General features: G+C 46.5%; 1 protein-coding gene and 1 long non-coding RNA gene across 2 annotated transcripts; both read right to left on the minus strand.

Moving 5' to 3' along the window:
• Window positions 1–20,717: 20,717 nt before the first annotated feature.
• On the minus strand, window positions 20,718–117,295 carry hs6st3b (heparan sulfate 6-O-sulfotransferase 3b). The gene is made up of 2 exons (XM_048979826.1): window positions 115,674–117,295; window positions 20,718–24,270 (listed from the first exon to the last, which is right to left on the minus strand). Exons 1-2 carry the CDS (start codon window positions 116,216–116,218, stop codon window positions 23,550–23,552), a joined length of 1,266 nt encoding a protein of 421 aa, XP_048835783.1. The 5' UTR covers window positions 116,219–117,295; the 3' UTR covers window positions 20,718–23,549.
• LOC125710265 (uncharacterized) lies at window positions 81,385–84,238 on the minus strand. The gene is made up of 3 exons (XR_007382947.1): window positions 84,173–84,238; window positions 81,683–81,836; window positions 81,385–81,421 (listed from the first exon to the last, which is right to left on the minus strand). It is a non-coding gene; the product is annotated as an uncharacterized LOC125710265 (long non-coding RNA).
• Window positions 117,296–144,179: the final 26,884 nt, after the last annotated feature.

A 144,179-nucleotide genomic window follows, 5' to 3' on the forward strand; every position in this document is an offset into this window, starting at 1 on the left:
ATGGTTGTGATGACCGGTGACCCAGAGAGGGGCCGAGTCCTCCCTCGCACACATACCAGGGAGTCCTGCAAGCAGAAGAATTCCTCACCACAGTGGGGGCCCCACACACCACCCAGCCCGGCCTGTTTTATGCTCTTCACGGGCTCAGATGACAAGCCGATCACACAGCCATCGAATGTGTCGAACCTCTCCTGTTGCCACAAACCCCAAAGTAAACGTGCAGAGCCAAAGACCAGGAGCCAGGGGACAGGCTCGCTGAAGAGACCTGCAGCTAAAGACGAAGGAGAGGTTTCATGGCTAAGCAGCACAGTTCAAACACTTTTCAGCATGAGAATTGATGCACTTTACGTTGAACGTCCAGGGAATTCTCGAAGGCTTCCCGTGTAGACATCCAGGCTCTGTGGATCTTTGAATAGCAAACAAGAAGCTGCTGACTTCGGAATAATTTGGCTATAGCATCATGCTGGCTTCCTCTCTGTAAGCCGCAAGGCAATGAAAAACAGGCAGGAATGTATGGGAACCTGCTTAGACTAGTGATGCCATGCCCTCGTCACAGGACACAGCCAGCCGTCGTGATCTATTTCCTCTTCCTCTTCTAAAGCAATTTCAAACGCAGCTCTTACATTCTGTAAAATATGCAGGTGTCCTTTAAATAGTACAGAACATGATATGAGTGGCCTTCTGTAACTGGCTATACAGACCAGTGTTTGTAAGACTTGTAAGACCAGAAAGGAAGGGAACAGAACCTCATGACACGGGACGGGGAGGAAGGAATAGGGGTGCTATTTGAGGACAGGAGTGGGTCTGGGCTTAATATAAGTGGGGGGGGGACAGCAGTGACAGCCATCCTGGCAAGAGCTCAAAGGAAACATGAAGGAACCAATTGAGCGTCAGGCCTCCGAAAGACTGGTGCTGGGTACGCGCTCAGGAATCAGGATCTGGGTGTGTAATAAGGGCTAGAGGAAGAACAAAGGCAGCACCACAGCAGGTAATGAGGGTCATGTGACATGGATAAATGTGCGTGTCATGTGACTTTGCCCCAGTCACAGGTATTCATCATACACTACTGGGTTTCTTTTTGACATATTGTTTTTATTGAGAAGATAAACGTGACATAAGCAACATTAGCAGCTGTGTATTGCTACATCATATTCACAAAGCCAGATTTCTCACTTACTAGGACACCTTGGCAGACTTAAGGTACCCCAGTTTAAATGGACTTTATGTTTGTTCAGTTACATTTAGCCCAAACTATATTAAACCCTACAAGTTATCCAACTAAGCAAGAAATCCTGCTTCGTGATACCATCCCCTGATGCTGTAAAACAGTGCCCAGAATATGTGAAAGCCACCTAGTGGTGAGAGTGAGGTGTCACATAAAGTTGTTATTTCTGAAGCCGACACAACATCAGCTTCAGAGTTAAAATGATCTTTCTTAAAGAAGATCTGCCCATTTTTACCAGTCCTTATTGCATGTTTATGTGAACAGTACTGGAGATGCTTGTTCAAAACTTTGACTCATCAGAAGCATTGACTAACGTAATCAAATGTGTACTTGGTGGGTTAGGGGCTTTTGAGGGACGGGGGGACGCTCTGCTTATTGTCCACTGGAAAGCAGTGCGGACTCGTCCGCAGTGCCCTTGAGTATTATGGGCTATTTTATGGAATCTTCTTCACCTTAAATGTCTTCTCTGAAAGCCATATTCCTGTCTGTCCTTAAAGAGAAAACACATGGAAGGGGACTCCAGGCTTGTCACCTGGTCCTGTCCTCAGTCTCATGTTCTCACGACTGTCAGAAGCTGTGACGATCTGCACGACATTAAAAGTTTGCTTCTGTCAAAAACTCAGTCACAGACGTCCAAAGAGCAACACCAGACTCTCTAAATATATCAACGGCACTTCTGTCTGTTTTCGCTGCTCAGAAGTTGTTCATCTACAAATCCACACTACTGGCAACCAGGGTTCCAGAAATGGCTCCTGACAATAACGGCATCAAAGGTTCAGCCGGGAGGCTCATCTGCTGGACCCTTTTGGGGGGTGAAGCTCTCATTGTAGCCGGCAGGTGGATCATGTCATCCTCACAGGAGCTGGGGTCAAGAGAGTCTGGAAACGCCTTAGCGTGCAAACCCTGGCCCATCCGCTATCATCCCCCAGTCCCTGAAAGACATAAGAACATAAGAAATTTACAAACGAGAGGAGGCCATTCGGCCCATCAAGCTCGTTTGGGGAGAACTTAACTAATAGCTCAGAGTTGTTAAAATCTTATATAGCTCTGATTTAAAGGAACCCAGGGTTTTAGCTTGTGCTACACTAGCAGGAAGATTATTCCATACTCTAACTACAAACCTGCACACAATATTCTAGGTGGGTTCTTACCAAGGAATTATATAATTGTAGCATCACCTCTCTTGACTTAACCTCCACACGCCTAGAGATGTAACCCAATATCCTATTGGCCTTTTTTATTACTTCGCCACACTGGCGAGAGTAGGACATCATGCACACCGAGGTCTTTCTCATAACACTGCCCCTTAGTCCTTCCTCTAAAAAGCATCACATGTCATTGATTATCTAATTCAAATAAGTGGGCTGTTTTTTTCCTGGATGGTGCAGTAACATATTAAATGTTGCCAGGATTAACAATATAAACAACAAGCTGTGTTCTGCAGAAAATGTGCCACTGCTGAGAGCCCTTGCATGCAGTTGTTCAAAATCACAGTCCACTAGATGAACACTCAGGTGAGGCAAGAAGCTCTCCAAGGCCGATCAGCTAATCCTGCTGGCTGTTCTTTCATACTGACACTTGGTGAAAAGCCACTGAGAATGAGAGTCTTCGTTAGTCTGGAGTACCATCACAAAAACGACCATAACGTTGCAATGCCCTGTGATGTTGGAGATGGAGGCATGTGATGGATGCTTTTGGCCGGTCATCGAGGGCCTGCATGAGAGCGTCACTTTCTCCTAATCACTGGAGACTTGGCAGAACTTCATTGCATTTCTGTGGTGGACGTCGCTCCGATACAGTGATTTTAGAAAATAGTCTTGGATGTGTTTGTAATTCCTGGTAGTTCACAGGGCTAAACATCCATCCCACTTCAACTGCTCAGATGCAGGAAAATGATACGAGAGATGCAAGGTTTGCAGACGTGATTCGATCAGCCCCATAATATCAGTCTCTGTGATTCTGTGTGGACTACAGAAAGGTAAACATGGTTGCACTTTGTTCCTAATTCCCTGTTCTTTTATGGGAACTTCTGGATATGTTATGTGCACCTCAGATATACCGGACCCTGGACTAAGGGATTGCTGTCATATTCCTCTGTTGCTAAAGTCAAATCCTTCTGTGTTCCCATCAGTACTGATTTTCTGTTCTTCCGTTCGGACTGTGCAAGGCGCCGGCTACCTGCTGGGACTGTTAGCTCCGGGCATTTGAACGGAATGCACCACGGTATGAAAATGAACGAAAGGTACTTTATCTGGAGATGTGTAAATAGTTGTGTTGTTCATTCTTGTGGGGGGGGGGGTTGTCTTTTGTCTATTCCATCTTGCTCTCAATGAGACACAGAGATACATATACAGAAGAGAGCAAGTTCGGGGGTGGTTTCACAGCTTCAGCACCCCAGGAGTGATTGAGGTTAAGGGTTCAATGCAGTCATTACTCTGCTCACCATGGGACTTGAACCAATAACCTTCAGATCACATGCACACGAGTTCTAGGCTGACCCCAGGCTCAAGCCCAGTATCTTCAACACACCAGCACTAACTTCCAACCTCTCAAGCTACCCCTCCTCTTTACATAATTTCTTTGCCAGAAACATGGATGTTATCAGTAAAATTCCAAACCTAGCAAAACCATTTTGGAAAGGAGCAAATTATGCTGTAATTTCACAACCCTGGCCAACCCCTGCACCAACTTCACCCTTTATCAATCCAACAAATTCGGAACAACCATAACACAACATAGAGGCAGCACTCTGTGTTAGTAGGTTGCTTATATCATCTGGCCTCAATTGACATTTTGGCAGACGGCAACATCAGACAGGGGGCTTGTGTATTGTTAAATGCTGTCATTTGCCAATTTCCCCTCAAGTTTCATCTTGCCCCCACCCACCCTATTCACACATGTCCCTGAAGCAGGGAAAAATGAAATAAAATCTCACTTGAATCCCCATGTCACATATTTTCATTCGTTGCCTCTTCCAAGGGCATTCTTGCAGACACCTTGACAGGTTGCAGTAAATATTTGCTAAATGCTCACAAATAGCAGGCAGTAATTAAAACATAAGGTTTTGCAGCTTGCCATTAATATTTCATTAATTAAATACTTTTCCGAGGTCTGACGTACCAACAAAATTGAAAATAACTAGTTTGATTGCAGTTCATTTAACTATAATTTAACTACACTTATGAAGCACATTTAGCCTCGATTTTAGGCAGTGCCAGGCTTAGAAAAGTGGTTTCAGGTTTTCTCTGCTGCTTCTTGCCTGCAGAGGTCATGACCGCTGATTTGGTGGTGAAGGGTTTGCCTGAACTTGAGGATTTTTATGGAAATGATGAATGTGAAACGATGATGACCTGTGTGCACAGCCAAACAGCACAACCTCATCAATGCGGCGCTCTCTGTGCAGGGAGCCCCCAGGGGATAAAGGTCTTATTCCTCAAGTTACATTTCATTGACATCATTTCCTGATTGAGTGGCATGTCCCCGTATAGAAATGACATGCTGTGAAAACGTTACTCCCAAACCGTTATTACTGTGATGTGACGTAATATTTACTAGGTGCTGTCATGTTGACATGGCGACCACAGACACAGCGTTCCTCCACGATTTCCTGCCTTCTGTCACAATCTTCAGCCTTCTCCTGGCGTTTTCTATGAGGCGATGCACAACTGATATTTCAGTAAAAACCCACACAAAGTCAATAAACTGCCATGATTTGCTTGGAACACAAACACTGGTTATTCTGAGACGATGATGATATCCCCTGGAATCTTACTCCAGATCGAAATAGACGCCACACATCTGGGATTTATGGTTTTTTTTTTTACAGCTTTTGTGGAGAAGGTTTCCTTGACTTTGTTTCAGACGGGTGGGCAGTTTGGATGGGAAACTGCTCGCATTTCCCAGACAACTAAGCTGAGCTCTTGCTCTGCCATTGGAATTTTAGCATGTGTGCTATCCCAGGCTGTGGGCTACTGAGGATGACTGTTCACATCTTCATCCAGCTCCTACCCTGCTGCCTCTCACGTGCTTTAGCCATTCGGTGTGATTTTTACCAAGGCGCTGCCATATTTACAGGCCGGCGTTATGTGTCAGAATAGCAGTAGCTCCTCTGTCTGTGCCCCTGCATACCTCACTTCCCCTTGGTTTGGATCCGCACCAACAGGACGTCTTTGGTCATGCTGGAGGATTTCTTGCTCTGACATCCCGATGTGGTTTTCAGGAGATGACGTCTTTGGCGACGGCTGTTGCAGGAGGCATGGAGAGTGGGTGAGCGAGCCAGTTGGAAAAACAAGAGGGAAGAGAGGGTGGAAGACAAGGGGAGAAAGAGAGAGAGAGAGAGAGAGAGAGAGAGGGAGGGAGGGAGACAGGGAAGGGAGAGAAAGAGGGAGAGAGATAGAGAGAGGGGGAGACCAAGGGAGAGACCGAAGGAGAGAGAGAAGGGGAGAGGGAGAACGAGGGAGAGAGAGAGAGGGAGAGATAGAGAGAGAGAGATGGAAAGTCACAGGGAGAGAGATAGATGCCAGAAAAATCTCTAACCTCTGATCTGTCTGTGGACTTTTAAGGATTAAATATGTTTGCTGTTGTTATGTCTGGCAGAGTTGGACCTGGGAATGTCAGACTTGGGGGGGGGGGGGGGGGGGCAGCAAGGAAACACGGAGCCTGCAGTGAGGGCAGGTGATGACCTTGCAGTGGGGTTGATCAGCCTCTCCGTTCGCCATGCCCTGTGTGCCATGCGGCATTGAACACGCACTTGCATGTCAAGGAAAGCGTCAATCCAAAGAGTCTTTGTATGTTGCCACGGCGACATGCCCCAAGATGCTGGCCTCGTTGCCGATCAGATTTTCCATGGCGACGTGTTCCGAACAGACTCAGCCTCTGCATTATATAAGTTTTCGCTGAGTCAGTCCAAGTCATTCCCACGCGTTCGTCACAACAGCAATCGATCCACCTCCCTCTCCTCCCTCCCAGTAAACTCGCTGCCTCCCAGACCAGAGGAAAATCAAATTCAGGAGCAGGACGGCAGCTAAGCTAAGCCGAGCAGGCAACGTGGCAAGCAGATCGGTGTTAACGGAAAGCATGTGAGGAGCGCAGTGCCACCGGGAAATAGCTTAAATGCTGAACATCTTCCTCCCCTCCACCCAGTTATGTTGGCAGAAAAAAGACCCATTTTGAGCTGGAGTGCTGTCTACGTCAATAGTTTTGCTTTTCCATAGCAACTTGTATCTTAGCGTTGTGTAACGCCGTATGGATATTAACATCTGGATGAAGGCCTGAAATTGAAAGGCATTCTGGGTATTATGGGAGGAAGCATTCGTACACGGCCTTTTAATCACGGCTCACGTGATTCGACGATGACGCAGCGCAGCTGCCTCTCACCCGGTCAATCTGCACACCCCTCCCCCCTTTTCCGAGAAAACCGTGAATCATGGATTTTTCTCGTTGTTTTTAGCTGGCGGACGTGTCGAGGGAGACGGCCATGCTTCTTTTGCCGAATTGAGAGTGCTATGTCTGGAGTGATGAGCCTCATGTTGTGGTGAGTGGTGTTTAGAAAAAATAAAATACCTGCAAAAGTATAAAATACCTGCTAAAAAAAGACCTGCAAAAAGTGCCTGAGGGGATTGGCTGGCAATGATGTGTGACTGCACTTCCCTCTGCAGTGTTCAGAAACACCGTGCCCTCCAGCTTTGCCACCAATCCTGGCACCAAGTCCTGCAAAGACCTGCTGCCGTACCCAGCTCTCAAAAGCACACGTGCATCCAAAGGACAACCCACTGCAAATGGCGTGCAGTTACTGCATTTATACGACCTGCATCCGCCCACAAAAGGCCCATGTGAGATGCAAACGACGTGCCTCGAATTCCATGATGTGTGAAGAGACTATATGCCTGGAATGCATGGAGCGAGTCTTTCGTGGCGTGTGGGAGTGCGGGGGCTTTGCTGCAGCCTGCAGCGGGGGGAGGCCTCCCGTTGATCTGTGGTTTCAGACCGACACATTGTTTCTCGTGCAGCCTGAGTGTCCAATGGCTCTGAAGTCACACTGCCAATGGATTTTAAGCTGAATTTAAATCCTCTGAATTTCCTCTGCCGGCTTCTATATGCCTGTTAGGTGCTTCATAGATCTGACCGTCCATAGTGTGACATAACAGGGCTACCGATTGTTGGCTGTCGTGGGTGTGGGTGGAGTCGCCGCAGAATTGCGGCAGAAAGACGCTGGAGTATAATGGCTTTTCAGGGACTTGTGCGAGGAGTCGAGGAGGCACAGGGTGTCACTTCGGCCTGAAGGAGCGAGATAAGGAGGCCGGGTTGAGTGGGAGCGTTCTGGAGTCCATGACCGCCTCCTCGCTCCCCTCCCGCCATGGTACAGCTCAGCACCGGTTGGGGGGGGCATGTTCCAGCAGACGCACCATCACACCATCGCGCCCCCCCCCCCCCCCCCCCCCCCCCCCGTGCGATCTCATCACGGTTCACCGTCTGCCTCAGCCGCAATTAAAAGGAGCCAAAGAAAGAGCCCCGTGAGGCGCAGCGGGGTGGCATAGCTAACGCCATTACCGCCATTACCGCCACAGCGCCACAGCCTGTCATTTTGTCATTACTGTGTCAATCTCCCAGTAACGTAACCCCCCATTGGAGCAGCGGATCATACATGCAGTCACCGCAGTAATCCCTCCATACCATAATGATAGGCTCCGTGAAAAATGCCATGTTTATAGCGCCGCGCTCTGTGCGTATCGACAGCGACATGAAAACATGACCAATGCAGCCAATGGTTTTATGTACCCAGGGTTTCCGTGGAGATGGTAACGATGGGGCCTCCTGGACAGGCTGCCGACGGACTTATTACAAGGACAGCTGCTAACGATAACAGAGTCCGTGCTGATGTCATGAGCCCCCCCGGGTTAGAATGTTCCGGAAATGGCAGAATGGCCTTTATGTGACTCATAGCCTCCTGACCCCAACAGTCGCCACAGCATTTCCAGCCGCCTCAGGGAGGATGGCTGTAAACCCAGCGCAAGCCGCGTTGTATCTCAAGGTGCGGTAGCAAGGGTTTGTAAGTCTGTACCTGAATTTTGGTGACAGGTATGGGAGTCTTTACAAGGCTCTGGGAGGAAGAGAGGCTCTGGGAGGAAGAGAGGCTCTGGGAGGAAGAGAGGCTCTGGAGCCCTCAGCTCATAATGCCTGCGACCATCTCTCTCGCAGTCCAACACAATTTCTCCCTGTTGTTTGCTGCCCAACCTGAAATCTAATAAAAGGGCTTGAGGTAGGCAGATAGTTTGGGGAACACCCTCAGACCTCCTGGGATCCCACAGAGTGTCCCCTCATAACATAATTTTTCCTGAATGTGTGTGTGTGCGCGTCTGCATATATGTCAATGTGTGTGTGAGTGTGTGTGTGTGTGACAATGTGTGTGTGAGTGGGAGAGTGTGCGTATGTGTGAATGTGAATGTGTGTGAGTGTGAGACTGTAGATGTGTGTGTGTGTGAGTGAGTATGAGACTGTAGATGTGTGTGTGTGTGAGACTGTAGATGTGTGTGTGAGTGTAAATGTGTACGTGTGTGAGACTGTAGATGTGTGTGTGTGTGAGTGTGAGACTGTAGATGTGTGTGTGTGTGAGTGTGAGACTGTAGATGTGTGTGTGTGTGTGAGTGAGTGTGAGACTGTACATGTGTGTGTGAGTGTAAATGTGTACGTGTGTGAGACTGTAGATGTGTGTGTGTGTGAGTGTGAGACTGTAGATGTGTGTGTGTGTGAGTGTGTGTATATGTGTGTGTGTGAGTTTTTCCATTTCAAGAGGCACAAAAAAATGCCATTCACCTCGAGCTTGTCCAGGCCAAGGAGTCCTCACCCCTGTGCAGGGGAGGGGCCAGTGTTCATCTCAGTCCCGCCCCAGACACCCCCACCCCCCCAGCTGAAGTAACAGAACTTGGCCCCGTAGACAAGCTGAATATTGATAAAGGAATGTTCCGGACGCCGCGACTCTGGTGGTGGCGATAGCAGCTGTTGTGCGAGGCAGCAGGGGAGGGAGAGAGAGGAGATGCCTAAGTGCTGCTTATGATTTCGCTCTTCCAGGGCTTGTGGATGAAGCGAAGGTGGGGGGGGTCGCTGTGAAAGTGCGGTCTGTAGCGAGATCGCCCACCTCGCTCCTACGGGCTGCTGCTGGCCTGGCGAAGGAATGAGCAACACCAAGAAGAGCTGCCCCCTGATTAATCAATATGCGACGGCGAGGCACAAAAGCCTCGTTCTCCGCGGTATCTCGCTTTGTGATGAGGATGGCGAGAGTCTGGGACATTCTACGGCTCTGTGGTTGCTGACAGCCAGGCTTTCGCTGCCCTTTTGGGGCTGGGGGCCACGGAAGTCAGGCCTGCTGTCAGGAAGCAGCCCTGAAATAGATGCACACACTTTTAACTTTATTAAAAAAAATCCATGAGTAATAGCATGACTTCTCATTAGGGCATCAACAACGGGCATGTTTGCGCTTGTGGCCATGCTTTGAGACTTAAAATGCTGTTTGTGAATTGCTAATGTTGCCTGTGAATTACAGAGATTGATTCAAACCATAATCAAACTCCCCCTAGATTGGCAAAAATCAATTGACTCTCCATAATCTATCTAATTCTGATTATATAATATTTAGCTTTAATCTGTACTTTTGCTAATAAAAGGGACATAAAGAAACTGAATTCTAACTATGTACACCGAATTTTAAGGCAGCGTCTTTCCACTACCATGGCAAAAAAACACAGTTTGCCGTTAAATTTTATTATCAAAATATTTATTTTAAAATATGTCTGAAAACTTTAGGACAAAAATATTAAGAGAAGTGCACACAAACCATGAGGTTCCGCTGAAAAAACCCCACGAAAACGGGAAAAAGACGGGAACCTCGCGTGAGTATTGCGCCATCTGCAGGTGTAAATTATTTGTTGTTATGTGGTATATATATATATGTGTGTGTGTGTGTGTGTGTGTGTGTGTGTGTGTGTGTGTGTGTCTGCAGTGCGCATGTCTCCGCCTGTCATGCCGATTCCCGCATGCAGTACAAACACTTGCAGTAGGACGAATCTCTAACTTGCCTGTCAGGTGTGACTGAGTCTGTGTCCTGTGACACACCGGCATCTCATCCACGTGCACCTTACCCTTGTGTCCTGTGCTGCCTGGCAATATTTAAGTCCGCTTTTGTGTTTTGCATCGTCCCGATGAGGGATTAATTTAACAGATCTTCCTTAAACGCCCCCCCCCTAATGAGAAACACATTTTAAGGTTTAAGGTGATTTGGGGCCAGAATCATGGAAGCGTAGTCTGTGGGGAAACTAATGATGAAACCGTGATTTAGGACCAGAATAAATTTAATGTCTTAACTAATTCAAAACAAAGAAAAAAACAAGCTACTCACAATGTTTATGCCAATTTTTCTATAACGGGTTTTGGATGAAACAACGTGATGTAGTGCAATAATTATTTTATGTCTAATTAAGAAAGTTAACAGTATTGGTGTGATGTACATTTTTAGGTATTTACGAGGTGAGAAAAATGACCACAGTTTCTAAATACCACCACTAGGTGTCACGATTTCCATTCTATTGAACTTTATGTACACTCTGGCCAGGACACCGGCGTAGCAACTGGCGGATTTGGGGCCGGATTTGTGTGTCACTTATCTTAATTCATCCCAAAACTCGTACTGCGTTTCGAATTGCTGCCATGGAAAGTGTAAACCTATACCTATTTCAGACTATGATTTTTGCATTGAAGGAAATTATCATTCATATTTTATACTCTTTAGGGTATATTCTCATATCTACCACATGGCTCAGCAAACCGCTCTTAAAATGCTTATTGTAAATACGTTTTAATAAAGTATAAACATGGTACATAAAGATTAGACATGATTCTCATCCATCCATGGAAGAAGAGCTAATATTTGACTTGATATGATATGACCCATTTTTTCCCTAAAAGCCTGTTTAATTAGGCAATTGAATCCACAGCAGAAGGTGACAGTCAAAGATTAAACGATTCCTTAGTTGAACGTTTCCCATCCACCAGCAGCAAGAGCCTAAAAACGAGAAGGAACGGAGACGTACTGACATAAGAAGCCCCAGCTCTGCGATGAGACCTCGCCGTGAAGAATGGGCCGAGATCCCCTCCACTAGAGGTCCTACTCAGCGCGGTGAGGCGACCTGACAACCGCATGCATGAACTCACACTGCGAGCCCCCATCTTGCCGCATGTGTGCGCGGTAAAGCCATCTGTTGATAGAGAGATACAAACAGCAAGTACCCTCTGGCTGACCTACTCCAGGCACCTGAAGGATGCTTCTAGCAAGACGTTACTAACCAGCCCTGGTTCCGTCTCAGCCCACAGTGTGATCTGCTTCACTGTATCACATGTTATATTTTATATTGCATCAGGAACTATATTACCAAGTGGTCACTGGAAACAAAGACATTGAACTGGCATGAAGCAGAGTCTCTTGGGGTTGGGGGCTTATGTCTGCAGTGGAGCCTGCTGCTGCCCCCGTCAGCTTCTTCTGCTTCAGCTCAGCTGGCTCTTTTTAACGCTTCTGGTACATTTGAGCCAGCTGGACCCCATCCCTAAGGGAAATGTGACCAGCAGCCCTGCATTGATGGCTGAGCCTCCAGTGGGCTCACAGGAGGACCAGCCGCAGTTCCCTCCGCACTTGACGTCATAGCATCACATGGTGCACTGCAGTTCCTAGAGTCCTCTGAGGGCTCCTTAAAGGAATCGACCTGTCTGGGCGCAGGGGCCTACGAACGAAATGAATGTCCCGTGCATCCTGGAATTGCTCACATCTGGCAGATATCACACGACCCTTCCTTCTTGCCTCTGGTTCATGAACAAGCTTTCAAATTCTCCCAGATAGGGACGCTGAACTGAAGCTAACGGTGGGCTTTACTACCCAGGGCCCCGTCTAGAGGGCGGGCCCTCCAAAAGCCTCATAATTAATTGGAGGGCCTGACTGACCAGGGCCCCGTCTAGAGGGCGGGCCCTCCAAAAGCCTCATAATTAATTGGAGGGCCTGACTGACCAGGGCCCCGTCTAGAGGGCGGGCCCTCCAAAAGCCTCATAATTAATTGGAGGGCCTGACTGACCAGGGCCCCGTCTAGAGGGCGGGCCCTCCAAAAGCCTCATAATTAATTGGAGGGCCTGACTGACCAGGGCCCCGTCTAGAGGGCGGGCCCTCCAAAAGCCTCATAATTAATTGGAGGGCCTGACTGACCAGGGCCCCGTCTAGAGGGCGGGCCCTCCAAAAGCCTCATAATTAATTGGAGGGCCTGACTGACCAGGGCCCCGTCTAGAGGGCGGGCCCTCCAAAAGCCTCATAATTAATTGGAGGGCCTTACTGACCCGGGCCCCGTCTAGAGGGCGGGCCCTCCAAAAGCCTCATAATTAATTGGAGGGCCTGACTGACCAGGGCCCCGTCTAGAGGGCGGGCCCTCCAAAAGCCTCATAATTAATTGGAGGGCCTGACTGACCAGGGCCCCGTCTAGAGGGCGGGCCCTCCAAAAGCCTCATAATTAATTGGAGGGCCTGACTGACCAGGGCCCCGTCTAGAGGGCAGGCCCTCCAAAAGATTCGTAGTTAATTGGATTCTGGTTTCCACAATATTTCTACAATTATTTCTGTTATTGTAGAAATACATAATAACTTACAGGACAAGTTCTGCTTATCTACCGAAGAGTAAAAACGCCGCTATTACAAAAGTCAGCTTTGGGGGTGATTGGGGGGGGCCCAAAAAGTGGTGCTATGCCCCACCACTAGGTTCTCAAATCAAAACCTGAGGAATAAACTCGATGATAATTGGAACCAGGAAAATATGTTCATAATTAAAGCTATAGAATATTGATATTTAATATTACAAGCTTTCAGCAATCAAGTTTTATCCCTTTTTTGGAGACCTATAAAAAGTTAACAATGCAATAAACGTATACTAGTATATTTTACTATAATTTTACTATTATTGCATTTTCAATGAAGTCATTAAGAAAATGGAGAAATTACATTAAGGCGATATAGCAGTGTGACCTGCTACCCTTGGGCTCTCTGTGTGTGGAGTTTGCACGTCCCCCTGGATTCCTGTGGGTTTCCTCCTGCTGTTCAAAAAGCTGCATGTAGTATCTCTGAATGGCCTGCAGTGTGTGTGGACCGGCGTTCCAGCCTGCATGCGCCTGCCCTGCGTCCCGTACAGTATTTCCCGGGATTGGCTCCAGGCTCCCTGCAGATCTTGTTCTGGGTAAGTGGTCATGGATGATCGGTGGATGTATGAGATTCTGTATTTGCCTCCTCAGATCACAGGAAGGGGGCAAAGACTGTTATTCTCCTGGCCTCTTGATTACATTCAGGCACAGTGCTGTTTGGATATTTACAGGAACGGCATCCGCAACTTCCCAGGATCCTGCCTGACCTGTGGCACCTTCGCTATTCCCGCCAGCTGCTTATAAACGGAGCCATGCTCTCTATGTGCCGCGCTGAAGCTCTCCCTGTTTCAGTGCCGTCAGCCTTTCGTCACTTACTGGAGTTTGGGCGCCATTTCCACGCCTGGTAGTGCAGCCGGACATAATTAGCAGTTCAGGCGGGTGTGTGCTCAGGCTGGCCGGCCTTGGTTAGTACCGCATGCCGACTGCACGTCTGCCGCTGGCTGCTCACGCGCGTCACCAAGAACAGTCGGGTGGTGCTCTGAAAAGATGCAGCTGCAACCAGTAAGGTTTTATTATACAGCACCAGTGGGATGTTGGTTCCAACCTGGTGTGTGGTGCAGCTGAAATTAAATTCTAATTTATGGTGATGATATTTTATGTATAAAGCAGAGGTCCTGGAAGCTTTCTTAACCATGCATGTGTCCATCTCCCATGTGCTTCTCCCAGGGTCCTGTGGCGTCTGGCACCTCCCCCAAGCAGTACAGGGTGGCAGGCAGAGTGTCTCACTGCAGAGCACAGACACTCACATCCTATGGGCAGTTTCCACACACCAATTCGCTGACCTGCATGTGTTTGGACTGCGGGAGGAAATCTGGGAAACATGAGGAGTACATGGATACTGCATGCAAACACATGGGGAAGACATGCATTGGTCCCACTAAATGGTGCTCTATCTTTTAAAAAAGCTACAAAGCATGACCCAAAGCAAACCAAGAGCACCATCTAGTGGGGTCAGAAAATACGGCGAATGGTTCATGGTGTCATATTGTGCATGACTAGCAAACTCCATGCAAACTCCATGCAAACTCCACGCAAACTCCGTGCAGCTTGAACAAGAAGTGCGTCAATACCCATACTGTATTGCTGCACACTCTTGCTGTGTTGCTGTATTGCTGCACACTCTTGCTGTGTTGCTGTATTGCTGCACACTCTTGCTGTGTTGCTGTATTGCTACACACTCTTGCTGTGTTGCTGCACACTCTTGCTGTGTTGCTGTATTGCTGCACACTCTTGCTGTATTGCTGCACACTCTTGCTGTGTTGCTGTATTGCTGCACACACTTGCTGTGTTGCTGTATTGCTACACACTCTTGCTGTGTTGCTGTACACTCTTGCTGTGTTGCTGTATTGCTGCACACTCTTGCTGTATTGCTGTATTGCTGCACACTCTTGCTGTATTGCTGTATTGCTACATACTCTTGCTGTATTGCTGCACACTATTGCTGTGTTGCTGTACACTCTTGCTGTGTTGCTGTATTGCTGCACACTCTTGCTGTGTTGCTGTATTGCTGCACACTCTTGCTGTGTTGCTGTATTGCTGCACACTCTTGCCATATTGCTGCAACCTCTTGCTATATTGCTGCACACTCTTGCTGCTTTGTTGCACACTAGTCACGGCCAAATGAAGCTCTTGGCTAGCATTGTGGTATACTTTGATCCTTTTTTTTAATAGAGAGCACCATTTAGTGAACAAATGGTTCATGAATCTTAATTTGGCCATCAGTACTGCACACTCTTGTTAATTGCCTTGGGGTTATTGTGTGGTGAGAGGCGATATATAAAAATTCATTAATTTAATATTCATATTGTGGCACTGTCCTACCTGCCTAGTAGTAATTCTACTTTATGTGAAGAGTCCTTTTGCTGAAGCATTTGACAAAACAATGGAGAAAGGGTGACCCCTCCCCCCACCCAGTGGGAGTGTCAGAGGCTCAGTATTATGGTCTGGACATGATGAAGCTTGTCACTTCCTGTTTGTGAACATCAGGCTGTGCAAATCACAGGACTGCGGGTGTGTGTACTCGTGCTCTCCAACTCAGCGTGTCGGAGGCAATGGGCGAGAGCGGCTGAGTCAGAACCAGCTGTAGATGTCAGTGTAATGCCAGGGTGAGAAGCATCGCACCTTACAAGGGGAACCTATTATTTTTAGATCTACAGCATTTCTTCTCTATGCTAGAGCAGAGCTGCAGATCACTGAGATGCGTGTGTATGACTGCAATGATAAACAGCGCCTGTAGAGCCCCAGACCTGTGCCTGACATCTGTCATCAGTCAGGCACCAAAGAGCAGCTCTGTGTCTTAGATTCAAAGAAGATTTTGATATGCAATCCACGTTCATTTCATAAAATCAAACAATGCAAGACAGAACAGCTGGCTATAAAAATGCAAAAAAGACAGTAATATCCATATGCTTAGTTTTAGTGTGCAGTATGTATATTTTTTATGATCTTTTATAATTTATAACCTAAAATGTAACTTGTGTTTGTGACACAAATGAAGCCGAGAGACACTGGCTTTTATGTAACGCAAAATGAATCAGTTGTCTTCATGATCCTTGTCTGATAGTTTTCCTGCACCCTATCAAAAATTAATTTGCAACCGTGACGATAAAGGATCTCTGTTCCTGCTCTACCATTTCAGCAAAAAAATAAGAAAAATAAATAAATATACGACACTTAAAAGATGCCACCAGGCACTTCCCGGATATTAAACATCTGCCTTGACAGATCTGCCTACACTTCTCCCCATTTAGTGAGATGCAGGAGAAGATCTCCCTGTTCCTCTGAAAGAGTTACACAGAGAGGCAGCACCTCAATAAAAACGGCCTTTTCCCTGCCTCAAGAGCAGCCCCAGTCGCTCCGTCCACAGAGGCAAATGAGAGTAATTATAGGGTCCAAGCAAACAAGTTTGATCCATTATGATCCACCAGAGCAAAATAATCACATTTAATGGCTACGAGCTTCCAGGCGCCTGAATGGACGCGAAGGCGGTAATGATGGAGAGGAGCACCAGTCCACTCTTCCAGTAACCAGCGCTCCTGTCAAGGGGGGGGGGGGGGGGGAGGCTTTAATCCCCAAAACCGGGACAATTTTACCCAGAACGAAAATGGAAAATCAAAGAAATGGCATAATCGGGTAACCGTTAATCATATATTAATTATCAGGTTAGATATACTGTGAAGCTGTTCGGTTGCTTTACATTTATTTAGCAGCTGCTTTTACTCAAAGTGAGAAACGCTTGCTTTTGAGAAAGTGGTTTAGTCCCTGGAACAACTGATACATGGTATGGAAAATGGATGCAGGCATCAATGAATTCTTACTGCACAGAGGTAGAAATTAACATTGGGATCTGCTTTGCTAAATGATATGCAGGGTTTTTAAATACTGAGTGTTAATTTGGTAATGCTTTACATTAACTGCTGCTTCATTATACATTCATAGAACCTTCAGTGCACCTTCATACTGTTATGCATTCATAGAACATTCAGTGCACCTTCATAATGCATTCATAGAACATTCATAATCAGCATGTAAGTGTAACAAAACATCCTAACATACTGTAATAGCTTTAATATACATTAATAACAAATATTATATGATTATATTGTTTGTTATTATCATATAATGTTTGTTATTAATGTATATAAAGCTGTTAAGGCATGTTAGGATGCTACGGTGCACCTACATGCTGCTTATGAATGTTCTATGAATGCATTATAAAGGCATTTGAAAGGTGCAGTTAATGAGCATTACCCTTTAAGTCTTTCTTGTCCTGCATATGCCATAGCCCAGTATAGTCCATTCTGGTGCACACACTCACACCTGTATCTTCATTTTTTTGGAGGTACAGCCAGTTCAAACCTTTGATGTAGACCAAGTCACACCATAGTATAGAGATCTTCACCATCAAAGGAAAAATGCTCGAGGAACAGGGTCGCTACCTCAGCAGGCAGCACTGCGCTTCCAAAGTTAGGAAACTTAGTCCTGCCTCAGGCTCTGCGTGAGGGTTTGTGTGTTCCCGTGACGGTTTGAGTGTTCCCATGATGGTTTGCGTGTTCTCCGTGTGGCTGTGTGCTGGTATCCACCCAGAGTCCAAAATCATGGCACAGAATTGCATCGGATTGGCTCCAGAGTACCTGTGGCCTATATTAGATTTATTAGCGATTATGGAAAGTAAAAGAGTAAGAATTACCCATAACACACCACATCACTATAAACCGTACAACAGCCTATCATCATGGAGTGTTCAGCACTTCATGGGTGTGAGCTGTAATACATTAAAAATACACCTCATGTTGTCAGAACAAAGCCTGCTATTACACACCCTGATTAAGAATAAGTTTCACAGTGGTCCCATTTGGAACCATACAGATTGGTCATAAGGACGCTAGATGTAGTACCTGCAGTGTGTGTGTGCGTGTGTGTGTGTGTGTGTGTGTGTGTGTGTGTGTGTGTGTGTGTGTGGTGGTGGTGGTGGTGGTGGTGGTGGGGGATTAGCTTTATATTACATTGTGGGGACCAAGGTCATCATGTTGGGATTGAAGTTTTCCCCATAGAAATGAATGGAGAGTTCCCACAATATAATACAAACCTGTGTGTGTGTGTCTGTTCTTCCCCAGAACATGCACCCTTTCCCGATATCTACAACTCAGCACTGATTTAGTTTTTGGTTCCTCCCTGGTTCTTCCTCCCATCCTCATCCCATGCGGTTTCGCTTTTACACAATGCTTTGTGGTATGTCGTTTAACTCGGAGACACGAAGCAAAGCTTCCCTGTTACATCAACTCAACAAGTCAAAATAATATGTGGAGGTCGGCTGTCTGAGGCTCAGGTGTCCTGAATTCACTCACAGTTTTATACTTCACAGAGCAATTCTGAGTTGTGTCCCAATTCAATGCTCAAACATTGTCTGCTTTTATATATTTATCTTCTGCTTGAATATTTTTTATGTTCTTATTTGATCCCTCTCAAATATCTTGATGATTTTATATCGCGGTATAAACCTTTTTCTGCAAGCAGATCTGCTACCAGCCTTGAACTGTAACCTCAATCAACTCTCGAATTTCCCTTGTAAATTAAGAAGTGTCAGAAAGCATAAGCTTGGCAGAGTTTTGTACGCGGTTTGCAGTGGGAAAGACGCTCGAAGGGCTTTCAGTTCTCCATGTACAATGACTTAAAATATTTAAAACTCCATGCAGTTTTTATGTCTTGTTATATCTTCCTGTGGGCGAACGTCACGCTAGTGTTTGGAGAGGAGCAGGTTTGCATAGAATGAATGGATCTTCTGGGATTTAGGAATTGAAAGACTTGACAGGATTCAAATCAACAATAAAACTGCATTGAAAGACATTTTGAGAGGTCATTTGTGCTGGATACAGCAGTAGTTGTGATGTGCACTACACTCCAAAACCATCTCTTAATGCCAATTTTTTGCATTCCTCATGTATTTCAAGAGTGTATTTGGGTCTTCTATAAGAACACAGTCGTAATTCCAGATACCAAGGTAGTAAAACCTGTTTTGTCTTTTATCAGTGAACTGCAAGTTAATCTTCTATAATTCCTTTTCTAGGCAGGAGCAGGAGAATGGAGTTTCGATTGCGGTGTAAGTGCTGTCTCTTTGGCTAAAGGTGTAGAAGTAGGAAAAATGAGCTGCTACACATTTTATCTTCTGGCTGAAGCTTCAGGAAAGGCTAAAGCAACAATGAGCCATTCATTACTCACTTCTGGTGTATTTCAATAATATTTCAGATATTAAAGCAAATCTAATTTGAGAATTTTTAACAATGCTAAATAAAAGTAAAGTGTACTGCTTCAAGATGCATCCCTAAATGAATGTATTCTTGTATTTAACAAAATCAGCTTTGATGATGACTTGGCAGAGGACCAAGACGAAGACCAAGACGAAGACTCCCCGAAAAACACGAGACCTCCGAAACACAAAAGACCCCGGGATTGAGCAGGAAACAGCGAGTCATTGTTTACGGCTGTGAAAGGTCCCCTCTGCGGAACTGCATTTCCGCTCACTTCGCGAGCTAAAAAAAGTCAGGCAGCCACAGTCGTCAGCACTTTCTGTTGCAGGTTTTGAGTCTTCGGCGTCGGTGGCAGGTTCACCTCTGGTTTGCGTCGGGATGTTTTCACGTTCTGCTGCCGTTTCTGCCACCTGACCCTGCGGGGGACGACAGTGCCGCCCATGCATGTCGGACCATGGTGCCGCTCTTGCGTATGATGACAGCTGGGCTGTGAGGATGCATTAAATGCACTGGAGTGACGGCACACCGTCAGGATGGACATACTGTACTAAGGGTCAATTACACTTACAGTCCTGACCGCAGGACAGTAGATTCATCAAACTACCACACATCGATTTTTATGCTGCTTCACACTCTTTTTCTAAAAAAGGCAGCTGCTCTTCTTGGCTATTTTCAGTGAAAACACAACATCCTAAAGCTTGCGGATCCACTTTTTTTTCCCATAATAAGGTGAATTATGGGTAAGCAAGTTCATTTTTCTAGATAAAGTTTCTTCCTTTCTGGCTAAACCTCTTCCCTCTGAAACTCCGTTCACCTCTTCGAGGTTAATTGACCAAAATGACCCAGTTCTTTTCCACGCCGATCCTGCCCAGCAGCATCCTATCATTGTAGGTCTGTCTATATCTAGTTAGTAGAACTTCCTGCATCATCACAGTTAGTGGACGGGAGGTCAGAGGTCGAGGCTTGCATGACTGTAACCTTTGTGTGACCCCGGATGTAATCCTGACGCACACTGGCTTGACGTGACGGGTTAAGGTCATTGCTGGTATTGCTTCACCCCAGGGGTCACTGTGTCTTTCTATTGTGAAGACCTGCCAGCATTAGTTTCTGAGAAAGACCAGGATCAGTAGTGAAAATCTCATCATTTGGGTCAGAACTATGGAACACAGAGAGTGGAGGATGAAATGGGAGATTTTATTGGTGATACAAGTGGATTGGCAAGCCAGGCAAATGTACAAAATGAGACATTTCACTCTCAACCAAAAGTCTGGTCTCTGTCTTATATAAAGAGTGAAAATGTACCTTACATCCATAACGACCGAGAGCCTCTAACAGTTTTAGAAACCTGTCTCTTTAAGAACCTTTATGTGTCTGACAGAGATAAGATTTAGAAGATTTCTAAATTAAATATGCATTTAAGGAATCGCTTTTAACAAAACAATTGTTTTTTTTAATTTTCCACAAGACGAGTAAAAAATGCTGGTTCCACATGATTTGAGAGGCTCCAATTAACCACTGAGGACCATCTTCAGATGTTCTCCTTCTTTATTTATTTATAACATCTTTGATATGATCCAGTCAGCATTTCAAATATGTCAGAATATAAGTAGCAACATTGAGTGGCTTTGGGGCCTCCATTTTGTATACATAACAATCATTTAGATGGGGACATACAGACTCACACATAACTTTGAAATGGCCGACTTCGTATGGCCACACTGTAGATATCTGAAGAATGTGTTCTTAGCATACACATGTTTTCCTATATTTTACTTTTTTTTCCCAGAACAGAGGCAACTACCACATGTCTTCCAGCTGGATCTCAAACACAAATTACATGAGTAACAAAATCTTGATGTCAACCAGTCAGGAAAAAGCACCTTGAGTGGAATCGCTTCATCGAACTCTTTGATCCGGCTGTCGCCAGCATTCACTGGGGCTGCAGCCAGCTTAGACTATCTGTAATGGGGCTTCCTACGTTAGAGCCCAAATATTTAGAATGTGGTGACGATATCAGGTGTGTAAAATTCCATCCTTCTTTGGGAACGTTCCGTTTTAGCGCTGGGGAACCAAACTCCAGCTATACAAGAATGGAAGTTACGAAACTCGGCCTGCTTGGCCCCTTTTTCTACAGAAATAACACATTCACACGAAGACTCTCACACACACGTAGGCATAAAGACCCAAGCAGGAAGACAACCACACTGATATGGAGAAAGACACGTTATCATATATAGATACACATCCACAAGGCCACGAGCTTCTTGCTTCGGAAACAAGAGCATTTTTACCAGGGATATTGTCAGCATCTACCTGGATATCAGCATGTTCCTAAAATTCACCGGTGAGGAGACAGAAATTGTGCATGGTCTCTACTTTCTCTGAAAAGCTCAAATGAACTAGAAAGGGATCTGCATTGTTTTCGAGGAAGATTGAATCGGAACGTTTATCGCACTGCCTTATTTGACCTTCATGCAGGTGAAGATTTAAGCATGATAGGAGACAAACAAAAACCTACGAAAATAAACGTAAATCTCTGAGACTTCAGCACGGCAGAAGGGCCACCCCTGTAGTGCGGAACAGGGCGTCCGCCATCTCTCACACACCAAGCCCAACTCCTGAAACCGCTAAATCAGACGCGTGACCCAGGTGAAAGTGGCAATTAACTCTAATATAATGCAAATGGTGCTGGAACACAAGCCGGCGGTCACCCAGTCTCCACAGCTTCCGAGCATGTGAGGGGTCTAAATTCCTGGGCTTCAAGGGGTACTTTATACGACCTTCGTTTTATGACCGTAATAAAGAAAGAAAAAACTAAAAATAAATAAATAATAACAATAATCTCTTGGCATCTTCGCGGGCCTTTCATTGCCGGTTCATCCCGCATATATATATCATTTCGGGAAGGTAGATGAGAGCCTTAAACACACCCCAGGACCACACAGCCACACGTTCTCCAGGGGGCCTTGTGAGGCGGGCATGGCTGCCTTCGCCTGGCATTTGATGTTTCATTGAAACGTGTGGGACACAAATAATACGAGGACATAATTTTAAAAGGCCAGAGGTTGATTTCTGTGCTCACTGATGACACTTTACACAATGCCGGTGTTGCGGGTTCATTCGGGACAGTGAGGCGTCTTGAAAGAAGGGACCTGCAAAAGGCAGATTTTTTAGCCCCCCCCCCCCCCCCCCCCCAGGTGTTTTTTGCATATCAGCACGTCATCAATGTTGCTTCACTACTAAAAATGGCCCAAAAGGAACACTTAAGAAGAATGGCTTTAAAAGCGAGAACCACAATGTCTCCTCTTGTCCCCATTTGCAATATTTACAGCAGCTCAAAGGCTGCAAATAAATGAGAAAGTGTTGCACTCGGATTGTGCCTTAATATATACAAGACAAATGTACCTGCACTGTGATGCGTGTCTTTGAGCCATCAAAGACCGGCGTGAGATTAAAGACCTCAGAGTGCAGAACCTCCCGGCTGACACTAAGTACCTGTTTCAAATGTACATGTCGCATCTCGCGATTCTGATCCTGTTTTATCTTTGTCACACCCATGTCTGGGTTGCCGCTCTAAATATTTCAGGTCTGCACTGGGTTTTTTCTTTCATGAATTTCTACCGCGCATAATTATTCCTTGTGTTTCTGCTTCTTGTAAACTTTCATCCATAATTATATCGATCACCGAAAATGTAAAATAGCAGGTTGTGAAACTGATGTTTTTACATGTGGACCTCGCACCTGCACCGCGAGCTAGACGCCGGAATTAAGCTGCCCTTTTCTCCTTTTCCACGAGGCAAACGCCGACTCACATTTTTCCTTTCGTTGTTCATTATGAAACTTGCCGTACAAACACGAACAACAGATGTAGCTACAATTATCCTGATTCACCTAAACGAATGGGATTTTGTCGGCTAGAGAATTCGCCTGTATCCTGCAAGATACCCACAGTCCTTCAAATTCTTATTACAAGCACATGTTCAGCTTATTTCCACTGTATCTAATGGCGTATCTTCCTCTGTCGTTTGAAGAGACGCTTGCATGATAGTAACCGTAATGCCAAATGGCTGGAGCGGGATTTCTGTCACAGAAATATGTAAACCAATTAAGTGTGCCCAGGTTAAACGTTAAGACACCACAGAGATGCTCCAAGGTATGTTTACTGTGCAAGTCACAGGACTGGTGACTTTGGGGTGTTTCAGAGAACGTCAGAGACCAGATTACACTGAAGGTGAGTGAAAAGGGATGAATGACAGAGTGTGATGAGGGAGAGAAATAGAGAAAGAGAGATAAAGGTAATGCTGGTCTCTTTTTAGCCCCATTTTCCTCCAGGGGCTGCATTTCGCTGTGGTGACGTCATCACCAGCAGGCCACCTGGCTGGCGTAGTCCTGGGTGGTGGTGACCTCGGCCCCATCAGGCTCTGCCCCCCGGCGGTGCTTGGCAAGGAAGGCCCTCTGCTCACGCAGCCGCCGCCGCTCCTCACGCCTCCGCATGCGCTCCTCGTGGCGGTCCCGCTGGCGTGCAAACTGGTAGCGCTGCAAGAAGAGGTCCTTGGCGAATTCGTAGAGCTGCACGTCGAGGCCGTTGAGGGCCTCGATGCGGTGGCGCACGTCCTCGGCCACGTCGACGGCGGCGGCGCGCGTGCTGTTGATCTGCGTGAAGGCCGAGATGAAGCGCAGGCGGAACGTTCGCTCGAACAGGTACTGCGTCTTGCGCTGGAACTCGGTGAGCCCGTAGAAGGCCATGTTCTTCAGGTTGGCCTTGGCGCTGCTCAGCAGGGTCCGGCTCCTCTCGCTCTCGTTCATGGAGGACAGGTTGTAACAGCCCACCAGACTGAGGTCGGCCAGCATCCGCACCTGCCGGTTGTTGGCCAGGTTGGAGGGGCAGTCCATGAACTCCGACAGGGCCACCCCCGACCAGTCATCGCCCTGGTAGCAGGTAGGCAGCTCGTCCCGCGTGGGCGAGCGGCCATCGCACATGTGCAGCGACGTCTTCCAGGTGGCCCCTCGTTGCACGTGCTTCCACTCGCTCAGGTAGCGAGACACGGGGTCGCGCAGCAGCGTGATGTAGTAGAAGTTCCTACAGGGGGTGGCAGAGACACAGGAAACAAGGGTCTCAACTCAACGCCTAACGGAAGGTGAACAGATGCAGAGAAAAGCAGAACAGCCACCGCAGAACATCCCACACCGCCTGTCACCCAGATCCACCCAGCCGACGCCTCACAAGTCCTTAAAACAATCATTCGTCCGGCATCCACATGTATTCGTAGCTGCAGGGCTGCAGATCTATCAGTAGGGCATGATGAAAGCTCGTGCCAGACCTGGCCGTATACCTCTCTCTAAATCCACACCAGAGCTGTACCACTTTTTATTTCCACGAGCATTTTCACAGAGCTCACCTCAACACTTACACCTGTGTTTATATAATTAGCAGACGCTTTTGTGCAGAGTGACAGTCCGACAGGACGATTGGGGGTCAGAGAGCTGGGCTGGCCAGTGCTCCTGCAGGGGATCATGATCACACTCAAGGGTCCAGTGGAGACATGCCGACCATGGGATCGAAACCCACAACCTTCCGGAAATGAGCGGTTATCTCTAACCTTCTGAGCTACACATATGTTACACTCAGTACTCTTCCCACTGCACGATTTACAGACTTTTGGTTACAGTTCTGCATTACCTGTGAGGGTAGGGAATACTGTAAGTCCTGAGCAGCAGTTAGCATTTCGGATGTGGATCTGTGTCAGAAAGGAGTTTCTTTTTAAGGCTTTTAAAGCAGCATCAGCAGTCAGTGCTACACTTACTCTGGTACTACAAGTAGCACCTTATTATCTGATGGATAACCAAATGGTTGGTGCATATGACCCACCCAGAGGTGGTGCTCTCATTGTAATTCCAGTACAGCTCCTTACTTGAACTCTAGCACTCCCTGCTTTTTGCTCTCTCTCTCTCTCTCTCTCACTCACACACACACACACACACACATGTAGGGTATACCTATCCTTATGGGGCCTTAACCCCCACCCTGCCCTAACCATAACCATAAGTAACCAGGAAAAATACAAGAATTTTTGCATTTTTAGTTTTTTCATAGCAGCCACTGATTTTTATAAAATACAGTTTCCCCTTATGGGGACCAGGAAACCAGTCCTCATAAGGGAAAAAAACAGATATTTATCACGTTATGGGGACATTGTGTCCCCATACAGATAGGTATACCCGCTCACACACACACACACACACACACACACACTGCAGGTACAACGCCTAACATCCCTATGACCATATGAACCCTCTCTCTCTCTCTCTCTCTCTCTCACACACACGCACACACAGATTTGTACTCATGTTTCCACATCACTGCACCAACACAGACAGCTGTTTTGCCCATCGACCTCCCTGAGCCACACTTGCTGCGGCAGGGCTGATGTTAGAATTGGAGCTGTCATGTTTGCTGCAGTAACCGAATGTGGATGTTGTAGAAACATGAAGCCTGTCATGGCCCTGGAGAAGTCATGTTCACTTTTGTGCCTGAACACCACTTACTCAAAGCCAGCTTAACCCGATCGCTAAGCCCTTAATCAGGATTATGAGGCATGGACCTCTTCTTAAACTCTTAAATTTAGCATACGAACAGCTCATGGAGAAGTAGAGTTCTGACACTTTGTGCTCTGAAAGGGATGTTTTTAATTAAAGGTAATGCCATAATAATTTTAGTGACAAATACAAAAAATAACGGATTTATGGGTAAAACTCCAAATGCTCTAGAAGGTTTTGTCTAAGAGTGAAGCCACAAAGGCAGAGCAGCATGATGGAGGTGTAACGGTCACATGGACAGAGGGAAATCATCCGTATTCCATCTTTAGGAGCACGCCGGTGTTGCAGGGCTGTTTCTAAACAGAGACCACAGTCTAAAAGGCTCTTTCTTGTTCAGTACAAATGCTATAATTGCCAAGCGCTAGCTGGGAGAAGGATCTATGACAGCAGAAATGCGAAGCTCTGGGCTGACCTTATCAACCTGGACCTGCAAACGCATGCAAACTTCACTACCTTCCGAAAATGACAAACCGGCACATCCCAGCGTCCTCCGGGAGAAACCGTGATTAGGGGCCGTCCGTTATTTTCCCCTCCTGAGGTTCTGACTCCAGCCTGCTGCCTTGCCGGGTGACAGCCGGCTCCCGGCGGCCGGCCGATCGTCGCCGGTCTCATCTGCTACAGACGCACTGCTCAGGATCCTCATCCAACTCCGGCAAGCTGCCGGCTTCACCAACACTTTGGGGCGGCTGACCTTTTCTGCGGCAAAGCCGGAGCCCCTCCCATACATGATTCACTTTCACACTCCTACATGCTGAAATGTTTATTCTTTAAATAATTTCAAGCATCCTTAGCTGTACTCTCGCTGACTGAATTTAGATCAGGCGACGGTAGTTCTGTACAGACTTCTGCATCGTCGTATTATATTTGTACTGGATTGATGGCTGTTTGTTTGAGGAGCTGTAGATTCTGTTTTTTGCCCCCCCCCAGGTAAATTCTCCAGCCTATTGCAATGAATTGGGGGTGGGAAACTCACTGGGGGAGGGGAGGTGTTTGGAATTGAAAGATGATGACTGGCACTTGTCCAAATTAATTTGATGGTGTCTGTTGATCAACGAGGCCTATAATTCAGAGCCGGTGAGATGTGAGACACCGTGGCTGCTTACCCACAATCCCTTGGGGCAGCAAGGTCGCTCCCTGCAGGACAACCTGATTGTCCTTGGGTGACACGTTTGGCTGGGATACTGCTGACCGAGAACGCGGAGAGCGAGTGGCTACAAATCTCCATGGTGATGGCTGCAGGAGCCCGAGGGGGGGGGGGGGGGGCAGAGCGATGAAGCACTCAGACCTATAGGTGGCGCTAGAGTATGGTGCCCCCAGTCACCTCTATGCCACAGTGCGACAGTTATTAGCAGAGGTGCACTCTGGGTAAACATGCTCCGCTCTGCTAAACATCTGTTTTGAATATCTGGCTTGGCATATCTGTACAGTAATTAACAATATATGACACAGATAGCTGAATTAAAATGGTCTCTAATGCAATTTAAAAGGTTATTATAACAAAGGGAATAGAGATATTCCCAGCTTAATCCATGCCATTGTAGAATGAATGCAGAAGGGGCAGGGGAACGGAAACAGGAACTTAAAGACCCACCTCTCGAGTTCCCCGTGATCCTGACAACGTGGCAGGACCGGAGTTAGGAGGTAATGATAATGCAGGGTGCAGGCGGCGACGTTTAGACAAGTTACTGCAAAGAGCAGCGGCGCTGCGTCGCCGGGGGCGACAGGATGGGCGGGGGAGGGGATCAGCGCACCGTCAGCTGCCAGCCAATCCGCCCCCTTCCCGCCTGCGTCGCTTCCTCATTAGCCCGTCTCAGGGTACGCGGGCGCACGCTGCCAATGCCTCAAATGCCCCCCGGAGAGCCTAGAGGGGTCGTTTCGGGATACATCCTTCGGAGTGTGTCGCCGGAAGCCCAGGCGTTCCTGCCGTGTCTCTCGGGTGACTCCCCACTCTGATACACGTCAGCGATTGCGGCCTACAGGTGACATACGCAGCCGGCTCTGATCTCACACCGTCATGGCAGAAACCACCGTAGAGACCAATGGAAATGCTTTTAATACAAAGTCAATAATTTGGTCCGTTTCTTAACTATAATCACATATACGCAGTATGGAAGCATAACACCGAATAACGACTGAATGTTCTGGAAGCTGCTGTGACATGGAGCTGCTGTTCATACCGAATTTGGTAAATCAGAAATTAATAATAAATGCGAGACATATTGTAGCTCTCTGGGACGCGCGGCTCTCATTCCAGCTCGTACTGTACAGCTGAAGCAGGTTCCGCACGGAAGGCCGAGGTGCATTTCATTAAAATGCCTGACGCCCCTCACCGATCCACACAGCACCGTGATTTATACTCATATACCACATTTCCACTGCGTAAAATAATGACACATTAAGGTAAACGTTCCAGGTGAGGATGCTGAGCACTTATGAAGCACATTACGTATTTCACCGTCATTAAAAAAGGCTTGAGATGACTGGTAAATGGGACGCATTTACGGTGGGGGAATTCAGACGGCGCTGGGAGACGCTAACTACAACTGCAGCTCCTTCACACGATACCCAAGTGTGGCTCCAGCGGAGCGGTAGCGGGAAAGGCTGGTATAAATAGCCATCCCCATTACATCACCCAGCAGGCTCTGTCCTTGTCTCTCAGGACTTTATCTTGTATAAATCCCTGGGTTCCCATTTGCTGAAGTGATCCAACACGTAAATCCCTTTAATTGGACCAAGTTAGCCCTTTATATATTTGGTCTGCCGTACTGCTGACAGCAGTACTGTCAGAAGCCTCGGGTTCCGATGAACTAGGTTCCTCGGTACCAGAACGTCTCAAACAAACCGAAATGCTCATATTTATTCTGTGTTTTGCTCATCACTCATTGCCCCCTGCTGGCTTGTCCTCCGTTGTCGAATGATTCGCCGACACGCTCAACAAGAGTTATTAAGCTACACGAAGAACATGATTCAGGTGATGATGGTCTGTGTGCTTAGGAAGTGGGTGGGAGATGGGGGGGGTCTTTAATTTAACTACTCTTTGGGGGGGGCAGGGATTTAAACGACAGTGACGTTCGTTAAGCGTACAAGACCGAAGTCATTACACAAATACAATTATCGGTCATCGCTGACGCCATCCATGCCTAATTTTATGTCCGTCTGCTGTCACTTGGGAACCCGTTGGTACCGGACTCTTCCTAGCCAGAGAATGAATATGGGCAGATTGATGAGGCGCATGGGCACCATGCAAGGCAGGGAAATGAGGGGGAAGAGGAACATGCGAATGGCGGCTCGCAGGCAGCTGACTGTGTCCAAACGGACCACACAGGAGAGGGGCTGAACATGGAAGGTTTGACAGTTCAGGACATAAGCAGGTGTGTTATCACAGGTCATTGTGGGGACGTGACTCAGCCCCCCCGAAACAGCAAAAGACAAAGGCTGGGGTGGGTGGACATTGTGAGGCAGATCATCCAGGCAGCCATGCTGTTCAGACCCCCCCACACTTTAATTCTGTAATTAACTTTAATGACAAAAATCCAGGTTGCTGGCACTGCTCGTGACTGCATACCGCCAAAGCCGGAAACTGGAAATTTAGCCTGCTGGTGCTCCACCGGGTTGGGGGGGGGGGGGGGGGGGGGGGGGGTTTGGTGGAGGAGGCGGCAAGGTGTCAAAGTCTGGGGAGGAGGAGAAAGGAGATCTTTATGGAGGCCGAAATGCGAGTGACTCCTTCGCTGGTGACTCCTCTACTGCAGAAAGTGCATCATGTTACACATCAGAATGCGGAGAGCTGAGGGACTGATCTCACTGATCTTGCTGATCTCGCTGATCTCGCTGATCTCACTGATCTCGCTGATCTTGCTGATCTCACTGATTTATGAAACATGTAAACAAACAGGCATGTTGTGTCGCCAGCACAGGATTTATTAACACGCGGAATCTTCCACCCACACACAAAAGTATTGGCCCTAATTTCACTGCATTGTGTTATATATACTTACGCATCATGTTATGAAATTAAAGCTGTTTCGCGTTCCCAGGTCTGGGTTTTCAGAGATTCAGGACGTATGTTCTGTGATTCAATTCCTTTCCTGTGCTTTTGTTTGCATAACTTGTTTATCCACAATATTCCTGTGGTTCAATAAGCACATCCTGATTTTGCCGAGTTTGAGTGTCCTACTGTCAACAAGGGAGGGGCTTGCGTTCACTTCTTTAACCAATCACAGACTTCATCATATGACATCATTGATGTTAAGCGGCAAAGTGCACAGATTTATAGGGTGTACCTGTTTTATTGTGTTGCTGCCTTTTGTTAAGGGGCATGTCATAGGTAAACTAAATATAGGAATATGCTTTATACATACATATATATATATATATATATAGCAATGAGATGAAATGAATGGAGCAATGAAAGGGTGAGTCTTTATTGCACGATGAAGATGATAATGCCAACTACAAGGCTTGAACCAACAACCTTCTGATCACAATTACTGAGGCTGCCGAGTGAAACACTGCCCCCTGATGTCTGGAAGCCTTGAGTTTGAAAATGAGAAAAAACTGCAGACAATGCAGTGATGTCATACAATGAAGTCTGTTACTGCTTAAAGATGCTAAACTCAAGCCGTCTCCCTTGATGACCCAGGGACACATCAAACTCGGCAAAATAACGACGCCCGATTTAACAAGCCTCTCATTAAGATTTCGGTATGCCTGTTACACATTCTAAATCAATGCTGCCCCCTACCTTATAATACAAGGAACATTCTAAGGAGTGCTGTGTCGGGGGGCACCCTGTAACTTTTCAGGCTGACCTCCAGCGCTGAAGCCCTGTCTGACGCCCACTGAAGCGGAACTCGCCAAACTGGTGTCAGCTTCTGCCGTTGTTGGGTCAGCACTTCCGAAACTTGCAGTCACCCCTCCGGCTTCACTAAGGGAGGAGGCTCTGCATGGGAGGGGGCATCACTGCGCCGCCTTCACCCCCCCATGACTTTGCAGCGATATGCTATCCCTAGGTAAGGCCCAAAACCGGAGGTAAACTCTTCCATAAGTTTACGACGAGATAAATGTCACCTCATTCCATCACCTGATCGTCCCCTCTCAGCATGTTTAAAGTACAAACCAACAACTGGCCTCACAAACATAATATTCAGCAGTCGCAGTGTGACCTGGCATATTCATTTGCTCCGTATGACCTTAAACCACGTCCAGAAAATAAAAGGCATCACAGCTCCAGAACTCATAACACCAGAAGGTTCCAGCTCCGTAACGGACTGAAATGGGGAATCGAATACCACTGAAAGAGTCGAAAGAAGCTGTGCACATGCGACTTTTGCGTTCCCATAGTGATGGTGTTTTTTCGAAAATAGTTTTCATGGTTCGATGTGCTGGAAACTCCAGCTAAAACCATTTCCAGTGGAGCTCGCTGACTTAATGTAAGCTCCTTTGTCCTGCCTCCAGTGTGACATTTCAATTTTAAACGAGCAATGATGAAGCCTGACTTGGCTTTCACCCCTGCAGGAACCCCGCTTTGCACGCTGAACTTATCGGAACGCTGCAAGACGATATTTAATCCGTGTTATTTACGGTCACTTTAAATGCCGCTGCACGACGGCGAAGCTATTGCGTTTCATTAAACTGTACATCAAGCAAGAAATCAGATTCAACAATCGATTTTTTTTTTTTAAAGTTCCTTTTAGTCGAGCTTCCGTTTCATAAGTTTCAAAGACACAACAGTGACAAAACACACATGTAATAATTTCCCAACACTGTGACAGCAGAAAGTCATCCGCAGAAAACCTGCAGCATTTCAGTGCACGTTGCTCTTCAGGAAATGAGTACGGACAGGGTGAGCTGCGAACATTTCCAGTCACCTCCTCGGCGGTCCAGATGGGGGCCAGTTGGGGTCTGATTCTGTAAGACTGTTCACTCAAGGCATTAGGTAATAATGGTACAATGGTACATACTTTAAAATGACCACCCTACCAACTACTTCAGGCTGAAAAGTGAACAAACTCATACACAGTTTCCTCTTTCATGTCGGTCACTGAGGCCAAACATTAATATTCAATTTGCTTTTTGCTTTTGCTTGGTTAATTGGAGCAGGTCCATCCACGGATGCCCTTGAGATGTTGTGTCTGTTTTTATTGAACTTTGAACCACTAGACTGTGAAAAGGCCAAACTGTGGGGAAAAGAACAGCCCCCCCCCCTGGGGAGTGCCATTATAATAATTAAAGGTTTGGTTCAGTCAAACCGGCTAAATACTAAATGTTGGCACATTCTGATAAAACAGACAGTTCGACCGATTCCGGGAAAGACGCGCGACGATTTTCAGAGCAGAGGTTAATAGAGGGTATAAGAAAATAGCAAGAATAAGATTAATCCTGATTGATCAAGAGTGGCCCTTGATGTAGCTGCTGATATTCAGTCGTGTAAACTGGCCTAAACAGGTATAAATTGCTTTGGGTGTAAGGATCCACCGAGCGACTATAATGTAATGTGCTAAATGTGCCATTAATTAGGATAACGAGAATAACAATAAACTACAGGCCTGTGGATTCTTGTTCCACTCATATAATGTCCGGTTAGCTGTATCTTTCGATACAGGTGAGATCTGTGTAAATTGAAAATAAACTCTACAATTTCACAACACAAGGGCATCATCTGCCAAAGCCCAATCCCTAAAAAAGGAGCATTATAAAACGAAACAGCAGAAAGTCAGACTGTATTATTTATACAGAATTCTTTCATTTGGATGTTAATAAATGTAAATGCTGTCCCTCTGTAATGCTTTAATGGCACCACACAGTCGGAGAAGATTAACAGTCGTGTTGCATGACTGCTGATTGTGACTCAGCATCCATTCCACACAAAAACATAAAGTAAAGTAGCACACTGGCTAATCTTCAGTTAGGAATTTAATGTAATATACTAGTGATTCAAATCTGAAGTCATAGGCACCACTACAGCCAATACTGCATCTTCTAATTAATGTGTATGCTAATTGACCATTTGAAACAGTTAACTCTATTCTTGTATCACATATAGTACCATGCAAAGTCTTAGGAAGTCAGAGAAAAGAATTTTTAAATGATCTTCTCATTGGTGCAGAACTATTACACTATTTCTGTGTTAGCTTAGCTATTTCTAAACCTCTCCTATAGTCAGCCCTGTATTTTCAGCAAGTGTTTTGTGACAATTAGCACACCCTGTTAATCAATACCTCACTGAGTTATTTAACAAATTAAGTAAACTAATTAAGTGAGCTGGTGGTGAAATTTACCAGACGGGTCCCTGAGGAGAGGTTTGGGAACGGAAGTGGTGTTCTATGTCTAGCCGTCCGACAAGATATCACTAACTTTTGGAGACCATAATACATTCATGTTACTTTTTATTGCATTACTCTTTATTGTTCTGATGTTAAACTGTGTCTTTTTTTCTGAGAAAACGTACTACTATTTTCTTTGACTTATGCCCAGAACTGTATTTAATGTAGATAATGATGACAACTAATAAGTAAAATCAAAATCATATGAAAATTTGATTTCTTGGGAGCAACAACATTCCAGATGAATTCCAATAATTGTTTTACATTTAATAATGTCCATATTTATCTCGAGTCCAGTCTTTAACTGGATGCTTTACACTTAATTTTACAATGTAGCAATTAATTTTACTATGTACTTATCCAGTTATTACTCAGAACAGACATCCTGTAAAATTTATGAAGTGTCAGTTTCCATCCACTCCTTCGGGGCCCTGCCTTTGGACAAACCCTGAAATTGAGACACACGTTTCTTACTTAATGGACGCTCTTTCACAGTGTTAATATGTATCCGCACAGGATAACGTCCCCATCCTACAAAATTAGTGACGATTAAATGAGGAAATTCTGCCCTTTCTTGGCAGATGGAGAAGCAATGAACTTTTAAGCCATTTTGGTAACTTGAGGAAACCCAAGATGAAACTGTCATGTTCTCTTCGATACAAAATGAGTGTTGGTGGGACAAATTACAGTACCAATTATTTCGGGTCAAATGATTAAGAGGTGATATTAATAAGCTTTTGATATTCCTTGGCATGCATGACTGTCCTTGTTAGAATGATGAGATCAGTTGTTTAATCTCAGTTTGAGGGTGACGTGAGGATTTGGCAGGTGCTGCCTATTGCTCTGTGGTCCGCGTTGTATCTGGTGCCTTTGTCTTGGATCTCACACACTAAGCTGAAGATTTCTCCATTACTGCCCCCCTCCCACAAAAAAAATAAATAATTAAAACCACTGGACATCAGAAAAGCAATGATGCGGAAGAAAGAAACCAATGGAGGAAGAAGAGGATGAAAGACAGGAAGATAACAGAAGGAAGGTCATTGAAGACAGAGGCTGGCTGATGACTGAGGCGCCATTGGCGGTGTAAAGATAAGGCTAGAATAACAAAGTCAACCGCCATGGATCAGGGGATGAAACTGGAGCAATTCACTGTGTATAAGAGTCTGACAGGGGAGTAAAAGCCTTACACTGAGGGAGACAAGCATCATGTCAGCTCTAAGGACAGAAAGAATATATTAGAATTAGAGAAGAACAGAAAGCATCGTCTCGGGAAAGGAGGGGGTCACGGTGATGTAGGATATGGGGGGAGAGAAGCTAAAACGGACCCCAATCACATCGGATCTGGGAAGCATGGTGGATATTCTGTCACATTGGGTGCCGGTCTCTGGAACTGGCTTGCTGGGATTTATTGGTGATGTAACTGACCTGCAGGTAGAATCAGGACGTGAATGGAAAGAGTCTGTTTGCACGTAACGTTGGGGTTTGCATTGGGGAAAACAGCTGGAAGCGTCGAAACTGTCCAAGTGAGCCTGATTTAAACCCTACCGGGCCTAAACATCTATCTGGAAAGTCTGACTTATATGTAGTGCATTCAATTCACCATCAAAACAGGCAATGAAAGTCAAAGAAAACAACCGAAAGCTGCTTCGGTTAAATAGCGTGGAGGGATCATGAAAAGATACATTAGTCCAAGACTGAGAGCCCGGGTCATTTCCCGGAGACGTCACCTAAGCGTAACTTCCCTTAAGTAAATTTATGGTAATTTTGCTCAGTAGATGAACTACATACAGTACATACAAATGTTAACCTGAAACTGGGGGGACAAAACACACAAAAAAAAATGTTCAGTACAGATTAACATGTATATGCAATCATGAGATTTTGGCCACAGGTCATTTTTTAATCCGTAATAAAAATATAAAGATACACATTTAAAAATGTACCTTGCTGTCCCTTTCACTGTAGTATAATCATCATGCTCATATTATATGCGAGTCTGTACACGCACATGTGCTACTTTCACAGTATGACGGCACTGGAACTCGTGTGTTCAGCTTCGCTGGTAGGTCATACAGATTTGATCACAGCTCTGTGTTATAACACTGCAGGATAAATCCTCTGGGCTCCGTTCTCATGCATGTCACATTTCCCACATAGTTCCAGTTTTTACGGCCTTTCTTTCCTGCTCACTGCTCAGCCTTAATCATCGGCTTCACTCAGCCGATCCCGGCACACAGTTACCCAGTCAGAGGTGCTACACGCTTCCGCAAGGCATTGATTTCCAGCATCAGAGGGAATAGAAGCAAACAGACCCCGTCAGACCCCGAGCATCAAATGTCACAAACTGAAATGGTAATGAACGTAAACACTTTGTCAGATGTGAATAATAATAGTTCAGCTTTCTTGCCGTGCCTGGCGGTGAAGGCCATTAAAGTTTAAAAAGGTCCTTCCCAATTAATTATAAACAAAAGAGTTTCGGCGAAGGCATATGCTGCGGCGATGCTTAATGTAACACGGGAGATTCATCCATCATTCATCCACTCAGCCAGTGTGGGGTCAGGAGGGATGTGGGGCTTACGCCAGGCAGCACCGGGCAGTCGGCAGGAAACACGCCGAATAACGTGCTAGAGATTTTCGCAAAATAACACGGTAAAATATACAAATACAATTAAATAAACAGCAGAGTAGATCTAAGTAAATACAAAGCTTAAATACCAGAGGTTGATGGACAATAATGAAAAATGAGAAAACATAGGGCTGCAAAGCATGATGCAGCCAGAGACACGAGCGAGGAGACGCCGTCCAGAGATGATCCCCATCCTGCTGTCTGCCAGCCTCCCTCTGCAGCACATGGCCGCGCCCTGCAAGGCAGACGTTGGCCCACATTTCAGTCGCCCCGACCTTCCAATCAGAATTTCGCCTAGCGCCCGGTCTTCCAGCAAAAACGTTTCCCGCCGCCTAGTATCCTCAAATGGATGTGTCAGCCAGCCCATCTTCCAATCACAACTCTGCCTGTCATCCAACTGTCCAATCAGAAGGCTCACTTGAGGCCACACAACAGGGGTGAAACTTCCGATAGGAAAAGATGAAGATGAAAGGGAAAAACTCAATGTAAAGTGTAGGAGGCCAGCCTCTGATTTGCTCAGAAATCCAGCAGATTTCACTGCGTTAAAAAACTGAAGGGAAAGGTAACTGGCTTGGTCCTGATTTAAACCTCGCAGAGGTGTTTTCTCCCAAAGTAACATACTGTAGTGGCCTTCCCAGTGCAGGGGAAGCAGGCCTGAGCAAGCAAAGAGCAGACGTCAGGGAACAATGCTCTTAGTTTCATTTATCACATGCAGTGCTACTTGTATAACCTACACTGAAATGTGTATTTTGGTAGCTTCCCCAACTGTGCCACATAAAACTAGACAAATCATAATCTAAAAATATACGGAATATTCAGTAAATGAACAACTATAGAAACATCAACAAAACAGTAAGACAGAAGTACAATGAACACAACACAACTTAGTGTGATTTTGGGTGCAAATATGCAAGAGTAGGTGATGAAGGGAAGGGAGGGATTACAGTAGAGAGGGATTGTGCGAAGAACGAGGAGGGGTATCATCTATATCACTGCCCCTGGCCAAGCCACAGGCCCCCGCTGGGGGCATCTAAGACCCTCAGAGACTCTGTGTTCATTATATGTTAGGGAGGTTTATGGAAGTTTCTGTCGTGCACAAGGTTGTAATGATGCTTTCATTAAATAACATGCAGAGCTACTGATATGTCCAAGGAGTAGATGAAAAGAAATTGTCCATCACAATGACATTGGCCTAGTGAGAGTTTACCATAACAGTTATTGGCCAGTTTAGCAATCGACAGAGTGCTTAGCGTTGCGCTAATCACTGCAGACTCAATGTAAGTGATCTCATTTCCAGTGGACATTGTCCCATTGGACCTGCCTTCTGTTACTCTTATGTACAATAGATTAATCCCAAAAGATACCTATAGAACCACTGGAGGTAAAATGGAAATTTATACTGCGAATGCTGTTGTGATATGTGGAGGGCGGGGTGCAGAGGAAGGCTGCGGAATGATTTTTATCATATAGATCCCAAAGTCTTCACCACTGTAAATATCCACTGATACTCTGGAAGTTCCAGATCACCCCAGGGAATACATCTGCTGCTTATTCAGCACCTTTTGTTGAAGCTCCATGGAAGGCATTGTGAGTCCGTTGTAACTCTGAGCAGTAAGTCTTAAGGACTCTTTGAGTGAAATGATGTGATTGGCTTTTGCTGTCATACAGATAAAAACGGCTCAATGCATCTCAAGTGAAAGGTCGAGTCATAACCTTATGAAATCAGAAAAAAAATCAAATAATGCACTATCAATCACGTAAGTCCAATAAATGCCTGCATTTCGCCATGGAAACCGATCATTTATGAGATTCAAAATGATGCCGACTGAGGCCAGCAGAGATACTGAGTCTTTGAAAAAGCTTGCCTCGTATAATTGATAACGCGAGACGGGGAGGCCGCCCTCGCTGAACACACGCTAGCTCGCTACAGAAAGCCACTTCCTGTTCCATCATCAATTTCTGTCTGCTGAAATGCCAAGGGCAGATTTTATCAGTGTTTGATTATTTCATCTCCTGTTTCTAACAGAGAAACATTCGCCTGCAAACACTGTGTCACCAAATATGCTTCTTTGCAATAACAGCTGGTAGACAAATCTATTAATAAAACGTCATTGTGTGAGCGAAACGCAAAGGCTGATTTTGTCATCATGCGAGACGTCTATCAGACAGGCGAGTTTTCCCGCCCTGGCTGCTCTTTCTACACCATTATACAATTATGCTCCGGACTGATGTAATCATACTTCCCAGCCTCCCCTCTAAAGGTGTCCATGAAATTCAGAGCCAGCATGAGATGAGCTTCTCCCTGATTGGTTGACTTGACCCGCATCATGTTATTAGCAAACCCAATTGAGATCCATCTGCAGTCAGGCATTTAAACCTCTCCTCGGATCCCGTGCACGCATTTCACGAGACAGCCGGCTAAATGCTATTACAAACTGGCTAACGTCCGGCATGACATTACACATAATTCGTTTATGTGACATCAAACAGTTTATTCTTACAGTGACTTTGTGACTTCAATTTACGGAGCTGGCTCAGTTTCGTGGGATGTCTAATCACGAGTCTGCCTTCCTGGGGGGTGAGTAATGACAGAATATGGCCCAGTAAAACACTGCATCGGGAAGCTTCCCCGTGTGGACCACACTGGAGAGGTACTGGGAAGGTCTGCGTGGGGTTGGCATCCAGCATAATCACTGTAGGTGCCTGACTGCACCTGATTCATTTTGAGATACTGGCCTTGAAAAATATGGCTACATGTCTTCAGGCAGGTAATACCTCTGTATGCCTCACACAGTGGCTTAAAGATGTATTAAAATCCTTCCCATTGTGTAAATCGACAAAATTGCATGTCAATCCATCCATCACTGCTTATCTGATGTGTGGGGTCATGGGAAGGGGGGGGGATTTAGCCTGGAGCCTATTACAGGAGGCACAGAGTACATGGCTGGGGGGCCCCTGGCCTGGAGGCCTGCCCACTGTACAGTGCCCACACTTGCACATTATGTAATATCCTGTGTTTCGTTACTAAACATGTGAGAGAATGTGTGACCTTGATGTCCAAGTCCCTGCCCCCCTCCCCACCTAGACTCCACCCCTCCCCAGCCCCACCTAGACTCCCCCCCTCCTGATCCCCATCTTCAGCCTGACTCCCCCCGCCCCACCCTGCCCCACCCTGCCCCGCCAACATTCCTCATTCCCATTCCCCAACAAAGTGCCCAATCCTTGCTCCCATGCTGCTCCTAGACTACGTGGATTGATAAAACTGAAAGACTCAGTTGTTAATCTGCACTTTAGCCAGTACTTACTGTAACTTTGAAGAGAAATGCAGTGACCCATGCTTTTTGGTGGGTACTCAGGCCACCAAACCCAATAATAATCAAGGAATCAGCGGAGGCTGGATGCCATTTTGCTAGACTTACTCTGATCCGTATAACGATGCTACATCTAAGCATCTCCTCAAAAAGACTAGACCAACATTAAATGTTCAGAGAGACAAAAGAAGTTGCTTTTAAAGAATGAGAATGAGGGCAAAGTATCTGGGAGGAAGAGTTATGGACCGTTCCATCTTACTTCAACTTCAGCTCTACTATTAACCTTGAGGTGGAATAAGTTTTCCTAAATGTCAATAATACGATAATTAATTCAGGGAGCGGATCTTCCAGACACTCTAAAGTACCTGTGTTCCACAGAAAGTCCCTGCACAGCCGTCGTCTGTCTACAAATGCAGAATTTCAGGTGAGTTTTAAACAAATTAATTCAAAGAAGAGGCAAGCGGCATTATTCACATTGATCACTGCTTTCAATGGTCCACTAGTGCATTTTAAGTAGCCCTCTCCGGCGATTGTTTTGCTGAGCATGGAGATGATCATGACGGTTTGTTTTTAAGTGTTTAGATTTTCAGAAAAGGTGCCGGTCATAATGATGGGTGTTCATATATGGTAAAGGGGGGCTGTGGAACAGACACAGATGGGGGAATGCACACAGGTAATGGTATGCACACAAGTAAGGGGATGCATATGGGTATGGGGATGCAAACAAGTATGGGGATGCAAACACATAAGAGGATGCTCACAGGTAGAGGGATGCCTATGGGCAAGGGGATGTAAACACGTATGGGGATGCTCACAGGGAAGGGGATGCAAACACGTATGGGGATGCTCACAGGGAAGGGGATGCAAACACGTATGGGGATGCTCACAGCTAGGGAAGGGGATGCATATAGGCAAGGGGATGCAAACATGTATGGGGATGCTCACAGGTAAGGGGATGCATATGGGCAAGGGGATGCAAACACGTGTGGGGATGCTCACAGGTAAGGGGATGTAAACAGGTAAGGGAAAGCAAAAATGAAAGAGGATGCTCACAGGTAAGGGAAAGCAAAAATGAAAGAGGATGCTCACAGGTAAGGGGATGCACTCAGGTATGAGGGGAGAAACCACACTGCATCTTTTCTGATCCTTTCCCAGCACAATAGATGAACTGGTGCCTCACACAGGTATTAATGTATTTAGTGAGCTGCAAGCAAGCGGGTATGTCTGCACAGTTAAGTGTGACACGACTGTCAGGGGAAATGCAGAGCAGGACTCAGCCCTCCATCACATGGACTCCCTGCATGGAATTTTACTCAACAAATCAATTCATGGTGCTGAATCAACAGGAAAATCACCAGCCCCCAGACTCGCTTTCCTGAGCTGGAAACAAAATTACCAAAAGGACAGGAATCTCAGGAAGGTGGTACATATTTTACGAGTAGTTTAAATGGCATCACAGTGGCAGATTTGAGTTTTGAATTCTTAAGTGACCCACTGGCTGAGCCACATCAGTGTAAAATCCACGCAGCGTACCTTCTGACGCGCAGGAATACGGATGAGGTGCAGGAGAGCATGGAAGCCAGCTACCGTTAGTCTTGGCGGTTGGGCTACATCCACACTGCAGTGATTCTGATTATTTTGGGAAACTTAATGTTTGGGAAACATTAAGAGGGAATTGCTTCCAATTAAGTCTGCTGCAGTATCATTATGAACCAACTTACTGGCTCAAATATTAAGAGAGGTTTACATCTATATACAGTAAATAAAATGTATGTATATATATTTACTTAAGCTGAACATGACTTTACATGCAAAATTACAGCGAGCATTTTTATCTGGATTTGCATCTGAATCTGAATTTTTATTCTGCAAAGTGTGTCCGTCCATCACAAGGAAAACATACATACACACACACACATGCAGACATATACACACATACAGACACATACACACGCAGACACACACACGCAGACACACATACACAGATACACACAGACACACACATGCAGACACACACAGGCACAGACAGACACACATGCAGACACACACACGCAGACACACATACACAGACACACACATGCAGACACACACAGACACACACACAGACATACAGATGCAGACACACAGACACACACACACACAGACACACACACACACAGACATGGGCTACAGGTGACTGAGCACCTCTGTTACATGTACGGTTGTGTGTTTGGACAGCAGCAGGAACCCAGAAGAGCCAGAGGATCCCTGCACGCATGGTGGGACAACAGGGTGTGGGAATGGAAGCAACTGACGATGGAAGCATGAGCGGGTGGGGGGGGGGACTCGCTGTACCACTGCACAGCCCTCTGTTAAATGTATTAAATTCTAATTTTTAACGAAAGGGGGGGCTCGGGGGAAATCAGCCACTGATATATAGCCTTGCCTGACTCCCCATTTTATTGCTGCTCTGCTAACGCAGGCGAAAACCGCTCTGTTTCCTGGACTCACCTACACAGCCTGGCTGCCACTCTGCCCACTGCACCAGTCTCTGGCTTATTACCTGTCATTATTTCCCAGTTTAGCAGTAAAAAAATGTAGTAATTGGAGGACCGAGGTATGATGCCATTTCCTTCACCTGGAACATCATCTTTAACTAACCTTCCCTCCTTTAACTAACCCTCAGCGTTGCCAGCAGGGAACAGTGTACCTCAGGTTAGAACATCAGCTTGTCACACAGTAGTTCTGCTCTTCAGCGCCCCCTCTCTCTGACAGCCTCACATTGCACACCAGGAACAAAGCCACCGCTTGTCCCTGAGCCGCGTCCCACACACATGTGGGACATTCAAACACTCACCAGAGCTGGTGAGTCACTTCTCCAAAACAACAACCACTTCGGAATCCGCTTAGTCTTTTATACTTTTTGAGATCATTTGCACTTTTTTTCGACCTGGTGTGGAGTCTCTCTCTCATACTCTGCATCAGACGATATTCGGTCTCTGTTTTAACTCCACATGAGGCGAGTAACAGGACGTGTATTAGGATGCATCAGGACTGAAGGACATGCAGACTGTACTCTTTGTACACATACATATTAATGCAGCTACAGAAGACCTCCCATCTAGTCTCTTCCGACAGGCAGTTATCTATGTCTGGTGACAGTGATTCAGACTGAACCCCGGGAAGGTCAGGCTCGCCCAGACAGCATGTCAGCTAGTCACAGGGCATTCTGACGTATTCACACATGTCTTACCCCCCCACCCCCCACTGCACTCCACCCCCCGGAAAATTTGAAACCCTGGAAGATTCCTTAGGGTATGAGGGGCAGACCTGCTTATAAACAGACATACAAACAGAGAGACAGACAGAGAGACAGACAGAGAGACAGATAGACAGATAGATAGATAGATAGATAGATAGATAGATAGATAGATAGATAGATAGATAGATAGATATATGAGACAAGGGAGACTGTAAACGAGCATCAGCGTAAATCAATGAGGCGCATTAATATAACAAGCATGTAAGGAAACGCAAAGCGCTCTCCCATGTCCCGCGGCGGTCTCCGCTTTCAGGCCCAGCAGCTGACTTTGTATCCTGTATTACGTCTGCGTGTGTCTGATCTCTGCCTCAGAGGTGTCTGCGGAAACCACTGACACCGAATCTATCCTGCCGATAAAAATAAAGCAGACAAGCAGCTGCCTGTCTGCACTGCAGCAGCATCCAGGTTTCCCACTCAGTGCCTCCGCCGCCTTTCCTGGGTCGTCTTAATAAATGCCTGCGATAAAGAAGTAATTACTTTCATTCTGCCAAAATGAATGAAAGGCTGGTGGAGCAGATGAGTGATCGCCGGCTCGAGGTTCCTGGCCGGGAATCAGAAGGACATCTGAGGTGCTCAGGTACCTGCTCTGCAGTGTCATGTGGGCTTTGAGGCCGACGGCGGAGCAGGGAGGTAGATTCTCCAGAAGCAGGGCTGGTGTGGCACCGCTGGCTGGTGCACTTGACCTGATTCGGGCGGCGTGGGCGGATTTCGACGCGGGCTACCGAGTCAGCCTGGATAAGAGTGTCTGCGGAGCAGGTGAATAATGTAATATAATGAATAAATCATACTGAATCCGACTGCAAAGTGTACGGGACACGTGCAGCACGCAATAACCATTACACTGAAATAAAACAAGATAACAACATTAGGGACGTACTTTAATGGATGGTGCTCGGGGGGAGCCGTCGATATCTGCGTGTCTAAGTGACATCCTTCTGGGCTGATCCTCACGTCAGCCTGGCGGGGCATGCCCTGACCTCCCCCCTCCCCCTCCACCCCCCAGCATAGACCTCAACCAGCAACTGTGGATATTCAAACCCCCACAGCCCCATGGTCTCACGTTCGCTGAAAATCGCCGGGTATGAAGGCAATTTAAGCCGCTATTAAAAAGACATACCGCATGCTGCAGGATGTAGCGGCAGCTTGAGATGGAGGTACTCAGCCTGCAGAGTTAAGCGATTCCATTTTGAGATCATTAGCCGCACTTCCAAGGCCGGTGATATTATTGTGCACGAACATTAGCTTTTTCATTATTACAGTATTGAAGGAGATCTCACGCAGCGTAATTATCCCATCGCTGAACTCTGACCGATCTCCTGCTTGCGTTTCCCCCGCATGTTAATAATCACCCCCGCGCTCAGCCTTCTTTCGCCAGCTGTTATCGACCCCTTTTGTCCTAATGTGTGTGTTGTTCAGCCCTCATGCACGTTTGCATCCTGGAATTAAAAGTAAAAATTCTCTCCACCTAAAATGAGGTCGCATGACATTAAACAATCAGGTATCAGCAGTGAGTTTCCATTCCACAACCAGCTGCCGTTAACTCATTACCGTAACCTGCTCCATGTCTGGTGAAATTTATAGTGCATAAGCCATTAATCCAAAAGGTTAATGTACACACCATTATAATGGGGATCGGGGCAAAACCTTCATTCTTGAAGGCGACTTACTCTACGGTGTCTTGCTGAATGCACTCAAATGTAAAGCATGACAGCGGTCTCTCATCACTATGTGGCCGGCCGGTCAGGAACGTGGATCTGAAGCCACGAATCAGCTTCACTGAGACTCTCTTCGGCTCAGATCTCAAGCTGTTTGATTGTGGTAAATTCATGAGTCACTTTGGATTAAATGTACTGCTGGGGAATTGGGGGAGGGGGTTAAGTAAGAATTAAGTAAATAACGGATGATGTGTTAAATCTGCAGAGCGTGGTCCCATTGCTCGGGCAAGATCCCAGGCCTCAGCGTTAGTAAAGTCATTATCATAGATAAGGAGGGTCATGGTTGCCGGCCGGGTCCTCGCATTTAGGTGCCCTCGGACTGGCCTGTTAAAAAAGGACGATGGGCACGGTGTTGAGGAAGACCTGTTTCACGGGTATCCGGACTGAAAGGCGAGCGTGAAGATGAATCACCTTGGCAACCGAGGTCGTTTGGCGGAGTGCGGCGGGTTGAACGCTTCAGAAGAGAACAGGCTGTGTGATCCACCACCTAAAGGGTACGACATTTTAAAGATCACGCTAAGGGGCTGCGCTGTTCAAACAAACCCTAATCCTCTGTGCTGGTGACATGGGAGTGCAGTGACCTGACCTCGTGGTCAGGAAAGGGGAAAGGGAGGGGCTTTTCAGCGGTGGCCGTCACGTCTCGACGGGGACGGAGCGTCGCCCGGGGGGAAAGTGACAAGCGGGTGATGAGCCCCTTCATCTGCACGCGGTGCCGCTCAGCGTGGGGCTTGACGTGACACACAGATGATGACAGAGTTCACCTGTGGGAGGCAGCGACAGACGATGGAGTGCTCCGTGTCTGACTCTGCAGGAAGCCAAGAGTAACTTTCCCAGTGTACGAACACAGCTTCGATCTTTAGGCACCGGGGACCAGTTCACTATATCGCGTGACCATTTACTGGGTTTTTAGAGTACATAGTATGAGTGTAACAGTACACCGGAATCAGTGCAGGATTTGAGGTCACGATTCGGTGCAGTCTCAATACGGCCAGGAATCTATTTTGAAAATGTTTATTATTAAAATACAAGCAATTATGAAAAGTTATAAATTAGCAATTAGGAAAAGTATCTGTCGATGTGAATGAAACTGAGACGTTTATTAGCACATTCTAAAAATAAATACTGTACATACAATAAATATAAAAATCAAATATATGTGACAGCATAACAACCATAAAAGAACTAAATTGCGTGTTCTCTCTGCCTGAGTACGACGGCATATCTGTAGCGATAAACACCCCTATAGCCCACAGTTATTTTTCAGCCCAGTCTGAATTTCCTGGTAAAAGTGCCTTCAATGCCACAGGGAGGCCAAGTTGCAGGGTCTTCTCCGGCCTTCTCTGCTCGTACACAGCCTCGGATGATGTCGTCTCAAATGAGTTAGCATGTGGGATGTGTTTCCAGCAACGTCCCCACTTCGGTATAGCAGAGCCAACGGACAATCTTGGTCCTAACAACTACTCTCTCCCCAGTGCTGGTGTAATTTATTTGGAAACCACAATGTCCCAAAACCACTGATTACCACTGACTGTAACCAGCATTAGCAGTAACCAGCTCACAGCCACAATTAGCATAATGTCATCCTGTTGAGAACAGCTACTTGTGAATTTAGGTTCTCCGTGTCGATAAATGCACTCATTCGTTTCATTACATGTACCAAATCGAAAATGATGCAACCAAATGCCACATGATGAATGGCTACACAGTTACAGCTCTGGGATACAGGGTTTACAAGTGTTTTGTATATATGCTTAGTAGTATTTATAAGTATATAAATACTATATATAGGGCCTGTTATACACAACATACTTTACATACTATAAACATAATTGTATATCTCATCTATAGTATGTATAACTATGGTGTATAACAATAGTTCATAAAGCATATATGTAATGTACTACTGTATATCTGTATAGCCTACATAAGATAAACATTTAGTAATCACTGGATGTGCTGTACTGAAATCCCCGCATCTGTAATTTTGTGAAGATAGGTAATGTTTTATACAATGTGGTAGCACTTACAGTTACAGCAAAGCTAATAAAATGCAGATTTGTCACTTTTGGTACATTTCAGATCAGTTGCAATGCGTCCTCAACCAGGATATTTTCATTCCATTTCATTTCTTCTGACTTTTTTTTTTGTTTGTTTTTGCCAGTAAGATGCTGCGGTTCTCCTTCAGATATGCGTCATACCGCTTCTGCACTGCGTCAGTCCAAAGGACGCCGAATGGCCACAGATTTGCCAGAAGCGAGGATGGGGGTCATCAGCAAACACCCTGAGCCTAGAAAATGCCTGGGAGGTGAAGGAGATGGAGAAAAATAACCAGGGTGACTACAGACCCCCCAGCACGACAAATTGGAAACATGGGGCATGTGAGGTCTCAGTTGATATGGGAATAGCTGGTCATCAAAGTTGCCAGAGGGCGGCGAAAACCCACATAACCACTGCGGCGCTTTCCACTGGCCTGGAGGACGTGCCAGATAATGAATGTTTGACAGCCTGGTGACACAGATTGACCCCCCCGGGAATCCAGCAAGATGCTTCCCTCAGTCATTACATCCCTTCATGAACATAAACTAATGCCAACTTTCAGGCATCAGCTTTGTGCGGCTCTAAAAGAACCCCCCCCCCCCCCCCCATCTACTTAAAATATGGCTTTTAAGGTATCATGAGCTTCCAGAAGGAAGCTGGCTGGACAGAGAACCAAAGGGCTTTGAAGGCCAAATGCAGCATCCAAAATAATTACCGAAATGCTTCTGAGAAAATTCAAACGACGCCAAAAGTAACAAGGGATGGGACATGGGGGTACGGGCATGGGGGTACGGGTATGGGGGTACGGGCATGGGGGTACGGACATGGGGGTACGGGTATGGGGGTACGGGCATGGGGGTACGGGCATGGGGGTACGGGCATGGGGGTACGTCATGGGGGTACGGACATGGGGGTACGGACATGGGGGTACGGGTATGGGGGTACGTCATGGGGGTACGGACATGGGGGTACGGGTATGGGGGTACGTCATGGGGGTACGGCATGGGGGTACGGACATGGGGGTACGGGCATGGGGGTACGGACATGGGGGTACGGGCATGGGGGTACGGACATGGGGGTACGGGTATGGGGGTACGGGCATGGGGGTACGGACATGGGGGTACGGGTATGGGGGTACGGGCATGGGGGTACGGGCATGGGGGTACGGACATGGGGGTACGGGCATGGGGGTACGGCATGGGGGTACGGGCATGGGGGTACGGGCATGGGGGTACGGGCATGGGGGTACGGACATGGGGGTACGGGCATGGGGGTACGGGCATGGGGGTACGGGCATGGGGGTACGGGTATGGGGGTACGGGCATGGGGGTACGGGCATGGGGGTACGGGTATGGGGGTACGGGCATGGGGGTACGGGCATGGGGGTACGGCATGGGGGTACGGGCATGGGGGTACGGGTATGGGGGTACGGGCATGGGGGTACGGGCATGGGGGTACGGGCATGGGGGTACGGACATGGGGGTACGGGTATGGGGGTACGGCATGGGGGTACGGACATGGGGGTACGGGCATGGGGGTACGGGCATGGGGGTACGGACATGGGGGTACGGGCATGGGGGTACGGACATGGGGGTACGGACATGGGGGTACGGACATGGGGGTACGGACATGGGGGTACGGGTATGGGGGTACGGGCATGGGGGTACGGACAAGGGGGTACGGACATGGGGGTACGGACATGGGGGTACGTCATGGGGGTACGGCATGGGGGTACGGACATGGGGGTACGGGCATGGGGGTACGGGCATGGGGGTACGGGCATGGGGGTACGGGCATGGGGGTACGGACATGGGGGTACGGGCATGGGGGTACGGGCATGGGGGTACGGGCATGGGGGTACGGACATGGGGGTACGGGCATGGGGGTACGGGCATGGGGGTATGGCATGGGGGTACGGGCATGGGGGTACGGGCATGGGGGTACGGACATGGGGGTACGGGCATGGGGGTACGGGCATGGGGGTACGGGCATGGGGGTACGGCATGGGGGGTACGGGCATGGGGGTACGGGTATGGGGGTACGGGCATGGGGGTACGGACATGGGGGTACGGGCATGGGGGTACGGACATGGGGGGACGGACATGGGGGTACGGGTATGGGGGTATGGGCATGGGGGTACGGGCATGGGGGTACGGACATGGGGGTACGGGTATGGGGGTACGGGCATGGGGGTACGGGCATGGGGGTACGGGTATGGGGGTACGGGCATGGGGGTACGGACATGGGGGTACGGACATGGGGGTACGGGTATGGGGGTATGGGCATGGGGGTACGGGCATGGGGGTACGGGTATGGGGGTACGGGCATGGGGGTACGGGCATGGGGGTACGGGCATGGGGGTACGGGCATGGGCAGTGGGCTGCCCGCCTCCCAGAAGCTGACTGCTCAAGTGCATAACAGCCGAAATTGGTCACAGCAAGTGAGCGTCCACTCTCAGTCACAGTCCCCTGCGTCGGGAAATTAGCACAAATACTCGTCCATCCAAAACGTACCCCGGTTGGAGTTATGCGGCCCCCGGTTGGAGTTATGTGGCCCCCGGGCTGTCTCTGGAAGCATCTTAGCGCGCAAACATACGCACAGCCACACACTCCGGGCAATTCAAAGATGCCAACTCGCCCAAATCTCTGTCTTTGGGACACTGCAGGAGACATCCACACTCCACAGCAAGATGCAAACTCCACACACAAAGAGCAGAGGCGATATAAGAAACGCCCCCCCCCCCCACCCGCAAGTCAGGAGTGCTACCCACTGAGCCACTGTTAAATTCCAGTTTTAATTAAATTCATCTCCTTTGCAATTCATTTGTGTTTACTTGGCTAAAGCGTTTAAGGGGTTATAGCTATGAACTACAAATTGTGTGACCAGGTACATACAGTATGGCAGTGAAAATGTAGCAATTAATCACTGTGATACGCAGGAAATGATACAAATGATGATGCATTACAGGTGCAGGCAAAATCACGCGTCAACAAAAAAGGGCTGATATTATGTTCATAAAACAATAGTATTCTGTAGTGTCCCGTTTGTTGACAGTCTTGAAACACACATATTACCCCCAAATGGGCTGAAGAGATTAGACATGATGGACAGTAACGTGTACCACCGCATCCGCTCAGTCTTCATGTCGATCTTTGGTGATTTTCCCTAAACGTCAGACGGTGAGCCACAGCTGCCCTCTGTCTTAGCACCTGGGGTGTGAATCCTTAGCCTGGAGTTCGAGGTTCACGGTTCTGCGCGTATAACAGGTGGATCTTAATGCTGTCGAGAAGCGGCAGACAAAGCCAGCAAACATACAGGTGTCAGTGGGGCTACAAGTATAGTGGGACAGGAAGTGGAAAGATGTCTGCGGTACGGATACTCCTGCTGACATTATACTGCTAGTGCGGTCAGCTCCGACTCGGAAGGGCCTCTCTTAGCAGAAATGTGATAGGAATCACAACAACAATTATTATTACTATTATTATTGTTATTGCTGTTGTTGTTGTTATTATACCTGTAATACAGTATTGTAGTGACATTCAGGATGATTAGTCATTCAAACAGGACGTGGGTACATTGGGGCAGGTCGTGGGACGAGCCCGTCTACGATCCTGTGATCGGTTTTTAATTGTTACGGTTATGAAGCTGCCTTTTCTGTGAGGAGAGCGAGAGAAACCATAAGCTGTGTTCTGGCTCCCAGTTTTCTTGTCATGTGACAGACAAAATGGCTGCCTTGTATGTTTGCTTTGCTAGCACAGCTTGCTGTGTCCCAGCTGCGCTAATCAGCTCCCTGTTCCATCTTCCAGGTCCTCTCTGTCCCAACAGAGACGTAAATCTTACAAAAACACAAGACGACATAAGAAGAGCGGGAGGCTGCAGACGCTCCAAGAGTTCCGGAATCATACGTTGTCCTAATGCAGTGGTTCTCAAACTCGGTCCTCGGGCCCCACTGCCCTGCTTGATTTCCTGCTATCCCTGCTTGATTTCCTGCTATCCCTGCTTGTTTTCCTGCTATCCCTGCTTGTTTTCCTGCTATCCCTGCCCCACACACAAGTCCCAGCTGTCTTTCAGCTTCTGATTGACTGAACACACCTGATCCAGGTAATCAGCAGTGTGTAGGGCAGGGATTGCTGGAAAACAAGCAGGGCAGTGGGGCCCGAGGACTGAGTTTGAGAAACACTGTCCTAATGTTTGCTCAGACCTTACATAACTCACCAGTGGTCATTAAAAGTGTCTGTTGCACATCAGCTGACACTGGTGGAGAGGACGGCTCTGTGATACGGGGCCGCAAATGGAGGCTGAACTATTCCAGGTTACAGACAGCATCCCGCAAGGATCTTTGTAGGCCAATAATTAAGGGTGTAAAGTACAAGTGGCCGTAAACACTAATAAATGCCCCCCCCCACAAAGAGCTCATTTCAGCGGTCAGCACACGCCTGTAGCTTCCAGTAACAGCCAATGAAATTGATCAGCTTTGCCTTTTTGTTGTAATAGTCTCAAGCCTACATCAGCAGCCACGGAAAAAGTGCTGACCTTTGACCTTTCCATGATTTGCTACCCCTCCTCACGCTGCACCCCGCTGTTTGCCAAATGATTAGCGAGACCTACTCTGTACCCCCCCCCCCCACCCTACAGTACACTGAGCCTCAAGTGGATTTTTCTCGCTTTGTCCAGCAGAATAGCTGCAATGCATCAGCTCGCATCACCCCACACCTATGCTTAATCAGAGACCTCTCAGGAGGCAGCGGGTCTACGCAGACGCAGACGCAGACGCAGACGCAGACACAGCCTCAAACATGCCTCATGAGTCACATGCTCTCATCACCTCTCTGTTCTGACAAGGACGGCAACGTTAATGCAGCTGCTTCCAGTCTGCATGATATGAGTGACAGAAAACCAGAACATAGGCGATACGCAGGACCAGCCTGAAACGAGGCTGCAGGGCAAAGTGACCCTGTTTCTGCACACTGAGTGACAAGTGCAGCCTACAGGAAATCAACCGGCAGGATCGATGGACATTCTGTCATGTGATCAGTGACGTGCGACAGGTGTGTAGCGTGTGAGGCCTTGGGGGGGCTGTAAATATATGTCAATAAGAAAGCAAAGACCTTCCCCACACTGCCGCCATCCTTGCTCCTTTCCCTAGCCCCTCCTCCTCACTGCCTCCATCCTTGCTCCCTTCCCTAGCCCCTCCTCCTCACTGCCTCCATCCTTACTCCCTTCCTTAGCCCCTCCTCCTCACTGCCTCCATCCTTGCTCCCTTCCTTAGCCCCTCCTCCTCACTGCCTCCATCCTTGCTCCCTTCCCTAGCCCCTCCTCCTCACTGCCTCCATCCTTGCTCCCTTCCCTAGCCCCTCCTCCTCACTGCCTCCATCCTTACTCCCTTCCTTAGCCCCTCCTCCTCACTGCCTCCATCCTTGCTCCCTTCCCTAGCCCCTCCTCCTCACTGCTGCCATCCTTGCTCCCTTCCCAAGCCCCTCCTCCTCACTGCCTCCATCCTTCCTCCCTTCCCTAGCCCCTCCTCCTCACTGCCGCCATCCTTGCTCCGTTCTTAAGCCCCTCCTCCTCACTGCCGCCATCCTTGCTCCCTTGCCTAGCCCCTCCTCCTCACTGGCGCCATCCTTGCTCCCTTCCCTAGCCCCTCCTCCTCACTGCCTCCATCCTTGCTCCCTTGCCTAGCCCCTCCTCCTCACTGCCGCCATCCTTGCTCCCTTCCTTAGCCCCTCCTCCTCACTGCCTCCATCCTTGCTCCCTTCCTTAGCCCCTCCTCCTCACTGCCTCCATCCTTGCTCCCTTGCCTAGCCCCTCCTCCTCACTGCCTCCATCCTTGCTCCCTTCCTTAGCCCCTCCTCCTCACTGCCTCCATCCTTGCTCCCTTGCCTAGCCCCTCCTCCTCACTGCCTCCATCCTTGCTCCCTTCCTTAGCCCCTCCTCCTCACTGCCTCCATCCTTGCTCCCTTGCCTAGCCCCTCCTCCTCACTGCCTCCATCCTTGCTCCCTTCCTTAGCCCCTCCTCCTCACTGCCGCCATCCTTGCTCCCTTGCCTAGCCCCTCCTCCTCACTGGCGCCATCCTTGCTCCCTTCCCTAGCCCCTCCTCCTCACTGCCTCCATCCTTGCTCCCTTCCCTAGCCCCTCCTCCTCACTGCCTCCATCCTTGCTCCCTTCCTTAGCCCCTCCTCCTCACTGCCTCCATCCTTGCTCCCTTGCCTAGCCCCTCCTCCTCACTGCCTCCATCCTTGCTCCCTTGCCTAGCCCCTCCTCCTCACTGCCGCCATCCTTGCTCCCTTCCTTAGCCCCTCCTCCTCACTGCCTCCATCCTTGCTCCCTTGCCTAGCCCCTCCTCCTCACTGCCTCCATCCTTGCTCCCTTCCTTAGCCCCTCCTCCTCACTGCCTCCATCCTTGCTCCCTTGCCTAGCCCCTCCTCCTCACTGCCGCCATCCTTGCTCCCTTCCCAAGCCCCTCACCCTTGCATTTCGACTCGCCGATATCTTTCAGTAAATTCCACCATGCCTGACCTGGGCAGAAACAGCCCCGCAGAAATGAAATGGGAAATGTCTCAGCGACCCCTCTAAGACGTCCTCCAGTGCCGGCCCTCGGCACTCGGCTAACCCTGTGTTATATATGGGTCATAAACACAGCAGCACCTCCTTCTGTCTGACATTAACTCCCCCGCAGCCGCCCAATCTGCCTTTCCCCTGACACTACGCCTTGGGCACGTCTCCGAGTAATATCCCTCAGCTAATAAAAAATGATTTATGTCGCACAGGGCCTCTGTTTTAGCAGTTATTTCTGGCACGTTGTGCCTAAAATTTGACTGCTGTTTGGAGGAGAAACTTGCTTAGTCATAAACAAGCAAGTAGCCCAGCACTAGGGCAGAAGAACTATGGTCTGTTTATGAATATTCTCAAGCACTGCAGAAAGAAATGCACCCTTTTCAGTGTGTTAACATCTGCGGGTGCGTCCAGCAGAGCCTCTCTGAGAAAACAGCGACCCAAACTATCCGTCATGTTGCCTCTGCTGTCTATGGACCCCCCCAGACTGTCAGTGACAGCTAAGTCACCCCCGCACATGCAGCTCAGGGACAGTCAAGCAACCCCTACTAGGATGTAGGGGCTCTGGTAACCGTGGGGGGGGGGGGGGGGGGCAGGGCTTGATTGTTGATTAACCATATGGACATTTGGGGGGACGACCCTCTATAAGCTAGCCCCACCCCCCAGTCCTGTTCACTAAGGTCTTTTAACAAATGGCATGTAATATCTAATACATATTTTCAGCAGCACTCACTAAAAACCCATGTAACACTCTCTGTGTGCATTTCTGAGTTCCTTGAGTGGCCGATCAGCTCCGTTCCTTTCTGACGTGACGTCATGTGTGGTGGTTCGACCAATGGCCTGGTGTTAAACGTAATACGAGAGAGAACAATCAAAATGCAAATCGCTTCATCTAGCCAGTGATATTTTATCTCATCAACTTCTGCTGCGAGCATTTCATATAGACATATAAATATTATAGTGCGATTGGGATGTAAACAAGGTTGTTAAACTTGCGATGACAGATCGGACGCTTTGTCCTGGGCTCGTTTCGGCCGAGTGGACAGGGGAGGGGGGTTGGGGGAGGCAGATAATAGATGCTAATCCCATGACAGGCAGGTGGGAATTTAGATGGCCTGGGATTATGGAGTGCAAGGGAGACAGGTGGAAAGCATCTGCAGTGGTTCACCGTGACGAGAAGTGGGGCCACTCCCCAGAGCGGCTGTGACAATCAGTTAACACCACAGAGTGAGTGTTTGGTCAGTGTGCAGTGCCTGGGGGGCTCCGAAATGCTGGACTGGCCTCAAACTGAGATGAGCTTTTTGTAGATGACCGAAAACTGAAAAATGTGGAGATCGTACTACTAATAAAATGACCAAATTTGGAAATTGTCTTTTTTGTGTTGAAATGGTACAAGGCAAACAGCAGTTTCAGGAATTATAATTTAACAAAAGCATCAATTTATTATTTTTTTATCATTTCCTTGGGTCAGACAGGCACATGACAATATGATAGATTGACACCTTATGATTTGTTTCTCACAGGGGCCTAAAGAGCCAGCCCTCCCCAAGCAGCACGTCCACTGCCTCTGCGTCATGCTTCCTGGTCCGACCTCCAGGCCCAACCACCCTGTAATAGATAGAATGCTATGGATGATGGATGGATGTTTGTGAGCGTATCAGAATCATGTCTCCTGGAGAACAGCACCACCTGTCTCGCTTTAGTATTTTCTAGCAGCCAGATCAGTATTATATGAAACAGGTCGGTTGTAGTGGCACACTGGCTCACCACAGAGCCACAGTTACCCTTTATCCAACTTGGAATTTACATTTAGTCTATTTAGCAGCCACGTTTGCACAAAGTGACACAGAAATAAGGATCAGACAGTAGGGGTTGTAGGGTCTTGCTTAAAGGCCCACTGACGAAATCACTCTGCCAACAAAAGGATTTGAACCAGTGACCTTCTGGTTTGTGTGTAGTTGTTAAGACCAGTGAGGTGCATCAGAACACAACGAGGACATACTGGTGCTTCTAGTATTCTGGATATTTTACAAATTTAAAAATCACGAGTGAGGGGCATGAGGCACTACAGTCAGGAAGCCTGATTCAGGACCTCGGAGAGCAGCGGGCGGAACGCAAACGGACCAACATCATCTCCCTGGGGAGCCATAAAGGAATCTGACCGTGATACATACAAATGCATCGTTTGAGCAAACAAAACATATTACTATGAATGAAACTGTAATTATTCAAGTAATTATTGAAGTTTCTCTTTGAGCATTAATCCGGCGTGAGGTCTGATGGGACGCATCAAATATGCAATCCTCAGTATCGGGTCTTGTCCTTTAAAAAAAATCCCTCAGCACTTCATTACGGGTCTAATTGATCTTCTGTAATTTTAGCCCAAGGAGGAATTCTTAATAACACAGTGCTAATTCCGCCACCCAGACATGGAAAATCTCCTGCCTAATTATGCTTCCCTCCCTGTGCCCAACAAAAGATCTGTCTCGCAGGGGCTGACTGGCAGGCCAAGCAGGAGCCTGAGCGGCATTCGACTCGGTGCCTCTTTTGGCACAGCCGGTCACCCGTGGACGGGACAAGGACGACCCGCCCGCAGAGCTATGACGACATCGCGTCCGACTGCTGGGAGGAGGTTCAGCATCACTCCGGCCATCGCCAGCGGCCGGGGCTGCGTGATACAGCTGGGCAGTGCCTACCTGTGAAACGTCGCTCTGCTTAGAACGCTTCAGATCCTCCTCATAAACTAATGAACCATTAATTAACACCTTAAGGCAGACTGTAAGCTGTAAAGGGGGGCATCACCTGAGAGCAGCACTAAATCAGATAGACGGTCTTTGTCAGCGATCAGCAACAAAAGGACAGAAATCAATCGCTTAGCAACGCTCAGTAAGAGCTTCAAGAGAGACTGATCGATAGTCAAGCAAGAGGGGGCCCTGTCATAATTCCAGAGGACTGTTAACTAACTAACTAACTAACTTACTGGCTAGCTAGTTTGTAAACTAACTGTAAGTGAATTGCAAGCTAACATTTTATACCAAATCTTAGAGGAAAATAAAAAATCTCTCTTAAGTTATCACTTAAATGCTAACTGTAAAAATGCTTAAACCGTTAACCAAACAAGAGCTACCTAACTGCTGAAGACAAACCTTAAAATAATGTTAAACCAATGAGTAAATGCAGACTGTCGCTTAGTACAAATGTTAACTAATCAGCTAAACTAACATTGAAAGGCAGCAGACCCCCCCCCCCCCCCATGTGATAAAAATGAGCTCAGGTGGGAGGAATGTTAGAGGCAGTGACACTCAGATCGATAATAAAAATGAACGTTTGCGGTTTGCTATGTGATTAGAGGGGGCTTTTGCCCCCCCCGACAGACGCATTACAATTCAGCTGGGCATTAAGTTATTATAAATTACCTTTAATACATTTCAGACGTGATCTGCGTCACTGTGCTTAATGGCTGCAGTGCTTTGCTGAATGTGGCCCCTAAGAGGGTGTTATAAATAAAAGGGCAGTAATTATGCATGGCTTCCCTGCTCGGCCCGCCGCCTCCTTCCTTGTCCACTGCTCGGCCCGCCGCCTCCTTCCTTGTCCACTGCTCGGCCCGGCTTCTTCTCACCCCAGCTTGCTGACTGAGCACTCACAGAAAACTTCCTGTCTTTTTTTAACCCTGCCCTGCACCCCCCTCCCCCCCCCCTAGCTGTCTCCTTCCAGTTGGGACTCCCACTTTGTGCTTGCCTACACAGTTCTATATCTGCTTCCTACCCCGCCCTGCCCGGCCCACCCCCCCACCACCTGTCATCATAAGTGTGTTTCTCAATGCCCGAGGCTCCATTACACTGTCTGTTGCTGACACTTCCCACCCAAGGAAAGCGACATTCGGCGGGAGCGGGACAGCCAGTCGGGAGCAGAACCAGCCAGCTGACCTGCTTCTGAGTGAGGGACGCAGGGCAGCTTCCACCGCACAATGAAGGCCCTGCCCAACCCCTCCTGAATGATTCTGGGACTGAAGCCCCCCTGTTCAGATACACACCACCCAGCCGTCCTGGTGTGCAAAGGATTCTGCAGAACTCTGCACCTCACCAGATGGAAGCTGTCATCTCTGATTGGGGACTGAATACATGAGCCGTCTGGCTCTTCTCCAGGCACCGGTGCTCCTCGGTCCCCTCAGATGTGTTAGACAGCCGACTCCAACGAGTGACATCCATCCAAGATGTGGCAATGGCTTACGGGGCTCGAGGAGTCGGTGTTCTGTTAAGCAAAACCTCCTGTGCTGAGTTCCAGGAAAACGGCTCGAACTTTGGACTATAATCAAAGTCAACCATGATGATTTTATGAGCCACACTTGAAATCTTTTCAAGAGAAATAAATCTGTTCAGAAGATTGCTGTTCAGGCGTTCATGGAGAAGGCGAGGGTTCGAGTGCCGGAGTGTCTGGGGAGTGACACACTTTGCAAATAAATTCACCCCTTTAGAGTGACAGAGCCAAGGCCTGCTACAGGCTGCATGTGCCGAGGTTCCAAACATGCGTCAACACAAATGCTCCTTCCTGAAATGGTCAAAAGCAAGAAACTGTGGATATTTCCCAGCGTCAAGTCGATAAACGCTTTGCTTCCACAACAGGCAGGAAAAGGGAAACATAAAACATACTGGTGACCAAAATCTCAAGCTAGTAATTCTGAAGAACAGGAAAAAGGCCCCTTAGATCTGGGTGCTTAAAACATCTCTGGCAAAAGGCCATCTTTTCCATCAACGTCAAAACTGACAGGTCACAAAATTGGGTAGATTTATATTGGGTATTACTTCCATTACTTCGCAGCATAAATATTTTTTTTACAAACTCTGAGCAATCATTAATCTGTGCTTTATTGATATAAAAGTATACACTAGTAATGACTTCCCTGTCACTGTGAACTAATAAACTTTGTTGTTATAAGCTCACGCTATCACATTGTTAGTACATCACAGAAACAGACTATGCAGTGTTATAAGCTCACACTATCCCATCGTTACTACCTCACAGAAACTATGCAGTGACAATAAGGAACGATATACTGTATAGGATTAGTTTCTAGATTGAAGGCACATATCTCTTCTAATCTTTAATACTCGGCACCATTTTCTCCCAACTTGGAACAGTGGGTTGATTGCATCACTGGTCTCCACGCCAGCGCAGAAATGAGAGGGAATCACACACACCTCCTCCGACGTAGCAGAGCTCGGAGGAGACGGCTACTCTCTCGCTTCCACCCACAAGCCCGCGGGCGTCCTGCCAAACACGGACTTTGCTGTAGGGCAGTGAGAGGAGAGGAACTACAGCTGCCTGCTCCGCCGCCTTCATGTTCCCCGGATCTCCGTGAGGCTGATATGATGTGGAGGGGCTGAATCTGGGCAGGCGGGGGCACACACCGTCCTATCAGATCAGGCCTCGGTAGATCTCCTCTGCTTTAGCTCAGACACATGCAAACTGCTTCAGGTCTAAGATTCAGCTGGAGCCGGATGTACGGTTTGACCACGGTTTAAGGCCTGGTCTGCGGTCACCCATTTATGAGGGATCTCCTGCTGAATGCCGCTTACAGGACGGCTGTACGGTACAAACATGGCTGACCGTGCCAAACCTCCCCGACTGTGGATGATCCCAGTCTGCTCTGCTGTGACCCGCACCGACGTTTATAGTACAATGCGGTGAGACTCTAGTTTATCCTGCTGCCCCTACAAGCAGCTCCTGCCTCAGTAAAGGTGTGATGTGCTTCTCCCTTCCAGCCAACTGCGACTTCAAACTCCTACTGACACCGTGATTGATGGCACGTTCTTCTCATTACAACCGAGCCCCCCCCCCCCCCCCGGAAACATCCTCAAATGCGGCTAATTCTGATTCCCTTATTGCCCTGTACGCCGTTCTCTCACATTCCCAGCAGAGATGTAGGAGAGCAGCGATCTCCGCAGCCACACACCTACTCTGCTCCAGGTTGCTGGATGTTCTCCCTACGCATAGCTGCTCCTCCTCGGAAAACCAAAGCAGATGTATTATCCTGTTAGGGAGGCGCCCTGCTTATCCCGCTCGGCTGACCAGCTTACTCACGTTTCCGTCCCTTTGAACCGGCCCCCTGTAAGCCCTCCCCCCCAGGACGGTTATGAACAAAGAGAGAGATGACACAGACACCCCCCCTCTCCCCATGGATGCATCGCTGCCCTCCCTCCATTTGTCACATCGGCTGTTTTCCCATTCGGTCCCAGCCCGCCTCTCCATCCTCTGTGGGAAAGCAGCCCACTGACCCCCAGACCGGGGAGGGTCACAGTCAGTGTGTACAGAGAAACAGTGAGAGACAAACAGGCAGCAGGACACTCAGACAGGATACTTTGTCTCTCTCCCTCTGCAAAAGGCTTCAAAAAAAGATCTTTTATTTAATAAAAAAACAAATATCTGTATATACATTTTTCATTTGGCATTAATAGACATGTTGATTAAGCTTACAAATCAATATGATTAATATAGATCCGTCAGTAATATGTGTCCAACAAGGTAACTACAGACCTTCCCTCTTTGAATTCTGTTTAACTGTCCGTTTCCCAACTGTGAGCTCATTCTCCTAATTAATTTAGCAGTTTATTATATTAATTTAGCATTAATTTGGTTATGCATCACGCTAATTATGCATTTCTTGATCTTAAGGGAAATCATTTGATTTCTCGCAACGTTAATGATTACAACCAACTCCGCAGTCGTAAACAAACGAGCCAAACGCAAAGCAAATAACGTCAAAGAAGCAAACAGAATTAGCTCCCGGAATTATTAAAGATCTCCGTGGCTCCTGCTAGATAAACAGCTCGCCTGAAATGTCAGATTAGCTGTGTGGATGGAAGATCCCCGTTCATCTGGCAGAAGCTGGAGTCAGACTGAACACGGGACCCCAGGAGCCCGAACTCTGCACCTCCATCTCTAGCTCCTCCATCCATGTCGCTAGTCGCACTAACACACTGCAGTCTCTGGCTGGCCTAAGATTATGCAGGGAATGGCCTCTCACACTGTTCAGTTTAAACATACGATCATCTACTTGCATAACTGAAGAGAAAATTTCCAAATTTCCCTGCTCATTTTTTGTTTTTGATATGAGATCTTCATTCCTCATGTAATCCAACAAAGAACATTTCATTAAAATTCCAAAATTCATAAACATTTTCTCGAAAATGTACCATGTTGCCATGTCGAGTTTTAGAAACTTTATCTTCAGTTTGGTAGTGAGAAGAGTTCATGTTAAGAACAGTTACAAACAGCTGAGGTCCATTTATAAAATCTATTTCATTTTTAATATTGAATCTGTTATTTACTTAAATAACCTTGTCTCCATTTTTGATGTGCAGTCGATTATTTATTCCTGTGAAAATGTTCCAGAGGATTGAGGGAGTGTTTGTGAATTATCTGTCGTCCTTGTGTACATGAAAAGCACATGTAGGCACATTTTACACTTTTTACTCACTGTTATATTGTCCTGTTTTGGTGGCAAAGTGAGAGTTAAGGGTCTAACTGCATTTTACAAAACTACACAGCTAGTATGAATCTCCACAATGCTAGTGTAATACGAGAGGTTAGGGTTTGTAATTAATTAGTTGGATACTTCTTACTGGATATTGATGTAAAAATAGCGTGGTGGATAACCAAACATAATGCTGGGAAGGGCGCCCCCCCAGCCTCGCGCCCTACGCTTGCTGGGGAGGCCATTGAACTTAAAGCTGTTATTTGATAGTTCTTTGCTTTAACTCATTTAAAAGACACCAAATAGAAAGCAGCACTGAACGAGTGATTGGTTAATTATTTCAATTTTCAGGGACGCAATGAGGGCAAAGATGCTACCGATCAAGGACAGTAACACTGCACCGCTGCACTAAGGTGAAAACGGCACATTTATCACACAAACCGCTGCCCCAGGAGTAATTCTGAGGCAGCAGATGTATTGGGATGTAAATAATGTGACCGTTGCACATATTGCTTTCGCCGTAGTGCAGTGCGCGGCAGTCGTGTGTAATTTTATATCAGATAAATGACTGAGCTAAGAGAACAACCACGTACAGTAATGACGCTCACTGTCCAGTTCAAAGAACAAAAGGAGATTGGAGACAGACTAATTACCGCAGCCCACAGGAATAAATGCTAATTGCTTTTCATAACTTTTGTGTAGGACATTTGGAAAAATACATCATTTCTGATCTCATTAGCAGTTCATAACCAGTTCGTATATATGAGAAGTTGTGGAATATGTATGTGTGTGTTACTCCCAAACCAGATGAATGGCAAATTAAAGATGAAAATACAGGCAAGTATAAAAGCAAGAAAGACTGGAGTGATGATGATCTTTCTTTGTTGTGTTGTGGAAAAAGCAAATCGGCCTGAGAAGTAACATGAACCACCAAGTCAGAAGAAGCAAGAGGCCGGTGTTGTCCCTCCTCAACAGTCAGAGTCCTGTGCAAGTTGGCATCTCCCCTGTGAATACAGTCGCCCGCTTACACATTGCCTGGCACACTGGGAGTGAGAGGATGGCCAGGGAGGAGCCAGGGCTTAGACAAAGAAAAGCAAACTATAGAAGAAAAACTAACTATAGAAGAACAGCTAACCCACAGATCTGGCATGAGCACAGACATTCAGTTCGATCTTGATTACTAACAGGCCTTATGGATGCAAATCTCTCTAAATAATCCTAACTGGCACGTCGCTGACGTCCCCATAGCGGTGGTCGGGTCCAGAGAGTAAAAGTCTAAATCAAGATTTTGTTTCAAGCAACCGGTTGAGCATAAAGTCACAGTCGCAGATACTCACCTGGTTGGCTGAAACAAAACCTTGTTCTGGACTTTTACTCTCTGTACCTGAATTACTCCACTCTAGGGGTTATAGGGTTAATATATCAAGAGTGAAATTAATAAGAATGCATGATTGTGGCCACTTTTGCCTTAATTTCAAAGAGGACACAGCTTAATATTTCTGCATCTCTCTCTCTTCATCCATTCATCCATCCATCCTGCTTGGTCAGATGGGACCTGCAGCCTATCCCAGACTAGGGAACGACCAGGATAAAATTCCGAGCCATCTCAAGGTGCATATACAGACACATGCACCCACTATGGGCCAATTTAGAGATGTCAGTCAGCCTGACTGCATGCCTTTGGACAGCAGGGGGTGCCCAGCGTGGTACAGGAAGGTGTAGCCTCCAACCATGGAGGTGGGCTGAACAGTGGGGTCCCTCCATCCCCGGGGTGTATACCTGGGATGTGCATTACTTAAGGATGCTCAGAGCCCTGTATTATCAATAAGAACATCAAATGTAAGAATTACACCCTTCCTGTCTTACATGATGATTATTATAATGGTATTTGCTATGGCTGCCGGCAATAGGATTCAGTTAAGCATTAATATAACAACAAATGATTAATAATTCAGAACTGATGATTTTGCCGGGGCGGTGTGAGCCCCCCCCCTCCAGGGACGCGATTCTCGCAGGGCTTGTTTCTGCGGGACCTCGAAGCCAATATCCAGATAAGCTCACAAATGAGGCAGTCGTCGCTATTGATTGGAAACCAAACTGCGGTCAGCCTGGGCACTGAAATCGATTGAAACAGCTCTGGAAAACTCCAGTAATAAAACAGAAAGAAAACTAAATTGGGTAGAGGCAGTGGGAGAATGTACTATTTAAATGTAAGGAACGTTCAGGCTCACCGCGAGACTAAGTAAGTCTGGGCTTAGACCCCATGACCAGCTGAAAATGGAAACCAGAGGCTAAGATACCGGTGCCGGTAACCCATCAGGCATCAGACACTAATCTTTGGCTCCAAATGAAGTTGCACTAATAATATTCTGCGATGAGTGAACTCCTTTGGCTACAGAGGTACCGATTTGCTTGTCATAAGGACTAAAATAAATAACGGTGGCACAGCAAGTTTCACTGTAGTCAAAACCCCACAGTTGGGTGCTTGAATCATGACCCTAGTCTCTGTCTTCGTGTGGGTGACCCCCCCATTCCAAAAACATGCTGATAAGTGGACTGTTGACCCAAAACTGCCTATCCTGTGTGAGAAAGGGTCCTTTGATTACGTGCCTTTTTTATGAACGTGCTATGTGTGTACGATCTTGGCGTATCCTCTATTCCTTTACTTCGTGACACTCTATTTTTTGTCTTGTTTTCACAAGTCCACACTGCATACTGCACTGCATATATGTGCACTGCATACACATGTATGCCCTGCATGCTTCTGTTCCGCGTCTCGCTAAATTGGAAGCCCCTTGTATTTATACATGCTCTTTTAGCGCCTAGCTGGTCTATACGTGGGTGACCCTGGGGCCCCAATAACACTGCACTGCATTAGCAAGCCTCCGTTTCCCATGTAGAATCTCTCCTCATGAACTATTGCTTTCAGTGCAAACCTAGGTCCTCACTAGAGAAGGGTAGAGAGGGCTGCAGTCCACGTGCAGTTTATGATAAGGGGTAACTGCAAGGTAAAGCTTTAAAATTGATAAAAGTATCAATTATTATTATTACATTTGGCATTTTGGGAAAATCTGCAGATCTGTGACATCAGTAACTTTCTGGTTGCCGTCTTTACTTACCTCCCCGACGACGGCTGACTGTGAGATTCTCTGACAGCGTCTCTCTTCACTGTAATACTCCAAAGGACACAAGAGAGCATCAGAGGACACGCTAACCTGCATGAAGCCTTCAGTTGTGGATGATGCTGGAAAACTGGACCATATTCACCTGGAGATACTTGGAAAATCTATAGGATTTCTATGCCAGAAAAACCCAAATCAGTCATTAGTACCTACATAAATTTTGTAAGCAGGTCCCTTTTGCATATTGATTTTGCTGTTTATTTACTGTCTTGTGAAATAAAGCCATGGACACAATATATAACTAATGATATAAATAATAAGCATATAAATATTTTTTTTTTATTGTAACGTTATACATCAGAGTCATCTGCGCTCCTGAAGCTAAAAACAGTATTTCAGGATAAATAATGCGACTGGGCGATTTATGTGCTCCTGCTGCAATTACGCAATACGAAGGAAACATTTAGAAGCGCAGTGGCTGCCTTGGAAAGATGCTGGGGCGTCACATCACTGCTGCACGCTGCTGGCGAGCTCCCCAGCTCCGGCACAAACCTTTGTCTGCGCTCCAGTGTCATATTTAGCAGATGTATCTCCGGGGTCCAGTGCCACAGGGCCGCATCGCAAACACCGGCTCGCCGCACAGCGAGAGCTCGGCAAGCGGACGCGGGTAACCTCCTCTCTGCAAAACCATCCCCGTGGTCCCTTTGATCTTCAAGCGTTACACAGAATGCGTTTACCGGCAATTTTTCAAATGGTTTTCATGCATTCGCTTTAAGCAATGAAGGAATTAAGCGGTTGGCAAATGGCAGAATTCCTAGCGGTTATAAAAACGGCGAGTTGCGCGGCCCAGCTCCGGGGGTGGGGCTATCCGGCCGCCAGGACTAGCATTCTGCCCCATTAGGCGATTGTTTAAAGGAGATTCTGTTCTCGCTGGACCACTGCACTGCTGATTCACTTCTGGCCCACGCTAACGTTGTGGTTGCTGGGCCCTCTCCCTGCCCCCCCACCCCCAGCCCATCGCTTGCCGAAGAACCATCTATTTCCCTTCATCCATCTCGCAGAATTTACCTGCCCCTGCCTTATGAACAGAACAGACTCATTACGATTGATGTCATTACAGCTTGCCATCCCCAACCCAGCCATCTCAGCACAGGCACTAGGGGCTAGAGGGCACCTTATTAATCCTAGAATCTAGCTGGAATCACTGGCATGATGCACCAGCTAGAGTCACTGGGCAGAATAACTGATTGGGATCACTGGGTAGAATCACTGGCTTGAATCACTGGGCAGAATTACTGACTGGGATCACTGGGTGGAATCACTGGCTCAGATCACTGGGCAGAATTACTGTCTGGGATCACTGGGCAGAATTACTGACTGGGATCACTGGTTAGCATCACTGGCTCAGATCACTGGGCAGAATTACTGACTGGGATCACTGGGTAGAATCACTGGCTTGGCTCAATGGGCAGAAATACTGACTGGAATCAATGGGGAGAATCACTGGTAGGAATCACTGACTCATATCACCGGTTCTCAGATGTGCTGGTTGTTGTGGTGACTTGAGGCTGTGCTCATGCTTCCATACATCACCGTTTGACCTTGCCGAATCCCATGAAGGACAAACAGAGGGTCGGGTTTTCTGTGTCCATATGTGCAACGAGACACCTAAATGGACGTTTAGAACAACTGCCCTGATTATACACATGTAAAATCAATACTAATGCACAGTGAAATGGCACAAGATGATAGAGTCTAACAACAGCAAATGACAAGGTGACATTAGGGAAATGAGCTGTTCAGGGCAGCTAAGGGTCTGTGCTCTATGCAGCTTTTCTCAGTTTTCACTGTGGAAAACCAAGTTGGTTCAGACCTGCATCACAGTCTTTTAGCCATGCAGTAGACCTAACAGTTGGTTCCATCTGGCTTAAGTGGGGACCCCCCTCGCCCCTAACTGACATGGAATCTCCCACAGAGGGACTTTATTAGCCCTACGAGCATAGACCTGCGTCATGTGATCAGCGATGAGGTGCCCAGCAACCCTGCGGATCCTGTCACGATGTCTCTCACGCTTTCAAAGGTTCCTCACAGGTGACAGGCTGCTGCAGTTTTTGGAAAAACCTTTATTAACTTCCAGTGGGCAGATTCTGCCTTGATATGGAGGTTACACTTTGCGAGATGAAACACGTTCTTTCATGTACAGTCACCTCAAAGCTGTAGAAGGCGGGACCTCTAGCTGACTTTAAGCTGCCTCTCTAACGCCGCGTACATGTTCTGCGCCGAGCTGAAACTGGCCTAACTTTGGTTATCTTTCAAGCCAAATGTTATAAAGCAATTTAGAAAGGTAAAAGGAAAAATTTTATCACAAAATAACACATTGCTTAAATAAGCTCTGAAGATATTTGATGAATGAAACCTTGAATGGAGATATAATTATGCATCAAGAAACCAAGAATACAAACCTAAAAAAAGAACATTATCATAAAACACCTAGCATTTTCGAAAGAGCAATCAGTCTAACAAACAGCTCCAGCATCAGGGTAAACACTAACATCAATTAGGGTGCTTTCAGCAATGAAAAAAACAATGTGTGCACAAGTCAGCCTAGCTACACTGAAAACAGTGAGATAAAGAGTTAAAAAATGTAGTATTTGTTGATAACAGTGAGGCATTAAAAAAGGTAGGGGCCTCTTTAGACCAAGGAGGTCACCACGATAAATTTAGTCAAGTGGCAAAACCCAACGGATTTGCATGTCACAGGTAAACAGGCAGATGTGGTCTAATGCGATATGCAACATGATTTTAATTTGGCTCACTGCCACATGTATTTAGGGCGGAATCCATGGCAATGCAGCAAGGGGGGTAACAGAGCAGAAAATGAGGAACTTTATTTCAGACATGAGCAGTTTCACTGTATTCAGGTACATGAAGCTCTGTGTTCTAAATGTAGGCATTTACTCCTTTTAAAATAAACTATTATATACAAATAATAAATGGCATAATCTAATACGGGGCGGCATGGTGGTGCAGTGGTTAGCACTGTTGCCTCACACCTCTGGGACCCGGGTTCGAGTCTCCGCCTGGGTCACATGTGTGTGGAGTTTGCATGTTCTCCCCATGTTGTTGTGGGGTTTCCTCCGGGTACTCTGGTTTCCCCCCACAGTCCAAAAACATGCTGAGGGTAATTGGAGTTGCTAAATTGCTCGTAGGTGTGCATGTGCGAGTGAATGGTGTGTGAGTGTGCCCTGCGATGGGCTGGCCCCCCATCCTGGGTTGTTCCCTGCCTCATGCCCATTGCTTCTGGGATAGGCTCTGGACCCCCTGTGACCCAGTAGGATAAGCGGTTTGGAAAATGGATGGATAATCTAATACAACACAGTATGCAGGAAATATCATCTAAACCAGTGTTTCTCAACCCAGAGTTGCGATCCCCAATTCAAATCTTCCTCCCTTACGGGTATGGCCCAAGATGGAAGGTTCATAGTTAAATGAACAGTCACCTCTATCAGCTAGGTAAATAGAAGCCCATCGATTTCAGCGAGCTAACCTAACACGCTTCCCCTCGACCCTTATGAATCTTTGCTGGCTCAGAGATTCCTGAGAGAGGAAACAAGAATTCAGAGATCAATACTTGTGTCACCATTTCCATTCGCTATGACCACTGACTGCCTAATTAAAGGCCAGACATGGGATCATTTTCCGAAACGCTGAATGGGAAAGTTGTCTCGGAATTCGAAATCCCTGTGAACACAGAAGTGACATAGACGATACTCCCTGCAAAACGTGTCACTGTTTATTGGCGCTGAAGACAGTTTCACTAGGTGCCAAAGACCCAAATATATCTCTACTGTTAGCATTACGGCGTTAAAAACAGGACTCTCTGGCGCCTCCCACTGTTCTAACTCTGGCGTTTGAACCAGAATTGTCATACAGTTTATGGATCACATGACCTTGTATAAGTAAAGCCCACCAGGTAAGGTCAATAAGCATTTATCTTTTAGTAGTTGTTGGTTAGACGAAAACCCTTAAAACTAGAGAATAACACCATAAAAATGACTCATTGCAACTCCCAAGGCAACCTGCTGAACTCTGCCAAGATTTGTGGGTAAGACTCCAAGGCAGGTCGTCTATACCTGTCTGATATATACCCAGCCAGAGAAGAGTAAAGAGGAAGAGTTTTCCTGTTGATACTTTTGAAATTATCAAAATTTGATCATTTTGAAACCGAGATGTTTTAGCATGTTTCCTGTATAATTTTTGCATTCTGTTGAGATAAACCACTAAGAACAGAGCTAGATAACCAGACAAAACAAAGACTCCAACAAAGAGTAAACGAACAGGCTCGCAGGGTGCATTTCAGCTGAATTATGTAAAAAGCTTCAAAAAGAGTTCCAGTACAACAGCATCCTACACGGGGAGAGTTTTTGACTCCTCCCCCTAAATGTATTTATTTGTGGGAATGTATCCATGTGATTAAGCTGGTGTTTCCCAGAGAGACAGCAGCTTCCTGGAAATGATCAAATAATCTCCTCCGTCCAGGACAGGCAGCCACTCTAGCGCCCTTTGCTGCCTACGGTTTCTCATGCAACCACGCCCCCACACACACACACACACACACATGCATATCGGACTCCTGTCGCAAATTCAGACAAAGGGGTCTGTCAGTTCAGTCACACATAACAGCAAATGTAAACACTAGCAGGCCCTCCCAAGCCCGTGGTGACTCAGGGCCCTTCCTTGATATCCAGCCCCATCCCTACATCTGGAGTGTTTCAACTGCTGCCCCCTAAGTCAAAATCCCATCCCAGCCCTGCTGTTTGTAGTTGGCACCGTAAATATGACAGATGTGCACATTTTTTCAGAAGAACGAGCCTTTACCATGTTCCTCTCTGAATCCCGAAATCCTGCCTCATCTAGGAACCTCTGCTATTTTATGTCGAATGATAAATGGTTATTTTTAGGCAATTTCTTACTAAACATCTTACATCTGTTGCATGAAATAGAAGTGAACTGACTGGCCATTTGCTGGTTTTGGTTTGTTGATCGCATGCTTTTTTTGGGTGAGATCCTACGCCATGCTAGCTTCCAGCAGAAATTGGCTCTCTGGTCCGCGTCTGCAGAAGGACACGGCTGGCGTTTTGTTCCATGGCTTTGAGCAGCACGGACATCTGCTAATTACTTTGTCGAGTGTCGACCCAGTGATACGAAGATCAATCAGTACCTCTTACAGCCAGACGCATAATCGCAACTGTGCCTTTTCAAAGCCGTATGGATTATCTGTAAGAGCCATTTTCATTTGTCTCCAGTTATCATTGGAACGTGTTCATTGATTTTACTGTAATCGACCTATTAAACAGATTGATGCAATCGAATGCATCAGATACCGTTTTAAAATTCTCATTTGGTATTTCGGTGTCTCAGTGTTTCCCTCAGAGGTGCCTGTTGAGGTATATTTGTGGTTTAATCACCGAATCAGCACTGCAGATATTATTATTTTAATATCTTTCTCAATATTATTCATTATTGGACTAAATCTGAATAATCTGTCTGAGCTATGCTCTGTAGTGCACAGAGACACGGCTTTTACAAACCCAGCTGGGGGGGGGGGGTTGTAAGCTGTCGATCATCATTTGATGTTACCATTGCACTTCATTATTTACTCCACTGCGTTACAATGAGCCAAACCTGAGAAATTCTAAGCCATCGGCCGGAGGTGTCGAATCCTTCCATTTCCCATCACCACTCTGCATTCCCACCACGTCTGTGGTTAGCCCTTCTGAGCAAGCACTGTAGATTCTCCCAGGGACGTATCATGTTCGGTGGACCCCGGCCACTTGGCTTCCCCACTCTTACAGACCAGGTAACACTAAACCACCCCCGCACATCAGGAGAGGCTGCCATTGACCGCCTGTTACTTATCATCAGCACAAAGCACTTATCAGCCGATAGTGATGAAAGCAGAGAGATGCATTACTACCAAAAAGCACCAGCTTCTCAGGGATAATTCCTGCCAGCTGCTTATCATCCGGCTGAGGCGTTTCAGAAAATCACCCACAAGCTGATACGTTTTCCTCAGCAGCATCGTGGCCTTACGAGACAAATGAAATTTAGAGCTTCTTTCATACAGCTTTAATGAGGAGAACAAAGGCGTAGCATCTTCACACGACATCGGCAACGTCTCCTAACAGCTGTTACCCTGAAGGATGATTCCAGTATGGCCACATACAATAGACTAATCTAGACTGCAATGCCAGAAACTCTCAAGAAATTAAAAAATAATCAAGTATTGGGTCACACATTATATCAGTAAGCCAGGATAGAAGGTTGGTGAAGTTCCATCAGTCACCTCCACTCAAATCCAACTGCCTAAGACCTGCAGTCTTTAACTTTATCCGAAACCGTTCATTTTTTTAAATTTATTTTTAGAGACTGCTCACACCATTTTAAAATCAATGTTTGCCCTAGAAGAACAGACCAGAAGCAGAGATAAGCTGCTGGACACGCCATCAGGTTATGTGTTCTAACCCGGCACACTAATCAGGGCTGAGATTTGAGTTACGGGGGAACAAACCGGCACGACAGCCGACTGCCGGGGGTGAAACAGCACCTACAGCAGTTACTGTCAAAAATCACCCCTGATGAATTCATTAAATATGCTGTCTCATCGTTTTGTGTTGGGCTATTTACATAATTTCTGTCAAAGCATCTCGGAACACTGACCTCAGTTAATGTAAAAATTACCGTGAAAGAAAAATCTGAAATAACGGTACATGGCAGAAAACACATTGCCAACAGCATAATAAACATTTCTTCCCAAATTACTAGTGGAACCGGAAACAAACAGTAAAGTCAAGCTGTCAAACTGTTTCTGGGGACACAACATATGAGAAGGACACATTAGAATTAGCGGGGGGGTAGAAGGACATTTAATTGACTGTACAATAGACCAATTAACGCGTGCAGTAATTATTTATTAGTACCATCATCCCATCGCTATTTATTACTTCTGCCTATATTTTTATCTTTGATTTCATAATTGTACAATGTGTAACTGCACATTGTTTGTATGCTGTATGGCGCTATGCTGCTACTAGAAACTGAATTTCCTGGAGGAACCTTCCTGAGGGATTAATAGAGTTTTCTTTTTTTCTATCCATCTATCTTACGTAGTTTAGGAATCTATATCGCTGTTCTTTTTAAACTATCGAAGTGTGTAAGATTTAATAGCCATGAGGGCCACATTCGTCTAATCGTGCGCTTACAGCGTGTTCTTCATGGACAAAACAATTGTCAATCTAATACGAAATTCCGTATCACAGGGAGCAGAGAAACGCTAAAGACAACGAGGTGCTAGCAGGCTGGTAAAAGGCAATTCTCCTTTGGCAAATAAACATGTACCTGGCCATTTGTTGGGAGCGGAGCGAAGGCCGACTCACTGGAAATAACCTCATTCGTCTGCGCCCTGCACTGCTGGTCCCTCAGACTGGAGCTGGAAAGTGCTAGAAGGCGCTTCCTCTAATTCCAACCACTGAGGGTCTTTGACGACGTTTTTCTTATGGACAATGCTAGCATTTTCTCAGCATTTATTAATGGACCTTTGCTAGGAATATCTTATACAGCTCACACAGACCAAAAGGAGAGCTAACCCACACAAAGATGTCTGCTTTGACAAGATTTTACATGCTACCACTTAATGCACGGTGGCCTCATAATCAGCATAAATGTTGTATAGTCTTTGTGAAATGGTCTTCTACATTCGGCAAACAAATCAAAATTTACTAGTTCACTATTCAATATTAAGCAAGGGTTCATACACAGCAGTGATTTGCAATCCATGGGTCGCGACCCTAATTTGGGTCACATCAAGTTCTGAAAGGATTCTGAGGCAGAGTTGGAAATGTAAGCCTTTTAAAATCGGTACGCTCCTATGCTGACACACGATCAGATTTCCCAGCCCCAGTCCTAGAATTAACATACATAAATGAGTTTTGGGTTTGCAAATGCTCAGCGCAAAGCTAGTAAACATGCAACTAATCCAAGAAGCCAAACCACAGATGCTTATTTTAAAATTCACCAGCACATCCAATGAGATCTTTGCAATAGGTCTTGATAGGTGACTAAGCTGGCAAAAATTGGGTTACGGTGCAAAAAACGTTGTGAACCACCGATCTACAGTATAATATGCAGACGAGTCCATATTTCTGTGCTTAAACTCAGTGGAAAATGGCCAAACGATTCAGGGTCTTAAATGGGTTTGACCCATTTCAATGCTCATGTCTTTTCAGTTCTGCAGCATGTTGTTCCTTTCATCCTTGGTCTGCATTGCGCTCTGCCCTTTACCTGCCAATCATTCTCTCTTTGCTAATCTCACTCACTAACTGCCGCCATTCCCCTAAGCACAGGTCTGTTTCTGGGTCGTCGATGGAGCAGATGACTAGACTGAGGCTTTGCCCCCCTCCCCCACCCTTTAAAGCCACTTGTTGTCTCTCTCCCACTTTTAGTATTATCTGGGGAGCCCATGGCAAAGGCCTGCTGATTGGGTCCTTGTTATCTGCAGGTTGTGCTCGGACCTGGACGACTCTGCCTGTGACTTCACTCGCTGTCATGACCTATTCTTACCTTGCTAAACCCCTTTCATGAGGTCTGAAGATGGATGAAAAAGAGATTTCTCCTCCGTACATTCCTATTATAACTGAGTTAATAAGCGCTTCTAAATGTCAGTGGTACGTCAGAGGCTTACATATGACTGACTGTTTCCTGGCTTTCTTCCTCAGTGAAGCAAGCAACGACAAAAAAAGAAACATAACAGATCAGACAAACGAAAGCAAGAAGAAACACTCTGATCTAATGGGTAGTTGTCTGATTATTTTAATTGAAGCGAAGTGTTTCCTAAGCCATCTGGCATTAGCTATTTTTGGACTCACTCTGTTACTAAAAAGACTTTGAGAGTAGAGGACTTCTCGATGATTTTACTGAGGAAGCTCGGCAGTGTATGCAAGGCAGAGCAGGCAGACCGTTCTCCTGTGGTACTGGGCGAGCTGTTTTTCGCCAGACCTGGGAGCCGGACTCCCCTGCTCAGGCGAGAGGCAGCAGTCTGGGCATTGGTCCCAGTCCTGTTGTATCCAAATCACTGACGACAGGAAGCTACAAGGAGCCCAGGCCGCAGAAGGCGTCGCTGGGAAGGCAGAGGACATCGGGGGACATCGGGGAAGGTGTTCATGATCAGCTTGCTGCCGTGGGATTTCAGCATGTTAACAGAAAACGTCCCTTAAGGAAGCATGAAGGTAAGCAGGTGACAGTGACAGGAGAAGGACGAGAGGAACCTTACAAAATCATACGAGAGTCCAAAAATGAATACATCACGGAACTGGAAAGCAGTCAGAGGACAATCAAAACTGGGTAAGCCCATTGTGGCACCCCCCCCCTCCCCACAGAGAAAGCTATATTTTAGGCTGTTCACTCTGAGGAAAAGGTCCAGGCCCGGTTATAACCGGCAGTAGCACTGACCGCCAGTTTCACTAGAACAGTGTTTCTCAGCCCAGCCCTCGGGGGTCCAGGGAGTCCCAGTTTTTGTTCCCTCCCAACTCTCTGTCAGACAGGCCACGTTTGGGGAGGGAGCGTCTTGGGGTCCCCGAGGACCGGATTGAGAAACACCGCGCTACAACACTGACGGCAGGTACCCAAGCCTCACTGCCTCACCGTAATCCCTGCTCAGGTCTCTCTAGCTCAGCATACAGCTTCTATCTGCCTGTCTCTCCTCTCCTAGTTATAGCTAAGGAATAAAAAAAAACATACATCGGTACATAAATCTTCAGATTGTGGCCTAAAATCTTTAAAGCTCTTTTTTTCCACATGCAAAACTAGGCTTTGAAAAAGATCAAACGTTGTACTCCATTTAATCCAAAGCATCAGTTTATACTCGCCTGAGACCCCGTCCTTCTGTGTGGATCAGGGTCGGCCTATTCCATACTCTTACTTCAGAGTGACTGACAAATGTTGGTTAATTAACATTCGATTGCGCCGAAACAGCAACCATCACAGGGCTCATACACTCCAGAACCAGCAATCCTGACTTTAATTGCAACTAAATGCAATCAATACAAAATCACACAATAACGCCCCCAAATAACCTGAGGATGCCTCACACCTATTTCCCCAAACTCCACTGCATGTGATTTGTCTCCAGTAGACATTAAGAACCCGTTCGCACTGCATTTAAATTTGTCACGATTCACAGGCACGGAGCGGGAGGCAGGAGCAGGAATCCAGGGAGTCGGGGTAACGGGGGGTTTATTTGGGGGAAACTCAACAGCCATGGATACCTAACTGACGTCAATGCCTTGGTCCCCCCCCCCCCAGCTACCTGTTAGCACAGACTTCAAAAGTTCCTTCACATGCATATACTGTAAGGCACTCAAAGCTCCGGAAGCTGCCCACCTAGCAGGACTAGTTCACGTTTACATGCCACATTGTTCACTCAGATCAGAGAACGCAGGTCTCCTTGTCACCTAAAATATAAAAAAATAAACGTTGGCACAAAAGTCTTTAGCTACAGGCTCGCTAGACCATGGGACGGCAGAGGACAGCAAGGGACATTGAATGAGAAGGGGGTGGAATATTTGCCAAGAACTGAAAGATTCTTTTTGAGTGAAATATGCTGAATAATTAAACAAGCATTGCCTTTTAATGGAAAAACATACCGTGCATGGATTATGACAACATTCATTTCCTATCTAATTTTTTACAACAATCACCATCTGATGAGTATGAGGGTATTGCATTACCATGCGGAATTACATTTGTTCACATATTTTCCTCTCATTTTATAACCTTAATGTACTAACAGCCAAAAATGTTTCTCTGGTACATGCTGCACAGACCTCATGAATACAGCATCTCCGTAGCCCACCTTACACATGCTTATAACACTTACATTAGCCTACAGTTAGCCAAAATCATTAACGCAAAGTCTATTTTATAATAAAATGTTACATGTTTCATGCAATTTATTAAATGATGTACTGAAAGTGAAAAACAGAATGGAATTGGAATTCCAATCGTAACGTCGAAACCATCGCAACCCAGAGAGCATCTGTATGGTCTCACCCTGATCAATGGCCGACGTGCTCAGGAAAGCAGACCTGATACCCTGATGGTGTGGCAGGCACACGGGGAGATACACGGGCATCTAGGCTTCAATGATAGGACTTCAATGGATAATTCCTGAGCAAGGAGTTTGCTTCGGAGCAAGGAGATTTAGAAGTTCTGTTTGATCTTTCGACTCCCTTCTTCTATTCTCCCGTTTCCTTCTAAGTTGCTTTTCCGTTTCTTAGTCTCTCTCTTTTCTTGTCATTTTTCGAGTTCTTCAACTTTGAGTTCTCGACCATAATAAGCAACATGCAAAACACGAGAAAACAGCATTCAATAAATAAATAAGTTATTCATTAAGTTAATCAACCTCGGGATCAAAATTAAATGGTTATAATTAATTGAATGGGAAAAGACCCATTTCAATCAACCAATGAGTTATTTCATCATTAATCAGGTTCGTCACAATAAAACCAATAGCCAACATGTATAATTACACAGTAATGACATATTGATTAACTACAATGGAGCAGATTATGTTGAAGTAAAAAAAAAATGCTGAGCTGTTAATGATAAAATTCCTTGAGTGACGTGTTCCGGTTTGGAGGGTCCTAGCAGAGCATCATGTTCCCGACCTTGCAGGCCGCTTTAAGTGACGCCTACAGTGGCTTCCCCATCAGTAGCTTTTTCTCCTCTTTCCGCTTCATTCCTCACATCTTCCTTAAGGCCTTCCCGCCGTCTCAGATCAGCCAATAACCATTTGGTCCCTGTTTCTCTGTATCTCTGCCATTTTTCTATCCATCTTCCAAGGTGTTTCTGTCATTTTATTTCAGGATCTGTATTGCTGCTCATTCTACATCACGACTGCATTTCAGCAGAACAGGGAGAACATTCACTAAGATATGTACACAACCATTAAGGTGACTGTTTGATGCTCGATACAGCCAGGCCATGTAATGCAGAGTGCAATGTATGACTCAACAAATTCTACAGGAATATATAAGCCTAACATAATGTAATGGAAAATTATGCAAATATGGAAATACATCATTTATATACATTAAGTAAATGGAAATACCTCATGCATTAATTAACATCCTATATGTTTCGTTATAGTTCAGAATTTTCCGACCTTTTACACGCATCTTGAATCCTGATAGGAGGAAGCTGTGCAATGGGGTGTAATCGAACAGGAAGTCAACTGCGAGAATTTGATATCTTTTTAAAAAAAAACTTGATATTGCACAATAGATTTCTATAATTTAGAAACAGTGTAAAATGTGATGGAGAGGGGTAACTAAGACCAGGAAACATCACAAAATCATCAAACGTGCTGCGGATATTTACTGGTATTTCTGCTGTTGTCTTCCAACCATAAATGATGTTACTGGTCGGATGGTGTTACAAAGGGACTGTCAAATTATATTAAGAAGTATTTCAAATTTTAATCTAACCAGCATATGAAGGCATAATTAATGCAACCAAGAAAAAACATCTAAGAGCAGGAATGACGAACTTGATGAAATAAAGTATGACATCTAACAATCTAAGGCTGAATCCAGGGCTGGCCGGCCCTGTAGGCAACATAGGCGATCGTCATGTGATTAGGATTGCAAAAGAGCGAGTGAAAAAAGTAAGAAAATACTCCTGGTAGAACAAAAAATACACAGGTTCATTCCATGACAGTACAGTTATTTACACTAATTTTGATATTTCTCTACTTCTCTTGTGAAAGAGACACAAGCTAACTAGTTAGCAGTCAGACACCCTGTCCCACTGAAATGATTTTTATATAATATGAATTGACAAAATTTGTCTTTTGCTACACCGGGGGATGGGGGGGGGGGGGGGGCGTATTGGGCGCCAGAACACCCACAGTCGGCCCTGGCTGAATTAATGAGGCTTGAATTACTTGAATTTTTTAATTTATCTGCATCAAGATCATAGGTAGCTAAAGAGATTTGTACCATGTCACATCTGAAAGCTCACGTGCCGCTATGTGCTGTCTTTGTACTGATGCCTCTTCAAAGACATTAAAATGGTATCAAAAACAGAATTCATCACCCAAGAGAAGTTGCAAAAATGTATCATTATTTGTAGTTACAGAGTGCCAGAAAGCATGTCCGCGGACTTGTTACTCTGATGCAGTACGATAATGCATTGTTTTCTGGTGGCTAAAACGCTTCATTAAACACGCTTTGACTTTTATAAAGCCACTGGCTCAGATCTGCACAGAAAGCACTCGATCTTAAAAAACGGGGAACACATTAAGCCCGATCCAGTCATCTCACTGCTCATTTTAGGGCTGAATGTAAGGTGCTACATCTCACAATAAATGCATGTCTTATATAGATCAGCTCATCAAAATGAGCTTTTGTTCTAACACAGATCTTTCCTGTAATGAATACAGATTATACTGCAAAACATTAAATTTACAGTTTTGTTTTAATTTAAAACTGAAAGTGAAACAACGACCTCTTTGCTGTTAACAGAGATCAGTGGGATGATAGTCTTTGCAAACACCAATTTATTCCAACCTGACAGTCTTGGAACTAGTCACTCATTTAGTTTGGCACAGAATTGATGTTTCTACCTCGATAAAAAGCTGATCCACATTTTTCTGCTTCACTTTTGTCATGTTTTTCTGGTCAGTCTGTAATGCTGCTTGTGGAAATACCACATAACACAAAGAAGCCCATGTATCTCTCTGCCTGCCCGGCATTTACCAGCCTACAGGGTATTTCATACAAACCAAGCTAAGAGCGGCATGGTGGTGCTGCGGTCAGCACTGGGACCAGGGTTTGAGTCCTTGCTCCATGTGTGTGGAGTTTGCCTGTTCTCCCGGTATCGTCGTGGGGTTTCCTCCGGGTACTCCAGTTCCCTCCCCCCACAGTCCAAAAACATACTGAGGTTGATTGGGGTTGCCAAATTGCCCATAGGTGTCCATGTGTGACTGAATGGTGTGTGAGTGTGTCCCGCGATAGGTCAGCACCCCATCCTGGGTTTTTTCCTGCCTTGTGCCCGTAGCCTCTGGGATAGGCTCTGGACCCCCCCGACCCTAAATAGGACGAGCAGTTTCAAAAGATAGATGGATGGATGGATGGATGGATGGATGGATGGATGGAAGAAGTCTATGCAAATAAAATAGACAGGACTAGACTGTAAAGGCTGAGCTAGATGTCCCCAGCAGGGAGGGGTGGATGATCTATCCACCGTCTGATTGGTGGCAGTGAAGGGATTACTGCAGCTGACTCAGCCAAAGCTGTAAGGCGGAGGAATTCACGTGTGGAGGAGTTGGAGGAGCACGGAGATGCAGGGGAAGTTGTGAACTGGATGCCATGTGACACCTGATGGAGCTGTTACACCAAAAGGCACAAATTGAGGCATCTGACAATTCAGTTCACCGTGAACTTCAGCCTCACCAAGGCAGACGTGCCGCTAATCACGGCTCACTGGAAAACCCACAGGTTAATCCCATTACCCTCTGGTGTAACACCAGCCTGCTGGCTCACTGGAAAACCCACAGGTTAATCCCATTACCCTCTGGTGTAACTCCAGCCTGCCGGCTCACTGGAACACCCACAGGTTAATCCCATTACCCTCTGGTGTAACACCAGCCTGCCGGCTCACTGGAACACCCACAGGTTAATCCCATTACCCTCTGGTGTAACACCAGCCTGCCGGCTCACTGGCACACCCACAGGTTAATCCCATTACCCTCTGGTGTAACACCAGCCTGCCGGCTCACTGGAAAACCCACAGGTTAATCCCATTACCCTCTGGTGTAACACCAGCCTGCCGGCTCACTGGAAAACCCACAGGTTAATCCCATTACCCTCTGGTGTAACACCAGCCTGCCGGCTCACTGGAACACCCACAGGTTAATCCCATTACCCTCTGGTGTAACACCAGCCTGCCGGCTCACTGGAACACCCACAGGTTAATCCCATTACCCTCTGGTGTAACACCAGCCTGCCGGCTCACTGGAAAACCCACAGGTTAATCCCATTACCCTCTGGTGTAACACCAGCCTGCCGGCTCACTGGAAAACCCACAGGTTAATCCCATTACCCTCTGGTGTAACACCAGCCTGCCGGCTCACTGGAAAACCCACAGGTTAATCCCATTACCCTCTGGTGTAACACCAGCCTGCCGGCTCACTGGAAAACCCACAGGTTAATCCCATTACCCTCTGGTGTAACACCAGCCTGCCGGCTCACTGGAACACCCACAGGTTAATCCCATTACCCTCTGGTGTAACACCAGCCTGCCGGCTCACTGGAAAACCCACAGGTTAATCCCATTACCCTCTGGTGTAACACCAGCCTGCCTACTTACAGTCAAGATTTTAACCAAGATGCAGAGTCTCATCACTCCCCACAAGTTGCAGCTTGAACATATTTTTTGTAATTGTGACCCTTTGCCAGACCAACCCCAAACACCCCCCCCCAAACCCCTTTGACACCAGACCTCTTGTATATACATATATACGCACACAGCATCCATTTTCCGTAACCACTTACCCGCAGTGAGGTCACGGAGGGTCTGGAATATCCCAGAAAGCACAGGGATGTGAGGTAGCGACACGCTTTATGGGATGCCAGTTCAACACAGAGCATGCACTGACACACGTAGCTGCATGGCACACACTCACACACAGTCACAGGGAATGCGCTGACACAACTGCATGGCACACACTCACACACAGTCACAGGGAATGTGCTGACACAGCTGCATGGCACACCCTCGCACTCACACACAGTCACAGGGAATGCGCTGACACAGCTGCATGGCACACACTCACACACAGTCACAGGGAATGCGCTGACACAGCTGCATGGCACACACTCACACTCACACACAGTCACAGGGAATGCGCTGACACAGCTGCATGGCACACACTCACACTCACACACAGTCACAGGGAATGCGTTGACACAACTGCATGGCACACACTCACACAATCACAGGGAATGCGTTGACACAACTGCATGGCACACACTCACACAGTCACAGGGAATGCGCTGACACACACAACTGCATGGCACACTCAGACGCACTCACTAACTCACTCACTAACACACACACCATCACACATCATGAGCGACTAAAACATAACTTTACTGACAAAGACAAATTTAGACAAGCTGCATCTCTTAGAACCAGAGAAGGCAACCAGATAACTTAGTGGACAACCATGGAGAGAACAATTTCCGGAATATTCTGAATGAAATATTGAAGATCTCTGCTAAATCCAACACATTTCTAAAATTCCAACCACAAATTAAGAGTGCCTTATTCGTCACTCTGACTCCAGGTCACATCGGTGCACATAAAACTCACGAAAACATTCGACAGAATGGGACGTGTGGATAAATGAACTAAACGGCGGACAGAACAGTGATAACTAAGGCTTTGCCAATCGTGGATATAGTTAAACACCACCATGCCCCGTGATACACTTTACCGCAAAATGAACATGAGGGTATATCTTTCCCCCGTTGGTTCGGTAGCTGTGAATTTGGAGTCAGCCTTTGATGTTGTCATATTGCCTCTGTATGGAAGATTCCGGATTTCGCATGAAAAGAAGGTTTAACTCCTAAGCACGTTATTTCAGGGGATTTGAGGGCTGTGCCTGAATTAATATTTTTATTCTCTTTATTTCACAAACCGGATTACTCTGCTGGCTTCACTCGGCCTTGCCAAATATCACTTTAGGTTTTCTGCTCCCGCATATCATTCTCCTGGTCCCTGGCGCTGACCCCTGCAGGGACTGAACTGTATGACGCTTTTCAGTGGACATTTCTCTAAGTTCCTGTCGTTTTATGTCAGAACTGAATATGTGACAAGAGCTCATTTGCACCAACAGTAGAACGGAACCACAAAAAAAAATTAAATAAATTATGGAGGACAATCATTTTCAATCACAATGCAAACTTCAATATAAAGATTGGTGGAATATTTTTTTTGTACATACAGTAATTACCCTGGGACCTGTAGGCTGCGTTGATTCTATTGAAATCTCTGTTACATCACGCATTGCAATAACTGCCGTATGATGCAAAATACCATAAAGCTCATGCAGCTGCTCCCGACCTGGAGAGGGGAACCGAAGCGTCAGTTCTCAGGGAACCGAAGTGTCAGTTCTCAGGGAACCGAAGTGTCAGTTCTCAGCCTTCTGCTTACATGCCTAACAGGCAAAAATAAATCAGGAAATTAATGCAATGGAGTTTTCAGACTGATTGTATGACTCCGGCCAGGAGAATGGACAGAACCAGGTGGCAAGGTGTTAGGCAGGGAACAGGACCTGTATGTGAAACAACAGTGACCTTTTCTTGGGGGGCAGGATGGGGAAGGAGCTCAACAGACAGCATACAATAAAAACATTTAAAAATGGACTTAAAGGAAACAAAACGGATGAGGTGGGGTTTGCGGCTTCTTGCAGGTTAACCTTTAATACCCAAATCGGGGAATGAGGAGCAGTAACTGGGATTAACCAGAACACCTCTGGTCACCTGACACTCCCTTCCAAGGCTGCTGCATGGCCAGCAGAGTATTTTTAAAATTCTGGACATAACTTGTAGACCTTTTGGTGGCTTCTTCTGCCAGGGCACACAGCCGGCAGGGGGCTGGGGCCGCCTGCTCTGGCCCCTTCCCGGCTGCTAATTCGGGGACGGAGGCGGGAGCCAGCGCTGTGCACAGCGGATGCCGTCTGCTGACTGCTGGACAGGGGGAGATGGCGGTGTCTATCCAAGTGGCGGATTCCAGCTTCGCCCACCGCTGTCGAGCTTCCGAGCGTCCTGCTTTCCTCGGTGAAGGACACCGTGATCTATGGCGCCTGGGTCGCAGACACAGGTCGTGCCAAGTCGCCCTCAAGCGGACTACACTTGGATGAAGGGGCCACACCCCAATGAAGGGTTTTGGGACTGCATCCCGGTTGCAGGGTGTTGGGATCACACCCCAAGGCAGGGTGTTGGGGCAGCACCCTGATGCAGGGTGTTGGATCTCACCCCGATGCAGGGTGTTGGATCACAACCCATGGGCGAAAGCCATTGTTGGGATCTCAACTACAGAACAAAACACCGCTGTAACAACAAAGAGAATCCATTCGTCTAGCGAGAGCTACACAACTTACATCTCACACAGAAAGCAATTCGGACTAAGCCATCTCCTCCAAAGGTACCTCAGCCAGGCTCATTCTGAAAGTGAACCTGCAGACTAATTCTTCCCAGCAGGGCACTGCCTTGCTGTCTCCTTCCACTCATCTATTAAAACCAGACCTTCTCTCCTGGTTGAAGACTGCTCACCTGGGGGGCTGAGCCCTGTCCCATTATGTCACTCATTACCTTAACGAGCGAGAATGACAATGAAGGTCATGGCATTCGCATTGACGGGAAAAGCCGAGGTCTTCGCCGCTCTTTTAGGTCTCTGGGGTACCTGCTTCCCTTTATTCGGTGTGACTTTGCCTGCGGGTCATGGTTGCAGTCACAGCAAAAGACACTGAAATTACACAAATTTTCAGCCAGCAGGACACCTGCGCACAAACGGTCAAGCTGAAAACTGGGAGAAAGGCAGCAAAAGGGCCCAAGAATCATATTAACGTTTGGTCAGGCTCCCACCTGCCATCTTACAAAGGTCTTTACCTTAAATTACTACAAAACCGATCATATCCCAGTGCGAAAGCTAACCACAGCAGAAAAGGTACATTCTGAAAATTAATGGACACCAAAGAATCTGCTAAGCAAACACTGAACTTGTCTTTCTGAGGAAACACAATGGAGCTGATTAGCTGATTGCTACTGAGTCATCAATCACAATAAGTCTTGCTGAAATTGGCAGCATTCATATTACTGAGTAAACCCAGGAGCTGAGATTAAACCCAGGAGCTGAGTGTAACCCAGGCATAAATTGTACATTTGCGTAGTCATCTGTCAACAAACAAACGCTGCCTCTGTTGGCTGTGCATTGCCGCCCCCAAGTAAGGTGCGGCGTGTATTGCAGTCCCCAGGACGGCGCGGCGTGTATTACAGTCCCCAGGAAGGCGCGGCGTGTATTACAGCCCCCAGGAAGGCGCGGCGTGTATTACAGCCCCCAGGACGGCGCGGCGTGTATTACAGCCCCCAGGACGGCGCGGAGTGTATTACAGTCCCCAGGAAGGCGCGGCGTGTATTACAGCCCCCAGGACGGCGCGGAGTGTATTACAGTCCCCAGGAAGGCGCGGCGTGTATTACAGCCCCCAGGAAGGCGCGGCGTGTATTACAGCCCCCAGGAAGGTGCGGCGTGTATTACAGCCCCCAGGACGGCGCGGCGTGTATTACAGCCCCCAGGACGGCGCGGCGTGTATTACAGCCCCCAGGAAGGCGCGCCGTGTATTACAGCCCCCAGGACGGCGCGGCGTGTATTACAGCCCCCGGACGGCACGGCGTGTATTACAGCCCCCAGGAAGGCGCGGCGTGTATTACAGTCCCCAGGAAGGCGCGGCGTGTATTACAGCCCCCAGGAAGGCGCGGCGTGTATTACAGCCCCCAGGACGGCGCAGCGTGTATTACAGCCCCCAGGACGGCGCGGCGTGTATTACAGTCCCCAGGAAGGCGCGCCGTGTATTACAGCCCCCAGGACGGCGCGGCGTGTATTACAGCCTCCAGGAAGGCGCGGCGTGTATTACAGCCCCCGGGGCAGCGCGGCGTGTATTACAGCCCCCAGGGCGGCGCGGCGTGTATTACAGCCCCCAGGAAGGCGCGGCGTGTATTACAGCCCCCAGGAAGGCGCGCCGTGTATTACCGCCCCCAGGAAGGCGCGCCGTGTATTACCGCCCCCAGGAAGGCGCGCCGTGTATTACCGCCCCCAGGACGGCGTGGAGTGTATTACAGTCCCCAGGAAGGCGCGGCGTGTATTACAGCCCCCAGGACGGCGCGGCGTGTATTACAGCCCCCAGGAAGGCGCGCCGTGTATTACAGCCCCCAGGAAGGCGCGCCGTGTATTACAGCCCCCAGGAAGGCGCGGCGTGTATTACAGCCCCCAGGAAGCCGCGGCGTGTATTACAGCCCCCAGGAAGCCGCGGCGTGTATTACAGCCCCCAGGAAGGCGCGCCGTGTATTACAGCCCCCAGGAAGGCGCGCCGTGTATTACAGTCCCCAGGAAGGCGCGGCGTGTATTACAGCCCCCAGGAAGGCGCGGCGTGTATTACAGCCCCCAGGAAGGCGTGGTATGCATTACAGCCCCAGGAAGGCGCAGAGCCGGCAGCATCCTGCCTCATCTCCTGTGACTGGGAGATAATCTGGTCTCTATTTTGGGGAACCTGGCTGATACTTGCTGGGCCACAGAGCTAAAGAAAGAGGCCACAGCTCAACAGAATCCCCCCCCCCCCCCCATCCCGCCTACTCTCTCTCTCACACACCATGAAGAAACAGACCCACACCACAAACAGAAGGAAAGCCCTTCAACATCATCACTCTGCTATACTCAGAAGCGAGGAAAAGTGTCCTGTTTCACAGTTGAAATGGACGGCACAAACACACATCATTAGTGAGGTCGGCAGGTTGTGTAATGGTTAAAAACACAGGCTCCAGTCCCAAAGACTGCTGATCCAAGGAGTGTCCCTAACTGCCTTTTCTGGAGGACAGAACAGGAAAAATGGCTTTGCCATGTGCTGCTGACTATTTTCAGAGCTGTACAAAAAAAGTTACTTCAGCAGAAAGCATCCAAAACACAAATGCGCTTGGTAGCTCTCACTGTTGGTGGAACCAAAGGATAAGACTGAGCACTTCTCAGCAATGCAGAAAAATCCTGTGTGGAGGAAACATAGGCGAACGTATGAAACGCCATACAAACCCAACTGGATTCATTGTAGGGCTGCTGCGATTATTCGAGGTAGTCGATGGCGTCAAACAAAAACGTGTCGGACGTTAATCTGGAAGACTTATTGCCGCACCACCGACGTCTTTTACTCTTTTATGTGATTTACTAAAACAATTGCATCTGGCGCGCTCCGCTAATGCAATTAATCTCATTAACATTTTAGGCATACTACTAATCTGGTTATCGAATTGTGGGCGAAAATAATGTTCATATAGTTACGAATAGCCAGCGTCCATTATCTAAAGTCCTGCAATACATACAGTTTTTTGTTGTTAAAATAAAATTAACTTAAACAGTTGATTTTCTGGAGAAAAAAAATTAATCGACCAATCGGTAAAACAGTCGATAGATTCATTATTAGAAAAATAGTCGTCAGCGATACCCCGCCTATCGCGGAAGTTTCCTTCCAGACTTATCAACGAGAGGTGAAAATCCGCGATATAGAAAGACCATATAAATAAACGTTTTTCTTTTATAGTTTAAGCCTTAAAATACCCCTCCCACATGCTTTAAATATATGTAAACTTATTAAAACATACTTTGTATACACATATGATATGTGGATGTTGGGCTAAGGATATGAGTCACGTAATAGTAATAATAATAATAATAATATGTAATGTATATGTATATATATATATATAATATACACACATCTCTCTCTCCCTCTCTCTCTCTCTCTGTATACATAATAGAATATGTAGAAATGGTCAAGGTCTTCCTCTGGCGCTTAGGCTCACTACTACCAGAAGGCTTAGAAGATGCAGGACGCTTGGGAGCGATCGTAGGGCTTAGAACAAAACGAAAAGTTCACAAAAAGTTTGCTCACAACAATCGGACCACAAGCAAGGTATGAAATATGCAGAGAACCGTGATGCGTCAGGGGAAAATCCGCAATATACTGTAGCAGGGATGCGATAGCTGAACTGCGATATAGCAGGGGATCACTGTACACATTTTCCAAGCTCAGACTACTATAAAGAACAGCGGAACGCTCATGCACATAAAACAAGGAATTACGGTCTTAAATTATGCTTGAAAATAAGAGGAGTAAATGCACAATGCTGACACCGCTTTCTGGAAACCTACAAGCAGTTCTGCATTCTGAAACTTCAATAAGAAAGCTGCTTATCTGTCAGAAACCCATGTCACACAGCCCTTTGCTGAGGTTGTTCATTCAAAAGGAGCCATTTCCTGCTTCACAAAGCAATGTATTTAGTTACGAATCATTCATTTGTGTAGTTATTCAAGGTAATCGGGCAGCAGATCCTCGGAAGGCCGTGTAAGTAAACATCTGCACTGTTTCCATCCCAGAATCTTGCAAATTTTCAACAAAAACGGTAGGAACCAACCCCCCCATCCGTACTGGGGGAGGGCACAAGATATATATCATGATAAGGAGCCCAGAACTGCCCTATCTCAGAAAATAAAGAGCACAGGAGCTGAAGTGGAAGCCTGCGAATGCCGGTCGCCGTGCGAGTGTGAGTGTGTATAGTCACCACTCGCTATATCCGTCCCCCATCTCTCTCTGGGGGCCTCATTAGACCACAGAGCAACAGGCCAGCGATGCCAAGAGGAATGGGCTGTTTCAGGCCCGGAACCAACTGGCCCCTGTACCCCTGACCATGCGGGCTCTGCATCTGGCTCAGGCTAATGCTAAGTACGGATAAAGCAAAACAGGACAGCCGACTCTTCGCGAGATGGTGACCTTCTTACAGATCTCACTTCAGAAATCAACTGCTAGACCGTGACATCTGTAATTATTACAAACCTGTACCTAATTAAATAACTAGCAAAATATTACTGCAATGCATTAGGTGTTCTACCTTTGTAAAGACCAAACTCATATTAAGACAATACTTATATCTTTATTCATTCTTGAAGGAAGGGCTAGGGAGCTGAAAGGTACAGGAGAAGCCAGAGAAAGACAGTGGGAATTTTCCGGATGCCCAGTGCTGAGTTGTTGATGCCATTTATCATTCCGGTCGTTCATTTATTCAGATACTTGCCGCACTGCTATACTTCTCACCATGATGCTGCTCTCGCTATTTTAGTCTGTTTTTTTGTTGGGTTATGATCCACAAACCAGCAGTGATCAGCAGTATACAGATATATGGATGCCGGGCAGATATGAAATCAGAACCCTGGCAGATATATCAGGAGGGTCACGTGTCGCTGTTTGCAGTGCGTCCCCCCCCACTCCACCCACCCCTAGCTGGATGGGCCCCTGGTTCTGTGGTCGCGCCGTCCGTCACGGCAGATGGAGCCACAGATGGATGCAGTTATGTTTCCATTATTCCTGCATGTGCCCTCCAGCCATAAGCTCCTCTCTGAGGGTCATCCTTAGCTGATGCTCCTAGAATCAAATCGCCTTCTATATCCATCCCCCCCCCGACCTCTTTAACCATAAACCGTAATCTGTTGGTTTGGGATCGTGTGAGGCCACCCCAAAGATATGCCCCGAAAGTCTGATTAGCCTTGATAGCTTCCTCTGGATTGTCACTAGTGCCACACTGTTTAGGGGGGTACACAGCGAGAAAAGATCACAGTAACAAACAGCCATCCGCTGTACGCCTGCCTCTGCTCCAGAGCTGCGTCGATTTTCTGTCTAGAAGGAGTCCATGATGCACGTGGAATGAAGGTAGAGATATCGTCTACACTAAGTGATACTAATAGCCTTACAAAACGAACCAATTAAATAATTAACTCGCGTAACATATGGCGTCACCGGGAGCTGCTGGTGTAGATCGCAATGCTGCCCCTTTATGCACAGATGGATTCCGTGATATGATTTGGATTAAGTGCCTTACCGGGATGGGGGGGGCTGCAGTTTCCTAGTAATTTGAACCCGCAGCATTCCGGTCACATGACACTATGGAACTTCACCACGGCAGTCCCTGCCGTAATTGGCCGCTTCAAATCCAACCCCCTCCAGGTGTCATGGAAACATCAGCATTTTATGACCGAGATTAAGATAAAGATGATAAATCTTTAACACCTACAATTAATTAGGATTTTTAAAAAAGCCAAAAAGGCGAGTGTTCCGCAGCTACCGGGGTATTAGCACAGCAGTCGCTCTGCTTTTCTCCATCTCTGGTAATTGTTCCTTGGCCCCAGAGCCTGTCATTTTCAGCTTCATGAACTCATGCTTCCAGCTTATTCACACGTCAACATTTTAGTTGCTTAACTGTCAAATCTAAACTGAAGAGATACGCGATTCTCCCTGTCCGGTGTTTTACTGTAGGGATTCATGGTACGGGGCTTTTGTGCTAGATGGGACCGCATCGAGCTGCTCCCCGCTCCCCCAGCCCGGAAACCCCTGACAGAGCCATGACCCGAACTCGGCCGCCATCCGCAACGAGCCTCGGATCCACTGCATTGCGAGTGGCACTCTGCGAATCGCTGCACCCTTATAAACGCTGCATGACTGCTTGGACTCGCAGGGCTGGTGACACCTACCTTGTGCCAGACTGATGCACTGTCAGAGTGTCACTGAGCGGCTAAAGCCTCTCGCTTTGTTTTCAGATACGTCACCTGTGCGTCACCTTCGCCATATGCATCCTCTTTCCCATCCATCCATCCATCCATTTTCCAAACCGCTTATCCTACTGGGTTGCGGGGGGTCCGGAGCCTATCCCGGAAGCAATGGGCACGAGGCAGGGAACAACCCAGGATGGGGGGCCAGCCCATCGCAGGGCACACTCACACACCATTCACTCTCACATGCACACCTACGGGCAATTTAACAACTCCAATTAGCCTCAGCATGTTTTTGGATTGTGGGGGGAAACCGGAGTACCCGGAGGAAACCCCACGACGACATGGGGAGAACATGCAAACTCCACACACATGTGACCCAGGCGGAGACTCGAACCTGGGTCCCAGAGGTGTGAGGCAACAGTGCTAACCACTGCACCACCATGCCGCCCCCATCCGCATTCCCCAAAAAAATCTAATATCACCGTAAGAAACCCCAATATGTGGTTCGACTGACAGGTCGGGAAAACAAGAGACGTCGTCCTTTTTGAGTGATAACGCTGGAACAGCACTGATAAATGAGACTTTTCTCAAAGCAACTCCGCTCTCATGCTTAATGCTTCTGCTTATTCATGGAAGCGTTGACCTTTCAAAAATGCTAACAAAGGAGTGTCCTGAATTGAAAGGTAAACTTACGGCTGGTACTGCTTTCATCGGGTTTCGACCAGTCGAAAGGTCTCATTAACCCCCATGCATCTGATAAGTAAGTAGACAGAACATGCTGCTTTCAAGCTCAAATATAATATAAAAATGGTTTGATTAATAACAGGCTCAAACTGAAACTTATTTGGGCTGTACTGTCGAGATGAATGCAGGGGAAGACCTTGAAGGAGAGTGCCCTCTCACTGGAGAACGTCCACAGCCGTGCCCCACCCTCTGGTCCTACCACCAGCACTGGCTTCATGGTGCAAAGCCCACTAATGACTGGAAAAAATAACTTCCTATGAATCTTCAACTGACACAAAAAACCAACCCTACCGTATGATGCACCGGTCAAAGGGAAAATCAGCTGCTTTAATATAGGGCTATTTTTGGGGGGAGGGAGGGTAATCAGCCCCAGGAAAAAAAAAATCCATCCAGTGTAATTCTTCCCCGAAATGGGCCTCTCGTCATTAAAACATTAGCAGAGAGATCGATTATTGCGAGCTGCTGCTCCTTTAAATTTTCCGATATCATCTTGTCTGAGTAAAATGCTTCTGATGCTGAGGCTTTGCTGCTTTAATTATAGCCGAAACGAGCTTAATCCCGCTTCAAACGCAGCTGCGGTTTCAGCGTCCTGTGTGGCGAGTCTGCAGGGGTATTTAAACCGATTCTGCCAGGGCTCGGTGCCACGGCGCCGGCTATGAGCTCAGCGGGGGCGCGGGTATAAAAAGGGGCACTGCAAAAAAGCGATGCGGGGCCCAAAAAGGAGGCGAGCGCATTTCCTCCCCCCTGCTTCCCCATTCAGCTGCAGCGATGGCGATGACCGTGACTCATCTGACACAAGGTATGACGGCAAAAAAAAACAATTTAAAGTGCCCAGAAATAAACACACCCAGATGACGTACCTCATACAGCCCGATCCGTAAAATGAACAGATCGACAGCACGAGCGCATGCACGCATTTAAATATCCAGATAAACACGCAGACACGATGGTATCTAGCTGCATTGTGAGAACAAATGTGTATTAGTAAGTATCATGAATAAATATGAAGAAAAATATGTGATCCTGTTTGTTGCAGACGCGAAGGGCCTAATAGATTTAGAGGCTTTAAGAATCACTCGGTTTAAAATCGGCGTAACTCTTGTGGTGCGCTTGAGCGTCACGTTGTTGTATTTGCATCGATTATATCAATACTGCGTCGTAACTGCATTTTCGATTTTCATCCCCAGTGCTGACAGATTAGCAGGGATGTGGATAAACGGAAAGGGACAGGTTGCCGTTGAGGATGATGTCAGGAACGTAGCTGCACACAGCCTTATCTGCATTTGCCGCTGATGAATGACGGCATCAGCACCATGACGCTGCCACCGCAAACAGCTCATTCAAGTGTGACATTTATTCTGTAGTAACAAACACGGGATCTGTTGCTTCCAAACTGTTCATCAACTCATTTTGAGAAATGCGGGGGAGACAGGAGTGAAGTCATTAACTTCTGCTAGTAAATGAAATCCAACACCGTCCTGTTGTCCCATTAACCCAGAAACCTGTTCAATAGCTAATTAAGGCAATTACTCTGAGAATGACACGCCACTTAATCAGGAAAGCCACTAGCAGTGTTGGCTTAGTGTCCATAGGCCGTCTCACTCGTCTGCTTGCAGCAGCCCTCACACTGTGCTGCGCCTTAAAAATAATTTCTCTACTGGTTCTTTTTAATTTATCACTAAAGTGGGACACTGGCACCGAGATGCACTGGTTAGCCTCACACCTCTGGACCCAGGGTCAGACTCTGCCATGGCTCCCTGTGTGTGGAGTTGTTCTTCCCATGTCGTTGTGGGGTTTTCTCTGGGTACTCCAGTCCCCCCCCCCCCCCCACAGTCCAAAGACTTGCTGAGGTCAATTGATGTTACCAAATTGCCTGTAGGTGTCCATGTGTGAGTGACTGGTGTGTGAGTGACTGGTGTGTGAGTGACTGGTGTGTGAGTGACTGGTGTGTGAGTGACTGGTGTGTGAGTGACTGGTGTGTGAGTGACTGGTGTGTGAGTGACTGGTGTGTGAGTGACTGGTGTGTGAGTGACTGGTGTGTGAGTGACTGGTGTGTGAGTGACTGGTGTGTGAGTGACTGGTGTGTGAGTGACTGGTGTGTGAGTGACTGGTGTGTGAGTGACTGGTGTGTGAGTGACTGGTGTGTGAGTGACTGGTGTGTGAGTGACTGGTGTGTGAGTGACTGGTGTGTGAGTGACTGGTGTGTGAGTGACTGGTGTGTGAGTGACTGGTGTGTGAGTGACTGGTGTGTGAGTGACTGGTGTGTGAGTGACTGGTGTGTGAGTGACTGGTGTGTGAGTGACTGGTGTGTGAGTGACTGGTGTGTGAGTGACTGGTGTGTGAGTGACTGGTGTGTGAGTGACTGGTGTGTGAGTGACTGGTGTGTGAGTGACTGGTGTGTGAGTCTGCCCTGTGATGGGTTGGCAACCTGTCCTGGGTTGTTCTCTGCTTTGTACCCATAGGCTCTGGGACCCCCCCACCCCTGAGAACAAGTGGTAATAGAAAATGGTTGGGTGGACTTAACAGGGACAGAAAAGCAGCTCTTAAAGTAAGATCAACTAAATCTAAAGTTATGCATCTATAAATAAATAAATCAGCTCCCAAATGTACATAATTATGAGTCGACAGAGCAAATAAAGACAAATAACATGTAATTTAAGAATTAATTACAAAGTAAATGATTCCTTTTTTAATTAGTGTTTTCTTCAAACATGATATTATGTAAAGTAACTTGAACAGCTATAAATTTCTCTGAATTGCAAAATGTGAAGGAGTGTTTAAGGGTCCGGCAGAAATTGCCCTTCTGGGATGTGATCTAGCAGCACGTTGGTGGGCACCTCCAGTTCCTTAAGGGCCCATATTTCACACGGCTCACAAGGCCCATCAGCACCTGTCTACTTACAGGCTGCAGAGGAAGCCGTCAAGCTCAGCGTTTTTTATTTCCAAGGTGGCTGGACACTGAAGGACTCCTGTCACTGTCCCCGAGGACGGCCAAGTCCTGTCACCAGAGCCCCTCTGGGGGGGGGGGGGGGCGAGGTGTTCAGGCTGTGACATCTGAGCACCGGCAGTATTTATTTTTTCAGTTTAGCCCCAGCATTTGCCCGGCTGATGGTGTAACGCCTTGCCCCCTGGGAGGGCACATGGCCGCCCCGGCCGCCTTCCTGGTGAGGCTGAGAGGCGCTATTTTGAGGACATGGATGAGTTTCTGCTGTCTGCTGTGTGGCGGCCCTCTTACGCTGGGTAAATGTCAGCACGTCCGCCCTGCCGCGCATCATTAACAGCCGTGGGTCGTCTCTTCTGTAATCTTGGTCTCGCTTAGCACTCTGCAGCTCAAGCTGGGGTCGGCCAATGGAACTGGAGGCAAAAAAAGGGGCGGGAACTGCGCTACGCCAATCATGTGGCGAGGAGCCGGCCTGCGCTCAGCGGAGGTGAGACGCCCTTTGTTCCCCGCGGAGATACCGCAGCCGCTAAGCAACAACACAACAAAGCTCACCTCCGCAACACGGCGCTGTTGGGAGTTTTTTTCTTGTATGACTTTGATCTGCTTTCATTTGACGGGAGAGGCAGACATGTTTATAGCTGTGATTGCACATGACACCTAAATTAAAATCAGCAGGATTTCTCCTCCCTCTGATGTCATTTGTCTTCTTTAGGCGAAAGCTGAAGCAATTCATCAAAGCTGCGTATAAACAAGTGCCTGTTTGTGATAGCTTCTAAAAAAATGTTCCGCTTGCTCTGAGCCTCTGGGAGTAACTCGCTACAAACCATCTCCGAGGGATTCTCATGCTATTAGTGGCTGTGCTGAGTTGAAGGGGGGGGGGGGCATGGAAAGGTTTATCACAGTACAAGATTAAAATACATTAAAGTGCCCAAGTCAGGCCTCTCTCTTCCATTATAAACATCTGAGACAATAATTAATTTCATACAGATCGTCTTCGCATACCAAAGCAGGAGAGATCTTCGTGATCAGCAGTCTGGCAGGATCCAGCATTTACTTTTTATTTTGCAAACGCTTTTGTCGAAGGTGACATACAAGAGAGTTAAGAGCACGGGGTCTGCCGGTGACTGGAGAAGTCAAGGTTAATCAAAGGACCTGCTGGTGAAATGATTATGCTGCCGGCTATAGGATTCAAACCTACAACCTCCCACTTTTTGGACTTGGACCAAAAGTTTGTGCTGTAAACTTGACTGGAGGACTGTGGCAGCTATCAGTGACACATTGGGAACTTGACCCTGAGAGGTCAGCACTGTCTTCTTAAGGGAGCATAAACCGCCCCCAAATAATCTATGTCAGTTTATTCTTACAGAATTTGACAAAAAAAAAAGAAAACATGCCATTTTCTGTATCATGTCACATTATTTTGTAAAACGACACATTATGAAGTGCTCTGAAATAAACTGAAATGTGGGCGGAGTATTGAGTTTAATTTCCTCTATTTATATATATAGCACCTTTCCTCACCTGGCTGAACTAAGAACTTAACACAGAATTGAATAGCCATAACTCGTACTGAGCCATGACATGTACACCACCTTCATTTGTGATATGATACATTGTAGCTTTGGCTTAGATGTTTAACAGAAAAGCATTCACTCCATAAAAAGTGTAACAAAATCAAACTAGAATAGAAATCAAGTCTAGTAAAGTTTAAAAAGATTTGTTCAGATCCCAAAAAGAAGTTTTCCTCCCTTACATGGATGGTTACGTTTCCTTTTGGTAGAAGAGCTGTCAGGATGAATTAGGGCCAAACCTGTAACACCCAACGCCTGAGAAGTCAATGTTCACATGCCGAGTGGCACGTTCGCCCCCCACACAGCCAAAACAACGCGCAGTCAATCCTGCGGAAGAGTAAGAACATACATTTAAATCCGCCCGACAGGTGAATGTGAATTCATTTTGGAATTAAAAGCTTCACGCCTTTCGCCTGACTGAGCTGTTAAAGAAAATGGCTTTTAGCAGCGTTATCCCTGTGGGGTATCCCCTTATAGCCATGCGGGGATGTTCTACACAGTGGCTTCTGTCTCTCTCTGTCCCTCTCTCTCTCTCACTGTCCCTCTCCCCCTCTCTCTGTCTCTCTCTCTTTCTGTCTCTCCCGTTCTCGCTCTCACTGTCCCTCTCCCCCTCTCTCTATCCCTCTCTCTCTCTCTCTCTCTCTCTCACTTTCTCTCTCCCCCTCTCTCTATCCCTCTCTGTCCCACTCTTTCCCTGTCCCTCTCCCCTCTCTCTGTCTGTCTCTCTCTCTCTCTGTCTCACTGTCCCTCTCCCCCTCTCTCTATCCCTCTCTCTCTCTCTCTCTCTCTCACTGTCCCTCTCCCCCTCTCTCTATCCCTCTCTCTCTCTCTCGCTCTCTCTCACTTTCTCTCTCCTCCTCTCTCTGTCCCTCTCTCTGTCTCTCACCAGGGCCATCTAAATACTCAGTGCTGTTGTTCCATAAGCTTCTGAGCATTACAGCCATTATGCAACACTACAGGGGAATCAGAAAGGGAAGAAAGAGAATGCAGACTGTGTACAGAACTCACAACAACAACCGCTTCTGGCATCAGTCGCTTCAAACAATAATGCATCTCGGAGCAGATATTGAAATTTCATGAGATCAAGTACTAAAAATCCTTGTTACATACGTTAGTCTTTCATTTTTAACTTATATATACAATGTGCAACAAAGCCATACCATCCATCCATGCATCTTTTAGGCGTATATCGTGGTGGGGGTGGGGGGGGGGGGGCAGCAGAGGGTCAGTCCATTGCGGGGTACATATACACTCGCACATACAATCATAGAGCAGCTACAAATGTGAATTAAACATCTTAAGTTTACGCCTTTGGCTAAGCGTAACATATGAATATAACAGACAACAGCACACTGTGGGAACCACGCAGCGGCTCAGTGGGAAGCTGGGTTCATAGCATCTGTGAGGCTGAATCACACCTCTCTCCACCGGTGAGGTGGGGCCTCATCCTGCAGGTAGGTGAACCGGTGTCTCCACACGGGTCACACAGCGTCCTGCCATGAGCTGCCATCCCACCCTGATTGGTTTGCTGTCTCAGCCCCATAGCCTCATGTCCTGTGTATATAATTATAGTCATATACTATAATTATATTTTTTCATATTCTATTAAGTCAGCTAACATGAATCATCATATAAATCGCTGTCAACAAGTAATAGTTGCTTAGCAATATATTACATGAGAAAAGTTTAGTGTGGATAAAGTCACTAGGTCGATACTGCGTTCTCTCTGCGAGATGAAACCTTGAACATTGCAGAAAGCACCGTCTTTGCGCCTCTTCCTCTGGGTGATGGATGGAGCTGTGAAGGTGAATGGATGAAACCCCCCCCCCCCCCCCGATCCTACAGCCGCCCCACATGCCCCTGAAATCAGCGAACCCTTTCTGAAAGTCAAGATCTCTTCTTTGCACATGGGAAATCATCTAGAAGATAGATTAATGTTCTATATCATAGTTTTGTTCTGAAACCACTACAAGCAGAGCCACAGGTGGTAAAGCCTGCAGAGAAATTATGAAATCATGTTCTGTAATGTAATATAACCCTTTCTAGCCAACCACACGGCAGAACAGGCCATAAAAATAGCTAAAAGTGTAGTTATTGTGTCTTACTAACTAAACCTTGACATGGTTTTGATATTCTCACATTTTCCACGTACTGTAACGTATGAATGATTCTCAGTTGTCATGGAGGGGTGGGTATAATCGTGTCATCCCAGCAGAAAACAGCAGTTATGGAAATGCAGCATTTTATTTTGCACAGCGGGGGTACAAATGCCTCATGAGATTTGCTGCAATTTGCTCATTTCTCTCCGTTTCATAATGATGAAAAGTGTAGGAGAGTGTAAAGGAAGTTTGCGCAGGATGGCTGATGAGAAAACCTTCAGACTGATGTTATTCTGCGCTCTCCCCTTGTCGTTTGTCATTTATATTTCATGGGGATAATTAAATGGGATGCAATGAACACCAGGCATCGTAAAATCGGTACACTGCAAAAAAACGTAAAAATAAGGGTGTAGCTACTAACACCCTGAACTGCAACCATCTATTTTTGACAACCGCAACCAATACAGGGTCCCAGCAGGCCAATACCAGTAAGCACAGGCCACATGCTCTGGGAGATCGCGGCTCATCTCAGGGAATACGCGGCAAGGGCAACTTGGTGATATCTGCTTCTGCAAACTACATGTCTCTGGGCTATGGAGGGAGACCGGTGCATCCGACGGAGGAGAGCCAATTTCCATAGAACTCGGAGCAAATGCGGGGATTAATCCCACAACCCTGGGGGTGTGACACCTCCGCTGCTCACATCGCTGCCTCCAAGCTGCGCAGCGTCGTGAGAAATTTCGATTGGGCTGCTTGGTGACCAACAGGAGAAGCTGAACGTGGCAGAGATACACCAGCAAAATGTAATAATAATAATAAAAAAAAACAGGTCACAGCAATTTCAGCATCAAAGTAAATTGCTTGGCTTTCTGCTTCCTTGGGCTTCAGACACGCTTATGGATAATTTACTGCAGCGGCTCTGAACCCTCCTGCGAGGGGAGATGCTTTATAGACACGGCCAGGCCGCTGAAATCTTCGGACGGCAGATTATGGCGACGGAGTAAACAGGCCCATCAATCACCCCGCCGTCTCTCCCCGGTGCAAAACCTCGCCCAGGTAAGTTCCATCCGTCATGCCGACACCCCTACAGGAGGACGAGACCTTCCCCAACGTGGCCCCACCCACAGAGGTCACCCAGGAGTGACAGATTGGCCGGGGCCAACAGTGGGCTCCATTGATGGCAGAGTTGGTTGCTAATGAGCCGAACGCTGTGTGACGGAAAGCAGGGCACCGTGCTGCTCCAGAGGAGAGTAACTCTCTCAGGGTCCGAACACAGAACGGTGGGCAGCAAGAGAAGCCACAGTTCAGGCACAGTGTAGTAACCCCTTCACACCCATCAGGGTTATGTTCCGAAGGTCCCCACCAATGTAAAAACTAGTGAATAAAGCTTGAGCCCCCTAAGCTCAGCCTATAACAGCCTTTCAGCCCTTACTGCACTCTACGCTTTGCATGTCAAATTGCTTCACTTCCTATCTAGAGCTTTTTATATAATATATAAGACATCTAAATAACGCCTCTGTATGTACAAAGATACTAATGTATGCACTGGGAGTACTACATTTTGGACCCATTGTTAAAAATGCAAAATTTCCGGCACTGAAAAGTTTAAAGGTTATTGCCAAAAGCGCGAGAGTGGACCGTGGCAAAGACAGCTGACACGTGAGTGACAGGGACGGATTACGGACCGGGCCAGGGGGGCCGCAGCCCAGGGGCCCTTGGGGTGCAGGGGGCCCGTGGGGCCCCTAGCCCAAAACAATTTGCAATGCTTATCAACAATGTATTTTCGTTTGTCTGTTTTAGAGGACCTACATTCTTTGATCCTCTGCTTACAAGGGCCCCTGACCCTATAGGGAGGGCGTTTGGCTACCAAGGGCCCTTGATTTGTGGTGGTTATGGTGGTGGTGCTGGTGATGGTGGTGGTGGTGGGGGGGCCCTCGCAAACATTTTGCCCAGGGGCCCACACAACCCATAATCCATCCCTGGTGAGTGAGGCTGGTCGTGGAGACAAAGACGCATGGCCTACCCAGGCCAAGACTTTTAAAAATGCTAATATTAATAACACATAGTATACATTTACACTAACAAATATTATGTATCACTAATATTTATATATTATACGATTTTATGTGATCTGGATCATTGTCAGGATTATTTTTGGCTTATGCATAGTATTCGAGTTCCTGCAATCTTTCGCAAAGTGGGAAACATTTCCCCTTTAATTGCTCACGGCCAACTGGCAAATGAGCGCAGATGTAACGGGGTTACTGTGCATATGAACCACATACTGCAGGTTGAGCAAATAACCGCAGCATCTCTGGGGACGCAAAGGCAAAACAGGGGAAGAGTCTCCGAAATGCTTCAGTACTGCATGATTTACCCCGGGAGGGAATTTGGGACAATTAAATCCTTCGCAGTGGATTGTTGCTTATGTTGTTAACAACTTTAACTGGCAGCTCAGTGCCACACTTAACCAACATTAATCTGGCAGCAAAATATACTGATACTTTGTTTGTCAATCACTGTATAGCGACTTAAATGATTCAGCTATCTGTCACCAAAAATGTAAATCGAAATAAAAAAGACGTATTTATGTGAAAGGTGTGGGCCTGTTCATGCCATCAGGGCATCTGCGTTATTCCTGTTAATTCTGCACACAAGCTACGGCGATGGGGCCACACGCACTGCAAGGCATCTGCCGGCTATAAGCCAGGCGCCTGTACCTTCCCTGCGATTTGAGAATAAAGCAGATAGGAATCCTCAGAGAATATACCCACACTCAGAGAATATACCCACACTCAGAGAATATACCCACACAAACACGTCTTTGGAAAGAATCCATGCTTTTTATATCAAGAATCATGTAGGCCTACAAAATAACACACTAATAATAATTATTAACTATAACTATTAATATTAACTCACAGGCTATTGTGTACGTGTGGTATGTGCAATTTATCCTGTCAGTCACTTGCAAGAGGAAAATAAATCACAGTCATTTCGCTCAGAGTTGAGGGCCATTTAATTCTTTTTCTCATTACCGTTCATGGCATGGTCAGATTGTCCAGGGGGGGGCTCACGATCTCGGAAGAGCTCTCTCGTGTCTCCAGACCTGGAGTCTTTAACATGAGGTTAACGTGCCGTATTACGGCTCCCAGCCGATACAGTATTTCTTCCCTGCTGGTGCACGGTGATAAAGCGACAAGTTACTCCAATGGCCAATGTAATTTCATTGCCTCTTTGGATTCCCAGTCAATACCTATTACACCAGAGACGGGCCCCGATTTTTCTCGCAATAGTTCTTGAGAGAATGACCATCTGAAGCAGAGTTTATTGGGACCTAAAACAGTGCCATTCTCCAAATACACCATGACCCATTAAACGCTTATAGATTTTTAAAACATTGTTTGAAGGCTCAAAGCTTAATTTTAATGGCCAAGATTAATTTTTCAAATGAAATTTTCTAGGTAACAGTGTCTTGCTTCAGAATGTCACAGACATTCATGGCTTCTTGGTGGAAAATCACGTAACGTCGCTGTCTACGCCTGCGGCAGATTTGCACATCAAACCGTGAAAATGTTTTTGACAATGCGCAAATGAGAATGGAAATACCCAAGCCAACAGCCCAGGAATCAACAGGGGGGGAAAGAATTTGGGGATCTCTGATATAACGCACGTGTTCCCTTTTATTTCAAGTGCAGCAGGAACTTTGCCTCTAGGTCTGGTTAAAACCTACATTTTTACAACATAAGGAGCTTTCAAGGTGACTGTAACTCAACTTAAGCAGACAATATCCAAAGAGAATGTTTAAATCTTATCATCCAGCACTCTGCCCAGGACACCAGGCATCTCAAATGGTCCTGCAAACGATGAGAAGGAGACAAAGAAGCCGTCGTCTGATCAATGAATCCAGTTTTCCCACCTAAAAAAAATGTCATCTTCATATTTAACAAGGGTTCGCTCCTACAGGCAAAACCGGTGTTAAATAGCGAGTGCGGTGACAAAACAGTCCCCTAATTGGTTGTGATGGCAGTGCTATAATCATTTAGGAATTTCGAGAAGCAGTGTATTTTTAAATGACATCTTTAGTTTAGGTTTACATTAAATATACTCTAGCGAAGCATGCAGATCCTGCAGGTCCAGCGCTGGAAGCAGGGAGGTGCTCCTTAGTGTGAGATAATGAGAATGAAAGACAGCATTTTGCAATGCGGCTTAGTCCCGCTTACCAACCTCAGGGAGTGTTTCTCCTGAGAGCATTCCTGAAGTTGCCCGGCCGTCGCACGGCTTCTCTGTAACCGGCCCGAGGCCAAGGAGACCAGAGCCAGCCTCAGTCTGCGAGGACGGATTACCATCATGCTGAGTTATTTCATCCTGATGATTATCTCGGCCTATCCTGACTGCATGTTCATCAACAAACATCCAAGAGCTGAGGTGAATGATAAATCCTTTAATACGCTGGAATGCTTCTCCTCGCCTACACTCCAGCTTGCTCTCAATGGCCTGAGGGTCACAGCACAGGGTCAGTTAAGGTGCAGCTGGGAGTTAATGGCTTTGCTCAAGGGCCCACAGACATGTGACTGGCCCGCCACAACTGGGGCTCGAATAGGCAACCTTCCGCTTACTGGCACAGAGACCCACGACTGGGGCTCGAATCGGCAACCTTCCGCTTACTGGCACAGAGATCCATGACTGGGGCTCGAATCGGCAACCTTCCGCTTACTGGCACAGAGACCCACGACTGGGGCTCGAATCGGCAACCTTCCGCTTACTGGCACAGAGACCCACGACTGGAGCTCGAATCGGCAACCTTCCGCTTACTGGCACAGAGATCCATGACTGGGGCTCGAATCGGCAACCTTCCGCTTACTGGCACAGAGATCCTGCCCGCTGAACCACCAAAGCATGCATAGTCCCTACTGCTGTAAGGTACAGTTTAACATGAATGTAGCTCACAGGCTTGTCTGCATGTTCCCTATTGGTTTATTCTGCTTCTCAGTTGTCTCTCGCTGGCCAATGGTGTGCGGTAGCTGACCTGGCATCCCGGTATTTCTCCCTGAGAGCACGGGACGTGTCCTGGGATGCCTTGACCTTCTGTCCCAGCTGTCCACCTGCCCGGGGGCTCCTAGAAAAGGCTCCGGGCGCAACAAAATTCAAGGAAAGTGATTGAAAGATATTTCGTAATTAGATGGCAGTTAATAATATTAAGTCAATAACGTCCATACAAACGTTTTATACTGAACCACTGTATGTTATTAAACAGCACACAGCCCAAATAAGGCCTAATGCATCCAGATGCTTCTAGTGTCATTAGTTAAATTAGTTCTAGCGAGTTAAAAACGGATATGATAATTTGACCTTTTTTTGTGCTTAATCTTAACACTGGCTTCTGGGCACAAGTCCAATGAGACATAAGTGTTGAGCTTGAGATACCCCCCTCCCCCCCAAGACTGAAAGACGCTGTAGCCTTCTCAGCCAGCCTAGAGGACCGAATGAGAGGACCAGCCTCGCTCACCACCCAGCCTACGCTGTTTGCCCAACACCAAAGACGACAGCTTGGGCCGCTACTGCACACTGTACCTCCAGTTCTACCTAAATCAGAGCTTTGGGTTTCAGGAGCCCTGATCTGATCTGGACACAGAAGTACCTGAGAATCTGCAGTGGTTGGTGTTGTGGTTTGAATAAATGGAATCAAACGCTGAAAAACCTTGTATTTGTTTGGTTACTTATGGTTAAGATTAGGGCTGGGCAGGAGTTAAGGCTGTCATTGTTGGGATTAGGGTTTTGCTCATAGAAATATATGAAGAGTCCCCACAAAGATATAATTACAAACTTGTATGTGTGTGTGTGTGTGTGTGTGTGTGTGTGTGTGAGAGAGAGAGAGAGAGAGAGAGAGAGAGAGAGAGAGAAGAAGAGAGAGATTTATCTCTGCCAAACATAACTCTTTCAGGTTACTGGATATATATTAGCCAAATGCTAGTTATTTAATCATTTTTTTCTCCAAAAATCTCCAAAAAAAGATTCTCCACATTTTATCCTGACACCTCCCGCCTCACAGACTGGTAATAGGAACCTTCACTGCAAATTAGAAAATGCCAGGGATGGAAACGTGACGAGCCGTCAATTATCACGCTTCTCTCAGGCTCACACTCAGCACATTAATAACAGCTTTAAACACAGTTATACGCAAACTATCCTGTCACAACCACGATGCTTCTTTAATGTTATTTTGAAAGACCTATCAGTTACACGTTACACCATTTTTGAGCTTGTTAAAAACCTACTGGGACTTGTAGTGATTTGGTTTATAGATGTGCAGTGAAACACAAATAAACTGAGTAACACATAAAATCCTGTATAAATGCAACAGCTTCAGCCACTTCGAAGTATATTAGCCCCGAGTAACAGGTTACATCAAACATGTTAGCAGGTTATATCAAACTGGTTCAGTAGTCTGGATTTATGAAAGAACAAAATTCAAGTTTAACATTTAATGACGGCGTAAACTAACAATAAATATAAATAAGAATTTGGTATGTCTTTGAATTCAAATACAAATGTATAACTTTGCACCAAAAACCAAAAACATATTGAACACTACAGTACATGCAATGAATAATATTATCAAGAGCATATGTGACAGGGTTATATTTAAATTACCACCTTACCACTTAACAGAAAACACTGGTTATAATTAATGCGATGATGTCATACGATGAAGTCTGTGATTGGTTAAAGAAGTGAAACGCAAGCCCCTCCCTTGTTGGCCCAGGGGCACATCGAACTCGGTAAAATCAGGAAGTGCCTTGCCCTTAGCTTCAAAGAAAACTTGCACCACCGACAAACGAAAACAAACTTCGACACGTTGCAGGTATATATAGTTTGCTTCAGATGGTCATCTCTGCATCACACTCAGCTCACTTATTTAGGGTGACACAGCCAACACAAAAAGGGCTAGATTTGCAATAGGATCTGCAGCGATATTTCTAAAAAGGCTGTACAGTATTAATTACGCCCCCAGCCCTGAACCACAGATCGCATAATTCATGCATCAGTGCTTTCAACAAAATTAATTTGGCGCACAGACTGGTTTCCATCTGCTAAATTTCTATTTCACGTCCTTTCTTGAGGTTTCATATATCAGGCTTGATGCCTGAGGCTTCTGAATTACTGCTCTAAGATATGCAGACCGATGAAAACTGCTAGTTTTTGAATGTAACTGTGCTAAAGATAAGAAAATGTCAGTCTCCTGGACAGGAGTACTACCTCTGTGGCCTTTTCCCGTAACTCATAAACAAGTCTATCGCAAAGGCCATCAAATTGGAAAATCTTTCAATAAAATGGCATTCACATGCTGCAAATCCATAATCAGCTTTGACCGTATTCCAGTGGGCCCATAATAAAATTAAATGAAACTAATATAATAATAAAATAAAATACAATTATTAGCTCTTGTGGGCAGTACGGTGGCTCACTCTTGCCTCACACCTCATGGAACAGGGTTCCCATCATCACTGGGGCTCCATGTGTGTGGAGTTTGCATGTTCTCCCCATGTCGTCGTGGGGTTTCCTCCAGGTACTCCGGTTTCCCCCCACAGCCCAAAAACATGCAGGTGAACCAGGTGTTACCAAATTGCCAGTAGGTGTGAATGGTGTGTGAGTGTGCCCTGTGATGGGTTGGTGTACCATCCTGGATTGTTTCCTGCCTTGCGCTTGTAGCTTGCAGGAATTGGCATAGGACAAGTGGCTATAGAAGATGGATGCATGTTTGGTGTAGCATTCATACATATATGTAGAAGATTTTAAGGTCATGTCCACCCTCAAAATTTTTTACACATGATTTCATTGAAGGACAAATTCTTAGCAAAACCAATACCTGAACTTAGTTCCCATGGTAATTAAGGACCCCGACAAAGTTTATGGTATGGCTTGGAACATAGGTCTCTTTAACAGTCGATTATTTTGTTCTTTAATAGAAATACTTTCTCAGACTTGTGAAAGTCGAGATTACAGCAATTTGCCTACAAGCCATTACAAGTAAGGTTTGTGACAGCGCTCTCATCTCCACCTCCCATTTACAGATAAGAATATGAAATCAATGGTCATCACTTCACTGAAAAGACAAAGTGAGAAATGCTTCTAAAAAGGTTAGGGAAGTTCCTTGGACACACATCACATTTGAGTGAGTGTGGCTGTGAGGACCAGGACATCATCAAACAGATTATTTCCTCCTTATGAGACCACAAAATTATTACTCACAATAAAACGTTCAGTTGTGATCTTCATTGTTGGTTGGTCCGTTACCAGAGTCCAGTCATTATATGTAAAGACAATGCATTGCATACCGTACCTAGCCTACTCAAGCTAACTGTCAAGTCAGAATGACATTTATGCTTTTATCCAAAGCAACTTACCACAGAGAAAAAGGTTGCAGTTTGGGTGAATCCAGAACCTTTGCATTGCTCTACTGGTTGAGCTAGAGGAGCTTCATAAACTAAGGCCTTGAAGTCCACATTTTCCTTTTCCTATTATATCAGTGTAAGTTCAGAAAATGAGGTGGAGGCACGTTCGGTTAAGTCAGTCATTTTACTCCTGTGGTTTAGTGAAAACTTGAAATAAAACTGAACAACATTCAAGTCGGTTACTGCATAGATCTACTGAAGACCAAAGAGTCCCACATGGCAGCTAGGAGACCTTTCATCACTTTACTTTCTGAATGTGTGAGTAGTTATAAACTGTTTTTAGCTTTATTTTGTGCCCTGTGCTACTAAAAATGCTGACACACTTAACCAAAAATAAATTTACTTTAAATAACAATATTGTGCTGAATAAGAGCACAACAAAGCAGATAGGAAAACTTCAGCGAAAGTTTGACCTAAAGCTTTATTTAAAAATTAACATGAGTGTCAGCCAAGTCTGTCATGCAATGGCTAACCTAGTACAGCCTCGCAGGTAGGACACAGCTCACTAAAGAGGGGGTTCAGGGTAACAATGGGTGATGTACGCAGAGGAGTTTAGAGCAACAATGGGTGACGTACACACAGGGGCTCGGGTAACAATTGGTGACATATGCAGGAGGGTTCAGGACAACAATGGGTAACGTACACACAGGGGCTCAGGGTAACAATGGGTGACGTACACACAGGGGCTCGGGTAACAATGGGTGACATATGCAGGAGGGTTCAGGGCAACAATGGGTAACGTGCAGACAGAGGCTCAGGGTAACAATGAGTGATGTACGTAGGTTGGTTCAGAGTAACAATGCGTTATGTATGTAGAGGAGTTTAGAGCAACAATGGGTGATGTACATACAGGGACTCAGGGTAACAATGGGTGACATATGCAGGGGGGTCCAGAGTAAAAATGGGTGATGTATGTAGGGGTTCAGAGTATGTCGACTGACATACACCTTGGGGTTCTGAGTAACAATGGGTGAAGTACGCAGAAGGCTTCAGGGTAACAATGAGTGATGTATGTAGGGGTTCAGAGTATGTCGACTGAAATACACTGAGGGAGTCTAAGTAACAATGGGTGAAGTACACAGAGGGCTTCAGGGTAACAATGAGTGATGTATGTAGGGGTTCAGAGTATGTCGACTGAAATACACTGAGGGAGTCTGAGTAACAATGGGTGAAGTACACAGAGGGCTTCAGGGTAACAATGAGTGATGTATGTAGGGGTTCAGAGTATGTTGACTGACATACAATGAGGGGTTCTGAGTAACAATGGGTGAAGTACACAGAGGGTTTCAGGGTAACAATGAGTGATGTATGTAGGGGTTCAGAGTATGTCGACTGACATACACTGAGGGGTTCTGAGTAACAATGGGTGAAGTACACAGAGGGCTTCAGGGTAACAATGAGTGATGTATGTAGGGGTTCAGAGTATGTCGACTGACATACACCTTGGGGTTCTGAGTAACAATGGGTGAAGTACGCAGAGGGCTTCAGGGTAACAATGAGTGATGTATGTAGGGGTTCAGAGTATGTCGACTGAAATACACTGAGGGAGTCTAAGTAACAATGGGTGAAGTACACAGAGGGCTTCAGGGTAACAATGAGTGATGTATGTAGGGGTTCAGAGTATGTCGACTGACATACACCTTGGGGTTCTGAGTAACAATGGGTGAAGTACGCAGAGGGCTTCAGGGTAACAATGAGTGATGTATGTAGGGGTTCAGAGTATGTCGACTGACATACACCTTGGGGTTCTGAGTAACAATGGGTGAAGTACGCAGAAGGCTTCAGGGTAACAATGAGTGATGTATGTAGGGGTTCAGAGTATGTCGACTGAAATACACTGAGGGAGTCTAAGTAACAATGGGTGAAGTATGCAGAGGGCTTCAGAATCCTGTACAGCTGACTTCATCTACGTGGCAGTTTCTGCTGCTTGGGCAGCAAGTCTGATCTCTAGAAGCTCTGCCTCTCCATCACACAATGGGAGGAAATGAATCACATAAACGGTGTTTTGTCTTAGACGCATTGTTACCAGAGATTTCTCTATTAATCCTCTATTAATCAGGATTTTAACCATCCCCCCTTCCCCGGGTTAAAATACCGGCAGCATAATACTAATCTCTTTCAGACAGCCTCCAAATTCACATTGTAGAGCAGCTATCAGAAATGTGACTGAAGCCTGTTTCGGACCTGGAGCTGTTGCAAGATGCAAATGTTGAATTCATGGGGAAGAAATGTTGATGGGCAGGCCAAGGTGTTCAGTTCACAGCTATGACATCAGTGGCATCTTGTACAGGAAATTCAGGGTCATTCTCATTCCCACACGTAGTTGCTCCCAGCCCATGAATTTTCTTGTTAACGGTTGTACTACAGCCCATCGAATTAATGACTTATTGCATTAATTGTGTACCCAGGTGGGCTGAGTATAATCCATCCGAAACAGCCTGTTCTGAAAATGGAAAAGCTGCTGGCCAGAATGTTTCTCGTTCTGAGCACAGAATGAGCTCAGGTTCTCCCCCAGACAGGAAACTGATGCTGAGATCCAGCACGTCCAATGAATGAGCAGCCCCTGTATTAGCAAAGGCTTGTTGGGGCAGTGGGCTTCCCTCACAGCCCCCGTATTAGCAAAGGCTTGTTGGGGCAGTGGGCTTCCATCACAGCCCCCGTATTAGCAAAGGCTTGTTGGGGCAGTGGGCTTCCATCACAGCCCCCGTATTAACAAAGGCTTGTTGAGGCAGTGGGCTTCCATCACAGCCCCTGTATTAGCAAAGGCTTGTTGGGGCAGTGGGCTTCCCTCACAGCCCCCGTATTATCAAAGGCTTGTTGGGGCAGTGGGCTTCCCTCACAGCCACTGTATTAGCAAAGGCTTGTTGGGGCAGTGGGCTTCCCTCACAGCCCCCGTATTAGCAAAGGCTTGTTGGGGCAGTGGGCTTCCATCACAGCCCCTGTATTAGCAAAGGCTTGTTGGGGCAGTGGGCTTCCCTCACAGCCCCTGTATTAGCAAAGGCTTGTTGGGGCAGTGGGCTTCCATCACAGCCCCTCTATTAGCAAAGGCTTGTTGGGGCAGTGGGCTTCCATCACAGCCCCTGTATTAGCAAAGGCTTGTTGGGGCAGTGGGCTTCCCTCACAGCCTCCTGTATTATCAAAGGCTTGTTGGGGCAGTGGGCTTCCCTCACAGCCCCTGTATTAGCAAAGGCTTGTTGGGGCAGTGGGCTTCCCTCACAGCCACTGTATTAGCAAAGGCTTGTTGGGGCAGTGGGCTTCCCTCACAGCCCCTGTATTAGCAAAGGCTTGTTGGGGCAGTGGGCTTCCCTCACAGCCCCTGTATTAGCAAAGGCTTGTTGGGGCAGTGGGCTTCCCTCACAGCCCCCGTATTCTCCTCTTAATACGAGGTCACATGAATATTATTTCTGGGACACTGCCCCCATTACCCCAACTGACCCCATCATAAAACCAAGGCATTTTATTCAGCGCCACAATACCAGTTAAATAAAATAGCTGCTTTCCCCATCACCCAGAAAGCCACTGCATAATATCCATCTATCTCGCATAACCACTTATCCAGGATTGGGTCTTGGTGAGCCTGGAACTTATCCCAGGAAACACAAGGTGCCAGGCAGGACAGCATATCAGTCACTACACTGCGCCACACCACACGATGCCACGCCACCCCACGCCATACTATACTATACTATACTATACTATACTATACTATACTATACTATACTATAAATGATAATGATAAATTCTTTATTTGCCATTTGTACAAGTATGAGTACAGGCACACTGGTATTAATTCAGGCAATGTGTGGCAGCCCTGGAGCTGGGGGTTAAGGATGTTGCTCAAGGGCCCATACACATGTGACTTTCTATGCAATACTACACTATACTTCTATTCTATACTACGCTATGATATACTGTACTGTTCTGTACTACACTATGCTAAGTATAAATAACTAATGCCCTTAATTACTACTAATATTGTTGTTGTTATCGTTACATTATTTGCATGAAATGAGTGAGGACTGGAAAAATCAGGAGGAAATCTGGAGAGTATGGAGGGCCTGAGAGCATCTGAAGAAGCTTTGCGAGTGACACTGCAGGAATAGGGTCAGCGTGTTTGGCGCTTTGCATTTAAGGCTGAAACGAGCCCCAGACTATGATTGCCGTTTCTGCTTGGAAATGTCAGTGTGGGTCGTGTTGACGGGACTCAAGTCAGCGGGCCAGGGAGTGGCATGGGAGCACTGCACGGTAACTGAACACCTCCAGGCACTGGCTGCTCTGAGTGAAATATCACAAGGGGTATTACCCAGCCGGGAGTTTTAATGGGCCGTTATCACTGCTGAAAATGGCTCATTACGCTGATTCTCCTGAAACTAAGAGGTCGGGAATCCTTTATATTCTTCATACTGGAGCGGAGCACGCACTTATGGAGGAGCCCTAAGGGCAATCTGTTTGATTGGTCTGCAGCAGGGTGCCGACTTCGCTGATGAACAGGTACCAGTGTAGAGTTACTGGTTGGAGTTACAGACTATTTACAGACGAAGTACTTCTTTGAACATAAACACTGACAACACTGTATTGTGCTACTGTTTTTAGCGCCTGGTTACTTTAATTTTTCAGTTTTCATTTTTGAAAAATTTCTGTGACACATTGCATGACACGGAATGTAACAGATATATCACTGGAAGCCTGGTAAGATTAATATAAAAAGTATAACCAAAAAAAGCAAGGTACAGTTTTCAAGCTACATGACAGCAGTTTTGCAGTGTATTTAATACGTGCCGAGTCTGTCATTCTGCAATATAGATGACATTGTGTAAAAAAAATCTATGTGTCTGCTCCGCTCAAAGAAAGAATGTGACTTTGGGAATTGTGGGTAATTTCTGATTATTCCATTTTATAGGAAGTGGGAACACGCTGATCTTTCCAGTGGATTAAGTGAGCGAAGGCAAAGCCATGTCATCACATGACCCCCTGCCCTCCCAGACCAGATGGTAGCTCCCCAATCCCAGCAGTTGTGATAAAACCTGGTTACCTTTAAACATACAATAAAAATCCTTTTGTTTGCCGATAGTCATTCAGGTATCAGCAGACACATACAGCGGTTTCAAACCCCTAATGACAAACAGTAACCAAGGTCACAGAGCCTCCATTCTACTGTATCCCAGAAAATAAATCAATGCATTAAACAACTCATCTGTGAATAGGTCCAATGAACATTTTAGAGAAGCTCCATCAATGGGAATCTCAGCTGGCATAACCCCCCCCCCCCAACCCACCAGGGGTGCTGTGGTGGGGTCACTGCGTTCTTACAGCACCCATCCGTCACCATGTGAAGGAAGAGAATGGGGAGCCTAACACACAGCGAGTCAAGGTGACTGCCCCAGCTCACGGCAGAGCGAGTCATGCTTACCGAGCCTCCACGTCCCCCCACCCCTCCCCAGGTAACAGTGCGTGTACGGCTCTGTGAGTCCCAGTGAAATGCGGCAGTAGCTCAAGAAACGCCGTGGGAGAACATGGCACTGCGCCTCTTTACGACCAAGGCGCCGTAAGACGCTGCAGGGTGCTGCACTTTGACTCTGCCTGTTTCATTTCAGAGGCTTGGCTTCAGCTGTGGGCAGCTCGGTGCACTTTGAGGCTGCCGAGCAAATATTTTGAGTTATTTAACAGGAAGGCTTGATGCTGATTGAATTAGGCTTTTAAAGAACAACCGGCACGCGTTGGATTTAATTGGGTATGTCAGGCGTTCCTGGCTGCGGAAAAAAGAAGGCAGAGGTGTTTGTCGTGTGGCAGGCGACCGCGAAGCTCGTGGCTGAATAAACGAAGGCTTTGAACTTCAATCACTCCCATCTGCTCACACGCTGACCCACGATGCCTTTCATTAAAGAGACTCACACCAAGGGAAAGGCTGCACGAAGCTGTTCATTTCATAAACACTTAAAGCACCACACGCTTATCTTAAAGCGATTTAAGCTCATCTGCATCTCTCTCCGTGTCACATGGCCTCATCATCTGCTCGTCGGAAACCCCATCTGCACTTTAAGATTCAAGATTAATCTTCTGCTAACATATTTTAGCTTCTTTATAAGGACTATTGGTTTGTTGCAGAGCCACTCTGATGTACAGTAGAGTAAATTCCACGTTTTTAATCGAAACGACACTCTATTTCATTGCTTACATGCCTTATTCAGCAAAGAATGCAGGCAGGTATGAAGGTGAACAGGACAGCACCGTGTAATCATGAGGAAATGCCAGGATAGTTTCTCAGGGCTGCTGCTGATTAATTCGGCATCATGGATAAAAGCTCTGTGGCTGATCTGCTGAGAGGATTTCAGTCCAGGATTCTTGGACTCGATAAAAACACAAAAAACATCAGATCCTGTCTGCAAATTTCAATGCAACGTTACATCACTCGCGCAGTGCATTTTCAGCTGTTTCTCGCATTCTGTCAAGATTACACTTCAGTGCTGGCAACGGTGATCTCCGCAGAAAATGTGGGTCACCGGGAAAGCATTTGCATTTCCTGTAGATCTTGCCGACTTCATGCACACGGTGACTCCCGGCGATCCTTCATTCCGGCACGGCTGACTGCCGTTTAGCAGGTGTCTCTTAAGGGGCCGCCGTGTTACAGAAAAACGACACCGTCTCAAACGTTTCTATTATGTTGTTTCAATGCGCTGTTCATCGCACAGCTGCTGCAGAGAGGAGGCCATTACCAATTATTGCCTCGTAAAATCAATTGCTGATAAAAAGGGCATCGTCGCAGAAACACGGACCTTGCTTTTTAGGTAGTTGGCAATGGCATCTTTCTCAGTGTCATCCCGATGCGACGCGTTCTGCCTCAAGCTCCTGCCAAACTCTCCCCTCTGCATCACAATGACGGATGCCGAGCACTTTGCTCTAAGCTGACCAGCAGGGGGCGCACTCATCTGCATTGGCGCACCAGGCCCTTTTGAAAGGAGGTCATCCTTGTGGAGAACACCTGGCAAAAATGGCCACAGCGCACAATATGGGCCTAGAAGTGGACATAACAGTATGATTCACAAATATACACACAGGGTAGTATCTCTTTGCAAAGACTCTCCATTCATTTCTGTGGGGAAAACTCTAATCCCAGCATGACGACCCTAACCCCTACCCAGGTCTAACTTACTGAACTTTGTGGGAATCTGAAAGATGGTCCCCACAATGTCAAAATAACAGGCTTTTATTACATTATGGGGAACATTTGCTCCTCACAAAGTAATATAAACATAATCCACCCACCCAGCCACACACACAGTGAACCCTGATCAAACAGAGATTAGAATGTGGGGGGGGGGATATACGACATTCTTGTAGGATGATGAGTGGGTGCATTAAACGTTTAAATATGTGATATCTCACTTAAGTAAGCTGTGACCCCCCCTGAGACAATCCTCACTGCTCCTGCTCTCCCGGCTTCCCCCCCGCCTCCCTCCACAGATGCAGGTCTAGGGACTCTGGGGGCCCTAGGCAAGAATATCACGGGGGGCCCCCCAACTCCCCCTCCCCCGACACGGTGGAATTTATAACCATTATTTTAGCGAAAAGTCTAAATTAATTATATCAACAAAGAGAATGTAATAAGCATAAGTGCTTAATTTTGACTTTTATGAGAAACAGAATACACAAATAAAGCAGATTTGTCGCTGCTATGTACTCTGTAATCGGCGGCCCTCGGGGGCCCCCCTCAGCTACCGGCTGCCTTGCCTCTGGTGCCGACACTCTCCTGCTCTCACACACAGAACAAACTTACCTTATTTAATAATAATATGTTAGCAGATGGTTCTGCACCCCAAGCTCCACCCTCCCAAAAAAAGCCCACCCCCAGCCCGCATTTCCCACCAACCCTCTGACAGACACTGCTTGCTTGCACATGTGCTAACATACATGAATAAAAGAGAAGGGATGTTGATGAAAGTCGCAAACACAATGGACATCCTCTGATGCCTTCAGTACCTCATATCTCTATATAAGGTGACCCAGTCTTACTCTATAACAGCAAAAACAATCTGTATTTTTCCAGCTGAGAAATCCTCATTATTGCCACTGACACGCGCAATGACCCGCACAGCGCGCTGGCAACAGGACACATTTTAAGTGCTTGCCCCTGTTACTTTATACCTTTTACCCACGGAAAAGTATCACTGGCTTGACTAGTAATGGACCTAGATCACAGCCAGTTCCATTCCGTACCGAACTATTTTATTCACCACCTGAAGGCACCAGCATATAGTAGCATCAAACAAACAGCAAGTGACCCTCCATGGATCAGATAATATATCTATCTTTAAAATTACAGACTAACCTCTTGAATGCTCTGAAATTACATCCAGTATGAGTTACAGTGTGCAGTAACACTGTGTGTGTGTGTTTCAATGAGAATGGACACACTGGCTGTCACAGCACCGTGCCCATGGGTCTCAAACCAACATCCCTCTGTGTGTGCGGAGTTTGCATGTTCTCCCCATGTCTGAGTCGGCTTACACTGGTCACGTGACGCTGCGTCTCCTAACTGCCTGTAGTATGCGGTTGTGTTTCTGACTGTTTGGGCGGACATCCAGGTGTGTGCATGACGTACACAGGCATGCTGTAAAAACACAGGTTTGAACTCCCATGAAATTCTGTCTGGCCCCCCAGTCGAGTGGGACCTATCGGCCCGGTGTGCATCGCCTTCTGCCCAGAGTTTTCCACGCTCTTTAGGTTATGTGGCTATGAAAAAATGGATCAATGTCTTATGAGAATAATCGTTGCTGTTAGCAGTTTTAAGAAAACACGCAGTATTACACCAATGCGTAAGCCCACTGATGCTGATCCTACATCACGAACATTTTTCTGATGGTTATTTTATGTTTATATAACTTAAAGTACAAGAAAAGGTGATGTCAGGAATGATTAATTTGTTCCCATTCATTGCGGTTCCTATGCAGAGGCAGCTATAAATATTCTTAAGTTTAAAAAGCTGTATAAATTTTGCTGGAACCTGGTCAATAAGACGAGGAGAGCGTCACTGCGGGGGCTAAAGCGGTGTGAGGACGCCGGTCTCCAGCCAGCTGAGGGCGCTTCAGTGAGAGCTGGGAGCACTAAAGGAGAACCTTAAGGAATGAGGGTGCTTTGGGTGCAGCCCGAACCCTGAGGACAGCAGGAGCCTCTGAAAGAGCATCAAATGTAAATAATGTTTCTGTTCCGTGAAAATACAATGAAGAAGAATCATAATGCCTGCAGCATGTCAGTTAACAGTCGGAAATGATCCAAAAGCTGCTCTTCCAGTGGGGGGTTTTTGCTGATGTGTGGATTCCCCAAAATGCCCCCGATAATCACTGTAAATGCGAAGTTAAATAAAAGCTGAGTACTACCAGCAATTTATCTGGGATTTGGCAACAGAGGAGAGTTTAGTGGTGGGGTGATTACTAGGTACTGAGAGAAGCCAGAGAGAAGCTTGGATACCTAATAAATGTGCCACACGATGGGTTCCGATTGGAGGATTTTTCAGCTTGTTGCGCATAAAGAGGCAGGGTCACCTGCAACAAGTCAGGGTGACCTGTGACCTGTAACTGGGAAAATGGCCCGATCACCCAACCTCCTCCCGGTACAATGCAGATCATTAAATGGGGGGGGGGGGGGTGCAAACTATGTGCTTTTGGATACAAGTGTCTGAGAAGCCCCTACACATTCTGCTACGGCAATAGGAAATTTCCTGTGATTACTGGAATTTAAAAATTTTCCAGTCCTTGGTTTCCATTTACCATCTGGTTGGTAATTTCACAGTTGGTAATGATTCTGCTGGCAGAGTTATATTTGGATCATTTTACTACAATATGGTGCTGCCAGTGTATCTGCATGTAATCGCTTTGCAGTGTTTTGAAAGGACAATGTCAATAATCAGTGCTTGCCTAACATTAAAGGCAAACCAGAAAACGACTAATAAATGTTTGCTTCACCGATACGAACAAATTCTGGTGGCTGAGATGCCACCTCCTTCGACGCTGTACCTATCTGTCACCTTCTGCGAATTGTGGAAGGTTTTTGTCTCCCACATGACTCCAGAAAAGATGGCCGTCACAACATCGTTACGGAGTTGGCACCACTGAACAGCACAGCGGTGGCTAATCAGTGGGAGGCCTGGAATGAGGACAACACTTAAAGCCACGTGCAAAGACGTGTGATGCTCACGGCTATGCCCCCCCCCCCCCCAAAGATTTTCACCCAGTAATTACAAGGTGGGGGAGACGGCAGTGTGAAAATACACTCAAAGTGTTGAGGACGTCATCTGAGAGCAACGGTTTCTACAGAGGTAATTCCTTGCAAGTTTCATGTGGGCTGATTAAGCAGGAACCGCTGTCCAGAATGACCTCCCTGTTGCACCTATTTTGATGACGAGCGAATACAAATCCAAAACAGTTCAGCATCACTACGGTATGATTTTGGGAACATCCTGGGAGATGGAGTAGCGTAAATGAAGAGAAGCAAGAATGAAACTGAACGGTTTCTGTAGAATAATCAATACAATGAAAGTAGGCCTAGCTTGGCGTAAAGTGCTCTAGGATGTAACTAAAGAATACAGGGGAAATCTAATGGCAAAATGTGTTTATGCCAAAACACTGTACATCTAAAGTCCGTATGGATTATACACAAATAACAAATCCTGTCTGTTGCTGATAAAGACTAATTGTGATTAAAAATAATTTAATTTATGTTAGGAGGTAAAGCCTTGTACAGCTGAACATTACAGATGCCATGAATCAGCCAGACTGTCCGATTTCAAGTTTCCATTTATAATGAATAGAAATTTCGAAATGAATTCATTACTAGGTAATTACTCTCATTGTTAATAGCTAGTTCCTGGACAGGTTAACCTGTCTCAGACCTAAACATTACTCTCTGGGAAATGTTTCGCCTCACCTTGGGAGCCATGTGGCTGAATACACCCGACGCTGTCAAAGCAAACATTTTCCATTTTCATTCCAAATGAGTGCTTTCATTTCGCGCTATTCAGATTGACCGTCACTGAAAGGCGCCCTAATGGCTGGTAAAGCACGTCCTGGAAATGAACAGTCCGTTACTGAGGCGGTCCGCTGCAAGGCGACACTTACTGGGAATTCCACAGACACACACGCACACCCCTCTGCACTCACTGGGTAAAAAGGACTGATCGCTGATAAAATGGTCTGACAATTTAATTTATCTACAAACACCACATTTCCACAAGTTAAATATTATCAGAAGCACCTGCCAAACTCAGTCAATACTTAGTCAGCTTTAATACAATAAGAACAAAATCCGCCCAGTTTAAATTCTGTGAGCCTTGAACGTTTTTATTCTTTTCGTGCGGGTAACCTCAGTTGCCTGAAAAACTGCACAGAGAGATATTCAGAGACTCGCGTTTTTCTGTTTTGTCCGCTCTGTTGAGTCTTAAAGTGCAATTTCATATTGCAATTCCAATTTCTCTAGAAGCGACCGAGCCTGGGCCTTATTATATTACTGCTTTACGACTGAGGCACTTTCAAGCCACGGACAATGCAGTTAACTAAAACTGCTGTCCCTCTCCACTTATCTTTTAATGTCCGACTAGTGAAGGCTGGCGCGCCCCAAATCTAAGCACCAAGGCAATAAAATAGCGGCCCCCGTGGGGCCAGGTGGCGTCCAGCGCTACAGCAGCCTGCATAACCATCCCCACCTAAAACGATTAACTATTACGGGGATAAAAGCGCAGCAATTTCATTTCCGATCAGTTCTGCGACTGAAAGCTTGAACTCACTGGTTCCCCAGCACACTAATGAAAAAGGAAATGCAATTTAATCAGCAGAGATTTCTCGTAATTTAGACATGCTAGAAATGCGACAATAAAATGAAGAAACTCAACAGTCTTATGTCTGATTGTTATTCATAATTATTTATAATGAAAATGGTCTTATTATCGTTTCAGTTAGGCCTGCAAATTATCACAAACTAAGAACTTTTCTACTTCCCCCTGTTAAAATCATCTCAAGTTAATGAAAAACATATATCAGCATTATTTGACGTGACATTGAATAGACTGAATATTTAAGCTGCTTGATTAGTTTCTGACGCCAAACCCCCGACACAGACCAAGACCCGACGTGGGTTTTACAGCAACAGGAAGCTCTTGCTTCACGCTGGGAGAGGGACATGCTGGGGGAAGCACCTACCTCCGGTTCTTCTGCGACTCTTTCTTCTCCATAATATCTGGCACGCAGTTGGTGAGCTCGGTCCAATCTGCGTGCAAACCGCAGCTCCAGCCTGTTGAGAACCTCGAGAAGAGCCAGGACTCCTCTTTACCGGGCCGGTAGCAAGTGCACTTCTTCTGGCCCGGCTTGCAATCGCACGGCTTCTCCAGGCGGATATTCCTGACCAGGTGTCTCCCGAAGGTGGTCCCGCCCGTCTTCTGGATGTGCAGGAACACGATCACGTCTTCTCCTTTGATATTGAAATCCACCTGACGATCCAGGTCCCTCTCTGTAAAGTTAAATTTCGACTGAAATTTAGGAGGGTAATCGTCTTCCAGCTCTTGGTCTCGGTATAGATCGTCAGCTGACGAATATTCATCGGACGGGGGACTTAGTCCCGTTAACTTTTCCCCTGTCCTCAGAGGACAAGAGTTACTCCCTGCAGGACATATATATTGGTACCCGATCATTACAAAAAGAACAGCTAAAACTGGAAGCAGGATCACTTTGTTGGATTTATCATCCATGTTAACAGAGGGTTTACGCCATCAGCATTACAACACTAACAAGAAACGTCTACGAGCGACACCCGAATATCTAAAAGACTTTTCATCCTATTTAAAAACAAATAACATGCGATATGTACAAACATATGTCCTTGTCAGATGTTGTTTTAGCCATGAATCGGAGCTTTTCGAGGAAAATATCAAACAATCGCTGGGGTATCCTTTGCAGCTCTTCTTGTGAAGGCACACATATTAAAGACGTGAAAGCTCATGCAATTCCCAGTAATATTCTATCTCGGTTAACACGCATGCATACAGCAGATCAAAACGGTGCAAAAATCCTGCGACGCGTTACTTCTCCCGGCGTCTGTCCATCTGTAAAAGCGGAGTGTCCGTGTGGTACCGAGGACGAGCTTACACCTGAAGCGAGCCATCCGACATCCTGAGCCGACGCGACCCTCGGCCGGCAAAAATGTAACGTTATGTAAACTATTTTACGCTGAACATGCATGCCGCTCCCATCGCTCAACACACAAAAGCACAAAGTTCCTGCGTCTCAGAAATGCCACATTTATCCCAGTCCCGTAAAATCCAGGGGCGCGCATCACAGAGACGCGCTTCTGCAGCCCGTACCAGCGAGATCCTCTCCCGAAGTACGACGTAAATCACTAAAATAGTACAGATCGTTCAAAAGCTCTTCTTCGATGACGAATTGACTTCAACTTTAGCGTTCAACTTCAAATATTGTTCGGATTCAGATATTACGGTTGAAGAGCCAGAAAACGCAGATTTCCCGGGGAGCCTGCGAAAGTCTCGGTCACTGCAGCATGTAACCGCGACCCAGCATCCCAGTAGTGTGGGGACTGGCAAAACCATCGGAAAGGAAACGTGAGCAGCACGCTGTTAATCACTTCTTTATCGTAAGCAAAAGCAAAACCAACAGCAAATAAATAAAAATTACATTTTAAAAGCGAAACTATACTGTTGTCACCCAGTCAAACAGCCGATGTGAAAGTAGCAAATTCGGGAACACGATCTATACAACAGCCGGAGTTATGACATCAAATTCCCAGCAGTCGGCTGTGTGCAATTCGGACAACTGTGGCGCTCAGACTGGCGCTGAAAGGGAGTCGCAGGACATTTCAGCACCATGGAGAGATCCACCCCCTTCGGAAGTAGGAATCATCGACGTTTCCATTTTAAAGTTAAAAACCGTAGGATCCTGCTTTCATTGTAAGAAAATATATGTGGAAAAAGCAGTAACACTGTAAATATAAAATCGGGGCTACATTGGCATAGCCTTTATTATAAGTGGACAGAAGGTTTTCATTATTTTAGGATGTATTAGTCATAATAACATACCGGTTCCTGCTGGTTTTACAGTGTAATTGGGTGGACGAGCTACACACCAAGCAGTTTTGCACGAAAAAAAATATAAATACATATCCTAGGTTCAAAAGACCATGTTCCTACGGCATGGCGAATGGGTAATTGGTGATAAATTAGGCTGCAGAAACAGATTTCGTTTGTGAGTACTATAATTAGACAGCAAAGTCAGCAGCTATTTTCTGGTCTTTTTGCCTGTGTTCAAAGTATATATAGAAAGACACCCTACCAATCAATATTCAATAACATCTTCACTGGTTAGGGTGGCGGTGACCCGAAGCCTATGCGAGGAGGCACGGGTCATAAGGCAGAGCGCATCCTTGGAAGGGTCACCAAGCAGTTTCTCTCATCTGCACCCACTGATATGTAATTTAGAGTACCCTGTTCCACCGGAACCGCAGACTTTTGGTAGCAAGAAAACCACACTGTCGTGTGCACGTAGACAGAAACGAAAACCCCAACCTGTACGCATGCGCACAAACGAGAAACCTAACCTGTACGCATGCGCAGATACTAAAACCCAACCTATCCCCACGCGCAGAAATGAAAACCAACCTGTACGCTTGCACAACGAAATCGGGATTGTCTCTGGACATCCTATAAAGTCCTAAGCAGCACTTTTAAGTTTATTTGCGAAACATATATCTATATATTTTAAACGCGTTTAAAGCACATAATAAAGATGTGTTAAAGCACTAAACAGAAAATACAGGTAAGCTTGCACCCTCAGAATACTTCCAAATAATATTTTCCAAAGTTTCTAGTAGTCTAATACGGGCCTAATTAGGTGTATATAATATGCAATCCGTAACTGTCATGGATGAGCGGCTGGAAACTGATGAACTGATGTAACATTTAACTCAATGTATTCTTTATTGGTTTAGCCCCGTGTTTTAGAATCTGCTTTTACTCAGTGATTTTTTTTTAATTCAGAGAAATCACACTTACAATAATCTAATTGTTACAAATGGAATAGGGACCAATTAGCCCTTCTCTAATTACTTAAATTAGCAGAGAAATTTGTATTTTGCGCGCACCTGACCCTTACACAATGATTATAAATGAGCAACACCAGTATGAACAAACGTGCATTTAATCACTTGATTTAAGTGGTTAGTGCCATGCACATTGTTTAAAGTCTTCAGTTGCCATCAGTTACCATTTACCGCTAATCATTTACACATCGCCACTATCATCACCTGCACTAGAGAGAAGAAAAGGAAAAACTTAACTTCAGATTTAAAAATAAAATTGTGCTGAACATTTTTGACAGTTACAGTCAAAAAAAAGGAGGAAATTAGAAGAACTGCAGGCTAGACGTGACCCAGGGTTGGCAAATTCCTGTATGAGATGTTCTTCTAGTGTTTCCTGCCATAAACCTGCATTTTTTTCCTTGGAAATGCTTAGTATAACAGGCAAACTAAGTCGGCAAGATGAGACAAGTAGTACACAAACTTGTGAGGGGAATATTTAGAGAGAAGGGCCCATGATTTGTGATGGCTGGGCCTATATTGTGGATTCGGGTGGGTTATGCACTAGACAGCATAGCCTGCAGGTGTGTCTTCTGTTAGAGAAGGAATTAGTTATGGAAGACTGAGGGTCAGATATAATCATTAATCCCACCTTATAAATTTCAATAACAGTAAAACAGATTTTGTTTAATAAAGACTAAAGTTTTTTTTAAGGTAAATCAATGTTTAATTTTTCCTCCCTGAATCCCACAATCCGAGGTTTATAACTTTTATTTTTAAAGATATCTACGCTTTCTTTCTGGTGATGTCATTGTATCCGCTCTGTGTATTCTTGGAAATAGCACTTAACGTTGTTGTAATTACTAAGGTTCCATTGTTTTTATGAGCTGTGAGTTGGGTGCACCGAGGGGTGTGAAATTCTGAGCACTGGTGCCGTGAAGGTCTTCAGAGATCAAAAGGTACTTTTTGATGGGGTTCCTCAAGGCAGCCGCTGAGCAGGGTGGTCTCTGCCTTCGGCCGTACTGGAGACAATGAGGCTCAGGCTCTCCATTCACATGCACAGCTGAAGAACAGTACATCAACCAGTGACTGTGTGTTTGTGGGGGGGGGGGGGGGATGCAAGGATTCTGGCTTCGCGCCAAATTAAAATATATGCTTCTGCAACATTCTTCCACATCTTCTGCTTTAGAGGTGGAGCATAATTCTGAAAAAGTAATTTACTACTCTTGGTTTATTTTTTCTGCTTCCTGGTATTACGGCCCCAGACTGAAAGGCCAGGCGTCCTGCATCATCGTAAGCCTGTGAATCATTTGTTTTCAAAGTAGTGTCAGGTTTGGGTAGAATGAGGGAGTCGTCTGTGTGAGATTGGAGATGGGATGTCTGCCTTGTTCAAGCCTGTTTTCGAAGCAAATATTCTCTTAGAACGCTTGCCATTGTACTGTATCTCCACCTCATTCCCAAGCCTGGAGCTCCTCGTTCAGGCCTTTTTTGTGTGAATCATACCTTATGCTCATTACTCTCAAGTCATTTGCTTTGAGGAGCAAAGATGGCATCAGAATGCAGGCCATGTGCTTTCAGAATGCAGGATATGTAGTTTCAGAATGCAGGCCATGTGTTTTCAGAATGCAGGCCATGTGGTTTCAGAATGCAGGTCATGTGGTTTCGGAATGCAGGTCATGTGGTTTCGGAATGCAGGTCATGTAGTTTCAGAATGCAGGCCATGTAGTTTCAGAATGCAGGCCATGTAGTTTCAGAATGCAGGCCATGTGGTTTCAGAATGCAGGCCATGTAGTTTCAGAATGCAGGCCATGTGGTTTCAGAATGCAGGCCATGTGGCTTCAGAATGCAGGCCATGTAGTTTCAGAATGCAGGCCATGTGGTTTCAGAATGCAGGCCATGTGGTTTTTCTCTTTGTTTGTGTGTCTGTATCTATGTGTGTCGTGATGGGCCGGAAATACAGATCCCATTGTGTTTTCCAAGACATCAGAGGCTCACCACAGGTTCTATCTGGGGTGGGGGGGGGTCACTGAAGTTTGTGGGTCAGGCTGAAAGTCCACCAGTTCTTCTGGCAGTAAAATAGCAAGCAGACTCCTTTTCTGAACCTGCACATTTGGAATATTTCGGAACATTTCTTCTCAGATTTTCTTTTTAACGGAATGGTGGTTTTTAAACATGGTCATACAAGCGGTTCCCAGGGTAAGAACAAGGTTCGTTCCCTAAGTCCGTCTTTAAGTCAAATTTCTAGGTTGGAGAAATTATAATACAGTACAAAGTAATATTAATAATTATACTGTAACAATAAAAGTAATGACATACTTCTTTCAATGAGCATATGAGATTCAGGCTAAGACACTCCTTGGGTGTCTTGTCTGTTGTCTCAGTGTATGCTCCGACGGCGGTGAGTGATGTTTCATTGAGGGAGACATTTTACTCGCAACTTCGCCCGGTGGTTGAAGGATTCCAATGAGGTGACACTCCTCTGGTCATGGGTGACTTCAGTGCAACTACTGGCACTGACAGGGCTGGCTATGAGGATTGTATTGGTCCCCATGGGTCTGGAGACTGGGGTCCATGTTCTTTTGACTTCCATTCCGTTCTTTGGGGTCCATGTTCTGTGAAAGGTCAGGGGCTGCGGGTCAGTGGATCCTGGTTCCAATGCCCTGAGCCGCATTGTTGGACTTGGTATTCCAATACTGGTGGTGTGGTGAAGGAAAACGATCACATCCTCATGGGCATATGCTGGAGGCTCCAGGAGTCTACAGAAGTGCCCAGTTTGTGAATTCTCACCACAGACTTCTTGTTGCTACTCTGAAGGCTACCACCTACTAGGAGAATAAGGGTGGACTTAGCCATACTCCAAGATCATGTTGTTTCTGATGAGTTTGTGTGATTGAGATGCCTCAATTTGTGTGAGGAACTTGTATACTTAGGTGCAACTGCTGACTCTAATGTGATGTGGGAGACCTTCCATGACAAGACCCTGAAGGTTGGCGAGGGCTGTGTTGGTGTTGCCAGTGTTCCCAGAAGGAGGTGTTTCATCTCGCAGGGCACCCTGGATATTATAGAGAAGAGTCTCAGGGCACGACTTGGTGGAAACTCCAATCTGTACTGGGAACTGAGAGGGATGAGTGTGAGGGCTCTGAGAGTAGATAAGTAGCCAGTTGTTAGACAAATCTGTGAGCAGGTGACACACCATCTATGGTCTAGTGACCCACGTCCTGCTTACAGAGGAATTGAAGCATTACGCACCTCTGAATCTGTTCCTCGGAGACTTGCAGTCAGGGCAGATGATGGAACGATCCTTACGGATACACTGCAGTTGTGACCCACTGGACCGGCTACTTTGAGCAGTTTTTTAAAGCTGACCCTCCAGTTAGGATGTTGAATATCTCTGGATCCACGGTTCTTGAAGCCGATCCTCCGATCAGCTGTGAACCACCCAGTCTCACTGAGATTACACTGCTAGTGAATCAGCTGGAGGCAGGGAAGGCCGCAAGGATCTGTGGTATCCAGGGTGAACTTCTCCAGGCTGGTGGTAAGGCAGTCCTCCTGCCATTGCAGGCAATCCTTGCTTCCAATTGGGAGCCAGTCGTCATCGCAACTGAGTAGAAAACTGGAAAGGGCAGGGTGATCACCTGGATTGTGGCAACTACAGGGAGATAACCTGAACCTCTGCTTTCTTCCCAGTTGATTCTGGGGTTAGTGAGGGGTGTTTTCTTGCTCCTACTCTGTTCCATGTATGCATGGACTGGGTGTTGGTCAGCGGCTGTGGGGTGTCCATTGGTGAAGTAAGATTTTGACTTTGCCAATGATGCTGTGATCTTAGTGAAGTCAATTGAGGCTCCAATCGGGGCACTCGAGAGACTGAATGAGGAGTCTGAGTGTCTGGGATTGCGGGTGTCCTGGATAAAGACCAAGATCCAGGCATTTAATGACCTGTTAGGCATAGCCATCAGTAGTGTGTCTGTCTGTGGGGGGAATGTCAACCTTGTTGAAAGATTTACCTACCTTGGCAGCGACATTCATGTCTCTGGTGACTCTTCCCATGAAGTCAGCAGACGTATTGGAAGAACTTTGGGGATCATGAGGTTGACGGAAAAGGGTGTGTGACACTATATCTTTGCAAGAGGATGAAGGTCCAAGTCTTTGGAGTGCTGGTGCTCCCTGTCTTGCTGTATGGCTGTGAGACATGGACGCTATCCAGTGAGCTGAGACGAAGACTGGACTCCTTCGGTACTCTCGGTATCTCTTCAGTTGATCCTTGGGTATCACTGGTTTGACTTTGTGTTGAATGAGTGGTTGCTAGAAGGGTCCTGAATAATATTACCTGCATTGTGAGGGAGCTGGCTTGCTGGATCCTCATTGCTGAGGACGCATGCAGCTGGACCAGGCCAAGGGGACGGCCCACCTAACACCTGGCTGCGGCTGATGGATGGCCATTTGCGGAGCGTGGGACTGGACCATTTATCTGCCTAGAGGATCGCTGGATGGATCCCGAGGAATTTCGCTATGTGGTGGATGCAGCAACGTGCTGCATCAGCACATGCTCCCCAACCTGACCTGACCTGGTGTTAACTTGCGGGGAAAACAGGGTGGCCTAGCACTATAGGTGCTTGAGGTTAGTCAATGATATAAAAGGACATCTCCTCCAAATGATTACCCCCGATAGTGAGACTCATCTGGAGTTAGCACGGCATCTGACCATCTGGCTATCCAGATCATGGGCCACCAGCTGCGTCTGCATGGGAGTGGTTAGCAGCCTCCACTGGTGGACAAGCATTGTGTCTATGAAACTATCATCCACTCCTGAGTTGACAAGGGTGGCTAAGGACTGCTGGATCTCTCCATAAGAGAATAGCACCGGTAAAAAGGTCCTTCAAATCGAGGAAGGGGAAATTGGAGCTACACCCACCAGGGCCCTCCTTCTTACTAGTGGGTGCATCCTTTTACTGGACAGTTTGTGATATAATGTCCCACCTGCTTATAGTAAAGGCACGTATAGGAAGCCCATCGTCGTTGCCATTTAGTTATGGATAAATGGGTGCATTCTACCTGCATTGGTTTGGGGGGAGTTAACGAAGAGTTTACCATAGTCAAGTCGAAGGCACCCAAAACTTCAGTCCCTCTACGACATTTCTTATGGCGCTGGTGGAAGCAGTTTTCAACTCGTATAGCTAGGTTGACTCATTCCTCAAAGGTCCTTGGCAGCTCTCGAGTGGATACTTCATCCTTTATGTATTTAGACCGTCCATAGTAAAAAATGTCGTATTGAGTCCCAAACAGTGGAGAGCACAAGGGTCTGAAACGCTATGGCGAAATCCGATACTGATCAGTTGCCTTGATGGAGCTGGAGCAACTCACATGCTGCTTCTCTGCTACATGTTGATACCCGCTTCATTTCTACAGTAAATCTTGAAAAAAGACGCAAAAGGATGCCCCGGCTTCCCACGCAGCAGTCGCCCATTCACGGGCAGGACTGCTCAATAATGTTATAATATAAGCAACCCTGGAACGATCCGAGGGAAATGCAGACAGTTGCAAGCCGAAAATTAGGGAACACTGAGATAAAAATGAGTGGCAGGTTCCTGGATCACCATTATACTGTGGGGGCGGAGGCCAGGGTGGTTCGCTGACCGGAGAGATAGCGGTCGGAGACTAGAAAGAACGTGCTGTACCTGTATTCCATTAATCCAACATTAAATGATTCCAGGGACTCGTCGATCGCCCCGAGTGCAGTGCAGACTCGTGACATCCAAGCAAAGTGCCCTGCTTACCCAGAGCTTCGTGAGTTTCTGAAAGTTAAGCTGATCCACAGGGTCCATCCCAAGGTGCGAGATCTGGTCGGGGTCTGGTAAATAAGGAAGATCAAGCAGGTTAAAAGGCTTTGATATCCTGCTTGCAATCCAGACAGAAAAGCAAAATGCAATACAGAAATCATGGTTGAGGTACAGTGGTCGGCTAATCTTCGTCAGCAATGGAGGGACAGGGCAGGGCTCAGTATCCGGGGACAGGTGGGTGTTCAGGCAATAGTGAGTGGGCTAGGCTAGATCGTCATCGGAAAGACAGAACAGGGTCAGGGCAACAGGCAGGCAGAGGTACAAACAGGCAAAGGGGTATAACGGGACAGAACTGCTGTAACTCGCAATAGAATGCGGAAGATCTCGCGTCTGACTGGTATGATTGTTCATTTACCCTGATGGAACTCAGCTGACAGAGGGAGGTGTTCAGTTCTACCGTTTCCCAAGGCAAGTGGGGAGGGAGCATTCAGACTCCTTTTTGGGAAACCCGAGGATGTGGAAGGGAAGCCCTGTGTAACGTCAAACTGACTTCCTTGGAGCAGTCCATGACAATCTCCAGCTTCTACCTGCAGCCCTAAGATTTGCAGATATGGTTGGAATGCACTGGTATCCCGTTCAAGGCGTGCCCTCATGCTTTAGTGATTATGCCCTTGGTATAGTGTGACCTTTAGACAACCTCAAGTTTTGTGCCACATCTACTGTCCCTTAACAAGATTACCTTGTATCCCTGTCCTCATTGACTTCTGTCACTGTCACTTTAATAAACCAGAAGTTGTCCCTCAGTAGGCTCTCTGCTCCTTCTGTGCTGTGAATTTAGAGGCATAAGGCTGGCTGGTCCTTCTTAACTATGGGGACTTCAATAATGAGAGGATTCCGGCTGCTCCCATAATACCCTGCTTATGTGAGAAAGCACCTGGGCACTGATATATTGTGGTTGAATACCCAGATACCCTGCGGTACAATAAACATCAGCCTGGAATGTTATGCATGCTGGATACAGGGCAGTGCATCTGAATCCATACTGGCTGCTAAGTTCCTTTGTTCAAACGGTTGGCATCAAAAAGAATCTCTATTTAAGGGAATTGGGAATAATGCGGACAAATGTGTCACCCTTTAGAATGCATGTATTGACATTCTTAATGTATCCAAGAAACTACAAATGTATTCATTCACCACAGTTTCAGTGATGGTGCCAGAATTTTGATAAATCATTTAAAAATTACTTTTTGCCCTGTTTTCAGCATCCTTGCATAGAGGGACTGTTTTCTTGCTGTCTTGTGACTTGTTTCTGTCAGGATCAGTGCCCGTCTGCTCCTGCCCTCCGTGTCCCATTCCCGCTTTTGGCCAGCAGGTGTCTCTGGCCATCCTGTGCTCTTCGCTGTGTCTTGTGTGCTTAAGTCCCTAGTCTGTTTCCTCTGTCCTTCAGACTGCTGCATAGGTCAGTGGGCTGAGTGTGTAGCTCAGATTTTGTTTCCTTTTGCTGTAGATTCAAGACTGACTTGAGACCAGTCTCACCGGTTTTTAAATTTCATTTCAGTTTATTCCTAGTGTTTTGTTTCCGTCTTTCCTTTTATTCTTGCGTTTCGTTTGCCCCACTTCTTCCTTGTTTTACAGAATTCTGCTTGCATGTTGGCTCCTGCTCCTTCCCAGTGTTGGCCTCCTGTTTATTAGCATTGACTTGTGTTCTTAGTTTTCTGATTATTGGAGTTCCTGGTTCTATCTCCATTATTGTAACTTGCCCCACCTGTTGCTTGTTGTTCCGTGTCTCGGTTGATTGGTTAATTGTCATGATCCACACCTGCCCTCTCATTAGGTGGTTACCTGTTTCTATTTAAGTGCCGGTCTGTGTCCTGCTCCTTAGTCTGTCATCATGATTGTTACTATGTGTTTGGCCCTCTGTTCTACTGCTGCGTACTGTGTATTCCCCGTTTTGCTTAGGTTCTTAGTTGTGCTCTTTTTCATGGTTTTAGTTAATTCAGTCTTTTTCCCTCTTTGTTTTCTGCCCCTTCATGGCCCTTTTGGTTAGTTTTACCCTCTATATTAGTTCCCTCAATAAGCCCCTCTTTGTCTTGCAGCCACTAATGGATCATCACCTGCTTTCCCCACCTGCATCATGCCCAGTTTCCACAGCCGTTTCAACATCACCTTTGAATAGTACCCCAGTCTCAAAATAGTATGAAATCCCCACATTCGTGTACTTTCACAGGAAGTAAGTCAGCTAGTCCACACACATTTGGAGTTCCGGAATGGCATTGTGTGCACCTCAGATTATCGACTGGCCTGGATGACAAGTCAGTTTTGTTCTGCTCTCAGAATACAGCATTGAGCGTGAAACTGCTGGGACTAGAATTAGCCCTGAACTGGTCTATTCATAGCAAATTGCCTGATCATAAATAAAAAAGATGCACCAGTCATCCAATCAGCAGTCAGAACATACAGTACCATAATAATAGTTCTCAGTTTTTATAAATAGCTTCAAGGATTCCCAAGCCGTGTATCATTATCAGCTTTGGTGGTAATTAAACCTTCTCTCAAGCACAGCGCATACCAGACCTAAACGTCTCCCTTCATCATGTCAGGAGGTCCTTCTTCACATGCCTCTGCACTTCCCCTTGAAAATATTTTGGTCAAAAGGTTGATAGGTACCCCTGTCCGCCTGTACTGTGATAGTGGGGATCGTCTCTAAATAAGTGATTTTAGTAAATATGCCATTTATGGTGTGGGGAGTCATATCCAGACACACCAGCTGGCTGCCTGTCGGTGATGCTGCCCCCCCTCTCTGTCGTCTCCTGCCATTTTTTTGTTTGTTTTGTTTTGTTTTCATCCTGGTAATTTCATTGCACTGCAGTACATTTCTCTCTCCCCACGTTAAGGAAACATCATCTAGCGACCGAATGCCGTGGCCCCACAGGGATCAGCCGTTCATGGGTGGAGGAGAAGGAGCCGGAAGCCACTGAGGTGCTGTAACAGCCCCCAAAGAGCCCTGAGTCTGGGACGCAGCAAAGCCAACACCAGACTGCAGATGCTGCCGCGGGGCCATGGGAGTGGGGGGGGCGGGGGGGGAGAGCTGTCGCCGTGGAGATGACGGCCTGACTTGATGGAAAGTAAACCGTCAATGAGGCTCCTCTAAGGACTGCGGCCATCCACGGGTGCTAAAAGCAGCAGCACCAGCCGCCTCATGCTGTGGAAGATTACCCCGAGGATTGTGGGGGGGAAATGCGATTCGCTGCTGTGTGCTGCTCACAGTCCTGAGCGGAAATGTATGCATAAGAAAAGTGAAAATCACACTACTGGTTATTTCTTTTTTATAAATTGTGTTTTGCAATGATGACTCGTGCAAACCAATCAGCAGCACCAGACTTTTCATTCCCGAATCATTGTGCAAACAGAGGTAACCTGTAAAGGCTCAAGCAAAGGGATCCTTTAATGGTGCACAGGTGTAATACCCCCAGCAGCCACTAGGAGTTAATACAATGTGAAACATTTAATACAGGCATTTATACAGTAAGAGACACAGATCGGCAACATGATTCAATACATTTTTATCACTATTGACTCTTCTTTCAAAACAAACTGTCCTTGTACACAAAATAGCTATGAAGACCCAGAACTGTGTTGATTCTCACCAGGAGGGGGTCACAGACTCCCACCAACTACCTTAACTTCTATTTAGATCTTCTGGTTCCCATCCGAACTGTTTGCCGCTTTCTGAACAACAAGCCATAGACTAGCAGTGACGTCAAGGACCTACTCAACAAGGAAAAAAAGGGTCTTCAAAGGAAGGAGACTGGGCGGAGCTGAGGCATGTTTGGGGGAACTCAGGGTCCGACTGAAAGAGGCAAAGGAGGAGTACGATACAGTACAAAGGGGGAGCAGAAACTGCAGGAGAACAGCATGAGGAGGACATGAAAACCACTGCGGAGGGCAAGAAGCAGAGGGGCAGCACAGGAGCAAACCAGCTCAGCCTCAAACCCAGTCAGCCTCAAACCAGTGCGCCATGTCAGCACCCTCACACTGCAGCTGTCCTTAGCAGGATCTCTCCAGTCTCTTCTCCCTTTCAGCCCCACCGTCCTTCCCCCTCCCAATCACCAAATTCCCTTTTTGTATTTTCCATGCTCCACGTTGCAATGCAGTTTCCACACTGCATAGCCGCCTTCTTCATCCGAAGAATCTGCCAGTGAAAAATATGGGACAATCCTTTGCTGACATGTCGTTTAGGAAGGAAGAAAAGAAGGGAAACTGTAAATAGCATTTGTCTGGCCCCAAGATGCACTGCGGCTGGCAAAGGCAGAGGTCACTTATTACTGATGACCCCTTACAACATCATTTTGCTTGTCTGTACTGAGCCTGACCTTAGGCTCCCGCCATCGACCACAGCTTGGCACCCTGGCAGTTATACGGAAAGCCAGACTTTTTCCATTTTCCCACAGAAGCACAAATCTGATAAACATCAATTTATAAACAGACCGATAAAGTAATTGTCTTTATGGCGAAGCTTTCTGCCTCAGGATAAGCGAGTGAGTTTCCTGGGAGCACGGTGAGGTAGTACTGGGGTGTCCCAGTGTACAGTATTTTCGCAGAACGGCCATGACCGTATCTAGCTGAACATTTTTCTCACTTGGGCATACAGTAAGTGGTTTTTAATGATATATGATCTCTCCCATGACTGCATGGACTGACGGTTTGGAAGATAAACTGTGGTGTATAAGAGGTTCAGCTGACCATTAAAAATGTTGGGGAGAAAGCTGTTTGAGATGGAGGTGAAAGGTTTCCATGGATTTCTGTGCTGCCATTCTATTACATCACCTGCAAAGTGAGTTTATTCACAGGCAAAGGTGTAGATCGATAGAACTTCTGATTTGACCAGTTGCCAGTTGTGTGAAGAAAATCCCTAATGATGATAATGATGGTGATGATGGTGACGATAATGATGGTGATGATGATGATGATGATGATGATGGTGATGATGACGATGATGACGGTGATGATGGTGACGATAATGATGTTGTGATGATTATTATGATGGTGATGATGACGATGATGATGGTGATGATGACGATGATGATGGTGATGGCTATGATGGTGATGATGATGATGGGGATGATTATTATGATCGTGACGATGATGATGGTGATGATAATGAGGATGTGATGATTATTATGATCGTGATGATGATTATGATGATGGTGATGATTATTATGATCGTGACGATGATGGTGACGATGATGGTGATGATGGTGATGATGGTGATGATGGTGATGATGATGGTGACGATAATGAGGATGTGATGATTATTATGATCGTGATGATGATTATGATGATGGTGATGATTATTATGATGGTGACGATGATGGTGATGATGGTGATGATGATGGTGATGATGATGGTGAGCTGCAGCACATTTATCTGCATATTTTGATGACTATGAGAAACAGCTAAAGTACATTTGTGTGTGAGGCAGCTTTGGTACAAAAGCACAATTTGCTGTCCTTCTGGAGTCAGTCCAGCTTTGAGGTTTAGAAGCAGCCTAGCTGCAAGGCGGCACTCAGCATGTGGCAGCTGCCGGCCGGACCTCGCAAGCAGGCTAATCAAGCCACACTGTACCTGAGTTGGGTTACAATAGTTTGATTAATGGGACAGCGGCTCGTGCCAACAGCTGCGTATACCTGCATACTGGCCGGCAATCACTGCTATTGTGTCGCTGTGATGAGTGAGGAATGCCAGAGGGGTTACCGTGGTGTTCTCAGGATGGCCAGTGCATCTCAAGATACACGCACACACACAATCTCGAGACCCAGATATACACTATATCAACAAAAGTATCGGGACACACCTCTTAAAGGGGCAGTTTACCCAAAAACCGAAAAAAACATATGTTTTAAAGGTGCTTTACTGCTATATATACGTCTACGTTGTTCTGTTGGGGGATGGCTAGTCTTGGAGATATCGAGCATAGAAATGTTGGGCTTGTCTCGAATGTAATGGGAGTGAATGGCATTCTTTGTGTGGTGATTAAAGAGCCAGAAATTAATTTGAAAAATTCAACAGCAGTTTCTCTAACCAGAGACCCACAAGCCAACGAACTATTGAAATCCACAATAGAGTGGGATTTTCATGTGTTTCTGTGTCATGCCCTTAGATCTGACAGCAATGCATTAATCCTGCCCAGTACAACGTTCCAAAGCCTCATTTCAACCATCACCAATACTTTATGGTCGCTACTTCATTTTCCAAAGAAAGGTCTTTACTAAAGTCCAAATTTAATTAACTAAATTGATATTTTTGGCTCAAAAACACCATATTGGCATGACAGCGTGATCGAGTCGTCTTTCAAACCCTTACAACAGCAGCATTTCATTTGCAATTAGGAAGTTTGGCTGTATGTACAGTATAAGCGGAAAATGATCCGTGGATCATCAGGATTCTTTGTTTAGCTATTAAATAAGGTCCCACGTACATTAAAGATCCTCCCCTTACATTCATCTGGCAACAAACTCCCAGTATTCAAATACTTCAAATTCAGATCCTTCACACGCCTACGTTTGTTTTGCATGCATCACCATGCAAAATAAGTATAGTGATGCTTATTGCGCCTTATTCTATGAAGTAAATTAATATTACAAAACTCAGGAAAGTACTCCTCTGTTCGTCCAGGAGCATGCTACCATAGACTGTAATCTAATTTTGATTAGCTTAACAGGTGCACAGAATCGGTCCGATTTTCATTTCATGTTGCACTGCATAAACGTAAGTTGCCCTGAACCTGGAAGAAACTGACAATTGGCATACCTTTGTCAGATCTTCCGGAATAGCTTTAAGGCGGAATCATTAATATTTCTACTCTTGTTGTAGCACTTGGAATACTTGATTACTCATTAGGAAAAATACTGCAGTTGTTTCATCAATCTCCTTCTTACTGTTCTCTGGTCTCTGCTTCAAGGAAATACATTTCAGTGTTGACTGCTGTGTTTATGCTCAAGTAACTTTTTCACCACAAAAATTCTGATATGAGCGCCTGCAGTGCCCTCGATTAGTGGTAATATTGCCATTTCTGAGGGATGAGGTTGTACAATTGTTTTAAAAACAATATGTCAATTTTAATTACAGCAGGGAGGGGATTGTCAGCAGAGAATTCCCCCACATCAGTGTGCTATGAGAAGCAAATATGGACCATGCGAAACCAAGGCAACATTCAAGAAGAACACACATTCACATGCTGGGACTGAACTGGCAAACCCGGAGACCAGGCATAATCATGACACTCTGCTTTCTTTTCGGTTTTATCTTTTGTGATGAGTGTTACACGTGTATAAGTAACACTGATGCATTCACCTTTATATAGACTGCATTTTCATTAAAAGCAAAGGGTGAAAAATTTTATGCATAGACACATACACACACAAATACACACACACACACATGCCAGAGGTGTATAAAATCAAGTACCTAACCATGCCATCTTAAAAATATTTCTGAAAGAACTGGTCATTCTGAAGAGCTCAGTGACACAAAGTGTGGTACAGTCACAGGATGCCGCCTATGCAATAAGTCAGTTTGTGATATTCCAAGTCAACATAAGTGTTATTTTAAAGAGTTATTTTAAAGTGGAAGTGTTCAGGGACAACAGAAACTCAACCACAAAGTGGCAGACCACGTAAACACAGCGGGATCGCCGAGTGCTGAGGCACGTAGTGCGTAAAACTCGCCAGCACTCTGTTGACTCAGTAACTGCAGCGTTCCAAACTTCCTCTGGCATTAGCTCCAACACAAAAACTGCGCGCCAGTAACTTCATGGAATGGGCTTCCGTGGCCGAGCAGCTGCATGCAAGCCTCACACAACCAAGCACAATACCAAGCGTCGGATGCAGTGGTGTAAAGCACGCCGCCACTGGGCACTGGAGCAGCGGATACATCTGTGGAGTGACGAATCACGCTTCTCATTCTGGCGGTCAGATGGATGAGTCTGGGTTTGGCAGATGCCAGGAGAACATTACCTGCCTGACTGCACTGTGCCAACTGTAAAGTTGGTGGAGGAGGGATAATGGTATGGGGTTGTTTTTCCGGGTTGGGCTTGGCCCCTTAGTTCCAGTGAAAGGAACTCTTAATGCTTCAGCATAACAAGACATATTGGACAAGTCTATGTTTCCAACTTTGTGGGAGCAGTTTGGGGAAGGAAGACCCTTTTCTATTCCATCGTGATAATGCCCAGGTACACAATGCAAGAGTTTGGGTCAGTGCCCTCTGATCCCATTGTTTACCCTGTTTGCTTGTGTTTATTTAAATGCCTGTGCCCTTTGTTCTCTAGTCAGCCATTGTTCATGTTAGTGTGTGTTGGAAATTCTGTCCCCTAACATATTCTTAGTCCTTTTGGTTTTTGTTAGCGTGTTGTGTTCTTCAAAAAACCCCCTTGTTGTCCTGTGAGCCGTAAGTGGATCGTCACTTTCTTTTCCTGCCCTATGCCTCAAGTCCGTAAGAGCAAGGTCCATAATTTGGCTGGTTCGCACAGAGCCCTGACCTCAACCCCATCAGAAACCTTTGGGATGAAATAGAACAGAGATTGTGAGCCAGACCTTCACTCCAACATCAGTGTGCAACAAATGCTCTTCTGGATGAATGAGCAAAGTTTTCCATAAACACACTCAGAAATCTTGTGGAAAGCCTTCCCAGAAGAGTGGCAGCTGTTATAGCTGCAAAGGGGGGACCAGCTCCATATTGATGCTTATGGTTTAGAATGGGATGTCATAAAAGCTCCTGTAGGTGTAATGGCCTGGTGTCTCAATACTTTTACCCAATTATGTACAAAGATATACAGATGCTACTCTACTTACGAACGAGATATCTTCCGAACGCATACATTTAAGGGTATACGCAAGTACAAAGACCTGGGATAATGAGAGTACGCACGCTACACTGCTGCACGGCGGGAGTAGCGGCCAGAAGTCGTACTGGGCGGAATTGGCACGCAGAAAAAATCGATGTTGCGGATATATATATATATATATATATATTATTTGAAATGATAAGGATGATCCCTTAAATCTCCTTGCACTCCTAAATCACATTTTCCCACAAATCTCTGGTGCTGTAAAAAGACACAGATTAATCATGGTCAACTACCGTGGCTGATTTTATTACTTGAAAGAATTAATAAGCATTGTCTGGCATGGATTCTTGCCTAAGCAAGCCTGTTATTGATGTTATTGAATTTTGAAGCAATCTATGACAGTAACTTTTCTCTTTAGCAGTTGCATCAGTGTGACCTTTGGCTGGTAGCTGGATTTTCTGAAGCTCTACACCTTGTTGGTGCCGTACTCTTTCCATAAACCTAAAAGGCTGCTCAGCTTCCTATCCTGTCAGAACACAAACTACAGATTTACGATATTGGGCCCAGGAAATGTGAGCAGTTAAAACTGCTTTTCAGTTTCTCACCGGTATATGAAAACAGGCTCCTGGAGGGTCTTCATGTTCTTTTGTTCCCACAGATCAGGCAGGATTGGTTGTAAACCAGGAATTCAAAATAAATAGCTGAAGACACAATCAGTAGTGGGAAATCTGACACCTGCAGGGTTGTGGGGTCAACTCCCACCCCTTACTCTCCAAGCACAGGCTGCATGTTCTCCCCTTATTCATCTAAGGCAAGGGTGGGCAATCTTACGCAGAATGGCCCGGTGTGTATGTGGGTTTTTGCTGCAATTCCCTAATTAGATAATTAATTAGAGGACTGATTGGCTGAAGAGTCCTCACAGCTGGGTTTGAACAGCTGACCTACAGGTTACCCCAAAAACCTGCAAACACACTGGCCCTTTGTGGATAAGATTGCCCACCCCTGATCAAAGGGCTCCCTGGCTATTTGGATTCCCACCTGCAGCTCAGGGAGATGCGGTTAGACAAACCTGGTATGGATGGGGTGTGACGTCTTGTGCACAAATGGGTAGCGGGGAAGCAGATCCGGGAGACAGGAGTCCAAAAACGGGGTTTTATTCAGGGCAACCAAGAAACTACACAAGACAAACGTCAGTGACAGATCTAAGAAGACAGACTGAGTGTGGACTTAAATACAGGACATAACATCAGAATGCACACAAGACAGCTGGCATTCTGGGAATTCACACGAGGGTTACCAGGTGGGCGTGGCACGTGAGAGGGCTGGACGGAGGGACATGACAATGGGTCCCAGACTTTTGATTTAAAACAATATGCAAATACGAATGCAATGGTTTGAACACTGTTTATTCGAATGGAGATCAAGTGTCAGAATTCAATTAGTGTTTGAATTACTACTGAATTATTTCCAGATGAAAAGTGAATTATTGATACAGAAAGGCATTATTAAAAATGTAAAAAGGCTAAGATATTCTACTTCTTGGAATAAACAAGTAAGTAAATAAGATAAAATGAATAAATAAATAAAAGACAGCGTTATTTAAGATTTGGTGCATTTCAAATGCAATGACCATCTGCAATGCCTCCAGATTTTTTTTCACCAGGACCAAGAGATATCAGTGCCCAGTGTAATGAGTGCAACTGCTTGTTAACGGAGACTGGCTGGTGCTTCAAACAGCAAATCATGTGGCTGCGGCTGAATGTTTACAGCATACAATGGGTCAGGAGACTCACTTGCCATTTGACTAAGCATTAAAACAGCGTGAATATGCCTGATTCTGAATGCGGTGTGATTGCTGCTTCCTGACGTGGTGTCTGCAGCATCTCAGAAACAACCACCTTGCGGGACTGTTGTCTAGAGTTTGCTGAGAATAGTGCAATAAACAAAAATAACCTGGTGTCAGTGGCAGTGCTGTGGACAAAAATACCATGTTAATGAGGGAGCTCCGAGCCGCTGTATCCGATATAGTGGCCGCTAAGGGTATTTGCTCCTCCCAGTGATTTTCCTGAATAAAGTCAGAGACAGAAAAAGACTGACCGTAAAGTACTTCTGCTGTATTTATATAGTTTCCTTTTATTTTGCTCTAAAAGTGACATTTTTAAGCATAAAAAGAATTAATTGAGTGCAAGTCTAGTAAAAATTCTTTACTAAAGTTTTCCAGATGAATATATTTGTAATAAAGTTGCATTTTCACAATTACAGAGTGACATTCACAAAACAAATGCCTTTCTATTTTTGCAGTACCAAAACATCCATCCATCCATCCATTTTCCGAACCGCTTATCCCGCTGGGTCGCGGGGAGTCCAGAGCCTATCCCGGAAGCAATGGGCACGAGGCAGGGAACAACCCAGGATGGGGGGCCAGCCCATCGCACACTTACACACCATTCACTCACACATGCACACCTACGGGCAATTTAGTAACTCCAATAAGCCTCAGCATGTTTTTGGACTGTGGGGGGAAACCGGAGTACCCGCAGGAAACCCCACGACGACATGGGGAGAACATGCAAACTCCGCACACATGTGACCCAGGCGGAGACTCGAACCCGGGTCCCAGAGGTGTGTAGCGAAACATATTAATAATAACTTCAACTGCATGATAATTTCTTATTAATTTTACCCATTGTTTGACCTATATGTCTAGGTTTGGATTTGAATATACATTATTAACATCCCTTGTCCATATAAATAAATGGCAAACAATGCATTACATAAAAGATGGGCATTACATTGAGCAGGCTGGTAAGTGGGACATGAGCCATAATTCATGCGCTGTGGCGACTCTGAATGCCAAACCAATGACGGAATTCCTTGGAAGATCCCTTTTCCCTGGTCGCTCTGCAGAATTCTTCTGTGGGTAATCCCCTGAAACAGGAGACAAAGTACGGCTGCCTGTGATGCGTTTTCATATATTTTAGTTGACTGGCAGATTAAATTTTCTCATGACATGTCACAACATTGACTAATTTAAAATGTTCGAGCAATGTAGCTGCAATGCATTACATCATACAATACATCACACCATCCATCCATCCATTTATCCAGATCAGGGGTATTGACATCAGGAAATCACGTAACTAGGAATTCTGGGTCCCTGACAAAGAGTCACCTTGGGCCTGACTGTCCCCAAACGGAGCGGGGGAGGCCCTCCAGTAGAACTGAGCAGAGTGGGGGGCATATGAATTATGGCTTTGCGTATTCAGGGGCCTCCACAAAGTGTTGCTCCCCATAAATCTGCCAGGAGGCCCCAGACACCCTGATGGCCATACGTCACATTTACATATTTACGTTTTTACATATTTATCAGACACTCTTGTCCAGGCAGACAGCACACGGCAAACACAGGCGCTGTGAAGGAGTCGATTAAGCATGAAAGACTTTATTTAGCTACACATAAATGTTGTCATTTGCGACACCAAGGTCGTACAGGAGCCCGAGCAAATGGCATGCAGCGCCCCACGCCAAAGCAGCCCCGGTAATCTCCCCGGCATCCTGCCCGTGCCACATCATCCTGCGGTGATGACCACCCAGAGAGGGGCCCCGATCACCTCCCTCGTAATGACTCCAAACCCGCGGTGTGGGGAGCAGAAAGGCGAGCACAGTCTGCGAACATCCTTCCCGGGCCACATCATCCTGCGGTGATGGCCACCCAGAGAGGGCTACCTGCTGACCACTGTATGAGCAGCAACCCAGGGATCGTGACCGACTGCTAGAGGAAAGGACCAAACTGACCCCACATGGTAGCATAAGTAGACCAACAAACCAGAATCTTTTATCTGTTATAGCGTTTAAATAGTATAGTGACATAAATCCTGGTGATTTCTAGTTTTCCTGGTTCAGGATTGCTAAATTATTCTGGAAGTCATTTGGACTTTGATATTCTGAGTAATTACGTAATTCTTCATTAACTAGCTTTCAAATGAAGCTGCCAACAGTGGCACAAAGCAAGGGCGGCATATTCTGAATGCTGTGTCATGTTCTATATATTAAAGCTAATGTCAGATGCTCAGGAAGCATTAGGTGCTAAGGGCATGTTGGTCTGAGGTCTTCTGCTGCATGGAGAAGCTGAAACATGCTAGGGATTAAACCCAGATGTAATATTAGACCAGGGAGGGGTATCTCCCTCCCCCAGGCCATCTGCATGACCTCCAGCCACACTGGGAGGCCAGTTTCCATCACCAGTGTCTTAAGCTGACTGTGACTCCACTTTCCAAGGCTTGGCACTGTATGAGAAAAATCCCAGCCCCCACCTCCTCCATATTCTACCAGGAAAAGAGGGCTTTGGAAGAAAATGAGCTTCCTCCAACACCCCAGGCACCGGAGAGGCCTCTGCCAGGCCCAAACACTCCCGTTGGCGTGGGTGGGCCGGCCTGGAACCAGCACCCCCACCCCACCCGGGCTGGTTTAAAATAGCATCTGCAGTGACTTAGTGTGACCTACTGGCCAATACAGGAGTCCGTATAGGAGGAACTTAGAGCAACTGCTGTTACTGGTGTATCTGTCTCAAAGCTGCTCATCTTTAAGTGCCATTCTGCTTGGCTTTCATTTAAAAAGTGATCATAACCTGGGTATTAAACAAGCCAAAATTTTCCTTTTATACATTTGGGGAGTCCAGGGAATAACTTATTTCATTTTATTTTTTTGCATTAGGGTATATGTGATCAATTGCTTTGCAATGCATGGGGCCATGAAAATGAAATGTTTTTACATGAGAATTCATTCATTTGTAGAAAGTGAGGAAAATTGATGTAATTATGTGCTGTGCACAATCTGAGTCATCCAGAGAGGTCTGGACACAACATATATAAATTCACATCCAGTTTAATTGCTTGGAAGGAACTGAAGATCATGAAACAAGAAAGGAAATGCAGTAATTTACTGAAACTGAAGAACACTTAGAAAGAAAGTTTGCCTTTAATTGAAATGATATTGTGCCTAGGATGATGGGTCTTATTTAACGCTCCCAAAAATGAAACTGTAAGAGCATTCAGGGGAAGTAACCACACAATTTTATGTTAATAGCTCAGCTTTAGGGTGAACAGCTTCATAAAAGTTAAAAAGGTTAAAGCAGCCAGAGTTTGGAACATCAGTATCCCAGAGAAGGGAGCAGAGTTAATGATATCCTGAATAAGTCTTCATTTCTATAACACTGCAGTTACATTGTGAAAAATTGCAGTGAGTTTACCACGGCAAACATTGAAGTCATTGTGGACAAAAAACGTTATTAAATCCTTCAGTGGTGAAGAGGAAGAGGAAGAAGTGGCAGCAAGCATTAAGTCCAGTATGACATCACCATGCCATCCTCTCCATGCATACAAATGGCATGTTACCTCCTGTTCCAGTGCATATATATCAATAACTGCAGAACATTTGTGTAATATGCTTTTTTCATAACTGCCTTTGCAGTGCAGAACCTTAAACCTTATCGAGGCAGCGCACGAGATGCCAATATGCAGCATGCAGAAGGACATACTGTACATGCTAAGGCGTGGAGAAGCCTGTTATCACAAATCATATGTCTCTGAGCTGTGAGAGGAAGGCTGCAGGAAACCCAGAGGGAGGCAGGAAGCACACCTGAACCTCACAGACCAATGGGTGCAGAAATGACACCCATAACCGTGAACATATGGGCTATAGCACTGCCCACCGAGCCACTGTGAACATTTGGGCTATAGCACAGGCCACCGAGCCACCGAGAACATTTGGGCTATAGCACTGGCCACCGAGCCACCGTGAACATTTGGGCTATAGCACTGCCCACCGAGCCACCGAGAACATTTGGGCTATAGCACTGACCACCGAGCCACTGTGAACATTTGGGCTATAGCACTGGCCACCGAGCCACCGAGAACATTTGGGCTATAGCACTGGCCACCGAGCCACCGAGAACATTTGGGCTATAGCACTGACCACCGAGCCACCGAGAACATTTGGGCTATAGCACTGGCCACCGAGCCACTGTGAACATTTGGGTTATAGCACTGGCCACCGAGCCACCGTGAACATTTGGGCTATAGCACTGACCACCGAGCCACCGTGAACATTTGGGTTATAGCACTGGCCACCGAGCCACTGTGAACATTTGGGCTATAGCACTGACCACCGAGCCACCGTGAACATTTGGGCTATAGCACTGGCCACCGAGCCACCATGAACATTTGGGCTATAGCACTGGCCACCGAGCCACCGAGAACATTTGGGCTATAGCACTGGCCACCGAGCCACCGAGAACATTTGGGCTATAGCACTGACCACCGAGCCACCGTGAACATTTGGGCTATAGCACTGACCACCGAGCCACCGTGAACATTTGGGTTATAGCACTGGCCACCGAGCCACTGTGAACATTTGGGCTATAGCACTGGCCACCGAGCCACTGTGAACATTTGGGTTATAGCACTGGCCACCGAGCCACTGTGAACATTTGGGTTATAGCACTGGCCACCGAGCCACCGTGAACATTTGGGTTATAGCACTGGCCACCGAGCCACTGTGAACATATGGGCTATAGCACTGGCCACCGAGCCACCGTGAACATTTGGGCTATAGCACTGGCCACCGAGCCACTGTGAACATTTGGGTTATAGCACTGGCCACCGAGAACATTTGGGCTATAGCACTGACCACCGAGCCACTGTGAACATTTGGGTTATAGCACTGGCCACCGAGCCACCGAGAACATTTGGGCTATAGCACTGACCACCGAGCCACTGTGAACATTTGGGCTATAGCACAGGCCACCGAGCCACCGAGAACATTTGGGCTATAGCACTGACCACCGAGCCACCGAGAACATTTGGGCTATAGCACTGACCACCGAGCCACTGTGAACATTTGGGTTATAGCACTGGCCACCGAGCCACTGTGAACATATGGGCTATAGCACTGGCCACCGAGCCACCGTGAACATTTGGGCTATAGCACTGGCCACCGAGCCACTGTGAACATTTGGGTTATAGCACTGGCCACCGAGAACATTTGGGCTATAGCACTGACCACCGAGCCACTGTGAACATTTGGGTTATAGCACTGGCCACCGAGCCACCGAGAACATTTGGGCTATAGCACTGACCACCGAGCCACTGTGAACATTTGGGCTATAGCACAGGCCACCGAGCCACCGAGAACATTTGGGCTATAGCACTGACCACCGAGCCACCGAGAACATTTGGGCTATAGCACTGACCACCGAGCCACTGTGAACATTTGGGCTATAGCACTGGCCACCGAGCCACCGTGAACATTTGGGCTATAGCACTGGCCACCGAGCCACTGTGAACATTTGGGCTATAGCACTGGCCACCGAGCCACCGTGAACATTTGGGCTATAGCACCAGCCACCGAGCCACCGTGCTATATTACTATATTTATTTTTCATTCTCCCTTTATTTCTGTTTCTAGCTCTTTGTCATTTCTCTTTGTCAAGCGGGTGAGCAGTACTTTAGTTTGCCAGTACACATGTGCCTGCGCAGGTCAGTTCCTGTGATATCGATGACAGTTCGGCACCAAGGGACAGTGCTGTGCGCGTCTCTAAGGCAGGAATAGATGACTCAGCATCCTGCACCACCATTTGCTCTGCCTCTGCCACCCCCCCAAGCTTACTTGTGATCCTGCAGTTTCTGGAGTTGGCTTTAGAGAATATGGATAATCTATCTTCTCTTCCCTGAAAGAAGGAGAAACTAAACTGTTTATTGGCTGACGGGAGCAAAACAATAGTGACAATAACAATTATCAACAGCAACCACGGCTACTCTCTTAGTGGCCCAGTAGTATGACGACCGTGAGATCCCTTTGCAGCTGGCCTCTGTAGTTAATTTCTAAAATAAATCATAGAATAAACCCTATAATTCCAATTCTCAAGGGGAAATTCTCTAGAAAGACTTATGACTCCGATGTACAATCTCAGGATGATCAGCAATTTGCAAAAGTGCGACAGCCCGACTCTGGCTAACATCATGTTACACGTATGTTAAGCATTTTCCCAGCATTCAGAGGGGCCTCTATGATTTTGTATTAAAAATTTAAAAAGATTAGCAGGTCTGATGCTGCTTGTTTACCGTATACTGGCCTGGCACGGTCCAGTGGACCGGCTGTGTGTGGTTGGCCTTCATCAGAGCCATGCATGCAGCTTACTTTTATAATTCCTGAACAAATGGCAGGAATTGATGCTAGTGCTCCTGGGATACGGGGGGGACGCCATCGCAGAGCAGACGTTGAGAAGGAGTTGGCCTGCTCTAGATATATGTAGCTCACATCATCTGGTTTCTCCAACTACACTAAAAAGTGAAGCACCCAGGTAGATTGCAGAGTTGCAGGCATTTGATTTCCAAGTGCATTATAAGACTGGACGTCTTAATGCTGTACCTGTGCTGGAAAAGCGGAGCCCCCCCCCCACCGCTGGCCACACCAGCCACGACAGCGGAAATGGATTTTCCTCTGGCACTGGAGCTCCATCCACCTGCAGCAGCTGAAGGAGCAGCAGGCTCCGGATCTAGTGCTAGATAAGGTGTGGATCTGGCTGTTGGGAAGAGTGTGTCTGCCCTTGGTCCAGAGGTCACAGCATACCACTAACAGCAGGAAGGCCTGGCTTCCCACTCACGACTGCTTTCCTGGGCCTGGACAGGGGTAAAGAGGTACGTCTTTCAGTGACACCTATTTGTGGTCCAAGGCCAGAACACAACTGCTAAATGTTGGAGAAGGACATGTTCTGTTACTCTGGGGCTCTGAGAAGTTCTACTGTATCAAGAGGCAATCTTTAAGACTTAAAATATCCAGCCATCCATCCATCCATCCATCTTCTCTAACCACTTGTCCTATTCAGGGTCACAGAGAGTCCGGAGCATATGGGTCCAAGGCAGGGAACAACCCAGAATTGGGCACCAACCCATCGCAGGGCACGCTCACACAGGCGCACCCATGGGCACTTTGGTAACTCCAATTAACCTCAGCATGTTTTTGGGGAAACCAGAGTCCCCGCAACCCCATGATGACACGGGGAGAACATGCAAACACACAGAGCCTTGGTGAAGACCTGATCACTGGTCCCAGAGGTGTGAGGTGACAGTGCTAACCACTGCACCACTGCAGCGCCATGCTGTCCCCAACTTAAAACATTCAATAAAGAAAACAACAAGCACTTTCTTTCTTCTGCAGAGAGATGGCTGAGAGAAAGGTTCAGCCACAGCTTCTCAATGCAGCTTAATGTCCTAACTTCCACGTGGCACTGGGATCAGGGATACTGCTGAGCAACACAGGTGGGCACCAGTTACACCCAGCGGGTATGATATTTGGGAGAGAGTTAGTGGCCCCTTGGTGGCCCCGTCCTTTGGGTATGATCCCAGAAACGGAAGCCTGTGAGGCAGTAAGCCAAAATATCTCCACAGCCTTTAACTCCAACTGGATTCTTCATACTGATTCAGGTGGAGGTGCTAATCGTCTGGGGAAAAAGAGGCATAACACTCGCTGTGCCTGCTGGAAATGAGGGCCGTCCTCCAAGCTTAAGAAAAATGAGTTATGGACTCTGATGCATTGGTGTACAGAGTTCGACTGCAATAACTACACCCTTAGAAACTACAAAGCGGCAGAATCACCGTTTCAAGGCCAAAAATGGCGCCCCAGCACTTCACAGTACTGGACCCCAGATTGTTCACTAGTGCGAGAACACCCTTAGGGACTGGGATCAAAATTAGAAACTACCACAGTAACTAAAAGCCTGAAGGTGCGAAGACTTCTGGGGTTGTCAAAGATGGCTGGACTCTTAGGTAGGGGCGATGAAGCAGGACACAGCGTCTGGCTGTCAAACAAGATCATTTGCGCATTTCCACAGAGTCCCAGGAATGATCAGAATGTCATGGTCAGTTTTAGGTGGATGCAGTTTCTGTTCCTGCTCTATAACGTGGTGTGATAACTCGACATTGTTCGTGTCCGTGTTGCCTTTTGCAGATGTACTCTGAACTGCAGCCTGTTTGCACGTGTGTCTTCTTGTTAATGTCAGCATATTCGGCTGGGAGAGGCTTTCCTTTAGCCTGTTGAGCACCGTTATCTTGCTGACCCTCTTAAGGGCTGATAAAAATGCACCTTTGTTTGTTTGTTTGTAAAAAAGAACCTCTGTGTTGTCATATTACACCACACCCTTTATGTCTGGAATCACTCCAGTTTAATAACTATACAACAGTACCACAGAATTTAAACAGAACTTTCTCTTTAAAGTTTATTCCCTTTGAACATAAACATTGTTCTTTAACGATTGCTATACATTTCCCATGGGGGGGAATAATATTTGTATTTTTTGAATGACCATCTATGACAGAAATTCTTTTCTCCTCTCAGTTGTTTAAAACCAACAAATGTAGGAAGACTGACAGCATCTCTGAATCAATTTAAAGGTTGTGAAGATCCCTGCACTGAGGTATGAATCAAACAGAATTGCCGGCAATTTTTAAAATAACTGCAAACAAGAAAGAGCCGAATAATCTTCAGTATTAAATGAACATGTGCATACATAGATGATCCATGACAATGGCCCGATTTTCAAAGCGAGCTGGTTATGAACGGTGACATTCCTCAGTGATTGAAAACATTCAGCCTGGAGTTCAGCTAGCTAATGCTAGTCAGGGGCTGCTGCCGTATTAAGGCAGAAATTGCTGTCAGACAAACACCTATAACAACAAAATAGTTTGTATAATTTGTCATCCTTTGATGGCGCTCATGCAAGCCATCCCCAGCTTGCACATGTACTGAAGGATATGATAATGTGTGATAATTCTGCGCAATTTGTTTTTCATTTGTATTTGCGTAGGAATCTTTCAATGAATTTCACAGGTTTGACACCCCGCGTGAAGAATGGTAGAAATTCACATAAAAACTCCATTAGAGAGATCCTTTAATTCCTCTGCCAATAACGGCATATGTTCACAGCATGATATTCATTTACTCAACTT

The sequence above is a fragment of the Brienomyrus brachyistius genome, chromosome 16 (genome assembly GCF_023856365.1).
Source record: "Brienomyrus brachyistius isolate T26 chromosome 16, BBRACH_0.4, whole genome shotgun sequence".
NCBI classification, from domain to species: Eukaryota; Metazoa; Chordata; class Actinopteri; order Osteoglossiformes; family Mormyridae; genus Brienomyrus; species Brienomyrus brachyistius.

Excerpts from the sequence above, each read along its gene's own strand:
- hs6st3b (XM_048979826.1), bottom strand. The coding sequence starts at position 116,218 with ATGGATGATAAATCCAACAAAGTGATCCTGCTTCCAGTTTTAGCTGTT. Across the intron at positions 24,271-115,673 it reads GAGTCGCAGAAGAACCGGAG|GAACTTCTACTACATCACGC; the intron begins GTAGGTGCTTCC and ends CACCCCCTGTAG.